Source organism: Lichenostomus cassidix, chromosome 13, assembly GCF_008360975.1.
Source record: "Lichenostomus cassidix isolate B80296 chromosome 13, HeHo_3.0, whole genome shotgun sequence".
In the NCBI taxonomy this organism is placed as follows: Eukaryota; Metazoa; Chordata; class Aves; order Passeriformes; family Meliphagidae; genus Lichenostomus; species Lichenostomus cassidix.
In genome coordinates this window covers 18,551,806-18,694,888 of record NC_139494.1, presented here as the reverse complement: position 1 = coordinate 18,694,888, position 143,083 = coordinate 18,551,806, and the positions used below count along the sequence as shown (strand labels likewise).

The 143,083-nt window shown below is 42.3% G+C and overlaps 6 protein-coding genes, 3 long non-coding RNA genes and 1 other non-coding gene across 36 annotated transcripts in view; 5 read left to right on the top strand and 5 right to left on the bottom strand.

The window, feature by feature from the left end:
* The window catches only part of LOC146431474 (C2 domain-containing protein 3-like), a 12,241-nt gene extending 8,659 nt beyond the window's left edge, over nt 1–3,582 (top strand). Inside the window, exons 5-9 of the mRNA XM_085074167.1 lie at nt 132–584; nt 843–994; nt 2,301–2,544; nt 3,230–3,407; nt 3,560–3,582. Of these exons, the coding sequence (XP_084930293.1) occupies nt 132–584; nt 843–994; nt 2,301–2,544; nt 3,230–3,407; nt 3,560–3,582 (1,050 nt within the window). The remainder of the gene's footprint in view (nt 1–131; nt 585–842; nt 995–2,300; nt 2,545–3,229; nt 3,408–3,559) is intronic.
* Nucleotides 3,583–12,119: 8,537 nt separating this feature from the next.
* LOC146431473 (U2 spliceosomal RNA) lies at nt 12,120–12,310 on the top strand. Its single transcript, XR_014855015.1, has one exon. It is a non-coding gene; the product is annotated as a U2 spliceosomal RNA (small nuclear RNA).
* Nucleotides 12,311–14,059: 1,749 nt separating this feature from the next.
* On the top strand, nt 14,060–18,127 carry LOC146431472 (uncharacterized). Of its 2 annotated transcripts, XR_014854998.1 has the most exons (3): nt 14,060–14,183; nt 14,279–15,149; nt 17,382–18,127. It is a non-coding gene; the product is annotated as an uncharacterized LOC146431472 (long non-coding RNA). The 2 variants fall into 2 exon arrangements; XR_014854999.1 differs by lacking the exons at nt 14,060–14,183; nt 14,279–15,149 and adding an exon at nt 15,760–15,884.
* Nucleotides 18,128–23,290: 5,163 nt separating this feature from the next.
* Nucleotides 23,291–30,022, bottom strand: LOC146431471 (uncharacterized). 10 transcript variants are annotated; one of them, XR_014854996.1, is made up of 4 exons: nt 28,068–30,022; nt 26,198–26,392; nt 25,249–25,352; nt 23,830–24,206 (listed from the first exon to the last, which is right to left on the bottom strand). It is a non-coding gene; the product is annotated as an uncharacterized LOC146431471 (long non-coding RNA). The 10 variants fall into 10 exon arrangements; XR_014854994.1 differs by having other exon boundaries at nt 23,830–26,392; nt 28,068–28,240; nt 29,203–29,252; nt 29,332–30,022; XR_014854990.1 differs by adding an exon at nt 23,291–23,691 and having other exon boundaries at nt 24,024–26,392.
* A 3,472-nt stretch (nt 30,023–33,494) lies between these two features.
* EGR1 (early growth response 1) lies at nt 33,495–36,546 on the bottom strand. Its single transcript, XM_085074139.1, has 2 exons — nt 36,115–36,546; nt 33,495–35,810 (listed from the first exon to the last, which is right to left on the bottom strand). The coding sequence occupies exons 1-2, from the start codon at nt 36,347–36,349 to the stop codon at nt 34,513–34,515; spliced, it is 1,533 nt and encodes a 510-aa protein (XP_084930265.1). The 5' UTR covers nt 36,350–36,546; the 3' UTR covers nt 33,495–34,512.
* Nucleotides 36,547–47,076: 10,530 nt separating this feature from the next.
* Nucleotides 47,077–68,152, bottom strand: REEP2 (receptor accessory protein 2). 13 transcript variants are annotated; one of them, XM_085074149.1, is made up of 10 exons: nt 67,542–67,600; nt 67,113–67,185; nt 63,758–63,815; nt 61,778–61,854; nt 60,547–60,615; nt 60,226–60,346; nt 59,554–59,667; nt 59,044–59,191; nt 58,613–58,770; nt 47,077–56,690 (listed from the first exon to the last, which is right to left on the bottom strand). In XM_085074149.1, the coding sequence occupies exons 3-10, from the start codon at nt 63,806–63,808 to the stop codon at nt 56,616–56,618; spliced, it is 813 nt and encodes a 270-aa protein (XP_084930275.1). In that variant the 5' UTR covers nt 63,809–63,815; nt 67,113–67,185; nt 67,542–67,600; the 3' UTR covers nt 47,077–56,615. The 13 variants fall into 13 exon arrangements, 10 of the variants coding, with proteins under 10 accessions (XP_084930275.1, XP_084930268.1, XP_084930273.1 ...); XM_085074142.1 differs by lacking the exon at nt 63,758–63,815 and having other exon boundaries at nt 67,538–68,152; XM_085074147.1 differs by lacking the exon at nt 63,758–63,815 and having other exon boundaries at nt 67,542–67,669.
* An 828-nt stretch (nt 68,153–68,980) lies between these two features.
* Nucleotides 68,981–72,924, top strand: LOC146431468 (uncharacterized). Its single transcript, XR_014854997.1, has 2 exons — nt 68,981–69,102; nt 69,721–72,924. It is a non-coding gene; the product is annotated as an uncharacterized LOC146431468 (long non-coding RNA).
* KDM3B (lysine demethylase 3B) lies at nt 72,503–125,351 on the bottom strand. 5 transcript variants are annotated; one of them, XM_085074135.1, is made up of 24 exons: nt 125,057–125,349; nt 114,740–114,907; nt 112,239–112,352; nt 111,704–111,809; nt 109,999–110,123; nt 108,507–108,575; nt 107,028–107,609; nt 103,396–104,677; nt 102,869–103,070; nt 101,309–101,523; nt 100,104–100,256; nt 98,953–99,060; nt 98,398–98,525; nt 97,438–97,717; nt 96,234–96,490; nt 92,433–92,699; nt 84,585–84,756; nt 81,409–81,499; nt 81,190–81,320; nt 77,649–77,768; nt 77,005–77,144; nt 76,494–76,670; nt 75,756–75,890; nt 72,503–73,861 (listed from the first exon to the last, which is right to left on the bottom strand). In XM_085074135.1, the coding sequence occupies exons 1-24, from the start codon at nt 125,225–125,227 to the stop codon at nt 73,781–73,783; spliced, it is 5,274 nt and encodes a 1,757-aa protein (XP_084930261.1). In that variant the 5' UTR covers nt 125,228–125,349; the 3' UTR covers nt 72,503–73,780. The 5 variants fall into 5 exon arrangements, 4 of the variants coding, with proteins under 4 accessions (XP_084930261.1, XP_084930262.1, XP_084930263.1 ...); XM_085074136.1 differs by having other exon boundaries at nt 103,438–104,677; nt 125,057–125,348; XM_085074137.1 differs by lacking the exons at nt 72,503–73,861; nt 75,756–75,890 and having other exon boundaries at nt 76,549–76,688; nt 125,057–125,350.
* A 2,122-nt stretch (nt 125,352–127,473) lies between these two features.
* On the bottom strand, nt 127,474–138,496 carry LOC146431466 (C-terminal-binding protein 2-like). Its single transcript, XM_085074140.1, has 9 exons — nt 138,365–138,496; nt 137,632–137,786; nt 137,396–137,540; nt 134,765–134,971; nt 133,934–134,148; nt 133,025–133,155; nt 132,722–132,849; nt 132,069–132,189; nt 127,474–131,019 (listed from the first exon to the last, which is right to left on the bottom strand). The coding sequence occupies exons 1-9, from the start codon at nt 138,411–138,413 to the stop codon at nt 130,848–130,850; spliced, it is 1,323 nt and encodes a 440-aa protein (XP_084930266.1). The 5' UTR covers nt 138,414–138,496; the 3' UTR covers nt 127,474–130,847.
* On the top strand, nt 138,166–140,338 carry LOC146431465 (uncharacterized). The gene is made up of 2 exons (XM_085074153.1): nt 138,166–138,679; nt 138,858–140,338. Exons 1-2 carry the CDS (start codon nt 138,539–138,541, stop codon nt 139,119–139,121), a joined length of 405 nt encoding a protein of 134 aa, XP_084930279.1. The 5' UTR covers nt 138,166–138,538; the 3' UTR covers nt 139,122–140,338.
* Nucleotides 140,339–143,083: the final 2,745 nt, after the last annotated feature.

The window sequence follows — 143,083 nt, the reverse complement described above, 5'->3', positions numbered from 1 at the left end:
TGGCTGGTAACCGGCGTATGCCTTAGGGTGAGTTCTCGAGCCAAAGGTGTGCTGTTTTCCCTGAGTTTCTGTTGCAGCCCTTGGTTTTGGATGAGGCACATCTGACCAGCCTGTTCTGCCTTGTCCTGCAGGTGTCCCTGGAGCTTGTGGCCAAGAGCAAAGACTCTGCCTGCACCGCTGCCAGGTCAGCCACGGCCCCAGCTCATGCCAAGAGACATCCCCAGCTGAAACTGCAGGAGCCCAGCAGGACAAGTGGGAATGCAGAAAGCACTGTGTGCACCACAAGAAGCCCTGAGGACTGCCAGGAGCCAGGAGCAGGCAGCAGGGACACAGCACAGCCACCACACACCGTGCCAGCCCCCACAGCCCGGGATGGGGTGGCACACAGAGCCCCAGCCGAGGAGGATGGGTTGTTGCTGCATGTGCTGTTGATGGTGCCTGATGGAAAGGATTTTATTGCTGAAGGCTCTGGGCTCCCCACTTCTTGTAATGTGTATTTAAACTGCAAACTGCTCAGCATTGAGGAGGCAACGAGATCCACTGTCGTCTGGGGCACAGCGCAGCCTGCCTTTAATTTTTCTCAGGCAAGTCTCCCATTCTCCATTTCACACTGATTGAAGCATGGTATTCCTCACTGACAAACACATTTCATAGTCAAGTTACCTGTATACATGGAGAAACATTTCTGCTTGCCTCTGTCCAATGCACATTGAATTTTGAACTTCTGTCTCTAAAAAGCACAATTCTGTAGACTGGGATAAAGTAGACTTACCAGAATGCTCTGTACTTAGCCAATATTTTCCAGTGTATTCTGTGTACTAATTCTGCTTTAACGCTTTCAGGTGATGCCTTTTGCATTGACTTCCAGACACTTGGAGCGGCTGAAGAACAATGTGATGATTATTGAAGCGTGGAACAAGCTGGGAAGCCCTGGCTGTGACAAATTGCTGGGATTAGTGAAACTCCCTCTGCATCAGTTTTACATCTCGTTCAAGTAAACTTTTTCTTTTCCCCACATATTTTGGGTTGGGCAATATCCTAACTCAGAGAAAGAAGTCAGGGATGGCGTGTGGGGTTGTGTGGGAGGGTTCTTAGTTACACTTTATAGCAAAAGGCATTTTTGCCCTGCCAAGCTTCCTATAGCTCTTTCCCGCAGTGAGCAGCGTGTGAGTTACACTGTCCTTGTCCAGAAGTACAGATGGAGTGTGAGAAATGAAGTCACTGTGCTGCATCAGGGTTGGTGGCTGCTTAACTTGTGGTCCTGGGACAGACTAAAACCAGAAGAAATCAAAGTGACTACACAGGAAAATGAAGTGTGGCTTTCCGTCGGTGATTTTCCAAGACTGTGACTGATTGGGTTTGCTCCTAATTAAGTTCTGCAGAGATCCCATAGGGATGCTGTCAGTTTGCACAGCCCAGATGTCAAATAACCTCCAAAACCTTCATGTTTTGTGTTCTTATCTATTGGGATTCTCTGGAGTTCTTTGTTCTTTTTGGTTTTAATCTATTGGCTTCTTGTTCAGTTAAGTAATATACCTGCTTAAAACAGTTTAAATTAGTGGAAATACTGGACAGAGGAGATTCTTCCTAATGCAAAGGATTAATTCCTTTTATTTTGGTCAGACCTAATGACAAGTGGAAATCAGACAGTGCTGGAGCTGAATGGCCACTGCTTTGTTAGTTATTACTGTGTCATTTGTATAATTTTTTAGTAATCCGCTGTAATTTACTTGTGTATGTCTTAGAATCACCGAACGGTTTGGCTTGGGAGGAACCTTAAAGCCCTTCCAGTCCCACTCCCTGCACTGGGCAGGGACACCTTCCACTAAACCAGATTGCTCCAAGCTCCATCCAACCTGGCCTTGAATAACTCCAGTGTATTATTGGAAATTTTTCGATCATTCTGGGAGGTTGTCGCTGTTCCTTCTTTTCTTCCATCCCCAAAGGCACATAACTGCCTCCTAAAAGTATAGCGTGGCTACAGGGTGTTAATGGGAGTCTTGTTCCCATTCTTCCCCTCACTCACAGATCTCTAGGGTGGCTCATAGCTAAGGCCCTGTTAGGTTTTGGGAAGGTGTCCTTTGTCATTGCTGAAAATGGCCTCTTGTACTCAGCAGCTCATGGATCTCTGCTCTGTGAAGACTGGATGTAATTGAGACAAATTTCAGAGGAATGGAGATGGATTGTTTTTTATCAGCATTGAAAACCCTGTCTAAAATGAGTTCTGTGTGCTCGTGTTCCTACTCAGATGCTCATTCTGACGCTGAGGCTTTTTTGTTTGTTTTGTTTTTGTTTTGCAGAGATCCCAGGGTTTCCCAGCTGCTCCTGCAGGCTCAGTACCCCGTGGTGTCTGTGGATGGCCACATGCCTGTGGTTGATGTTTCCACCGGCAGCACAAACGGGAGCCTGAGGGTCATCCTGGCAGTGGGATCAGCTGCTCAAATAGTGGCACTGCAAAGGCTGAAAACTGAAGAAGGAATGGTACCTCCTGTCACACAACGTCCTCCCCACTCTCTGGACCATCCTCCTACAAAACCCGCAATGGTATTTATTGTTCAGTAAATCTTGAGTCTCGCTGTTAAGGACATGTGGAAAGGGTTTTACCGGTGGGTTCATTAACAGGCGAGTGATCCTCAATCTCTTGATGCTGTAGCAAATTTTGTCATATTCTACATATTCTGCACAGAGTTATATTCTTTATACGCTTTTTTTACCAGCATTTTCTCACCAGTCCTGACATTATTGCCCTTTCAATTGCCTTGCATATCCACTGCTTCTATCTTCACAAGTCCAGTAAAAAAAAAAAAAACCCAGGAAAAATACAGAAAATCTCAGTTCTCACAGTCTTATTGGAGAGGTTTTGCCAACCTTTAAGTTGGATAGGTGGGAACTTTTATGCTTTTTATATGCTTTGCAACAAAAAAAAATTTCTTTCAGGCTTTCTATGTTTCTGTAAACTTTTAGGAGGAAAATGGCAGGTAATTGTTCTGCCCCCCATTTCATGCTTCTTAGCTCCTGATCACATGTCATTGTTTAGGTTGGAAAAGACCTCTATGCTCATCGAGTCCAGCCACTAACCCAGCTCTGCCAAGGCCACCATTAAACCATGTCACCAAATGTTACACCCACATGGCTTTTAAAAACCTCCACTTCCCTGGGCAGCTTGTTGAAATGTTCCCAGTCTCCTAAAGTCATCCTTTCCGTGTGGCTTCCCTTTTTTTGTTAGCAGGTAGGCCCAAAAGGGGGAGAGCTGATGGAGCATGTGTTTGAGATCCATGTGGAGAGTGTGAAGGGACTCACACCCTTACAGTCCACGGTGTGGGGAGAGGCTGACTGCTACATCCAGTACTATTTCCCAGTTCAAGAGCCTGGTTGTGGTGCACTGCAAGGACTTGGATTGCATGATGGTAAGTTTGTTTCATCATTTTCCCTTATTTAGAGCATTGCTTCTTTAATTAAATATTGTTTAGTCATGTTCTCTCTGCCTAAGTAAGATGGGGCTTTTTTTCCTGAGCTTTCATGCAGCCAGTGCTTGTTTTCTTTGGAAAATTTGGCTTAGGCTACGTCACAGTTGGATATTAAGGAAAATATCTTCATCAAAAGAGTTATCAAGCTCTGACACAGCTACCCAGGCCAATGGTGGAGTCGCCATCCCTGTAAATGTTCAGAAAGTGTTTGGATATGGCACTTGGGTACATGAATTACTGGTGGCCTTGGCAGTGCTGGGTTAACAGTTGGGCTTGGTGACCTTAGAGGGATTTTCCAACCTCAACAATTCTGTGATTTTCATGGATACACCAAGAGAAGAGTTGCTTAGTTTAGATCACTAGGATTGACATAGAATGGTTTGGGTGGGAAGGGACCTTAAAGCCCATCGAGTGCCACCCTGCCTGTCCCCCAGGGACACCTTCCCCTATCCCAGGTTGCTCCTAGCCTCATCCAACCTGGCCCTGGACACTTCCAGAGATGGGGCAGCCACAGCTTCTCTGGGCAATCTGTGCCAGAGCCACCCTCAAGGGGAAGAATTTCTTCCCGATATCCAATCTAAACACACCATTTATCAGATTATAAAAGAGTATTTAAATATTTGCAATGGTAGGAAAGAACACAGTGTTGAGTGTTTTGAAGCACTAACATCTATTCCCACTGAAAAATGACAGTCCATTGTTCCACAGTAAGTCCTGTGGGATTTTTGTAGTGTCTTTTTAGCAGAAGTTCCCAGCCTGTGGCTCACAGGGTCGTGGGGCTGCATGGATTGCTTGTAAAAGCTTTGAACTGAAGCTCAGAAGAGCTTTCTCCTAGAGGATTTTGTTTCCTGTCTATGGGTCCTGCCTCCTGAAGGATTGCAAGCCGAAAAAGGTTGAAAGCCACAATTGCAACTATTTTTAACCAAGTCTGCTCAATTCACAGGCATCACTTTAAAGTCATTTCGAACAGCTACCACTCTGTGTGTCCCTGATCCCATCTTTAATGATGAGCATCATCATTCCCTGTTGGTTCCTGCTGATGTCCCAGTCCAGAGGCTCCTGGTCAGTGCATTTATGGCACCAGGAGCAGCAGGAGGAGGAATCCAGTTTGAAGTCTGGTGCAGGTACAGAACACTATCCTATTCTTTGTAGATAGCACAGCAATACAGGTAGAGATAGATGTGATCCTGAAAAATCTGCAGCTCTGGGATGGATATTCCGTAATATCATTTTATAATAGGAGAAAAAAAAAGTAAGCTCATCAGCATTTGGTGATGAGTATCTGCACTTAAGCCGTGAGTCTTTTTCCCCACCGAGAGTCCTAATGAATCCTTTCTTTTTATAATTTACTTAGAAAGTTCTTAGTTTGCTTTCTTCCATCTTTTAATCAGCATAACAATCTAAAAGTAGTGTTTAAATGCTTGACACATGTATGAAATAAATGAAATACATTTAATTTATGAAATTTCATATCATTTATGAAATGAAATAAATGAAATACATTTACTTGAGTTTCTCCCTTAGCTGGGGACACTAATTAGGGTATAAAGACACTCAAATTAAAGTTGACTTCTGTGCAGTTGTGAGGGAAATGCTAAGGCTGTTTTTTTGTGTCTTACCAGGTATTATTACCCAAATGTCAGAGACCAGCTGGTTCCCAAAGGGGCCTTGCCTTTGTCACGGCTCTGTGCCATGGTGACTATGCAGCATCGTGAAGAAGTAGGGATACAAACATTCAGTCTTCCCTTGGTTCCCCGGACTGATTCCTCAGAGGAATTTAATCTGCGCTCTTCAGGTGAGGAAGCTTGTGGGCTTTCACTTCATGGGGTAAAATGCGGCTCAGCTGGGGAAACCTCAGAGGAGCACATCAGTGTTGGATGGTGTGTTAGCAAAGGACAAAGGAAATGGCCTCAAGTTGTGCCAGGGAGGATATTAGGGAAATTTCTTCCCCCAAAGGGCTGTCCAGTCCTGGCACAGGCCATGGTAGAGTCCCCATCCCTGGCAGGATTTAACAGCTATGTGGATGTGGCACCTGGGGACAGGGGGTAGTGGTGGCCTTGGCAGTGCTGGAGGAATGGTTGGACTCCATGATTTTATTGGCCTTTTGCAGCCAAACCAATTCTCTGATTCTGTGTAAAATTTGGCTAAAATAGGCTTTTAAAATAAGCTAAAATTAGCCTAGAAATGGGCTTTTATTTGCTTTCAAGGGAAAAAAAATTATGTATTTGTGTTGGCAACTGAAACCAGCCAGGAGTGGTTTTCCTCCCAGCTTTCACTATCACCATAATGAGTGAAAAATCAGTGATTAAACACGGGCAATCCTCAAACTCCAGAAAAGTTTTCAAAAGCTCTCTCTGTATATTTAACTGCTTTGCTGCTAGTAAGCCCCAGCCTGCAGTCAAGCTTCTCATGTAAGGTGAAGGAGGAGGATCTGAAGAATGGCTGTTTGTGGTACATAGTGTAAGCAGAGATGCCTCTTGTGGCTCTTTAAATAAAATAAACATCAGCTCTGAGAAGGCCACAAGGAACTCTGCGGCAGCTTTTTGGAAAAAAGTGGGGGTAAAACAAGCTGGGAGTGGCCAGGGAGGTCAGCGTGCTTCAGTTTTTTTGTAATAGGTGAGCACCGTGCAGTAGAACACAATAGTGTTTGTTTCAACACCTCTTGGAAGACTGAATTGCGGCAGGTGCAGTTCCTGGATTTCGCCACAGGATGGAGACACTGAGGTGATCGAATAATGCCGGCAGGTGCAGTGCCCGGAGTAGTCCACAGGAGGGAGACACTGAGCTAATCCCATAATGTTGGTATGGTGCAGTTCCTAGGTTTCACCACATAATGGAGACAATGAGTCACCCCCTAGTTGGCAGCAGGGTGCAGTTCCTGGGTTTCACCACATGATGGAGACAAAGAGTCACCCCCTAGTTGGCAGCAGGGTGCAGTTCCTGGGTTTCACCACATGATGGAGACAATGAGTCACCCCCTAGTTGGCAGCAGGGTGCAGTTCGTGGGTTTCACCACATGATGGAGACAATGAGTCACCCACTAGTTGGCAGCAGGGTGCAGTTCGTGGGTTTCACCACATGATGGAGACAAAGAGTCACCCCCTAATTGGCAGCAGGGTGCAGTTCGTGGGTTTCACCACATGATGGAGACAAAGAGTCACCCCCTAATTGGCAGCAGGGTGCAGTTCGTGGGTTTCACCACATGATGGAGACAATGAGTCACCCCCCTAGTTGGCAGCAGGGTGCAGTTCGTGGGTTTCACCACAGGAGTGAGACACTGAGCCCATATAGTCAGTTGTGGTTTAAGCTGCGTAGCTAAATATTGGTGATGTTGGCTGTACCTGCAGGAATAGCTGACTGTTTCTTTCCATCCTTTCTTTCTTTTAATCCAGGTTTGCTCGATGTGAGTGTGAGATACCAACGATGCATGAAAGCAGCAGCAGGAATAACTGCTCAATCTGTTTCGCTTTCTATACAAATACACAGGGCAGCTGGTTTGCAAGCAGCAGCCAGGTAAAGCCTAATTTAAAAAGGAGCATTTTTCACTTAAAACAGCTTTATCTAGAGGCAGCAGGCTGAGTCATGAGATTAGAACAAATTTTTACTGGCCAGTTTTCCATCTGCAGAGAACAAGATTCAAAGGGGGTTCTGCTCCAAAGTGAAAATAACTTTATAAAGACCATCAGCAGTTATTGTCCCTGAAATTGCAGTACAGGGTGGTAGCATCTGTTCTGCAGATGGATCGAGACTGGAAGGTCATGTTTTCATGCATTTCCACATTTTTCTGCACCAAAGTCTCATATAAAAATTGGCTGATATAAGATGGTACCTATTTGGGCATTGGATCCTGGTATTGCTGGTGCTACTTGAAAGCTAGCTGAGGTTCTTTTCTTGCATTTCACTGTGAAAACCTCCATAAACTAACTAGGAAATGAAGCATGTCCCTTTCCACCATAAGGCTTCTGCTCCAATTGCATGGTATAAGTCAAGGGAATGGAATGACTCTTCATCCGTCATGTGTATGACCTGAGTAATACCTGGGTCTGGTTTACTTGTAAATTATTCCATTTGTTAATTTCACCTGCTTTTGCTGGTCAGTCCTGATCTGTAAAAATAATTTGGTTTGGCCTTTGGCTTCTTTCTGGAGCAGGTTCTATGGGAAGTTATTCAACAGTACAGTATATTCTTGAAAGTGCTGAGTACTTTCTCAGATAAAAGCACAGCCACCTGTGAGGGACCTTGTGAGTTCCTCTCACCATTTCATATCTGTTCCTAGTACGTTCAGGTGGAAAGAAAATATGAAAATGCTATGCAGCCAGAACCCACATCCATTTTGACTTCATTCACTGTTAGTCCCACCTTTTCAGCTTTACTTTATCATGTTGGTTGCTAGATTCCTCATACGTTAGATTCATTCTCTTCCTTCTTTTCTCTTTTTTCACATGTGAAATGAAGAGCTGTGGCCCAGAAGAAGGCCTCTGTGCAGTACTTCTCAGGGGTGGGAGTGAACACTTATGTGTGTGTGCTGCTGCCCTTCCTGCCCCAGGCACAGACACACAGCACAAGAGTTGTGCCCTGTACTTTCTGCCCAGAGTTTGAGCAACACATGGACTTTCTTTGTCATCTCATCGTTCAGAAAAGCAGTGGAGAAGCCTCTTCTCTGGGGGAGCTCTTGCAGTCTGCCAGCATTGTGTTCTCTGTCTATCATCAGAGCACCAAGTCGGGTAAGGACAGCAGGTGTGATTACAAGGACTGAATGCTGGTGCAGAAGTCTCCTTAAGTTTAGCACAGGAAAAGAAATATTCATAGAATAATGGAATACTTTGGGTTGAGACTCACAAAAACCTCCCTGCAATGAGCAGGGCCAGCTTCCAGCAGGTCAGGTTGCTCAGAGCTCCATGCAGCCTGAATTTGACTGTTCCCAGGGAGCTCTGCAGTTGCTAATAGATGTAATTACCTGAGCTGTCTTTGGCAGAGACTGTTCCCCTTGTGCAAAGCATTTTTGAGACTCCCAGTGATCAAGATCACCTCTTAAAGGAAAATATAATGCATTTAAAAGGGTTAGAAGTGTTTTCAAGATGATAGCTGAGCCATTTGCTTTTGAGGCATTAGATCTTTCTTGCAAAGGAAGTACTCTGAAAGCACCTGCAGCAGCTGTGCCAGCTGCTCTCCAGTCAATCACTTCCAAAGCTTTTTTTTCCAAAAATTTTAAGGTGGGAACTGACCTTAAAGCTCATCTCATTCCAACCCCCTGCCATGGGCAGGGACACCTTCCACTACCCCAGGTTGCTCCAAGCCCTGTCCAGCCTGGCCTTGGACATTTGCAGGGATCCAGGGGCAGCCACAGCTTCTCTGGGCAGCTTGTGCCAGGGCCTCACCACCCTCATGAGGAAGAATTTCTTCCTAATATCTAATCTAAATCACTCCTCTGTTAGTTTAAACCAAATCCCTGTCTTGTCCTGTCAGCTGGCTCAGTTTTGTTGTGACAGAGCATTTCCTCTCCACTGTGAGGATATTTGGTCTCAGGGGTTCCGCAAATTATAAAGTAAAATAATAATTGAAAGCCAAAAGGCTTTCAGGTGAGGTCCCTGGAAGTGTCTACCCCACTGTCATTGCTTTGGCTTCATAAAAGGAGACCTTGGCTGAGGGTGGATGCCCACAAGTTGAGAATTCACACACCAGAGCCCCATTCCTGGCTTTGGATCTTTCTCTTTCTCATTGGGTTCTTTTTCTGTGCATACAGCTTGTCACCTGCTGCTGTACTTTGCCATGAGCTGAAACCAAGCTCAGGGCAGAGCTCTCACACCTTGTCCCTTCTCTCCACAGAGCAGGAGTGCAGCAGTGCCCAAAGGCATTCCCTACAGAAGGCCAGATCTCCCCAGGCCCATCCCTGACCTCTCGGAAGAAGAAGCCAAAAGGATTGCCAGGATCTTTTCTGCTCAGATCTCCAAGAAGGAATAGTGCTGGCAAGAGGCAATCCACAGCAGAGCTTCCTAAGCCATGGCAAAGGCTGAGTCCTCCAGCACAGGGGAGGTGGAAGCCACAGCTTTTAGGCTCTGGTTTTAGTTTGCCTGATTGGTCCATTAATTAAAGTCCCCTATTTAGAAGGGCTTAAAGCCTATGGTCACCCAGGGAGCTGCATTTTGCAGGGGCAGGTCCCCAGTGAGTAGCACCCCTGTGGGTAATCCACAACCTGTTATCTGCTCTCCAGGTAGTCCAGTTTTAGGATTTTTTCCTGTAAAATGGCGCTTTCAAAAAAGGTTGGTGGGCAGCACAATTCTCTGTTTCTACAGGTGCCCAAAGTGCTTGTGTGAACGCAGGCCAAGGGCACTGTAAAATCTGGTGTGTGTGCAAAAGGAGGTGACTAGAAAGAGGAGACGTTTATATTTATATTATTTTTGTACACCTTTCAGAGAACAGATTTTGATGCCAGCAGAGCTCAGTTGTTTTTGTACTGCTTCCTTCAGTGCTTGTTTCAATAAAATTCCCCTGGTTTCTCGTCAGCCTGTGCGAAGTGTCCCTGTGCCAGGGCAGGAACCTTTCCTCAACAGGAGACAGGAATCTGTCCCACATGAGCTTCCAAGTGTGAGAAGTGCTGCTGGGAGCTGAGATGTCCAGGAGCACGTGGAAAGGTCACTGCTTTGCTGAGGAATTCTGTATCACTGTGCAGCACAGCCCATGTGGGATGAGTGGCTTCCATTCTGAGCTGCTTTTCCAACCATGCATGGAATTCAGGATTTCAGCAGCCAAAGGATCAGCATCCCTTTTTTCTCCCACTTCTGCAGTGTTGTTTTTCCCAGGGGACAGCCTGAGTGCGTAAGTCACTGCTGGCACAACTTGCCCTGTGACTGTGGCTCTTCTCCCTGCCCTTGCTGGGTGGGGATGGAAGGCAAAGGCACCCCGTGTCCCCTGGAAGGACAGCAGTGACGTGCAGGCTGCTTTCTCCTGGTAGCAGCCCCAAAATACTCAGGTAGGATCCTAGCTGGGCTGGGATGGCTGTGACAGAGGAGGTGACAGCACTGACCCCTGAGTTTGTCTCGGGCATGAGGTAAACAAGTCTCTCGCAGTCCCTCCCGGCAGCCCCAGGGCTCTGCCACGCTCCGGAGGGCGTCACGGCTTTGGTGGTGGATTTCACCCCACGGTGCTCCCCAGCTCTGCTCCACGTGAGCCTGGGGAACACGTTCCCCCGGGCAGAGCCAATCCCGCTGGCAGCTCGGCAGCTCTCCGGGATGGATTGTGGCCCCGTGGTTTGGGCAAAGAGACCTTTGCTTGGTTAAAAACAGATTAAAATCAGAAATAGTGAGAATTGCCGAGGCTGTCCCGCACTATCGCCCACCCTTTTCTGCTGAAATAACGCTTCTCCGCCTCCCGAGCGGCTGCCAGGCTCGGGCGGCGATGATTCTCTCCTCTCTCCCCTCGCAGGTGCCGCGAGACGGCGGCGCCTCCCGCGCGCACTTTTTTGGGTTAAACTCCGTGATTTCGCCGCTTTCCGGGTGAGTTTAAACTTTTTCTCAGGGAAATAAAGGATAATAATGCTGTTTAAATGAATCGGGGAGGGGATTTGGGCAGTTTTACCAAATAAATCCGTGAGGGAGGTGAGGAGCGGGGCGGGGAGCCGCGCGGGTCACTTTTTTGCAGCTCTTCCATCGCGGGTGTTGCTACGATGCAAATAAAGATCTCGATTCTTTTTAAAAACACGGATTTTGTTTATTTGTGAGGTAAAAAAAGGTGCAAAACCTCATCGGAGCCGCTTCGGCAGCGGCCGGGAGGTCCTGGGGGTGACCTAGGAGATCCCGGGAGTCCCCAAAGCCGGAAAATTCCCTGAAGTCCCCCCCGGAACCTCCCCGGTTTCCTCAGCAATTTTGGGGGCGATGCGACAATTTCGGGGGATTTTCGGGCGTTCCCCCTGTCCTCCCCGGGATTTCCCCCCTCCCCTGCTCTTACCGCAGCCCCGAGGGTCCCTCTGCCGCCCCCGAAAAGCCCCAGAAAGGGGCGAGGGATCCCCCCACCCCCGCTTTCCCGACCCCGCCCGGCAGAGCGGGCCGGGCCCGAGCCGCGCCTCCTGAGGGAAATGCAAATGAGGAGGCTGTCGGCGGGGTTTGCGGCGGCGGGGGCGGAGGGGGGGGGGGGGTGTTATGCAAATCGGCATGACCTCATGCCCGAAGTGCATCCTGGGATAAATGGGCGGGGTTATGCAAATCGGCATGACCTCATGCCCGAAGTGCCTCCTGGGAGAAATGGGCGGGGTTATGCAAATCGAGGTGACCTCATGCCCGAAGTGCATCCTGGGAGAAATGGGCGGGGTTATGCAAATCGAGATGACCTCATGCCCGAAGTGCATCCTGGGAGAAATGGGCGGGGTTATGCAAATCGAGATGACCTCATGCCCGAAGTGCCTCCTGGGAGAAATGGGCGGGGCTATGCAAATCTCAGAACTCGCCGGCGAACGGCACCACGGGAAATTGAGGCGCGGTCACGAATTTTTGGGGGATTTAAGGCTCAGCGCCGCAGCAGCGCGGGCGGAAAGGGGGGGCAGGCGAGCGGGAAAGGGCGCGGGATGAGCTTCGAAAGAGCTGGAGGACGAAGAAATGGTCGCCGTGAGTTGTGTGTGAGGCGAGCGGGGTCCGGGCGGGAGCGCGGGAGGCGGCTGGCGTGGCTTCTCGGCCTTTTGGTTAAGACCAAGTGTGGTCTTTGTTGTTATGGGTTTACTGCCTAATCCGTCCGCGATGAGAGGATTTGTTATTAATCGGACTTTACTACTCGGGAGTCAGATTCGGAGCTGGCTGTCTCCGCTGTGCGCATTGTCTCGGCGGTGCGGTGCTTCCGGGCACGGTGCACCCCCGCCAGAGACCTTTGCTTGGTTAAAAACAGATTAAAATCAGAAATAGTGGGAATTGCCGAGGCTGTCCCGCACTATCGCCCACCCTTTTCTGCTGAAATAACGCTTCTCCGCCTCCCGAGCGGCTGCCAGGCTCGGGCGGCGATGATTCTCTCCTCTCTCCCCTCGCAGGTGCCGCGAGACGGCGGCGCCTCCCGCGCGCACTTTTTTGGGTTAAACTCCGTGATTTCGCCGCTTTCCGGGTGAGTTTAAACTTTTTCTCAGGGAAATAAAGGATAATAATGCTGTTTAAATGAATCGGGGAGGGGATTTGGGCAGTTTTACCAAATAAATCCGTGAGGGAGGTGAGGAGCGGGGCGGGGAGCCGCGCGGGTCACTTTTTTGCAGCTCTTCCATCGCGGGTGTTGCTACGATGCAAATAAAGATCTCGATTCTTTTTAAAAACACGGATTTTGTTTATTTGTGAGGTAAAAAAAGGTGCAAAACCTCATCGGAGCCGCTTCGGCAGCGGCCGGGAGGTCCTGGGGGTGACCTAGGAGATCCCGGGAGTCCCCAAAGCCGGAAAATTCCCTGAAGTCCCCCCCGGAACCTCCCCGGTTTCCTCAGCAATTTTGGGGGCGATGCGACAATTTCGGGGGATTTTCGGGCGTTCCCCCTGTCCTCCCCGGGATTTCCCCCCTCCCCTGCTCTTACCGCAGCCCCGAGGGTCCCTCTGCCGCCCCCGAAAAGCCCCAGAAAGGGGCGAGGGATCCCCCCACCCCCGCTTTCCCGACCCCGCCCGGCAGAGCGGGCCGGGCCCGAGCCGCGCCTCCTGAGGGAAATGCAAATGAGGAGGCTGTCGGCGGGGTTTGCGGCGGCGGGGGCGGAGGGGGGGGAAATGGGCGGGGTTATGCAAATCGGCATGACCTCATGCCCGAAGTGCATCCTGGGATAAATGGGCGGGGTTATGCAAATCGGCATGACCTCATGCCCGAAGTGCATCCTGGGAGAAATGGGCGGGGTTTATGCAAATCGAGGTGACCTCATGCCCGAAGTGCATTCTGGGAGAAATGGGCGGGGTTATGCAAATCGAGGTGACCTCATGCCCGAAGTGCATCCTGGGAGAAATGGGCGGGGTTATGCAAATCGAGGTGACCTCATGCCCGAAGTGCCTCCTGGGAGAAATGGGCGGGGTTATGCAAATCGAGGTGACCTCATGCCCGAAGTGCATCCTGGGAGAGATGGGCGGGGTTATGCAAATCGAGATGACCTCATGCCCGAAGTGCATCCTGGGAGAAATGGGCGGGGTTATGCAAATCGAGATGACCTCATGCCCGAAGTGCCTCCTGGGAGAAATGGGCGGGGTTATGCAAATCGAGATGACCTCATGCCCGAAGTGCATCCTGGGAGAAATGGGCGGGGTTATGCAAATCGAGATGACCTCATGCCCGAAGTGCATCCTGGGAGAAATGGGCGGGGTTATGCAAATCAAGATGACCTCATGCCCGAAGTGCATCCTGGGAGAAATGGGCGGGGTTATGCAAATCGAGATGACCTCATGCCCGAAGTGCATCCTGGGAGAAATGGGCGGGGTTATGCAAATCGAGATGACCTCATGCCCGAACGGCATCCTGGGGAAAATGGGCGGGGTTATGCAAACTAGCCGAAACGCGGCGCGAATTGCAGTCTCGGTAAAGGGGCGGGGTCATGCAAATTAAAGCACAATCCCGCATGAATGGCGTCTGGGGAAACGAGGTCCGGCCATGCAAATTAGATCACTGCGCGCAGCGATCTACGCCATCATGGCGGATGAAGGTCGGTCAGGCAAACTCGATTCCTTAGCGGCGCGAATGGCATCTTGAGAGCTTTATTGGGGGATTTTCAGAGTTTAGGCCTCGGTGCGCGGGGGGCGCGGGGGGGAAATGGGGTTTCAAGCCTTTCCTGAGTCCCCGAAAAAGACCTTTTTTCCATTTTTCCCCATTTATCCCCGCAGCTCCTCTCAGCCCCGGCTCGGCAAATCCAACCGCATGGTCCGAGCGGCCAAAAGCCCGAGCGCGGCACCTTCGCCGTGCCTCTGCCGGCCTGTCCGGCCCCGCTGGCCGCGCGGAGAATCCATGAAAAATCTCCTGCAGCTCCCGAGCCTTTCCGCCTCTCCCGGAGCTCCCAGCGCCTCACGAGCTTCCCGCGCGGCCGGCCGGAGCGGCGGGGTGATGCATATTAGAGAACCAGAGCACCGCCGTGATTTCGGGTCAGTGCTTCAGAAACATGTGCTGACAGTGCGGGAACACAGCGGGAAAGAGTCTCTAAATTGCTGGAAAGGAGGTGCGGGGCGGCGCGGGGGAGACAGCGAGGTGTGTGTTTGTCGAGCGGGGTGCCGCCGGGAGTGGGGGAAGAAAATTGTCATCGCCGCTCGGCCGTTTGGCTAAGATCGAGTGTAGTGTTTATAGTTATTTATTCGGTTTTGGGTACGTCCTTGATGAGAGGACTTTACGTTAAGCGGCAATGCGGTGCCTCCGGGAACGGCGCACCCCGCACGGGGCCATTACAGTAGTGAAAAAGCACAAGGAGAGAGCAGTTGCTTAACTGCTACGTATACTTGTCGCAATATCAGACGTTATTATGTGACAAAAGGTTTGTGGCGCTTCCGAAGGTGCCGCGAAGGCAGCGCTGTAGGTTGTGGATCCCGTCCGTCCTTCTGCCTCAGCGCCCGCAACATCTCGTGCCTTAGCCCCGCCTGTCCCAGGGGCTCTGTTATAGGGCGCTAATAACGGGGAGATTAATAAGTAGGTTACGGTGAAAACGGACAGCGCAAGTCTGCTTCTGCAGGTGCTACCGGAAATACCCGAATGGTGGAGAGAGCGAGGGTAAGTATGTCAATTCATAACGTATCTTTCTATTCTTTAGCAAGTAAAACCACCTGCTTCCACAGCACTTCTGAGCTTCATTCTCGCTGTTTACAGAAAACTCTTACAGGCCTGTCTGTGACTGACGTGATGGCTGCAGCGCCACGATGGTCCATATCAACAGTGGCTGCTTCTTTCAATTCTCTTTTTTCTGGTATACTTTCTTCTTACTAGCTACTTAAGTCATCTCCTTCACTTGGGTAGCAGCATTCGTAAGGCACCGGGTACTATACTGTGGCTTGGGAATAAATGGCCGGCCATAAAGGTAGTAAACAGCTTTGCTGCAAGACAGAAAATGTTTGCAACATCTAACAAAAAGGTGGTTTTAGCCTGTGATTTTGTAATTATGGAACATGCTTCAGCTACTTCACATACAACACAGGAAAAATTATTTATTGCTGAAACTCAAAAAGGCCACTACTTCTGCTGTGACACACTGCGGCCACCTGGATACGTGTCCTTCCCTAAAAAACAAGACATGGACAACAGAAAAATTGCAGGAGTTCCTTACCTCACGATGGTTTTTTTTTTCTCTTCCTGCTCTTACCTTCTCATATCTCTTCATTTTAATGCACATTGGAAGGACTGCAATTATCAGTACGGGGGAACGAATCCTGAAGCGCTGCTTCTCCCTCTTGCTTGTCGTGTCACAGAATGCACCCGGAAAATACCATTCTATACCGTACAAAGTTCCAGGTGTGGATACAAATAATAGAAAAACTTCATGAATTACTTTCCCCTACATAAGATTGCCCATGCTTGTAAAATCTGTAGGAATACATAGAAAAAATTGCAGATAAGGTCTGTATCAATTTCAATCCAGAACACCATCATTTTAAATTCTTTAAAAAATACAGGTTTGGATGATGGTGCTACCACTTCTTACATTACAAACTTTGGCAATACTGATCTCAAAACTGCTACACGTTGCTACAAATATTTTCATAAATACTGGACAGTAAATAAGGTGTTAAGCTTTATACCTGAACTTAGTTATTACCTGTGCGTAGACTGCATAACGCACACGTGGCCTGCTGAAAAACACTTTAGCGTTAAACCCGATTCGTGCGGCTACATTCTGAGAGCTGCCGTGAAGTGCACCTCCTAGAATAGGCATGTACAGAAATTTGGCTTTCGCGTGGCCTACAAGAAAGAAGTGAAACCTTACTAGTTCTTTCAATGTCATCTGAAAGAAAGCACATCTGTCATTTTAAATACCGAAGGGTAACTGTCTTGACCTTTCTCCCCTGCACCCTCGGTGAGGCACTGCATGAGGCTTCGTAGGGTTTATGTCAGCCTTGGCACAAAATGCTGCATGGCTCATATGGTGGGTAACTTACAGTGTGTGTTCCACGTGCTATTCCGCTTAGCCGAGTCACACATAAGTGAGGAAGATGTTCTAAGGGGCTCTTGGGAGGTACTGGTTGTGTAATCATTCATTCTGAATGGTTCAGCAGCCCACAGTATTATGGCCTGGGAGCAGAGATGACAGCATGTAGCCAAAGGCCTCCTGTTCCCCCCTGAGCTGGGGGAGAGTGGGTACAAAACTGCTTCCTGCAAGCGTGTCCTCTTGGCCTGCTGCATGCTGAGGCTTGGACAACTTGGAGGGCAGCTGCAGGCTTTGGCCTCTGTGCATACACACTTCTCCCAGAAGGTGCGATGACTTAATAACAACTTTGCCTGGATGTAATCAGCTGGCTGAATGTCAGTGCAAAGTATCTGTCTTGAGGCAAGCTTGTGGATGGAGTGAGATATGAATGTTTGGGTGAGGAAGAATGAGGACTGTGTGATGACCATCCCTGGAATGGAATTGGAACTCTGCAGAGAATGGAGTGCATGCACTGTTAGGCAGCCTTTGCTGTAGGCAAGTGTGAAGAAGCCCTGCAGATGGGAGCCATAAGGAAATATTCCAAAGCGGTGAGAATGAGTAGAACATGTTAGAGTTGGTGGTTCCAGTGGGATGACATGTGCATGGGGTCAGGGATGGTACACCCGTGTGAGAAATGGTATAATACTGTGAAACTTTAATGTGCAGGCATTGCTGAGCAGGCCTGAAGCCCTCCCCTGTGGTCAGGACTTAAGCAGGCAGCTGGTGGATAGGAGGCCAAGGAAAAGACGGCGTGAGGCAGTTGGACTTGCACATGTGCTGAGCTGTTCAGAAATGACTGACATGTGTGTTGTGTTCTCTTACAGATGGTGGTGTTTGGCTGCTGCTGGAGTTGCCGGTCCCTGCGAGGATATTGTGGTGATGTGGCATGCGTAGAGAAGAGAAAGATGGCATCTGTTCCGTTCCAAAAGATGTTGAAAGCAAAATGACATGAAAGGCTACTGAAGGAAAATTGTTGTGACTGAGTGCTACTGTTGGAAAATGTATCAGGTTAAAAATGTTGTGTAACTGTAGTCAAAGGTTTTGTTTGGGTTTCCCCTGGGAAAAGAAATTTTAGGTTTCTTGCAGGGCAGTGTTGTGCCAGATGAGGTCTTGTGAAGTCAGCATACCAAGAGATTGGGAGTGCCCCCAAAGATAAGCAGAAAGATAAAGAACATGAACAGAACATCCAGCAGGAACTTGTGGTTCTCAACAAGACATGATGGATATCACAAGCAGCTAGGCCAGAGCACCTGCAGCAGGGCTGAAGACATCCTGGCCCAGAAAAAAGACTGCTAAGAAAAACTGAAGAATGTCATTAGCATCAGAGGCAAGGAGATTGGAGTCCAATGAGAGACGGAATATGGGGAGTTTGCTCAACTTTGGAGTAATGAACACTGAGCCAATGCTTTCCTCTGTACTTCTACTGTATGCAATTTCTGAGAAATAGAGTAAAAGCTATGTATCCTGGAATGATTGTCTCTGCGCACCCAGGCTATGGGTGGATGAGATGATTGCTGTGGTACATCCTGACCACAAAATAAAGTAATGCCTTGAGTCTGTAACATGAAAATGTTGTTGGAGAGTTTTTCTATTTTTTTCTGCAGATTGGGTGACACTAGTAAACACATGGCAGTAGTGTAGAGGTGGGGAAAAAAACCCCAAGACTAAAGAAGTGATCCTTGCAAAAGCACAGGATGGGGTAACACATGCAAACACAAGTGAATGCACCCATGAAACAAGTGAAAAAACCCCAGCAATACATAGTAGAAGCCCCTAGGAAATCCTGTAGAAAGAGATGAGCAAAATGGATGTAATGAACATACAGCTGTTTCTCACAGCTGTATGCTAGTGCTGCAGTATCCCCCAAAATGTGTTTTGTTTTTCAAGAATTGTAAATTGTGGAGTTTTCAAGAAGTGGTAAAAAGACCCACTAAGATTTGAAAGAATGGTAATTTGTGCTAACACAGTTGAGGGAAAGCGTGTAAAAATCAGGCACAGAACCTTAGTAAAATTCTATAGCAAAAGAGCTCCAAAAATAGTGAAAAAAGTAAAACGGTAAAAGTGCTGGGAAAAAAGCCTCCTCTCCCGTGTTGCCATAGCGACGGGCGGGCGGAGCCAGGCGTAGCTTTGGGCGGACTGAGGGGGCACCGAGGGGCGGGCTCTTGGGCGGGGTGCGGGGAGCACCAGGGGCGTGGTGCAGAGACTACCAGAGGCGTGGCTTTGGCCCGGGCCGAGAGACGACAGGGGCGGGGCCAAGGGAGGGACGAGGGGAGGAACAGTAGGTGGAGTACAGTGACGGACGCAGACCCGGGGGCGGAGAGGTGGGCAGGGCTTTGGTGACGTCAGTGACATATGGTGACATTTGGTGACATATGGGCCCGAAAAAAGAGATTAAAATCAAGGGGCCACTCTGGCTCGGTGGGTATGGCCTTAAACCGAATCCCTGCACTCCAGGTGCTCGAGTCCCACCGCAGACTCCCCCCGTGCGTGCGTTAGGCAGGGAGTCTGGGAGCTAGCTCTGCGCCTGCTTACCGCCGCTGGAACATAAGTACGGTAAGCCAGGAAGTGGGGCAACTGCGGGGCGTGTCCCCCGTCTGGGCGGGGAGACCGCCAAAAATGCCTTTTTCCCACCTACAAACATGAAAGAACAACAAACCTCACCTCTTCGAAATCACACATCTCTCCCTTTTCTAACACAACACAAAAACAAACACCTCACCTACTACAAACAACAAAATACACAACAAACAACACCACACACCAACATACAACAAACAACTAAATACACACACCTACACTCCAAAACACTCATACACGCATTTTACAATCAACAACTACAAACACCAATGCCTCACACCACACAAACTAACACCTCTCACATCCACCAAACGCCTCTCAAAACAACTACACCAACACCAACACAACACACACCACGTCCTCATAAACACTAACAAATCACACTTCAATCTTCTTTACTCTTTAGCTACTTGCTCTTCCCATCTCACCATTACTCCTTTTCATGCACCTTCAAGGACCTACCTGCAATTCTCACTCATCAGCAACGACTGCTCAACTGCTACTTCCCCATCTGCCTCATCACAGCACACAATCCACCCACAACATGCCCGTCCACCAGAGCTGCACAAACCTCCACCTATGGCTACAAACTGTACAAAAACTTCATCAAATACTTGCCCTTCCACAACATTTCCCAGGCTTTCAAAATCTGCCTCAGTACATACAAATATTGCCACATCAACTCTCTATCCATTTCAATAAAGAACACCAGCACTTGCAACTCTAGAAAACTTCTGCCTTTGGATGATGTTCCTAACACTTCTTGCATTAAAAATTTGGCTAGGCTGACCTCAAAACTGGCACACATTTCTCCACATGTTTTACCTAATACAAAACAGGAAATAAGGTGCTTGCCCTTGTATCTCCACATACCTATTACCTGTCTGTGAACTGCATATCACATGCATAGCCTACAGAAATACACTTCACGATTGAATCTGATTCCTAAGGCTCCATTGTACAAGCCTTACAGAACACCACCTCATCAATTATCCAGGTACAGAACTTTAGCTTTCAAAAGGCCTAACAGAAACAAACAACTTTTGCTAACTCTTTCAATGCCATGTTAAACAAATAACATAGCTCATGGTGCTGAAGAAACAGTAACTGCAATAACCATCCTCCCCTGTTCCCTATATGACACACCAAAAGATGGTTCAGAAAGTTTACTTCAAACACAGTAGCAAATGACACACAACTCACAGGGTGGCTGATTCTCAGCCTCTGTTCCAATCACTCTTCCACTCAGCCACATCACATAGAAGCAAGGAAAATGCCCAAAGGGATCATTTGCAGGTGCCGATTGTATAATCGTTCAGTCTGAACATGTGGACGGACCAGGCCATGCTTCTGATAAAAGTATTTGGCGCAGATGAACTCCCATTGCTGTGACCAAAACATCTGACAAATACTTTACTTCCCTTTATTAAAAAAACACCTCTCTGATCACCACAGCTCTGGTATTAGGTTAGCCCAACACACTGCAGCCTAACAGGGATCCTTCTCAAAACCTAGGGAGAAAACTCAGGTTTATATGTCAGCACCTTCACTGATGACTTCTTTACAATTCACTGGCAACGTGTCATTCATCTAATCTTATTTGCCACATAAGCCACACAAGGTATTTACTCTTTGAATTAGGACTCTAACATCTCTTACTTGAAAAGGTTTCCACCATGGCCTGTGACTGTGATCTCCCTCCCTCTTCCTGCTGATCGAACCTGCCTCAAACCACTGCCTCTTTTGAACGGCTAGGAAATCCTTGCACACACTGGGCACAACAGACCCAGGAGTCCAAGGCCAGCCTCAGGCCTAGCTCCTAGCCACTTCTGTCTGGCACAAATCCTGACATTTGCACAACTTTATGATACAAAATCACACATTTGCCCGTGGGCACCTGGCTGGCAATCCATGGCTCTTTTACACAGCGATGGCACATCGCCACCCTCAGGTAAGATAGGTAGATTGGAGGAATCCAAGTGCACGCACAGCTCTGCTTCTTCACACCTTTCATCTCACACAATTGCTACAGCATGCACACTTTTCAGCTACAATACCACATTTCAACCTGGCTGCAAACAGGGCCTCTTTTACACAGGTAACCAACTTTTCCACCCTTCTGTCCTGCACACCATGACAAATGCCTCCTCACACCATAAAAACCATCTGACGACACTTCATAACAAGCCTCAAGATACACTAGATCACCTCTGGGTTAAATCAATCCACTCAGTCCGGTTTTCTGGGGGAAAAAAAATGTTTCAACCTTTTACAAACCTGCCTTGTGGGATTAAGAACACCGAGCCATACTGATAGCAATCATAACAATCAGTTCTTTACATTCATTTCAATTATTCACTACCCACAACAACAGCTACAACTGCTGCAACTGCTGCTTCAGGACACCACGTCGGTAGAAATATGGGACCAATCATATTAAAGGAAGCAAGGCCAATAACCACATCAAATCTCTTCCTCAAAGTCACACACAAACAGGACACTTCTCCTGGGATATGCTGCAGGCACCTGGACACATTTCCTTCCCTTTTGAAAAAATAAAAGGAATTTAAGAAGATAATTAGAAAAAAAATATTTAAACAGCCCAAAGTTCTTGCCCTCTGCCTTCTTGTTACTAAGCATAGGAAGCATCATGGTAAGTAAGTCTGGAAGCTTCTCTTCTCTTACAGTCTGTATTTACTGATAGCTCATAATGAATTTACAAAGCATGCTCCTGAGATTTGGAACTGCTCCCTTACATCATACCAAATGTGCACACTCACTTGAGAATTCTTTCCCGGAACCTTACTCACTAAACTGCTTACTCTTTCTCTCACTGCCTCATGAGCATGGTGTGCCAAAGAATATGTTACAGTAGCATTCTGCTGTCATTGCCTCTACTTTGGTTCCATGTCACTGCCTACAGTATGTACATCCTGATACTTTTCTTACTGGATGGAAGACTGCTATCATTAATGAACGACAGAAAAATGGCACAAGGTCCCTACCTGAAGATGCCTTTGTCCTCTTTCTCTAATTGCTCTTCCCATTTCCCATGCAGTCTTTTTTATGCATATTTAAAGAACTGCACTTATCATTGCTCAGGAAGGATTTGGCAAATGCTACTTCTCTCTCTTGCTTACCGTGACACAAAATCCAACCGAAGGATGTCGCTCTTTACGTGTACAACACTTCCGGTATTCATACAAATAATACAGTCAATGGACGCAATTATGTGCCTTGGAAAATATTCCCCGTGTGTGTAAAAACGAAGTGAATACATAGAAAACCAGTCCACATCAAGTATGCATCAATTTAAATGCTAAACACACACACACTGTAAACATTTAGGCACTTCCGGGTGTTGATGCTGATGCTACCACTTCCTAGACAACAAACCTTGCCAATTCTGATCTCAATTCTGGGATCTGAGGCAGTACAGACAACTACTCCAGGACTGTCAGGACACCATATCCTAGCTGGGATAGGATCCTCGGGTCAGGGTTGAACACGACAGCTCTGAAAAAAATTCCTGGGCCAGGCACAAGACTACGTATCAGATGGTCTTAGGCACAGCCTGGAAGGGGTAGGTTTCAATGGAACTCTGGGGTACAGGGGGCTGGATCGGGCACTGGCCTAAAGATCTCTCAGTCATCCTTGATTAGAGCTGAGGGGCCGGGGCCCCCCACCCACTCCACGACTGTCTTAGTCGTGGGTTGCCAACCCCTGGCCCTGTGACTACCGCACCTGTCGGGTCTGGAGCCCCACCCCAGTCTTTATAAGGCTGTGCTAGGACTGAACACTACAAAAGGGGCTGCACCTGCCCTGGGCTAACCTTCAGCTCTACTAATGTTCTGCATTAATATTTCACAGGAGAGCCAGAACTGTTCCCGTTTCCCACGGGCTCACCCCCACCCCAGTTAGGAGTCACCACTCCATCCCCATCCTGCCGTGCACATGCTCTCACACTGCCACGGGTCCCACTGAGGGTACGCCCCTGAGGCTGTTGATCCTGTCCCCATTTCCCTGTCTCTCTCTCACATGCATTCCTGTGCCCCCACATCCTTCTCCCCTCCACTATTCCCACTGCCTCTCCCAGACATTTTTACTGATGATTTCTACTGCTGATCAAGCATAGAAATAATTAACAAATTCAGAGTTTGGATTACAACTTTATTTTTTAAAGGAAGTGTGGGGAGTGATTCCTGAAAATAAATTGCCTGACGCTGCACTTCCCGTCCACCTTTTCCTTGGTTCAAGAGGTGAGACTGAAATCTCTGATCTCAACTACAAATCCAGCTTTGCAGTGTAATAAAAGCCAGCTTATACACACTAGAACCAACAACCCTAAGAAATGTCACACTTCTTTTTAAGGGCTCTGGGATTAGAAACATGACATACTGCTTTGGGGACAGTCAGAATCACGGTCCTGCATTCCTGGACTCTCCCATCCTTGACTGCCGGCCCATCCTCAGCCAGACGGAGGATTAATAAACCCGTATTATATTCCTTTCCTCCTCGATGGCCCCTTTCCAACTCCACTGGAAAACAGCCAGGATTCTGTGCACGAAGTCAGAGGGGGAAAAAAAAAAAAAAAAAAAAAAGATGAGAATCTGTAGGCAAATTTAACCTTCTCTTTTTCTACAAAAACATTTCTATATTTTGAACACTTAAGCTCAATTCATCCCAACTCCAGGGTGCCTCGGGGTAATAGTTTTAATCTAAATAAAAACGTTCACAACATCTTTCCTTCTAAGTCTAAGACAAGTACAAAGCTCTTGGTTTATCCATCACAAATATTTAAAACATGTAGCAAAAGGAATTCGGATAATTCCAAGGTAAATTAAGTGCTATGAATGAAATTCATATCCTAAAATAAGAGTAGTACTAACTTCACTTTACACCAGTTTAGGTGGTGCGTGAGCCTTATGCAGATTTCTCCACCAATATCCAAGGATGGATTCCACCGTTCACGGTAAGCTTTCGCTACAGCTTTTCTATAACATCTGGAAAGGCACCACAGGAAGCTGTAGCAAATGCAGTACAATCACACCGTTTTTCAAGTCCTCAGTAATCTAAAAGCAGGGAGAGGTGTCACCCATTACAGAGAGAACATTTGCAATCATGGTTTCAAATCACACACTCTTTTTCCCAATTTATATGGCATTCTAAGAGCAGTCTGAAGTACAAGGCTGAGATTATCACCTTTCAGAAACCATCTGGGAATTCAGAAGTTTCCCATTATGCTCCAGAATACATAGATAACCAGGTCCATTCATCCTCACTGCAGACAGACTTGTTTAAAGATGGCCTTTCTGACCCAGTTTATTCCACTCTGGACTGCTTTCAGATGTTGAAAAACACCTACCTAAGGCCAAGTGTTCCAAGAGGCACTCAACTATCTCGACTCAGATGTACCCACTTGGTGCGCACAAATGTGAAGACAAAGGGAGAATAAAAGCAATTTCTGTCCTATCTAGCCCCATAGATGGCCCAAGATAGATGGGCATCCCAGATTGCAATGTGCAGTGAAGGCTATTTAGTGTTGCCTTATGCCTTCACAGATACTTTAAGCAGCTTGGCCAGTAGTCCTTTATACAAAAATCTAAAACAGCAGTCCTTTACACACAAAAATCTAAAACACTGTGGAGTTTACACAGGGCCTCAGAGAGCATTCTTGTGTCTTCTGACTGTTGCCAAATAATGGCAGGAATGAACCTTGAAAAACAGTGTCAAAAAATAGAAGTTATAAACTTTTAGAATATAAACTTTTATGCTCCGAAGACATGCATTCCAGTACTTGTCTCCAGGCACCCTGAGCTAGACTAAAAAATAACAACAACAAAAAAACTTTCTACTCCTTGTGAGTAAAGGGAGAAGCTAGGAAGGAGAAAGAAAAAAACACATGCAAATGTGGAGATGACACCACCACCACCACCACCACCACCACTACCACTACCAGTGCCCTGAAAAAAATCAAATAAACAAACAAACTTAGCAAAAATCCAACCGACAATCTTAGTCTCAGATTCCTGAACGAATTCAAAGGAATCCAAACTGCATGACTTCATTTGATTGGTTTTATATTCAAGACTAGACCTGGAGTTACAAGGTTACCTGAGCATTACTAATATGGGTATCTCCTAGTATGAGCATCCACGTTGGTTTTCTTTCTAAACGCAAGGTGGCAGCATACGGCACCTAAAGCCTACTGGCGCCATCTGATAAAGCAAAAAGGAGCTCGGTTATGTAAGTACGGCACAAGCTGCTGCTCTCTCTAAAGTTAAGAAATTAGCAGAAATCTCTAAAGACTACACCAGAGAACTTTGAGTCTAACTCTATCACCTACTACTGTTTGGCTGTGTCTGCTTTCAAAAGCAATTGTAAGCTACTACCATCCTAGAAAAACAGGATAAAATCCCTCTCACTTCTGTCCTGCCAGTCACTGAAGTCAGATCACCAGCCTTTCAAGTCTGTGAACAGATGACATGCTTTAGAGTGACTTTTCTTCTTCTCTTTTACAAACACAGCACACCTCACCACAAAAGGCATAAAGAGTAGGCCTAAAAAAAGGCATCTGGAAGACTGTTCTTTCTACTCAGTATTCCTGCTTCATAACAACAAGTGTGTCCCATATCTGAGCATTTGTCTCATTCAGACAGAAGAGCTAATGAAAGTGTGGTCTGATATTTCTAATGCAACCTATATGCATTTATGTCATGTAAAATTATACGGAAGCAAAACAACATTCTCTGGTAAATCAAGAAACATAACAGTAAAAACAAGGCATTCATTTTTTAATATCTCTTCCAGCTTGTTTTTGTCATTCCGGGTAGAGCCAGTTTTGTTCTCTTCTGAAGCTAATTTCTCTTTTAAAAAACAACACCGAAACAGCAACAACAGACCCCCAAAAAACCCAGTGCTTATTTCTTATTATTTTTCCATGTATTTTATCCACCTTGGCCAATACCCATGATTGCTGTGCTGACAAACTTCCATTACCACAGCTTTGATGCGAGGCCTGTGCAATGGGGAAATAAACGGTTACTATAATTCCTTCTCTCACCTACATCACATCGCATCACATCACGTCAATCAAATGGATTCAAAATCCGTTGCACCAGCTGTTGAATTACGAGCTCCAGGGTCACAAGACGTGGGCAGTTCGGGATCTGCGTGGAAAAAGTCTAGATCGTGATGCCAAGGGACTCCAGGAGACTGTTCCAGGATACCTTCGGTGACAGCTGCCAACACCTGTATTCTGAAAGATGAAGAAAGTCCTGTGACAAAAGAAGTGCAATCCCGATGACATGGAAAGATGCTGGGGCAGACTCTTCAAAGAAAGCAAAGGCTTTGTCGCTGAGCGTAACACCTGAAGTCAGGGATGCATCAGGGATACAGGTAGGCTGTACTGACACGCACTGCAATTATTAGCGATGTGACTGCCTAAGATTATGACTTGTCACACAAGCACAGATGATAGGAACACACGAGGACTTTGGGCAGACTCCTTGGAAATGCTACTTTAACTCTGTTAGTCTTTGTTTGCATGGATACAAACCATTGGGAAAGAAGGGAAAAGTTTCCGGAAAGAAAGTTTACTAAATTAAAACAAACAACTAATAATCTTAAATTTCATATTTTGGAGAAGGTCTCCCTGACAGATTTTATATAATTTGGTTTTGTTTGAGATTCTTTTTTATGCTCCCACTACCAAACAGTGGACTGGAAATACAGAATGGCCATTTACGGCTAGGGGGCGGAAACAAAAGAGTGCAAAGAAAAGGGATTCAGACTAAATGTGCAAAGACGTGACCTCTACAGCATGACATTTATTAGCCACAGGTAACAAGCACCAGCAAAATATTCCAGGGCCAGCTTGGACAACAGACCCGAGACTGAACCCCTTTTGATTATAGCAACTCCTTTGACAAATACCATCAGTGTTTCTTTCCTTGCTTATTAACTACCCTATCTTAATGTGGGTGTGCTTTTTAAAAAATATCATTGGGTCTTCATTTTATGACCCTAGAGATCTGCGGCACATTACAACTATAGTTACAACACCTCAGGTGGCTCGTTTGGTCCGCAAAAGACCTCCTCCTTACAAAAAACATGAGATGTATGGATAGCTTCTGCCATCAAATTCAATGCCCCACGGATGTTTTCAGTTCACTTCAATGCATCTGGAGTTTGTTATAATTCTCAAACTTATTTCCACAAACAGAACTTAAGAATCATAGCTGAGACCATTAATGACAAGCATCTTCAGAATAAAATGCTGCTGCTGTACATTTCCTTCAACTGTGTGTCATATGTCCAAATCCAGTTCTCTGGCTAATTAGGATGAAGCCTTTTAGACCGTCTAAGAACCGCTGTTGACATTTTGTTCAAGGAAATCGGTAATAACATTCAGTCATCGAGCCTGTCCCTTCATTTCCTTATGCTCCAGTGTTCTTTCAGGTATTACAAAGAAAAATACAGTCAAAACCATTAAAAATGGTAAACCTAAACTCATTCGCTCCATAGCTTAATCATACTTCTTTGACGAATGTTTACATTTTACTAAGGTGTGCTTAAAAGTATTTCTAGACTTCCCCAAGGCTGCTACGTCTAGAATTCCTGTAAATGCAGGCAAACCTGGACGTGTATTTCCAGTTAACACTCTAAGCTCGCAGAATGTCACGTCAGAATGCGCCAGGCAGTTCTGTGACTCGCTGCATAGCTGGGCGCATTCCGGTAGACGACCCAAGAGCTACGCACACCTGTGCAGTCAAACAAGTGCAGCAATTAGGATAAGCGGATTTTAGATATGAATTATGTAACGTTTTCAAGAGCTTCTAAAGCCATCCCTAACTAACCTTGTCAGATTGAAGAACAGCCACTGACAAAAACACTAATGCTCAGTCTGCTTACAAGTTTTAACTGTATCTTACCAAAAGGATGAAAGCATTCAGCACCTTTTAATGATCAAATCAAAATTCTTTCTCCCCATCTCTCCGACTCTGATGTTCACAGATCTATTAGTGATCGACACTTGTACCGTTACAGAAGCCTGCCATCACCGTAGTTGGGATACCAGATATCATGTCATATTACTCACGTCAACCTAAGAGAGGGCATGAATAACAGAACTTTCATCAACATTTACCAATGGTATAACTGCGTAACATCATTTGTGCTTGGAGATATAAAAAAGTGGTATGGAAAGCTCACAAAATAAAAACGCAGGCCTATATGATTGTTTAAAAAAAAAAGGTAAAGAAGCATACTTTAATAATGCTTTTTGCATTTAAGGAAGTAAAATATACACATTTAAAATACTCCTGCACAACCATCATTTTTGTTACAACAGGGCTGAAAAATTGTCACAAATTGAAGCCTACAAAGTGTTAGAGTTTCTCTGTAATCATTAGCCTCAGCTATTTAGAAGAGAGAGTTCCATTCATCGAGTCAAGACCAAAAATCATTTGTCTATCAGTCAAGGCTGATTTTTAAAAACAAAGTTTATTTGATCACAGCAGAAAAACTTAACTATTTAAAAGGTTCTTGTTCTTTAGGTGCATCTCACATTTCATCAGAGAGTCTTCGTGCAGTTTAAAACATGCAATCCCTTCCCTAGGTTTAACTAGTACTGGCTAGGACTACGTTAAGATAAGGTACACAGGTAGAAATATGAAATGTTTAGCTCAAGAATCACACCACCAAGCCCTCTTCATAAATATCTACACTCAAAACTCTTGAGCATTCTAAAGCCTACTGGGCCACAAACAGAAAAAGATTGAAATAAACAGCCACTTATAACAAAAACTCAACAAATATGCTAGCCCTAGTTAATAGCGTTATTTGCTCTAGAAGGGGTCAGCCCTAGTTAACAGTTTGGTAAAGAAGGGGTCAAAGACACTCTTCATGAGCCAGCCTTCAGCCACTGCACTCAGCTTTAGTCAAACCCGACGGTGCTGAGCACGTGCCAAGGGGCAGCCCTTCTAAGGGCTTCTGTTGCAGCTCGGATCACCTACAGTCTGCCAGCTGCCGGTTTAGAGTCTACAAAGTTATTTTTCTTGGGGTTACCTGAAGTCTTGCCCAGATGCACAAAATCCGGACGTGTATCAGTGAAAGCCCTAAAGGAAAGAAAGGCCCGTGACCGCGTATCTCTTCACTAAAAAGTCTCTGCCTACAGCTGTGTCTTCTTCGTGTTGCCTCGTCTGTTCAGCCAGGGCCCATGAGCTGCTTGGTAAGAGCAATTTGCGGTTGCAGCAGAACTATCTGTAACGATTGCGTTTTACCGCCTTTATAGAGTCTCCAGTAGCACTTCCAGAAAACTAAAGGACACGATGCAACAGGCTATACAGCGTACCACGGCAGATACCAGGATCCGAGTATGCCCCAAATAATTTTTAGCTCCTTCTTTCTCAGGGGAAAGAAAACGGAAGAATCCTTTTTCTTTACTGCAATTAAAGCACAAAATAGTCACCTAGTGTAGGAATATCCACATTTCCCCACGTGAACAGTCGCTTACGGAAAAGCTCTGCAGAGGAAAAGCCTGGGCCGACAAGGTCACTGGCCTCTGCAGCACTCCCCAGGTTTGACTGCATCCTACCAATTTCGGAGCCGGTTAGGAAGAGCAACTCGGTCCCTATTAAAGAAAACGGACAGCAACCAGCAGCGAGGATGCGCTGACGGCCGGCCTGCCCTACAGCGGCCCTTGGGAGGCCCAGGGAGGGCCGCGGAACGCCGCTCAGCAGAGCGCAGATTTCCGCTGCCAGGAGCCGCCAGCCGGCTGATCCATGACTGGTGCGGAGCCTGCGCCCTCACCAGCGAGAACCTCCCGAGCTCACCCCAAGAGAAGGGAAGGACAAGACGGAGTGAGACGGCGCGGGGGGGGAGAAGAATCGGGGGCGGCAGGGGGGAGGAAAGGAGGGAGAGGGCGCCGCAGCGGCATCTCGGCGGCTGCGCGGCGCAGCCCCGGAACGCCTGAGCAGGAAACTCCTTTTTTGGGCCGCGGAAGTGCCAAAAAAGGCATGGAGGAAATTCCAAATATGGTTGGCACAGTTCCGGACCTCGCGGGGGCGGTGCTTCCGCTCAGCCGGAGCGCTCCCAGCTCTGGCGCGGCCCCGCGCGCGCTGGCGCGTGTGCGCGTGGTGCCCCCGCGATCCCAGCCGGGCGGCCTTTTCTATCTCTGGTGATCAGATCTGCACTGGGCTTTAAATCGCAAACGGCTGAAATTTAGCTTCGAGCAAATGTTTTTTTCTGTGCGTGAGTGTAAAAGCGAGAGGTCTTCGGTTCCTTCCCCGCCGCTGCACTTCCTACAGGGAAAGGGTTTTCCGGGCTAGTGACACCACCTGATGTCTGCTCGGGCACAGCAGCCTCCTTGAGAACGACTCATCCTCCTAATTGGACTAGAAGCAAACTTCTTAAGAATCAGAAATCCTGTCTTCAGGCCAACAGCAAACAAAAGATCTTGCAGAAAATGTATGGTCAATGCTTTCTCACCCCTGTGATATCTGCATTCGCTTTATAGGACAAAGGCCATGAAAATAGTGGGAGCAGAAGACCCCATGCATTCATTTGCTTTATGTTATATACAAGGGGAGCAAATGCAAAGCACAGGTCACTGCATCTCAAACCAGATGCCAATGCTTAAATTATGAGCATATTCTAGGAAGTTACACCAAAGGGTATGTGCATGAAACTGGCCCTAGCTGTCATATGTCAACAGTTTTTACTTTTTTTTTTTTTTTTCCCAGGCTAGAGGCTCTTCCTGCAATGGGATGGAATTCAGACAAGTGATCTCCTCCTAGCTGGACGTGAAGTGTCATTTGCCAGCTTGCCGGTCATTACAGAAAAGCTAAAGTGCACAGCTACTCAGTTCCTCAGAGCACTGCCAACTTGCCCTACCCACCATACTGGTTTTTGAGTGAGGGTTAATAGCGGACCAGCAGTAGTCCCACATACCCGGTTCATTGCCTCTGAACATCCATGCAGCTGGACATAGCTTCCGGCAGACTGTCTGTGACCAATGCATACAGCTCTTGAAGCCAAGAATTTTTTCACTTAAAGGAATACAGCACAGAGGCAGCACACTCAAGAGCAGCTTTAAGGAGATGACTGGGGAGGGGAGAGAGAGGGGGGTAGGGTGGATTTCTAGAGGCTACCACAAGTTGAAATTATCTAATATGAGGAAGCGCATCATGCATGGGGCAAGTAAGACCAGCATTTCTTTGAGCTAGAGAGCCCGTCATCTCTCTTGTACTGCTGGCTCAGCACCCAGAGGCCAGTTGTGTGTGCAGAGGTGTCTAGACAGACATCAGGCATGCCCTGCTGCTAGCGAGGGTGCACTGGCTTTCATTGCTGTATAGCCACACACAAATGCCTGACTTGGACCACTTTTCGCATGATGCTCCAAAGAGAACCTATCTTCCTTTTGCCTCTTTAGGCGTGGAAATTACCATCACTGCTCATTTCAAATTGCTCTGGAGAACCTGGGGCATCCTCAGGCTCATCAGGTATTAGTCGAGAGCCTACTTGGTCAGCTTTTAGCACAATCAAAACTCCAGATGGATACACCAGGAGTTAACAGAGATTAACTTGAAAAGACACCAACATCTACATCTTTTTGAGGGGGAGAGGTGGAGAGGAGGGTGTGCTGATCTCTTCCCTATGGTATTCAACAACAGGACACACAGGAGTAGCTCAAAACTGCATATGAGGATGTTCAGGCTTCACATCAGGAAACATTTCTTTACTGAGAGTGTAGTCTAATTGAAGAAGGTTACTAGAGAGCTGATCAATGCCTCAAGCCTTTCAGTGTTGAGGAGACATTTGTGCATCTTAATAGATGGACCCTTAATAGCATGCTTTAGCTTTCAAACAGCCCTGAAGTGGCAGTTGGACTAGATGTTCCTTATAGGCCCTGGATCCCTTTCAAGTGAGCTATTCTATTCTATACATCTGAACAGAGCAGTGCTCACAGATCAGAATAAATGTTGAATCAGAATCAAAGTTGACCCCAACTTACTTTGTTTATTTTGTTCTTGACTTTGGGAACCTGATGTAGGCAAAAATTTTATCGTTACCTGTGCACAGTATTATTTGCTTCCTTCTCTGAAGTATCGCATTTGGAGACCTTTCATTGTCTTGTTTCTGATAAGAGGATTTCTGTGATTTCTGAAATGGGTTATATGCTCAGGTAGTCTGAAGCCGCATATTCAACCTGCACAGCCAACCTGCCTTGAACAAAGGCCAGAGCCCCTTGGGTTGAAAAGCGTTAGCGCCTTTCTCTGAAAAAGCCCGGCAGGGCCAGCTGCAAAGTCACTGCTGGCAGCTTGCAGATCACATCCAGCACTGCAGGCACAAGCCAGCACAGAGACAAAGCTGCACAGGCCGTTTCCCACAGCTTGTCCCGGTACTCCGAGGGCAGTCCTGCCTGAGAGATGACAGAGTGGGATTTACCAACCGGTAAACTCTTAAGTGTCTTTCAGAATTGATGCCATTTGCCAGAGATGGTCTTCATATCTGAGAAGGACTAACACAGAGGCTTCGGCAAGTTGCCCTTCCTAGCCGGTACAGTCAATTTTGGTAAGGAGTAGGGCATGCTCTTTGGCAGATTGCTAGGCAGTTTACACTGTGCTAGGGGCATTCATCAAGACCTGTATCTGCATCCCAACTAGTCACAACCTTAAACATTAGTGTTTTCTAGAGAGCCTAAACAAAAGGAGAAACATCAGAACCCTCATCTGTACCGGCACCGCCAGCTCTCACAGATGCAAATTCCTCGGAATTCAATTTGCAGTGGTCGCAAAACTGTTGAAATGCATTTCAAGCCAACAGGGAAGGAAGTGTTTTCTCCTATTTTACTGAATCACCTGTGTGGTCAGGCCCACACACTCATATGCCCTGTATTGTGTCAAGGAGGAACTTATGACAGCCCTCAGCTGACCAGGGCTACCTTCTGTCAGCCAGCCATTATGACTGAGCTTATTGTATTTCCAGCCTAGAAACTGCTCTATTACTTTGCCATCCAGCAAGATTTGTGACTACCTATGAACACAGCTGACATTCTAATTTTCTAACTTTATTTTCAGCACCGGAAGAATTGTTTTTCTGTCTAAGACTAGTTCTGGAGAGGCCAAAGACAGTAATTGTGGCTACTTCCAAAAAGCTGGTGATGCACCTCATGCAAGGACGTGTGCACTCCATCCGTGCTTTTGCAAGCAACTGGATGTAAGATTGATCTCCTCTCTTTTCTTTAAACAGCCATTTTTTTCCCAGGAGACAAGCCGTACTCGTGGCTTTGAAGAAACTGAAGGAGCCGGCATTGCTGTGGCACGGTCTTCCTAAGTAGTAACTTAAAGTAAAATGTGTAAGTCTGCACAATTTGCTGTTTTATTTATTTTTTTCTGAAGGGTATTGTACACCAAATATCCCAATGGCAGGAAAGCGCATTCAATGTGTTTAGAAGCCAAACAGTCACTTTCATTTTAACAAACACAATTACAAAGTAAAAATAAATGACAAAATAATGAACTGCATGTTCATAACATACAAAAATTGCGGCCTACTCAGTAGGTAACTACAACATTCCAACTCTTGAATATATATATATATATATATAAAAATTTACATTTTTGTAACAAAAATAGACTTTGAGAGGTGGGGGTGGAGGGGAGCGGGTGTGGGGGTGTTTTTTGCTTACAGTCCATCCCCTGGGCCTTTCTCTTGCTCCTCTCCCCACCCATTCCCTGCTCTTCCTTACATTCTTTGAGTAACATCCCTTTCACTTTAAGGCAAGATGCAAAGCATCCATTCACACAAACGCATGACGTCAGCAAGGCTTCACAAAAAGGCACCAAGACTTGAAACTTCTAAAACAAAACTTCTGCCACATGTGAGTGTCTCATCAGGTGATATTTACACAGCATCACTCTAACATGCTCAAATACAGTAAGTGCTGTTCCCAAAGAAGTTTGAAACGCATTATAGCATTGTCACGGAAATAGAGTCAACATTTACAAAATATGGCCCTGCAAACTCCAAATTATACAATATGAATATGCAAAGACTTTTTCCACATCAATAGTACCTAAAGGAAAGCAAAACCATGGCACATGTACAATTTACATCAGCTAGATACTTAATCAAAAGTCCTTTCTTCCTAATAAAAGACTATTTTTTACGGGGAAAATTATATTGAACTTATATCCACAGTCCATGCAAATTAAGTCATTCAACAGAAGTGGAAAACTTAAGCAGCAGTTGTTTCAGGCAGCTGAAGTTCAAACTAAATAGCCTTGCAACGTATGGTGTTGTGGGAGTAACTGGGGACTCCGTGTCTGATAATACCAATGCAAAAGGTGAATTCTCCTGTTCCAGATGGTAGTCTCAGCAGATCTCAATTGTCCTTGGAGAAAAGGCTGAGTTCATGTCTGAAAGTGCTGGGGTCACCTGTGAGCTGAAATTGTTGGTGACTCCTGGAGATGAGAAGGAGGTGGCCACTTGGGTCTGAAAAGTGGCGGTGCCAGAGGGGTAAGTGGTTGCTATAGAAGGGGATGGGAATGTGGTGTGTGCAGGGGAGGGATAGGAAGAGGGAGCGGGGGAAGAATACGCTGTGCGCACTGGGGACGGATAAGTGGTGGCGATGGAGGAAGGGTAGGATGTAGTCACAGAGGATGAATAGGCAGGAATTGGGGAGGCAGTTGAGACTGGAGCTGCCTTTTCCACTTTCTTGTCCTTCTGCCTAAGGTGGATTTTAGTGTGCCTCTTCCTCTCATCGCTCCTGGCAAACTTTCTGCCACAAATGTCACAGGCAAACGGCTTCTCTCCTGTGTGTGTGCGGATGTGTGTGGTCAAGTGGTCGCTCCTGCTGAAGTTCCGCATGCAAATGCGGCACTGGAAAGGTTTCTGTCCCGTGTGGATGCGTATGTGCCGCGTTAGCTCATCGGATCGTGAAAACCTCCGGTCGCAGGACTCCACTGGGCAGGCGTAGGGTCGCTCGTGAGGAGGTGTCTTGCTGGGACGGTTTGGGTATTTCCTCATCCTGCTGGGTTTGATCAGCTGGGACTGATAATTAGTGTTGAGGGTCTTCAACTCTTGGGAGCCAGTCTGAGTGGCAAATGCCTTAATAGTGGACAGTGGCGTGAGAGAAGGCTGCTGTGCTCTGGTCTCAAGGGCTGGGAAGGGCTTCTGATCAGCTGGAACAAGACTGAGCTCACCCTGTTGCTGAGGGAACAGGTAATCCGGGATCATTGGCACCTGAAAGTTGGTTTTAGCAGTCGGATAAGCTGGAGGTGGATACTGGATGGGGGCTCCGGAGGGGTTGGGGAAGGACTGGGTCTGGGATTCAGGGAAAATGTCAGAGGTGGAATTGGGAAATGTTGGTGCAGCTGAATAAATTGGACTGTTCTCGCTGGCTTGCACAGAACAGCTCAGTGGGGAGCTCTGCGAGGAGGAGGATGGTGATGATGAAGTAGGCGTAGAGGTGGGAGGTGCATTAGCCATGCCCACCAGCCCACTGACGAGGCTGAAGAGGGGCTCTGGCCATAAGGGGTTGCTGCTGTTGGAGGCCGGCTCTAAGGAGAAGCGCCCCGTGTAGGTTATCGGTGGCAGTCGCGTCGTTTGGTTGGGATAGCTGGTTTCTGGCACGGTTTTCTCGTTGTTCAGGGAGATTTCGGGAAAAGTGTCTGCAAAGAGAGGAATAGCGGTTAATTCCAGCAGCCACTGCAGCTGCTGCCGGTGCTTCGCGAGCCGTCCCTCACACAGCGCAGCCCCAGATTCTGGTTAATTACTAATTGAGCGTAACATATTGCAGCGTCGCTGGCAGCTCTCCAGCCGCAGCTAGTCCGGAGCCGCTGACGCACACAGGAGAATCCCCCCGCGCGGCCGCCGGGACAGAGGCGACGCTGCAGCGCGGAATTCCCGCCGGCGTCGCTGCCCCCGCGGCAGACCGGTACTCCCCGCCCGCCTGGGCGAGGTCAGCGAGCTTACCTGCCGCGAGGTGCTCGAAGTGCTGCTCTCCGGGCTCCCCGGCGGCGCCAAAGCCCGCACTCTCGGGTGCCCCAGGCGGGGCAAGGAACTGCGGACCCCCGCCGCTGAGCATCATCATCTCCTCCAGCTTGGGATAATGAGTGTCCATGGCGGGGGGCGAATGCGGAAAAGCGCCAAAGGGGTCGGAGATCTGCAGCGGGGGCAGGAGCTGCATCTCTGCCTTGGCCGCGGCCATGAGGGCACCGGGCTCCGGCTCTGACGGATGATGGCGCTGCCGCCGCGGGCCCGGCGGACGGGCCGGCTGCGGCGAGGCGGCCGTCGCCTGCTGCGCGCCCTGCGCCGCTGTCGCCCAGGTGCTGGCCGCTGAAAGCGCTCGGCTCACCGCCCGCCCGCCCGCCCGGGTGTCCCCCCGGCTCTGCCCGCTGGAAGCGCTCGGCTCCCCGCCCTCCCCGGCACCGCCTCTATATATCGGGTCTCACCGGCCGCAGCCCGCCCCAGCCCTGACGTACATGGCCATATATGGAAAGCAGGAAGCCCTTATATGGATGCGGACCGGAGGACCCCTCCTGGCGTCAGAGCCTGGCACCGGGGAAAGCCGGGCCGGGGGACCCCGCCCGCCCCGGACTGAGGGCCCCGCGCCCAGTGCAGGTCTGACCCCCGCCATGGGCAGCGCCGCCGCAGCACTGCCGCAGCATCGCCGGTCCCTGGAGATGGGGTGCCCGGCCCGCGCCGACCCCGGCCAGCCCGCCGGAAGCCCCCGCCGCACATTCCATATTAGGAAACAACCTTATAAGTCTCGATTCCGGCGGAGGCTTCCCGCTCCTTATTTGGCGATTCCGGCCCCGGGTTGGGGGGGCGCAGAGCCAGGCTGCAGCCGGGCGCGCGCCCGCCCCCAGGCAGCGGGACCGCGCGGAGACCCCGAGGCGCAGAAGAGCGAGGCTGCTGTTCGGGCAGGCGGCACAGGAGCCTCGGGGAACACCCCACAGACCCGGGGGTCGCCGCCGTGGTTTCGCGGACAGAGCTCCCGCTCGCCCCCAACCCCAGCTCAGCTCGCACTACTCGCCTCCCCTCCGCCCCCGCGGAGGAGCCAAGCGCCCGGCGGCTCACGGTCAGCGGCGCCGCGCCCTCGGCAGCCTCAATGTGGAGTTTTCTGGGTGTTGGCAGCGCGCCCAAGGCAGGAGCTGCCCGCTCCCGGAAAAGGGGAATCTCCGGGATTCCAGCGCCTGCCGGGATCGCCCTGCTCCGCCCGCTCCCGACGACAGCGGTGGAGGTCTGCCCGTAGCGCCAGACCGGGGCAGACCCAGGCTCAGTCCGCTTCCTTCACGTAGCGGAGAACGGGGCGCTGATAAACACAGAGCCCCAGGTACGACATGGCCGCAGCCACCACTGGCTTCAGCGCGATGAAAAGTGACAGCGCTCGGTACTTTGCTCTCGCGGCCTTAGGATTGTCCCTTGACACGGCTACACCTCTTTCCTGCCCTCCCCGCAAGCGTTGGCTGCACCCTGCACCGGCTCCTCACGGAACCCTCGGCCCTCCGCTCGACGCATCACGCACGCCGAGGAGCCGCGGAAGAGCGCTCCCCGGGCCGGTGGACGCTTCCCGCGCTATAAATAGTCGCTCGACGCGGCCGCCGCCCCGCCCCGCCCGGGCAGCCCCACCGCCGGCGCGCGGGGCTCCCCTGGCACCGGGCCAGGCGACACCGGCGACGCAGTGCGGCCGCAGTGCGCGTGCGCGCTCGTCGCGGCGAGGGCTTCCCCGCAGTGTGCGGGGCTCCGGGGGCGGGGCTGGAGCTGCGGCTGCAGCCCAGTGCTCCGGTGGGCCCGAAGCCGGCGATCGAGCTGGAAGCTCCGCGGCGCAGGGTCGTCGCATGGTCGGCTGCGACGCGGGACTTGCCGGGGGGCCGGCTCGCCGCCGTCTGCGGCTCCCGATTCTGCCGGGGACGGCCCTGCCTCTGCCGCAGAGACAGAGTGTAACGGCAGGCGCCTTGGTTCCTCTTCTGGTCTGGCCCCGCTCGCTCGGGGCACCGCCCGCCTCGGGGCAGGTGCCGCAGCGCCGCTCGCGGTCAGTTGCAGAGCTGGCTTTTCTCCGCGGAGATTCTGGCGCCGAGCCGGGCCGCTCATTGGTTTATACCAGGCAGTCCTCTTCTGCCGTGGGAAGGCACCTATATAAATCGCTAGGTTCTACCGCCCTTGTGATTTATATTCATGTTGCGAGCAACGGCAGGGTGCTGCCTGCCCACTTTTATAGGATATCTAGACTTTCGCCATGTGTCCGGTTTTTAACTGAGTTGCTATATATATAGGACCGTACCTTGTCAGTAACCCTGTGTGTGCAGTGCCTCCTACTGGTGATGCATTTCCACCTTAAAATCAGTCATGGGCCGTAGCAACACAATGCCTCCGGGAAAAACGTAGAAAGCTCCTGCTTATCTGCAGCTCCTATTACTCAATGGCAGCTAATACACATCTGGTTTTTTGTACTTACTCTCTATGGAGAGAAATCACACCAGTTTTCAGTTCACCAGGCCAAACCTCTACTTTGAAAATGTTATTTGGAGCTTTTCCTTTTTTAAGAGATACCTGCTGCAGGTTTTATGAGGTCCCATACATAATGATTACAACTAGTTGATATTCATCAGCATGCCACAGTTTGGAGCCCTGTTAAAAAAGAGTAAGTAGCAGAACTTTTTCTACAAACACCGTACCTTGTTTTGGTTTCTGAACATATTACTGACACTGTGTCTTCCTTTCCCTCTTTTCTTTATTCTATTCTTCTTCAAGATCAGAAAGGGGTGCCTGATTCCCAGAGAATTACATTCATACACTCTGTATGTTAGGCCCAATATTCCGTAAGGATAGTGAAGTGCATAATTCAGACAAATTCAGGGTTTTTTTCAAAATGTGAAATCACAGATGGGAAAATCTATTCCTATGTTTTTTTTCAACTACCTTCATTATCAATGTAATTCTAATTTATCAACTCACATAAGAGAAAATAAGAGACCTGCTTTAGAGCTGTAGACAGAGCAGTGCAACTAGCTTGAGCTGCACATAAGTTATAGTGATAAAGACTGTTTTGAAACATTGCACCATTCTGGCAAGGCTTGCTGACTTCAGAGAAGTACTGGAGAGGCAGTAGATGACTTACAAACTGCGCACCGAGCTAGGAAATTGCCTGTTGTTATGAGTCTCCCAAACTCCTCTACTGTGTTCCATTTTCTTTTTCTGAATACAACATTAGGTATGTAGGAATTAGATTAAAGGAATGGATTTACATGTATTTTTCCTAGTGAGACCCAAGATCTCTTTAGTTCATCCAGACAAACGTTTGAGGTTTCTTCTAGGTAGTATGATTTGAATGTCCAAAGAAATTGCTACTATAGATCAGTATTCAAAATGTCTTTCCAAAATGGCAGCATTTTAATAAATTTGTAACATTTCCCTTAATGCTCCTAGTGAAAGCACAGAAAATATAAGACCCTGGCACTGATCAGTCACAATTTTATTTGAAAGTTGAACACTTTTTGCTGTGATTGTCTAACAAATAAACATGTGTGATACACTGTGTCTCCCTGAAAGTCCATTATTACCGACTGTATTTGTTGTCTCTCAATGCATTTCAGTGACTCCAAATGCACAGAGTGCAGAATGCTATGGGGTCAGGGAACGAGAAGAAAGAATGGGGCTCCAAGAAAAAGTTAAAAATTACCTGAGATGAATTTTCGGTTTTGTTTTGCTTGCTTTCTTAGCAGAGGCTGGTACTGATTATTTTATATTCCGTTTTAGCATAACTTACACTGTTTAATTTTTCACTGTTTTTCTCATTCAAACTGATCTGTTGTGCTGTTGTGCCAATAAAAGCATCACTGTGCCTTTATGAAATATGTTTCCAAACGATTACAGCTTTATCTCTCGGTTACTTTTCATTAACTGCTGCTTTCATGATGGGCTTGCTGCCAGGTCTTTCCCATTTGTACTGTGATGAAAAGTAAAGTGGTCACTGTTACTGTTGACACTGAATTAACTAAGTTCAGCTCTGAAAGCAAGAAACGTTAGCCAACTTTGTCTTTGTAATTTGCTTGGTGTTCTAACATTAATTTTGTCCCAATTAGATGCACTTTTCACTTTATCCACAAACATAGTTTTCTTATGTCTGGAATGTCCATTGACTTTTGGCAAAATTGAGTCACGTTCTTTCACAAATGTTGGTTTTGCTTGGATATGTAATGATTACAGCAGCAATCATAATTTCTCTAGGTCTCTTACTAATGGTTCACATACACACACCTCAACTGTCTTTATCCTGAACCTCCAATTACCTCATTCTATTATCTTCTCTGTTTTCCCTGGGTACTGTTTTTAATACTCCAGACCATAAAAGAAGCTTGTGTAGCTATCCCTTGAAAAATATTTCTGATTCCTCAATTCTATAATTCTCTACTTTTTATGTTGTATTATCCTATAAGACTGAATAATTAGAAAAGAGGGGGTATTGCAGCTTTTAAAAGAAATGCTGCAGAATTGTTTCTTCCCTCTCACCCTCCACTCCAGAACCAAGCCATATGATTTTAAAAACTGTGACATTTTTATACATTGTACTGTAGGACACTCTACAGATATATTAAATGTATTTATAATTAATTTTTTCTTTCTGTACACTTGTATTCATTACAATAAAAGTCTATCACTTTTAGGGCATAGAGGGAACGGCTACAAATGCACTCATAAATGAGAAAATACTTAAATTTAGGCAGCCTTTTCAATCCTATGAGGAGTCAAAAACCAGATATTTATCAGCAATTTTTGAACGCGTGGCTCTGCTCTAATGACTGAGATTGGACGGCCCTGTGTTTGCTGCAAAATTCTTTCCCCATTCTGGTACGTGAGTCTCTGTTCCGTATGCAGGCCTGAACCGCGCTGCTCCCACTGGCCATGACGGTGCTGTTTATCCGCGAGAGGGAACTCTCCCCTGGTACTCAAGAGCTGGCCATGCTCTACAAAAATTAATAGAGCATGGATTGTGTCAGAATTGCGTTGCTTGCTTGTTTTTCATCTCAATCTCAGACATTATAGATGAGCAGAAAGATGACATCATCAATTTTTCTCAGAAAAATCTAAAGCAGCTGAGGGCTTTCCTCTCAGGCTTGCATGCTCTGATTTAAACAAACCCTTTAAAAATAGTTCATTTGGGATATATGGATTAATAGACTTCAAGAGCTAGGACAGTACTTGAGGTATTGAAATATTTCCTCTGATGCCAAAAAGCACCTCTGCTCTGGTGAACCTCCATCCTCCAGTTCAGGTAATTTGCTTGCAGTTGCCAAGAGACGGTGCTTACCTCAGTTTGCAGTTAGACCTGTGACAAATTGTATTAGGGCTCCTACGGTATCAGGATGAGTAAGACAATTCACCATATATAAGGCTGCCTCTTTGTCCCTGCAGAATTAATATATAGGAAGTATTAGAAAGGTAAGAAAGTAGTAGAAGAAAGGCAAAGCAGGTAAAAATTACAAGCATTCAACAAATGCCTCTGCCAGTGCTGGGATCTCACTGCTACTGTTACACAGGGACTCATTTTCCTCCTTTAGTAGTAATAATTTCACACGTTCATACTGTGCTTCAGAACAAAAATCACTGATGCCATCTACCATATGTGTGTGTATCTTTAGAGGTGAAAAGTTATTTAAGATGCCAGGCAGACTCAGTGTCGTGAAGCTAAGCAAGTCTTCTGACATTAGATTAACATTTCATTAAAAAAAAAGTAAGGTGGTGAATTTCCTCAAATTTGTTTCCTATGGCAAATAACAATACAGTGCTAGATACTACTTTAAATCAAAAGGGATTTTAAAATGCATATAATTGCCTAATATCTTTCTTCCTCTCACTTTTCTTACGTGTTTTTAATGCGAGTACACCACCTATACTATGACTGGCAGTGAGCTTCTGAGTAAGAACTATAATTTGGGGTTTCTATATTGTATTTTTAACAGGACACTTTTTCTTCCAGTTTTCTATCATGAGTGCTAATATGCACATTGCTGCAATCATTTGGGTGAACAGCTATGTTGAAACCACCTACAACCCTGCACTAGAATAGGTACTCTGCCCTTACTGTGTCCTTGGTTATAAATCTGTCCTTACAGAAGCCTTGCTGTCATCCTCAGTGACTGTCAAAAGCTCAATAGGCTACAGCCTTTCTCCTCCCCTAGTTTAAACATTTTTTGGTTTATTCTTAATTGAGGATTAAAATTATGCAAATCACTTGCATTTCTTGTACACAATTTTCTAGGTAAGGGGACAGTATTTTTTGTCTCTAAATACTCCTCAAATGTCCATCTGTCTGTTTTTATTTGAAAATACAGAATACAGAGCATGGGGGGCCAGGGCGGGGGGTGGGGAATCCTCCTTAGGAAGCAAGCTTTAGGGAAACTAAGCTTGCAATTGCTGTGAGTGTCAGTGCTGCTGCTGGCTCAGTATCCATGGAAACTTGATTTCCCATCTTGCTGCAGGAATTAATTGAAGATCCCAACCCACTTGCTCAGGGAATCACTGTGATTAATTCACATCCAGCTATCAGGCTCACTTTATTATCTCAGACACTCTTTTCATCAGAACAAAAGGTTCAATTAGCTTTCACCAACTTAAAAAATAAAGGCCATTTAAATCTTTGCCACCTCAAAATTAGGGCAGAGAACATAGAGGTTCCATCTTGGAGATCTACATCTTTCAAATGGAACTTGGCCAAAACATCAACAACAGGAGAGCGCACACAGCGGGGAATGCTCTATGCGAATCTCACGTCCAACATCATATACTTAGCTCTATTTTTCACCTATGCCACTAGCTGTATCGTCTTGGGGGAAAAATTCATTGTCCATACTTCAGCATCAGAACATAACTTGCTCTTCCACAGTTCATTCTCTCCTAAGATATAACGTGCAAAGCTTCAAAGAGAATAAGCCAAAACGGACTTTTGCTAGGGAATATTGTTTCCGGACTTCTCTTAGAAGGCTTTTCATTAATTACAAACATAAGCACATCAAGTTCCCTCAAGGTCTGCTTCTGGATCATACATCTCTGATTATCCACCTTTGAACTTTCTTTCCTCTGATTTCCTGTTGAACTCCCTAGCTACTGTCCCCATTCCCTTTATTTTTTCCCGATCTCCAAATCATTTATCTGCTCTGCGTTCTTCTCTGTTTGGACATTGATTTTCTCCATTTTCATCTTTCTGATACTTTAATAGCTGGTCCTTTTGTAACCATGACAACTACATCATGGTATTAGCAAAGAATCTCAGTATTATCTGAGGAAACAGATCTCATTAAATGCCTATATTTCTATACTGCTATTTTCAGATTGGCAAAGTTTTGCCTACTGAAGATTCATGTTATCTGTATAAAAGAAAAAATGAAGTACAAGAATACAATTAATAAAAACAATGCCACAGATTCATGGGTAATGGAAAGGCTTTTCTGTCTTTTAGGAAAATATAAAACTACCTTTAGCAATGTTTTCACCAATTCAGTTATATATGTGATCATACATTTAATCATATGTGACATTTAACTGACATTTGTTTTCTGTTTTTTCTTGCACATCTTTTAAATATATCTGTCTTTGCATATTTGCACTTGGCAATGTAAATACTGGGTCAGTTAGCACGAGCTCACTTTTCAGATTGAAACCCCAGGTAGTAACTACTTTCAAGCACAGCTTCTTCGAGTTAGATTTGAACCTGCAGCAGTTCTAAATGTTATTGCTGGTTTCCAGAGGTAATGATTATCTCCTGATTCTATCACATTCTAAATTCTTCAGGTATTTTATTTTATAAAAAATTTACTTACTAAACAATCCCAAAAGCTGTTTCTTGCTAACCAGGTACGTTTCACTCTTCATTCATTATGGTCAGATGAAATGAATTCTAAGGTATTGACATAGAAACTTTGTCTCTTCAGATAGCAACATATTACTCTTTGCTAGCACATGACTTTTAAATCAATCTGGTAAGTGCTTTGGGCAACCTTCAGAAAAGAACAGATGCAACATCTGTGTCCAATATATAATCGTGTGGCTATTGTTGCCTACTGCTGAGCTTTTAAGATGTATAGAAAGAGTTCATGTCTATACTTTTCAGTAGCATAGAAGATTTATTATATTATCCACTGTTTAATTACATTAATATGATCTTGCAGTTAAAAATTTCATATTATATGTGCAAATCACAGTATGCATAAATGGATAAACGGTTTGATTACATTTGCCCTGAGAATTCCAAATTAATTTTGCTGTTGACACACAATCAAAACACCAAATAAACAGGTATTTTTTTAGTAGAAAGAGATTGTTATAGTTACTTATGTTCAAAGAGCTAAAGCCCACACTAAGTGTCAATGTAAAGAGGAACTTAAACATTTTATAATGTAATAAAAATAAAGTAAATTGCAAGACCTAATTACTAACAAAAGGGACCCTTTTCCTAGTATGCATGAAAAGAAATGGGAAAAAAAACTTCTTTTACTGTTGGGTCTTGTTCCATCTTACATTTGATATCAGTTTGTCTATCTTCTAGTATGCCATAAATAAAAACAGAGCAGATCTGCACTTTTTAAAATTCCTACATAGCAAGTTACCCGGAAAACAGGTAACTAGAATGTCTCTTCTATTAGCGTTCATTATCTTTTAACACAGCTTCAGTTTCTTCCATGGTTAAAGGGCCAAGCTCTTGCACTTTTTAAGCAGGAGGAAATGCAATGTGCCTATATTGCACTCTCCGTAAAGTTCCCATTTGCACTTGTTGACTTTCATTTTTAGATATTCAACTTCAGTGGTACATGAACAGGAGTTTTTTGCATTGCATTCAATAAACATTAAATCCTTTGAAAAAAAATGTTGCAGACATTTTAACTACCTAGTCTCATGCCCTACCTCTTCAGTAAGTTATTGTTCCTGAACATATATTATTTACCTTTTATTTCTCAAGGTTTATCTGTAACAAAAATTCCGAAATAAAGCACAAGTCTTGCTTCAAAGAAAATTTGAAGGCAATATTTACTTCAGAGTATTGAAAGATAAACCAATGCTTAAGTATATAGTAAGCTAAAATTCACAATCATCCGATAGGAAAAGTCTCATAGTGTTTAGAATAGTGATAGACTTACAGGGCTTTCTTCATCTTGAGTGTAAAAGCTGAGGAAGAAAGTGTGATTGTAATAACACATAGTACGAACACATCACTAGAAGCAAGGTTCCCCTCCTACTTCATGACTGAAATAGGCCAAGTCTGGACTGTATCCTTATCTTGATTTTGGGTTTGCTTAAACTGCTCTATTATTGAATGCTAAGAATCTTTATGGGAAGCAGAGCAAGAACTCTAAAATCAACAAGACTGAAAACACATTGCTGCTTCCTCACTAACATGCCAGAAAGACTGTGACATTTCTATGGAATGTCTGTGCTCTTGGGACTGATGATTCAGTGCAGAGCTGTTTGAAATTTCTACAAAAGTTCAGCCCTCCTCCATTCTCAAATGGCTTCAAGTTACCAATCTGTTAAGCAAAACTAAAAATAATGAGTTTGTGTGCAATTTCAAGGGGAAGGATGGAAACTTCACTGCACAATGTATTAAGTAACTCATTAGAAAGCAAAAGCTGTATTTTCAAGAGCAGTGTGGAATGCATCTTCCATGTTTAATTATTTCTTTTTTTCTGAAGTTAGAAAAAGAAACCACACTAAAATTTTAAGGTGCATAGTAATACTCACGGTAAAGGAGTATGCAATAAAGATTTCTGTGAGGTCAGCTTGATGAAATTTGTTCCTGGCTTGTCAGTTTCATGAAAGATAAGGAAAAAACTGTTTAGGGCTAGCAACTCACCAATTCAGTGGTAATTTACACTGGAACCTGCTAGCCCAAGAGGAGAAGGGACTCAGCCTCAAGAGTTGGCAATGATTCTAATAAACAGGTAAACTCCAAGTCCAAACTCAGTGCAGCTCATTAACTGCTCCTGTAACCATTCTGCACAGGTTGACTGCTGTTGGAGCAAGTGGGGATATAAAATATCACAGACCTTTACAAAGAGGAAAATAACCACATAATTTTTGCATCTGACAGCAAGGGGATAAAAAAAGAAAGGTTCCACCTACACAAGAGTCCACTTTGGGGATAAAAAACAAAACAAAAAAAAGCTAGGCTGAATTTTGAAGTCAAAAAGGATTTCAACTTAATTCAAAACAGAGACACAGTCCATTACTACTGTTACATACTTCCATCTAGAAACCACAGTTCAACAGCTTTGGACTTGTGTTACCCAAAACACCAAGCAGAAAGGTGCCACTGCTAGCTGACTTCCTCTTATGCCAGCCGCTACAACTGCTGGCTCTTGACTACCGACTTTACCCACTAGCTGGGTATGTTGGAGGACCAATTGTTGGTGATAGCTACAGAAAACTCTTCTCACAGCCCATTTTTAACTTGTATTTTCACATACCCTCTGTTTGTTGTCTGAACCGGATGTTTTCCAGTAAGTAAGCCAAGTTCTTGCTACCTACCCTGCACGACAGTTATTATTTCCTGACCATTCTAATATCTCATGCCTAGGTATAGTAGCTATGTAGGCACTGACTAAACATTTATGCTTCTGCACATGGACCCAGAAACAGATATTCACCATTCTCTAACTTTGCACACACAAATGCTTTCCAACCTCTACCCTCCCGGAAAGTTATTTACAATTACAATTCAGGCAGGTCTCCCAAACGCTTAACAGCAATGGTATTTTATTCTGCAGGAACAAAAAAGGCCCCCTAACAAATACACTTGTGATATGAATCCAAGTCCTCAGTTAACAGCTGGGAAGTGTGGACACAACCTGAGAGGCAACATTTAAGTGAGGAAACAATACCAGGACAAAGTGGATTCTCAAAATTTGCCTTATTTTAAAGTAGAAATAGCAGGACTCTGTATTCATTTTCATATCTTTATTCATTCAACAATGGAGAAGGGGAAAGGCAGAAGACTGAACACATAAAACATGAAGATAAACTAAAATGGTTTAGGAGCACAGTTTGAGAAGATAACAAAACAGCATTTTTTAAAAGAATATTCACAGGCATCAGTAGTAAGAAACTGGGGCATAAGGTGGGAGAAAGCTATGTAAACTCAATAGGAAAGAACAAAAAGCCATACCTGCAACTCATAAATCTATAAGCCTATTCTAATGACACATGTAGATTTAAATTCAAATAATCCGAGACATTTATCTGTCAAAATACACTGGAAATAAAAAGAGAATAAATAACCTCCAGAACCTCTCTCCCCCACCCACATCAGTAACTAAGCCTTACCACAAGAACACTTGCTTTAGAGGTACCATCACATACTTGTGCTTGGAGCACCACTTACCAGAGAGACCCACATGAGACAGTAGCAAGAAGTAGTGCTCAAAATAAAGTCCTTAGATGATGGCTTTTTGGTCTCATCAGCAATCTTCAGCAAGTTGATACAGCCCGAATAGACATAGTATAATGAGCTTTTCCAAATACTCTTTAACCCCAACAGACAGGGCTGTCTTTATACATTTATGACCCTTATGCCTCAGAAGGGAGCTTGGCCAGGAAAGCCACTTCTAGTGGAAATGTCAAAATAACTGAGAAGAGAAATAAGGGTTAGTTGTCACCCTCTGGAATGAGAGCTCATCTGCACTGATAAAACCTTTTGTATCATACTCCAGGTAAAAATGGAAGATAAGCAATGGGCCCTTTAAAATAGGTTCTTCACGAAAGAGAACATTAAAAGATACCTAGGAAGAGTCTGGGTATGAAAGCAAGCACAACACGAAATTTAGGCTGTGTACGCTTAAGTCGTTATACTGCAGCAAGTGACCAAACTTAATGACCACAAAAAACTAGTGGCAGAATTCAAACACGTCCCCCTCCCAGGAAAACTCCATTAACCCAGTTATTTACCACCACCGTGCTTCAGCACATGGGTAAAAAATGAGTGTCACGACGAGGCATTTTCCAACGTATGTTTAATTCCAGACTGCCCTGTGGTCATCAAATAATATCAGAGACAGGAGACTGCACTAGCTGAACCAATTTGATTTGGGTTGGCCTTTTCTCTGCTTTCCCTTTTTGAAGGTAATGGCCTTCAAGCACTACAATGGCTCCATGCATCAGTTACCATACCGTTGCAGTAAATACAGAATAGTCACAACAGCTGGCTTTTACAAAAATTAAGCTATTAAATGCTGCTTAGATTCTGTTTAATTCAATATATTCATTGTCCCAAATAAGCGAGCGATAGCAGCAATGTTATCATTTCCATTCAGTTACTAAATTCCCCAACAGGGCCTAGGAAAAAGAAAAAGCTTGGAAAAAATCTGTTGTTTGGCTTTGGCTAAACTTGTATCTGTACATTTCCTGTAAAACCGACATAGAGAGTTGACAGTGGAGAGCCTTTACATTAGCTCTATACTGGCAGAGATAGCTGTTCTCTAAATACAAGGCTTAGCCACAAAAGCCCATTCCTACCTCCCTCAACAGTAAGTTATTTCTTAAAACTCTTTAAAGCATTACCAAGTGCTTTGTATAATGAAGTACATGCTCTTGGGATGCGGCTTGTCAGGGCAATCCACAATTTGTACTTGAAATTTAGCACCTGCCCAAAAGCACTGTGTTGCTTTACCTAACTCTGATCATATGATGGAAAAATATAAATACATTGAATACATTTTTTCTTCTTTTTTTTTTTTTTTTTCCCAAAGTCTGTCATTGAAGAATTCCCAGCACTATTCTCGATTCCATTTCTCTTTCCTACAGAAACCTCCCGGTATGTCCCGGATCCTTCTTCAGTGTGCAAGTCTCAGTCTACGCCGTTGCAAAGAAAAGATTTTCTCAACATCGGAAAGAATCTCACACTCTTTCATCATGTTCCTACTAAGATTTCCATATATTTTGAGAGTGAAGGTAAGATAACCTATGTTCCTGCATAACCTTCTGGCATATCAGCTACTCCTCTCAGTTTTGCATTGCCAGGAAACTTGCTGTGGGTACACTCTGCCCCATCATTTGTGAAGAAAACTGGCCTCATCTGCCCCCTTGGGCCTGGCCATTAAGCCAGTTTTTTCTCTGCTGCACTGTCTGCTCATTCAGCCTGTACTTCATCAACTTTCCTATGTAAGAACGTCAAAATCCATTAAACCCATACGGTTTTGTGTGGTTAACAAATACAAAAAGTCAGGTTATTTTCCTGAAATGCATGCACCATTAATTAGGTTGTTGACTTTAAAAACAAAAGAAAACAAAAAACCAAACAAACGCAACAAAAACAAACAAAACCCAATAAAAACCAATAACCAAAGAACACATCCCCCCCAAAACAACAAAACAGACCCCAAACAAACAAAAAAAACCTCCAACACCCTCTCCCCCCAAAAAAAAAACCAAAACCAAACCACCAACCAAAAAACCAACCGAATCTGTCTGTCTATTCTTCAGAATGCTAACTCTCTGTTGCCAGTCACAAATTACCATAGTAACATTAGCTACATCTATATTTATAGATTAAAATTGCTTCTATTTTCACAGAAAATAGATTCAACTGAAAGAAAATACTCATCCTTACCAGGAAATACTATTAAAATTCAGAGAATAAGTTACAACACCACACAGCAATTGGTTAATTGGAAAAGAAGGGCAGTGGGGCGAATCACAAACTCTGCCATTTTCAGAGCTGCTTCCTGCAGTTAGAAAATGGTCTGAATGTAAAACAAAAAAATTCTGAGGACAGTTATTCTGTAACACTATTGTCTCAGCAAGCCTCACTGGATAGTGGCTCAATTAGAATGCCCAGAAAGCTCAAACAGCCTTTTCAGTCAGGTTAACAGCAGTATTACTTCGTATTTTTCCATCAGAGCCCCAGTTTGTCTTCCCCCTCACCCCAAAGGAGGACCTTCACCCTCATACACAAGAAATATTGCTGTTCAACTGTCATAATATAACTGTTATCAGACGTCTCTGCTCTCTCATGTTCAGTGACTTTACGTTATGCTTATACCCTCTGGTGGACAAAAAGAAATTCAGAATCTTCCTTGTGTCTTACTGCCTTTTAGATCAGCACTGTGCTAATGGAAACACTGACATTAAAATGGTGAGTCAAACCCAAGCATGTCTAATTTCTGCACTTCAAGTAAGACCCTTCAATCATCTTTACCTGGCCAGATCTGTCCCAGCTTTCTCCACACTTACTGTGCTGTCATTCAGCCAACACTGTCCCAGACAAAGCTCAGCATGCCTGAATTTAGACTTGAATTCATGGTCGAATGTCAGAATTAAAAATTCCATTTATCTCTATGTGGCATTCACAACACTTGAGAAATAATCTAACAGAGGAGCTAGCCATCAACTCAGTGCCTTCCCAAATAAGGCAGCAGCATGAATACAGGTTTATATTCAATACTAGATTTGATGATTAGGATAATTTCTCTCCATTTTAGAGTCAACAAAATTTTTTTGAGTTCTTTCTTTTTAGTAAGTTACTAAGCATTAGTGGTGATAAAAACTTAGTTCTCGTCTATGTAAAATTCTATATGCTTGCCATCTAGACTGACTTTCCTCCCAAACCTGCTACAAAGACCACAACTGAATTCCCTACCTTTTTAAGTCAGTACAGCAGTCTATTTCCACTGCTGCCAGAAATGCTTTAGTGTTCTACATAGTCTCAGACAATTACATGTTACAGAAGACTTGAGATTTTGCTCCTTTAGCCTTCACTTATTGCAGTATTCCCATAAATGTTACTTCAACATTATTTGGCTAAATGCAGAATGCTCATCAAAGGGGTCTGCAATAACCACATTTCAGACAGAATCCACTGCAAGAAAAGGGAAATACGTCAGACTGTGCTATTTGCAATAGATGCTCAGATTCCACCTGGGAATCCAGCCTTAGGTCTTCTTGTACAAATTACACGTGCTGATCTAGGTCATAGGAATAAATTCTGAAAAAAGACTAAATTTCAGCTCTAATACAGTATATTTCATGTCTCCAGTCAGTAAAATGGAAGCAATCCCTCGCTTAGTCAGAGTGAACATAAAAAACATAACCAATTCACAGAAGAATAGGAGCTAAGAAACAGAGCAAGAAATTAAGTCAGCTTGCAAGAGGCTCTAGGCAAAGATTCTAGGCATATAAACGGCAATGACCTAAATTTACCTGCAAAGTTGCAGAAAAAAATCCCACCATTTTGCCACTGTTTCTTTTAACTTCATATTACTTTAATTCTTGTTCTCATCAGAAATACAGCACTGGAAATTCTGACACTGAATTTTAGGATTCTACATGTAACTCTGTGTACGAGCATAGCTAAGTCCAGCATTTGGTTCATCCAAAAATGCAGGCTTTGGCAGGGGGTAGAGAGTGTAATTTCCCAGGCAAACATATCCTCTGAAGCTTCCTCCTAGTGTTTCTCCAGCATAGTACATCTACAAAGTGATGAGAGAAACTTGATCTTCTTCCGATCCCCCCTGCAGATCAGTTGCCAGCTGAGGTAAAAGTCAAACTTTATTGTTCTGAAGAGATGAAAGTTTGAAGAATCTCGATATATGTAGCTCAAGACCAGTTTAGAAGGTGGAGGGAAGAGGAAGGGAGGGAGGAAGACTGGCTCTAAGAGAGAAATCAGGCTCAGAAAGAAATCAGGCTCTCATCTGTAGAATGCAGTTCAAGTGTAGCTCAAAGCTCAGAAAGTTAGCCGTATGTATTGTACAATTCCACACAACAAACGGCTCATTTTCTGCTCCAACTTCTATCCAACTCACGAGACAGGTTCTTAGCTGCTACACAGCTACTGTCTCCATTTACTGTTAAAACTACCTGTTTTCACAACTTATTCTGCATACCTCTTTTCCGAGACCTCTAGGCTTTTCAACAGTACTTGTAAAGAATGTAAGACTGAGTTATGTTTATACTGCCTTGCAATAGTGCCAAATTCCAGATGAAAGGTAACCAGGAAACACCTCTCCTAAGTAACACTAAAGCACATTGCCACAGAGCATATGCATTTCTGCACATATTATCAGCTCTTAAATATTAAACTTAGTAGGTTCCAGACCAGAAATAACACACAGGAACTGGCACAGTGGGTGGCCCTGACTGAGTCAGGAGGTTGAACCAGATGACCCCCAGAGGTCCCTTCCAACTCTGACACCTCTGTGGTTCTATGAGCTCATGTAACTGCAGAACACTTTCCTGTTTTTTCATCTATCTGACATGGCAAGACAACTTACAGAGCAGCACCACAAGATGCTTCAACCAGATAGTACATTACAAATTCCGAGTGGGTAAAGCAAGAAAAGCTGTAGTACAGACCAGTTGCATAGAGATGTCATTCAGCATCTCCCCAGCAAGAAGCAATGTGACAATACAGTGTTGCCATTAGAGTGCAGGATAATTTTCTCCCTACATTTCTCTCTTAGGGAGTAATCCACACTTTCCAGAATTATATGCAACTTTGGAAGACAGAAAGGAAAAATCAGCTCAATTCAACAGCTGTTCTCAAGCATACAATGACATTTCACAGTTAACTTGTAATCCTCCTTAATACAATGCTATGTATAGATCAGAGAACCAGCAGAGTTCTCCATAGTTATCTTACTTTCCTCCTAAGGCACTAAATTTCCTGCTGATTGAGATAGAATAAATAAACATTTCTGGAAAGTTGTGGTTCTCCAGAAATCTTGCTTCTTAAGGGCATAGGTTGTGAGGGTGTGTACTGTCACACTTCCAAAAGGGATGTATAAAAGAAAGCCCAGCACTGCAAAACCACAATGAAAAGGAATCAACTCACTAAAAGGAGGGAAGATGAAACTTTCCTAGAACACGTTTTGCAATTTCAAGAACACCAGCATCCCTCTCTATATATACCCTCTACCTACCAAGGAAATTATTCTAGTCTAAAAGAAATCAGTCCCAGAAATGCAAAGCAGGAGAATTACAAACTCAATTTAAAAAGAAGTAAGTAATAAAGATGTTTAGGTGAAGTGTAAACGTTTAAAACCTGACAGTCAACTCCCCTATATTTTTGTATTTCTTGAGGAGGATTACTGCCAAACAAGAAAACCTTTTTCCCGTTTGTGCAATAAATGACTGAATTTCTTAGACAGGAAACCACATTTCATTTTCTCCAGCAGCAGAACACTGACATACTACTATACAGCATGAAAGTAAAACATTTCTTTTCAAAAGGCAGTCATGGCTTCAACTTTGTATCTTGTGGTACAGGCATTTTAGGATAATTTTTAGGCACACAAAGTTTGATACACACATACCACCCTCTTCAGTCCCCACTTCCAGGTATCATTTTCTTTTACTGCACTTCTCTCTGTGGCCAGGCATATTAGGAAAAGGTTCTAATCATTTACTGAACACAACAGGTTCTACTGCTAGATGAAGATGTAACCAATCGCTTAATTGCACAATGAAGCCCAAAGATGATACTGAAGAGAAACTACATTCCAGCATTTCCTGCTGAAAACACTGAACAGCAGCTGATAAAAGCATTTTATCAAAGCAGCACATTCAGCGTTCCCATTAACAAGAGAATTTCTATGCAAGACAGTGCCATCCAATGCAGAATTATATCTAGAAACTCACTAAGAGGTCACGTGGGTGGTGGCAGATCTGCAGTGGCTTTGATTAAGTAAAGCACAATCTAGCAGTCACATTTGTACCAGAAGAAAATAGTATCCATGCTAAGACATTCTTCTTGCTCTGGGTAAGTTCTGCTGCCTGATATCATCAACTTTATATCACACACTTTGTATCACACAGATTATAGTCCCTGACTCTACTGCAGACTCACTCCTGCAACTGAAAGTCAATTCCCCCATATAAACCAAAGTCAGAGTACAATTAACCCATTTTTAACCACAAGCTAATGACATCAAGCATCAATGCTAAGTAAAAGCTACTTTTACTTAAAGTAAAAGCTAGGACCTAGCTCAGGAAGACAAAGATAAATCCATATGCCAGAACTGAATCTTCAGAAATTCTTCCTGTGCTTCAAAGCAGAAAAGCCACTAGAAATGAATGGATTCTAGAAAAGATTCTGGAAAGTCACTCCGTGGAAACCTAGTAATCGTAGACTATCAAAATGCACACACAAGGAAAGAGCAAGAAGATCAGCACAAGGAGGAGACTTGGCTTCCAAATCAAGTCCCTCACAATGATTTACATAAATAATTTGCTATGGAAAATTTTAGTTAAAATAAAATCAAGAAACATGGTCATAGAGATGCTCAGTATATAGAAAATAATGGTTTTCTCTTGCTCAGTACAGTAAAGTCTTGGACAGCAATTTCTCACAGCTGGATCTTCCACATAATCATGAAAGTTTTTTATCCACTGTCTGGAGAGAGGAATTTCCTTTGGAAATAAAAAGTATTGCTGCTTCAGGAACAGGTATTTGCACTTTCTAGTGAGACATGAAGTTTGCTAATAAACTAAAAAATAACAAAAAAATTGTTTTGGTTTTTTTTGTGAAACTCAGAACCAAATAAAGGATTTTCTACTGGCTTCTGGATAAGGCCTTGTGAGTAATTTAGGACAAATATTTTTGACAAGATGTGAGTTTCTAACATGGTCTCTAAAGATTTAAATTTTTAAAAGCTACAAATAATAGTAACCCAAACTTAATTTGCTTCCTAAAATAACCGGTCAATTTTCACAGCAAGCAATTTGCCACCAAGAAAACGGGAAACAAGAAAAAATTCAGTCCTAATCTTCAACTTTATAAACTTTTGAAAGGCTATTCTCTAGGACAGAAATACTTGTGGAGCTTTAGTTACAGAAGCACTTCTATACCTTGTCAACAGCAAAATACTGCGCTCTGTGAAGAATTAACTGCAATTTCAGAAATGTGACAGCAAAAGATGTGGGACACAAACACCTGCATGTAGAGCTAAAAATGATCTTTTGTAGTGAAGTAGGAGCCAAGTTCCTTTGATAACTAATTTCAGTGAAAATTAAGATCAAGTATTCATTCGGACAACCATGTCTATAAAGGTACACCTTAATTATAGATCTTGACAACAAGAACCTTACTCATCTCATGAATTTTCATTGACTCAGCTGGTCAGGGGATCTCCCCTGAACAACATTCAAGAGATTAGTATGGCTTGGCATGATGCAAATTTTCTCTGCAACACTGCAATTTCACTCTCACAATGCATATTCTACATTCATTGTAGTTTTCTGTCCCAAGTGTTAAATATTGCTCAAGTCTCAGGACACTGATAAACACAGCACATGTCAGACAGAAAAACTGTGCAAGGGCTGCAGCAGGATAAAGCAAGAGGACTGATTAATCACAGTATTGTGCCTGAGTCCCTGCTTTTTATCCCCCTTAAATGAAATCCTGAAGTTAGTGAAATTCAACTGTTTAATAAATCAACTGTTTCAGTTTTCGTGTCCTGAGGATTCAATCTCCTAAAGCTGAGAGGTGAGGGCTTCTGAAATTCTCAAGCATGCCTGCAGACTATTTTGAGACACATTTCCCCCAGTCATCTGCTAGAATAGAAGAATTTGTCTGCAGTAACAAGCAACATAATGACATGAGTTCGACCACTAAACTGCAAAGCGAGTATGCTTCCCACAGAACTGCATGGGACCTAGTGCACGGGACTCACCTCATTCTGACGCTCTCACAGAAGTCAAAGTGAACATTAGAACCTGAAATAAAATTCAAGCAGCTTCAAAAAGAGCCAGAGACTTAGAGAGATGCCAAACCTTCCTTCTCAACAGTAACCCTTACCTACTCCATCATATAATGCACATGTAATAGCACATTTTCTTTATTAGTTTTTTCAATTAGCTCCCTTCACCTTCCAGAAAAAATAAAATAAAAACCAATCTCTTCATCTTCCAGTATGAGTAAGGGGAATCTACCATATATGTCCCATGAGCCAGTCCTAATGTTCAAAAGCACTCGGCATACATCACTTCGGTAGGTTTCTCAGAGGGGATGGACATATCAGGTATGTCCTGTTCTTTACAAATATGACTCATGGTGGGCACTTCTTAACAACACACAGCTGCAGAAGAATACCCAGAGCAAGATAAGACATTTTAGGGAGCCACCCACCCTTATGGAACTCCAGTGTCTAGTATTTTCCAGCTTCTGTGCAATGGATGTCTCTAACCCTAGTCAGTTCTTCCAGCAAACATTCTCAACTAGGGTTATACAGTGGGAATTCCAAAGCAACTGGCTATGTACAGACATATCAGCATTCCCTCCAATAGAGAGATGAAAAGGAGAAAATTCCAGAGGATTTGTATCCTCTACTCTGCTTTCTGAATCCCAACCTCCCCCTTGCCTTGGAATGAGCTCTACAAAGCAGTATCTGTTATGTACAAGAATCTCAGCTCCCTTCCTTTGGAGAGTTTCCTCATGAAAGCAAAAGGCAAATCCCAGGACAGAGACAGGTGCTGGGGAGGGGGGAGGCGCCTTAGGATGACTCGCCAGAAGCAAGAGAGCCAGCAGCTTTCTTCTTGGGGCGGGCTTTTACACTTCTTACTGGAAGCTGAGGAAAAAGAAAAAGAGGCACTCAGGCTAGTTTATTTTAACATCTAAATGTCTAAAAGAAAGTTGCAAGAATGCAGAGTGAAACTAGAAGAAAACAACTACAGTACGACCTTATTTGTGTCATCCGTTGTCTCAATAGGCTATTTAATCATAGCTTTTTTTTTTTTTTAATTAAACAAACCACTCAATGTATCCATCAAATAGCAACCAGGAGAAGACATTCTAAAACAGGGTATGTCTGGTAGTAAAATCAAAGTCAGTTGTCTAAACAAAAGGTTAGACACAGCAGTATTTCTAACTGGTAACATTCACATAACATTTCACTGCTCTAACTTTCCCGCTCCTTGATCTCCATCACCAGCACAGTTCTCTGAAAGCTGTAGAAACATTCTAAACTAGTCTGCACATTTTACTTCTGTGTCTTTCATTATAGATATTGGCAAGAAGAGCACATTTATTCAGCCATGATGCATTCAGCCCTGGCTGGCAATCTCAGAGATCTTAATCACAGACCTACTACAAATTCTACATCTGACCTAAAGATTCAACAGTCTGAGCATAAGAACCAATACGCCTGCAAAGGGCTTCATTGGTATTTCTGCATTCACAATAAACACTGGAAAATAGTTCTTTATGTATTTTCAGAATTTCACTTTGAAAATTCCTCACTAGGAAGCTTTGACTCAAATTTTGATTGTTTCCCTGCTCCTGTCTAATATAGTAGACAAGAAACAAGAGGGGTCAACTCAAAAATAAGCCAGAGAAACATCCGAGCTAAATTAAAATGCATCTTTAGACACAGATGTCCACCACTGGAGAAAATCAAGCCACCTGGACCTGGTTCTGGGAACTGGCTCTACACAAGCAGTGCGTTTGAACCAGATGAATTCACAGATCCTCTCCAATCTCAAAAAATTATTCTGTGATTCAGTTACAAGGAATACTTAAACATGTGCAAAGGTGTCCCATACACTGTAAAATTAGGTTAACAGTACAACTTAAAATGATGCTGTAAGCAATTACTTTCCTCCAGATTATTTAATATTTAGCCTGAATAGCTCAACAGTGTGAGTCAGCTAAATAGCATTCTTTATCTTAAATAAAATAATATTAGAAATCCAAGTAGAATCAAGAAAATAGGACTGAAACTTCATAAAAAGGGAGTAGCATTTTATCATGTACAAATCAAACCATAAGAAACACTCAAGTAAGAATCAAAACCTGGAAAGGAGCACCTCAAAAAGCATAATCTACAAAACACACCTGAAAACTGCTGAAAAAAAAAGACTGCTAAGCTTAAATGATTCTTGGACACGACTGCATTTGTTTTCGTGTATTGTTTATTTTAATCATAAGAATTCTGGCATCTCATGTCCCATGTGAATGGCTGCAAATACCTTGGATCATCACATGAACATAAGAAGGAAACAACTGAACAATCACTAGTTACCCAAACTTCAAGACAAAACTCTAGTAATGGGGCATGTGGGGAGTGCTGTAATTCCCCATATCTAATACGTAAAAGTCAAGGGAGGCCTAAGAGGGTACAGAACCACTGCACTACAGATGAAGAGAAAGTGGTTGTCCCAGCAATAAATGTCATAGTACTAGTATATATTCAGACTGTAGCAGGCAGGAGAGGGGATATCGTTAACAAAACACATTAAAAATATCTAATGCTCCACCCTTCAACACAAAACCCGAATGAAAGAAAAGCTGGGTTCCGGCTTATGACAGAGGCTTAGAGGCATGATAAAAATGCACAAGCTAGAGACAAGTATATGCAGGACTCAACTAGCAAAGACAGTCCAACAAAATTTATGTATGCTGCTTCTAAATGGTGAGACCATAAAGTTAGAACCTTCCAAGCAAGCTCACAAATCAATGTTGGTGCTGGAAATAATCTATACACCAACTCACCTCAGCTTTCATCACCTTTTTAGGAGTTTTGAGACTCTGGGTACGTTTAGGAAGTTTGTCTCCTGCATCTTCATCTGATGGGTCTGTTCTAGTATCTGACAGGGTTCCATTAGACCGATGTGCCACACTGCTCTCCTCTCCCGAGGAGTAACAGGAAGCTAGAGAACAAGAGTGAAAGTTTCTTTTAAAGAATCACATGAGGCTTAAAATGGCCTGTCCTGAAGGAACACATGTAAGAGAGATGTTAACCATCCTGAATAATGATAATGGGAAAAGTACAGATATCAAACGAGAAGGCTCTAGGGAAGACAATGCAACTTCTTCCAGATAATCTACAATCTTGTATTCCCTTCTGAGACCCAAGGCTCAGGAAAGCCCTCCTGGCTCACCATTCGAGGCCTCATACAATGGCCCAGCAGAGTGCTCTGTACCTGAGTCTTCAATGGTTTCCAGAAGACTCCCACCAGAGGGGTGCAGCTGTGGATCACGGCTTCGCATATGCACAGTATCTTCATCTCGGATCAGAGTGAGATCCTGCATGCTGAAACTTCGAAGCTTCTCAGACAAAACTCCCTGGCCCTAAGAGGACATAAAAATTAGGGTGAAGAGCACTTCTCCAAGATCATCTCACATGGGATCATTCATCCAGAAGGGGAGGAAAGGTGCCCTATTCCCCACTAAAGTACTCTGAAAAAAAACAGAGAAGGGAAAATGTATGCTCCCAAGAACAACAAAGAGGTTAAAGCAAAATCCACTCCACTTCCCCTCTACTTTTTCTAAGTCAAAGGATGGGATTAATTGCAAGGCACGCTGGAAGAATGGAAAAGTAGGTTGGTGCCAAACAAGTACGAGTATCCCTAACAGACCCACAGCACTAACTGCTGGTACACAAAAATAAATTGCTGGAGAATTTCTGAATGTTACAGACAGCGTTGCATTACCTTTGCAGCTGCAGTAACTGCCGCACTGGCAGCAAGGTTTAACCCTCTCTTGCCAACTCGCATCATGGTTTCATAGCTCTTGTCACAAGCCTGGGTAATGTATTCGTCAATTTCCTAGGAACGCAACACGGAACACAGCAATTAGTTCCTCATTACAAACATGATCAAAGCCTCCCCATCATCACCCTTAAAAACACAAAGCTCACCTGGACACTTTTTTCCAGGCTACCAGCATCAGCTGTCATTGATCACATAACTCAAGTTTCTCTGCTCATTACAGAAAGTGTGTAAACGCAACTTTAAATGGCAGTTTGCTATTTCCAAATTGTAACAACTGAAACAAAGCAGTTGCTTATACTGACAATGTGAAAAAACAGACTGGCTGCAGAACATGCTGCTCCTATCATGATTCAAAAAGCTTAACAACTGTAAGGGCTCATGACACTGGGTTAGCCAAACACGCTTTCTAAGCATTAGGCAAACTACGGACTACATTACAATCTTCAGTAAACTGCAGTATGACATCATGGTCAGACACATGATCATTTTACATTCACTAATGTCAGCACAACCAAGATTCACTGATTTCAGTTTTTACTGAGGCACAGCTGAACTAGAAGTCAGTCAGTCAGTTCCCAGACAGGTCAGTATCTTCCAACAACAAGCAAGTACCTTCTCCTTATTGGAGAGCGTTGGGTGCACAAACTTCCTGTAGAGGACACTGGAGCCCTTGGTGTAAGGGGAGAGCAGCCAAATCACAAATGCAATTTTCAGCTCGAAATAAAAGGGAAACCTGAGAGAAAGAGGAAAGAAAAAAAAAAGAAGAAAAAGAGAGAGAAAGATGGAGAACTGGAATCAAGATCAGCACAGAGACAGATGGAGATAACTAGTAGAGAGCAGCACAGGCAGAAAAAGTGTAGGCAAGGTAAAGGCTCAGAAACAAAAGAATCGATTATTCAGGTCAGAAAAGCTCTCTAGAATCCTAGGACATACCTTCTTTGAGTATCATTTAGTCTTTCATCCATAGCCATGAAAACTCCATAAACAGGGCATCTCTCAGCCCTGCAAACACACCAAATTACAATCTGATAGCTACTTCCATAATTCTGAAGTTTGTTCAGAGAGCATCAAGTGGATGTTAATAGTACATTAGTTTCCCTTCTCATTTTCCAAAATTTTCAACTACATATCTTAATAATGTCATGTTCCTGCTAAGGATGATGGCTGTTTCTGAAACTTCCAGTAGGTACTCCTCATATAAGACACAAAAGCAGGGCCAGTGTAAATGAAACAGAGCAGGCAGAACATAAGCCTGCCACCTCTAACCCTTACCCACTAAAGTCTGGGAAGATACAATAGCAGAGATCGAAACAAGTGAACGCAAAATCTCTACTGAGAAGTAGAAGGAAACTTCTGTTTTCAAAAGTCCTTTTCAAGTATGTGAACAAGCTAAAGTTCTTGTACTTTTTAAATCTTTGACTGCTTTTCAGATTTTATGAGGTAGAAAATAGGCTGCTGAGCACTTTTGTAAGGCATGTGTAGTCTTTTCATGATTCTTTAAATGATCAAACTCTCGACTAATACTGTTTCAGAGATGTATGCAAAGCTCAAACACTAAAGCAATGAGGCAACTGAAGATATCCTGTTTCAAAGGTTCAGTTGAAGCCCTGTAACAATGATTCATCATTTTTGGAGGTCTCCATATTGCCAAGCATGACACAGAGCACTGAAAAGAGTAAGAATCTGCTTCCTTTGATTCCAGCCCATCCCACCCTCCCTAGCGTAAAGAAAGCTCATGATGCAAGCCATTCACAGCACAGACATGCAGGTGATCTTCTCCTCCACATAAAAGGCTGTCAAAGCAAAATAGGTGCCTTTCTTCTACCATTTTTATGGTGTCTTTTAGACCACCATTTTTCAAACCACACCAGTTCACATTAACAGCTTCTCAGAAATATTTCATGTTATGAATAGACGAAGACCCTTTTACAGATACTGCGCATTACCCTAACTTTCCAAGCAAAGAAGTTAAAATAGCTAAGATAGCAGCTACTACCAACAGTATCTAGAAACCTGCCGACTCTTCACAGGGATTGAAAACTCCTAAAGGAGAGAAAGTTTATTCTTAGCACCCTAACACTTCTCTCTGCTTACAAAAAGGCAAAAAACTGAAACAAAAACCATAACAATAACAAAAAAAACCCCATGCCACCAAGGAACTCACCAAGAAAGAACAATGTCTGTGAGTGTTTCTGCAGTGGTGAAAAAGGCAAACACAATCCAGTACATCATCCACTTCACCTGCAAAAGAGCAGTCACTCAATAGATATACATCAGAACCCAGCAAAAAAGTGAAATGTCTTCTCAGTATAAATGACTCATCTCCACATATTAAGATGGATTCAACAAGAAGGCATATATAATCTGTAATGGAGAGGGTCACATACTAAATGGTACATTTTAGTCTGAAAAAACACATAGGATTAATGTGCTCTGAATAGATAAACACATTACATTGAAGATACGAATACATTGAAGAATGCATGCCCTGTAGCAACATTGTAATGCAACAGTGTTAAGGTCCCAAATGACCAAAAAGATTTCTCAGTTCACTTTTAGAAGTTACACTCTTCCACATATCCTGAATACTGTAAAAAATACATATACACACACATATGTAAAAGTTTAAGTTTCAACTGCAGCCCTGTATTTTCCTGACGTAAAGCTTTTCCTTAGGGGGAAAAAAGAAAAACAACAAAAAACCAAACATATTATTTTGCTCCAACTCATTATTAATAAGCATTTTTTGCCTTAATTACTACTCCCAGAAATTACACAAGCAATTTGGTTGGGGTTTTTTGTTTTGGTTTTTTTTTTTTAATAAAGGCTCGTTGAGAGAGGCGAAAAAGCAAAGAACAGGCCACATCAGCCATATCTTCTTGTTTAAGGTTTAGAGTATATACACATACTATTACGCCATATTTGTATATCTCCCTACTTTCTCACACCTTTATCTGGGGCAGTATTTCTTTCAAAGCACAAAGTAATCCCCCCAACAATCACACATGCACACTGCTCTTTTGGTAACTGGTTTCTCAGCTACAAGCCAATTACTCCTCAAGAGGAATCAGCTGGATTATAATGAAAATCACTTGTTTTCTACCCTACTGAGAATTAAAAATAAGCATAAGAGCAGATAAATGAAGAGGATGCCTTAATTAAAAGCAATTTAACAGTATCATCAAGAATGTGAAAAAAAACCTTAACTGAAATGCCGTATATTAAATGCACACATTAAATCATGGAACAATATTACATGAACAATTACGTTCATATACTAATGACATGTCGACAATCCTTGGTACAGCAAATACTATAAAAGCAGGTACTTCCCCAAACTAGCATGTGTTGGAAAATTTAGTGATTTGTTCTTGAAAGACCCTCCAAAACTTTCTCATAAAATAAAATTAACTGCCTCCAGCCACTCTAACACAGTGAATGGTTAAGAAGATAGTGGTTAGTAATCCAAATTATTTCCACTTTACTGTGAATTTTCTTTTTCAGAACAGAAAACAGCAAAACTTGCATTGTATGGCTCTGTGGCTCTCTCCTGCCTTTTTAAATTTTTTTCTTGTATTACCAGTTTGGACAAGACCAGGTGTCATTCAGTTGATCTAAGGCAACTTCTTGAAACAAATGATTATGTCCTCAGTGCAGCAACATGAATCAGCTCTTGTACGAAAATGTGTGTGCATAATGATAAATCAAAGTTTGGAAAAAGGGATGCAAAAGGGTGAGAGATTTCTGAGAAGCTATGCACCAGTAAATCTTACTTCAGCATTAGGCAAAATAAAGGTAATTAATAATAGTAACAACAATTACAATAACAATAATAATATTAGCAATTAGCAGATACATACATATATGTAACAAAATGAGGATTATGGGTTTCTTTTCAGAAAAAAAAATTCACAAGTGCAGCAGAATTCTTTGGTTTCCATAAGCCTGTGCTAGCTATAGTGTTTTCCTTACAGGGCAGGGTATATGAAGTTCCTAAAGAGTTTCTAACAGGTCTAAACAAACACTTAAGAAACAAAATTGTCAAGGATAAAAAGGAAGGGACTACTGAGGATTAACAGTTGGTTAAAAAAAAGGAAACAAAGGATAAAAGTAAATGGCCACTTTTCACAATGAGGAAAGTTACCAGTGGAATCCCACAGGAATCAGTGCTGAGATCTGTGCTGCTCATCTTCATGAAATATCTGGAAAAGGTTGTGAATAGTAAGATGACAAACTGTGCAGAAGATACTTTTCCATCCAAGAGATTAGGAAGGAGTTGATTAAAGAATTCAAAAGAAGATCCTGAGTGATCTGCAGTTAACATTTTTTCTCTAAGTGTGATTAAATGCAAAGCAACGAACTTAGTGTCAGCTTTTTCTTAGTGAAAACTATTGCATTTACATATATCAGCAGATGTCACTCAAAAGGGGTCACTCTAAGCAGCCTGGTGAAAGAGAAATCTTAGTGCTCATTTTTCACTCTCCTAACAGAATGCTTAGGAGTGTGAACTGAGAACAGAAAACATAATTTCGTTACTGTTTAAATAAACTTCATGTTCACATCTTTGACACTGGACACAGGTCTCTTGCGTCTGTCGCCTATCACCCTTCACCCTATGCTCTACACCCAAAGAAAAAAAGAAGTACAGCTCTTAAATAAACTAGAAGGATCCAACTTCTAGTTCTAGAAGTCCCTGCAGATGATCAGAAACTAGAAAAGCAGAAAGCAGATGGGAAGAAGCACCAATTTTTTCCTTATGACAAATTACAAACACCTCCCAAAACGGAGGGTTAAATGAGGCTGCATTGTTTTTTTCAATCCACCAAAAGGAGTCAGGTCATTGCTGCTCAACTTGATGATCACCAACTTCAGCTAACTGCACATATATAGTCTCCCAACTTGCACCAAGAACCTACATGAATTCAGCAAATGCGAAACCATAACTGGAATGTAGACTTGACCAAAGCTGAAGATGACATGTAAAAAGAAAGAAATTGCTTTTAGGACAATGTGAGCTACGAGAAGCACTTCGCCACAGCTGCTCAAGGATTTATCCTGAATTTATATTATGGCGGTAGAGAAGAGTAAGTTTGCACTGTACTCTGATACCACTGACAGACTGCTTGCGGTAGTTTGGTCTGTGTCAACTCAAGGCTCAATACACCACTTTAGCACAGATACGCCTCTAAGACCTTTCTCCATCACCAAACCCTAACCAATGTTGGTTCTTAAGCACTATAAACAAGCAGTAGTACATAAAACAGCTGGCTTTGAAAATGGGCAGTACAGCATTCAAGTTTTCCACTGACATTTCACGTGAAAAACAGTTTGAACAGATACCGGCCCCTTCTGCTACATTCTTCCCCCATCTTTCCACTTATGTTGGGAAGGAAGAAGCACTTCAAAGGTAAGTGAATTAGACAGATAGCAGTTCAACACCTAACTGCTTATTTCTGATGCAGTCCTCTCAAGGAGAAATAAGATGGAAATTTTAGCAGTTCAAATACATTTTCTTGAACCACTCCAGCATTTTCACTGAAACTAAAAACAAGATTATATTTTCTGTTGCAGCAATCCAGACTATCTACATCAGGAAACCTGTACCATTGAATCACCAAAACAAAACCCAAAAATTATTGCCATACTTTTCCACTGTTTCCTAGTGGAGCTAACAACCAAGTGATCAGTTGATATTGTTGTTAAGACAACCTCATGGTACTCAAGCACTTAATCTCATTTCTGCCTGTGGATGCCTCATCCCCGGAACTGTTCAAGGCCATGTTGGTTAGGCCTTGGAGCAACATGGTCTTGTGGAAGGTGTCCCTGACCATGGCAGGAAGAGAGGTGTTTTAAGGTCCTTTCCAACCCAAACCATTCCATGATGCTATGATTTTTCATCAGCAGATTAAGGAAGTCTTGCAGCTGCTCAAGTAACATCTACCAAAAGAAAATCAGATCAATAAAACAATTTACATTCTGCAAAGAAATAAAGCATTTATGTACCTCAACAGCACCTACGTACAGAAAATAAGCAGTTTTTTACTGTAAAGAACACCAGTTGTTCTAAAAAATGAGGGTGTGAGGGCGTTTTTCAACATCAAGTTCTCCATAAAGTTATTTAAAACTCTGAAATCTAAGTCTGTCTTCAAGTTCACAAGTTCATTCTTCTGTAACTGGATACAATCATTCTGTTACAGACACTCATGAAGCAGAATAAAATTCCAGGTAAAAAACATGCATTTCATGCAACAAATAAAGGTCACTGGCAATTCAAATAAAAGAGGCAAGGAATGCCAGAAAAGACAACAGTAATATGATACTACTTAATACATAACTTCCATAGTAATTATGAAGTCATACACGATTATTCAGATAGTTTCTTTGTGCTTTGTTTCATCTTTCTAATGTTACTACTAGTAAACTTTGAAGTTTAGTAAGGCTCATCAAGACTGTATCTTTAATACTCAAAACAATTTATTAGTTATCAATGCCTCTTGAACATTCACATTTCTACTTCTCTGCTGAGATCAGTATTAAAACAACAAAACTCAAACACCTCAGGCCAGACGCTGCAGTTTGTAAAGCTGTCCACTATAAGTGAGACTCTCAGGCCAGCTGGCATCTCCTTAAAAACCTGTGGGCTGAATTTTAATCCAATGCACAGGAAGAGTCTAGTCAATTCTAGAGGGCTGAAGCAGCATAAGCCAAAACAGGACTATATCCCACAATATTTATTACCGACATGTAATTTTGCAAGGAGCAAACAGAGACAGCTAAAGGAAGTCTCAGACTGCACCAGAAAGCAATACTGACAGATTATATCCTATTCACCCATGTTACTTCAACATCATATTCTTAGCTCTACATAAATGAAAATTCATCCCACCCATAAGAGAAATAGGTCTTGCCTCAACTGATCCACTTAGAGCATCCCTTCTGTAAGAAGACAACATACCTCATCACAAAAGAGCATTTGGTGTTTTAAATATGGTTATTGTAGCAACAGTTGTAGACAGAGAGAGGAAAATGTTTTCAAAAGGGAAAGAGAATGAAGTTCTGACCAACATAAAACACTGATCACAAGCAAAGCTGATAGGAAGCCACAAACCAAGCAAGATTGCTCAGCCCTCTGGAAGAAAACAAAGGCAGTACTGAAAAAGCAGTAAAGGACACAGAGTAAGGATAAAGTTGCAAGAAAGAACTTGTCCTAGATTCTCATATACTTCCAGGCTGCAGAAAGCAGACCCCGCTTTCCCTTCCTCACTCAGTATCTCCCGAGAAAAAACAGCCCACGTTTACGGTTTGAAACCTCCTATTTCAGTAAGCACCCTTCCTCGGCAGCTTTTCCAGAGACAACTGGAGCTGCTGCTCGGGCGGCCTGGCTGATCCGAGCCCCTGCGGAGCCGGAGTGCCATCGCCCTGGGGACACGCCGGGGGCTTGAGAGGCGGCCGCGAGAGACGGGGCGGGCACTGCGCCGGCACGGCGAGCCCGTACTCACATATTCCTTCACATTTTTCGTCTTCACGGCCTTGTAGGAGGAGTACGCGGGGTAGAGGGTGCCGAAGATCAGCCTAGGAGAAGAACAGACCCCTCAGCGCCTCGTGGCACCCCGCACCGCCCGCCGCCCCCGGCCGCAGTGGCGGGCACTGCCCGCGGGATGCCGGTCTCCGGGAGGTGCTCAGCCGCCCTCACCGCGGCACCGCCCGTGGGCCGCCGCAGCCCGCGCGGACCCGCCCGTCTGCAGCCGCAGCCACCCGCGAGCGCGCCCGCCCCCCATCCGCCCCTTCCCGGGGTGCGGGGGCCCGTGGGGCAGCACCGACGCCAACGCCACAGCCTCGCTCTGGGCCGCGGCTCCCGAGGCGCACTACCGGGGAAGGGCGCTGTGCAGCGGCCCGCACCTCCCTGCACCCCGGCCGCACGCACTCACACCACGAGACGGGAGATAATCCAGGAGACCATGGCGGCGCCGGGCGCGGCTCAGGGCTGAGCAGCGGAGAGGCGGCTCTTAAAGGGCAGGCTCCTGCAGCAAGCGCAGCTCCGCCCCGTGCGCTCGGATGGGTGGAGCTGACGCGGCGGAGGGAGAGGCCGCAGGGCCCCGAGCATCTCGCCCCGCTGCGGCACCCCGGAGCGTTGCGCTGCTCGCCCTCCGCCGGGGGAAGGTCCCGCATTCGCTCGCCCCAGGTCGGGAGGTGCGACGGAAACCCGGGAACGGAGTCCCGCCAGCGGAGCGGCAGCACCGCGGCGGACAAGTGGCGTTGCTGGAACGACGGCAGAGAAGCAACATGCGCAACGTGAGGAAAATTACAGGGGCGCTGAATTGAGATCACGGGCACTTGGGAAGACAGAGTAATAGAGACTACAAAAGAAGCCATCTTCCCTCAGTTGCCTCCTCCAGGGAGATCAAGACAACAGCTCTTACATGCTGCAAACAGGGTAGTTTAGCGGAAAAGCGTTTCAGAGTTCCACGGCTCCAAGTTTCAACCAAAACCAGATGCAAAACAAAACTCAGCTTGCCGATACTGAGGTTTACGTTATCAAACCAGAAGAATGAAGACCATTACTTGTAGTTTCCGGGTTATTTCAGTGTTGCCAGACACTCTTCCTCGAAATGTCAACCGAGAGGTCAAGGATTACTTTGTTAACGACACAAACAAGGCTGAACAGTGTGTGTGCATGAGGAATATCGTTAGTGCAAAGTGGGAAATGTGTATGCTTGAGCATACCGGAGTACCAGAAATTGTTGTATTTTAATAGCTCACCAAAGAATACCGTTAAGACAATCTTCCTCCTCAGTCAATGCCAGAGTTCATTACTGGGTCCCTGGGAGCCTGTATGTATATTACAGTCAAGGATTGATTAGGCCCAGTACACAGCTCTCTGAATCACACTGAGATAGCCACTACATAAGCTGTTTTTTAATTTAAAAAAACCCAAAACTGCTAGAAACCCACTATGGCTCTTCAGCTAACCAAAAAAACCCCAAAGGAAGGCACTATAGCAAAGTCTCATTAGTTGCTGAATAGGCTTTATGAAAAGCAATGAGACCAAGGAAAGAGAACAAAAACAAAATGCTGTTCGGGAAGAATTTTCTCATGAATGCATGAAATTCAGTATAATGAGCAATACAAAACACTGACAACTTCCCATTACATGCAAGAGATGAATACACAAATGCCTCTACAGACAGTGACAAAGAACATTTTGTCACAGTCTGCTTTTGGATATGAATGCCACAAAATGATTGCATAAGGGACTGCACGATTTACACCACTGATGGCATAACTGACCTACTAACAGAATAAAAAGGAAACTGCTTTCACACATCCAAGTAACACCAACACGCAAAACCTTCAACAAAATAACTATATTTCTAATGGCATCAGTTTCGTATCAGTAACCAGCACAGAAGCAGCTCTGTTACTCGTGTAAGTTGTTCATCCACAGGTGAGTGAAAGATGCAAACAGAAGAGAGAAAATGCAGAGATCTGGTGAGTAACACATACGACAGTGAGAGAATGCTAAATAACGGCAGCATGGGTGATACCTAAATAAAATGTGCCTTAGTGTTTTAAGCTACTTAATGTGCCAAAGGGCAGTATGAAAATCTACAGTATGCAAATCTATAAATGGTGGTAAGAATAACAGAATCTCAACATCAGTAGAGAAAGTGGTCTTGTAAAAGCTGTAATTGGCAGCTCACTGTTAAAGAAGCATGTTGAGCTTCAGAACAACTTCAGGAAAGGTATTTTAAGTTAGCAATTTACATTTAGCAATCAGCAGCTCAATTTCCTTCCATTTCATAAACAAAAATGAAAGATTAATTCATTAACTTACCTTTCCACATGGAGAAACTACTGGTACTGAAGGGCTATTTTTGGAACAAAAGTCAGCTGCAGGTCAAGTGAAAATAAAAATATTTATTAGTAGTATTGTTTTTATTATGTTATTAGTAATATTTTATAATGCTGTGTAATTAAGACCTTAAGACATACCCAGGAAAGCAATTCATCAATTGTTTTCAAGTTAAAGCTGTATGTTTTTTTAGCAGATATGCTACTGCTGAAACAACTCATTATAAACTTGTATTCTACTAATGGTCCAAATAGGTCACCAATTATCTATCAATCTGCTGTGGCTAGACAATAAGGCATGGAAATCAAACAAGCTCTTCCTCGAGTAGAGCAGCTTAAGCAAAGCTACATTAAGAAAAATGCCACATAAGATCCAGAGATCCTGATTAAGCTGAGGTTCAGGCAGAAGCTGCTATCATGAAGAGGAACAGCAATTTGGCAGGGCTCAAGAACACAGGATTCCCTCGAAAAATTTAACAGACTCAATAAAGGTCTTAGGAATAAAGGTGAAATGGAAGAACACAATGGGAACCCTCTCTGAAGCACAAAGGTGCAGATTGTAGTGGAAGAGTATCAAAAGGTGAAAGAAGTACAGAAAACAGAAAAAGTGCAAGCTGACAGCCAAAAATGATATTGTAAGAGCTAGGGCCTTAGAATTGGATATTGTTCTGAGAGCATTCCCCTTCTTCACCTGTTTTGCTTTGTGATTGAAAGCTGTTCTCTTAAAAGACACCTTCCTAGAGGAAACAGCTGTATTTTGTTGTATCCAGCTCTCGAAACTTATATTACCATTTTCCTATTAAGACTATATAAAGGCAGAGATAAATAAAAAGCTCCTGCAAGGCAGAAGAATGAGGGAGACAAGAGAGAAAAGTAAGATGATTTCTGCCTGGTTATTTTTCATGCGCCTGGTAGGAATGTGCAACTGTTTTTCAAAGGTTGAGAATAGGAGTCTTAAAAACACTGCCAATTAAAAGGACAGAAGCTTTGGGCTGATTTCAGATTCTGAGATGCACTGGAAGAGAGTGACCACAAGCAGGCATTGGCATTCATCCCAGCTATTGGGGGTAAGTTTGGGAAAATGCTAAAGTTGACAATCACAAGATAGGATTCCTTACCAGTAACCAGAGCCCAGATGATCCATTGTCAACAGGTCCTTCTATGTTATGCTTCACTCACGTGCTGTGTACTTTTACAATAATTTTCCACTGAAGCAATGCTTACAAGATGTGCTTGATGCATGAGTAAATCACTAGTGTGTGTCATACACCTCAACCAATATCTCTTAACTGTAGAAGCACAGAGAGCTATCAAAGGCTATCAGGAGTGAGCAAGGAGATACACAATACATGAAAATTCTGTTTCAGAAATTCTGAAATTGCTGTAACAACTAGATTTTGAGTAAAGATAATTCTGAGAGTTGACAATTACCACTTTGCATCAACTGAAGACCTTCTCTTGGTGTAAAACAAGCAAGAAGTATGAAATGGACTGAATCTACCTGAAGTTTGTGCCCCATAAAAAAAAAAATTGGAAAAACTTGCCAAAAGAAGCAGCAGTCCCCATCTCCTGATACATGTGATCCAGATTAAGGATCAAAGTCTTCAAATTTAACTTACTGGAACTGATTTGCTAGTCAATTTACAAATTTTGCCTGTCCCCCTCTGCTCTAAAATCTGTGTTGCCATAAACCCGTTGACACGAGTCCAGACATGACCGTCATGCTGATTAGAAGGACTGAACACCTCTCCCATGGGGAAAGACTAAGAGATATGGGATTATTCAGCCTGGAAAAGAGAAGGCTTTGGGGTGACCTAACTGCGGTCTTTCAGTATCTGAAGGAGCTACAGGAAAGACAGAGAAGGACTTTTTACAAGAGCAAGTAGTGACAGGACAAGTGTGGAATAACTTCAAACTGAGACTAGATTTAGATTAGGTATTGGGAAGAAATTCTTCCTTGTGAGGGTGGTGAGGCACAGCTTGCTCAGTGAAGCTGTGGCTGCCCCATCCCTGGAAGTGCTCAAGGCCAGGTTGGATGGGACTTGGAGCAACCTAGTCTAGTGAAAGATATCCCTGCCCATGGCAGGTGGGGCTGGAACTAGATCATCTTTAAGGTCTCTTCCAATGTAGGTAATTCTATGATTCTACAATATTTCTTAATAATCCCCCTGATCTTTTGGCTAAGTACTACTTTAGGTTGATTGTACTGTATGATTACTAAAAAAGGAAATTCAAGAGACAGAAGCAGTACTTAATAGACCCAAACTAAACAAAGGGTTAGAATGAGATGCAAAACTCTTATTGTAGATCACTGCTTTGAAAATTACTCATGCTACTGTATTTTAGACATAGCAAAGTCTCTGCCTTTTTTGATCTTTATCCAATTCTAATGCTTACACACACATACACAAGGGAAACAGCTATAATTAATCTGTATGCATGGTGTACAACAGAAGTGCACAAGAAATTCTACACAACAGAATACAGTGAACCTGAATAATTTAGGAGTCTGGAATAACCTATTTTATCTCTAGCAGACTGAATTAGCTCATATTCACAAGATGGCTGCGAGGGTATGAGGCAGCAAAAGCCCGTGACTGGACTTTGCACCCAATAACCAACCTGAGAAGCTGCTAGCATGCCGCATGTCAGTGAACAGAACTGCTGCTGCCATCACAACCTCCAAGGCCATAAACCACAGAACTTTTACCACCCCATCCATCTTTCCAGTGGAGAGAGCATTTCTGGACCCCAACCTGTTAGGAAGATAGCGAGAGATGGGGAGCACAGCACAAGAGACATTTTTTTTTATGACAAGACAGATCCTCTGTCCAAACTACCTTGAAGAATCAAGAATTGGCAGGCAGCTTGGTGCGCTCCCAGCACACACTTGGGATGCCAAACTAAACCACATGAGCCTTCTGGTCAAATACAGGGCACATAACTAGTAGGCAGCCTACACTACTAGGGACAGAGGCTGAGACAACCTCAAGGCAGGAAGATCAGTGTACAGGTATGAAAGAAACTGCCCAGGCTGTTACAGTAAATGACTTTTATTTTTTAAAAAATGAAATAACCGTGAACATATTAACAGGCCTGCAAGTGGCACTACAGTACAGCTGGAGATAAGGTCAATACATTTCCCCATGTACCCGGACAATGAAATCCATTGCATCAATGCTGACATTAGTAAATTCTGAATACAGTTCTATCAAGCAGGAACATTTTACTTAAAATATTTCTGGACAAAGTTGACACCGAAAGTTAACTTTTCCTTCACTTTGGAAAGAACAGATGTTTTATAGATGTTTTCAGGTAGCACTGGCATTGGGTGGATATTGCCTGCAGTCACCAGTGCAGGGAGAGATGTACAACATCTCCACGTGAGAAGAGTTTATACTCCTTTTCACTTCTCATTCCAAGGAAGCAGGGTGGCATAGAGAGAAGGGGGAAGATAGGTGAGGTAACATGGGCCAGGAAGGTGGGATGTCAATTTCTATTCAATTGTCCTTTGGCGGTTTTTGTGCTATTTTGGACTGCTTTCTAAAAATCACTTCTTGATTTTATTGAAAGGAAGACTAAACGTAATACACCTTTCCTTGAAAATCCAGGAACAATTGTGGTACTTCAAAAATACTAAAAATATCTACTTTCATGAAATATTAACTGTTTCACTACAAACCTATTTTTTCACTAAATACACAATTCTCTTATTTCTTGAGTCTCCCAGGAGAAAAAAAAGTGGGTTCTCCCTTTAGTTCTGCAACTCTACAGTGTATAGAGAAACGGCTACAAGAAGGGGAGTGCAGAGAATAGCTTTATCCTTTTCCTTGGCCTGTATCTCACACAGGAAGTTCATTTGAATTTCAGCAGTTGGGCTACTGTTGGTCACATTCTTTCAGCAGTGATCAACCCAGTCTGCAGTAGGACAACCCACCTCCAGCACGTTCTGCCTAACTTTGTGGAGACTAACTAGGCATGAGGGAAAAAAAAACCATCCACACTCTTTATACCATTTCTAATCATAATATGCAGGAACACCGAGTGGTTTCCATGTTCTTTCAATTTGCAAAAGGCCACAGGAAAGGGACATGGCACCTTTTCGAATCTGGAATTCTGCAGTTAACAGTGCGACCTTCCGTTAGACCTTCAGTGTTGAGGCAGCGTAGAAAACAGTGGCTGAAGAGTGTGTGTAATACTGACCACACCAGCTCCCAGTGAGAAGCCTCTGCTCCTGTAGAGGCAGTCATGTGCGGTCCCTGTATATACCGTGAGCAAAAGGCTTACTTGACAGGGCATGTGGAATTAGCAATTCCTAGGATCTAGCTAGTTTGGATTCGTGAGCTTTCAGCGTGCCAACAGCATCTTTCACTGCATGGTAGATAATGTTCTTCACCTGCAACAGGAAAAAAAAAATCAACTTCTACAGACTAACAAGGAGAGTCTTACATACCTATACAATCAACTTTGACAGCAGAATTTGTAGTAGTTGGCAAGTGTACACCAAGTATATACTCTTTCTGCTTCAGGATATCAACAGCAAAAATTTTAACTGTTACAGATGACAAATATTTTAGACACCTACACTGATTTATTAACTCATTTTCTGGTCACCTATATTTACTCATTTTAAGATCATTCTCTCTTTTCTAAGAGCTAGGAGGAAGTGCACTATGAAGTTATATATATGAGTTTATTTTGAAAAAGTCCTTATGATCCAAGTCACTTATATTCACATGAATCAAACCTAAAAGATGCAAGAAAATCATATGGTTTAATTCTATGAAAATTAAGATGATGCAACAAATCATCCTGTTGTCTTTGCATGGAGGCTAGAAATTCTTCAAATTTGTGAATCTTGCAGAAAGATAAGCAAGAGATGAAAAATCTACTAGTACTCAGAGCAATCTTTTCACAGTTACCTATTTAAGAATCAAAGTTCTGTCTTGTTTCTGATCTAAGTTTATTTGAATTCTCTTTCCAGGTGTTGAATGGAACAGTTTCATCCCCTAAGTGTGTGGCTCAATTGCACTTGCTCAACTAACTGCCAAGCACCATAATCTTTTCCTGATGTACATTGACCTCATTTTTTGTATCATTTATGCAGCTGTTATTGTTGTTGTGTATTTTTAATATATAAAAATATACATTAAAAGCAACAGATAAAAATAGAAAAGTCTGAGACAAATACAACCAGTACTCCTTTTCACAGGAATACTGAGTTGCACTTTGGGGGCTTTTGGGGTGTTTTTTAATAATAAGCATTATTCATTTGCAAACTCTTAATTTACAGAAACACTTCCACATTTGTATCATCACAGCTTAAGACGTACAGTGTTAGAAGCCAGAATGAGAGTTAATTCTGCTTCTGCTTTCCTTTATAATTCCATGAAAATCCATATAGAAATTTATAGCAAACTTTCACTGAATTGGTATGAGAGAATTAATATGGTAGATTCTGACATCCTTGGGTGACATCCTGGAGAGCGACTATGTATTGTGTACTTACTCTGATGTACCATTCTGCAAATCTCCACCCTCCTTCCTTTTACATGCATGTGATTAATGATACACACAAAATGCTGACAACAAAATCTGCAAACTGAGCCGATACTAATGCTTCAGAAGTGTTTGACAAAATCCAAAAAGATCTCCTATGGTCGTCTCTCTGTAGAACTTACTGTCTTATACCCAGTGTACTTGTGTACCTACAATGTTCTGTGCACAATTATTAGTTTAAGCAGTAACAGTTCTTCCAGCCAGAACACATTTAATTTTAGGACTAATTTATGTTGGGTAAAGCCTTTCAGATCACTGAATCTAACCACAAACCTAATATTGCCAAGTCCACCACTAAACCATATCCCTGACTTTAAGCTAGCCTTTGCTTTCAGAGCAGTTTTCCTTTAGGCAATAAAGAAACAAACATAAGTGTACTTGGTCAAATAAACATCTCTCTTCAAAACAAAGCACTGCCCGTTCCTTTGTGATAGTGATTTTTTTCTTCTGGTCTGCTTTGCTGTCATTAGGATTCAGCCATTCAAAAACTTAATATCAATGCATTGGTATTACTAGTCTAATAGGGGGAAATGCAGAAGTCTATCACTAATTTCTGTTTACGTAACACTGTAGACAGAAGTATTTGAAAATTAATTAATGTACCTATCAAATGAGTACCTCTAGATTTGTGGGAAGTTGTTACTCTTTCCTTAGCCACACATTTCTAGTACTGAACAAAGCTGGCAAAATACAGAATATATTTAGTATCTACTGACATAAAATGCAGTTACCTGCAGTTTATCCTCATGGTTTGTATGAGTATTAGACAGGTGCCTGAACTCCTGGGTCAGACGGAAGCAGTGCTTCACGTGTTCTGGAGATACAAAATCTTCTGCCACTTTAATGCAGCTGTACAAATTGTGGACCTAAAAACCCGTATCAAATTACTGATATATCAAGACAATGAATCATATAAAACAAAGCAAACAAAACAACAACAAACCAAAAAACAACAGAAAAAAACACCCCCAAAAAACCACCAAAAGAAACAACAACAAAAACCACCACAACCCAAACCCCAAAAGAATCCCAACACCCTCTGCCCTGTATTTAGGTTCTGCCACTTTTACTTATGAGTCACAGGAACTTGAGTTGTGTCTAATGGTAAAACAAGAACAAAATATATGACATCTTACAGGTTCCCTGTTCAGTCATATACATTAGCATTCCCTATAGCAACTTCTCTTACCTTTCCCCAGACTTTTATTGAATTTGGTTTCCTTGGCTGAGTTTCACTACACAGAAATGTTTTCCCTCCATTCACCCCAGCTTTTTTCCCCCCTGAAATTTCATCACAGTTATGTACGTGTCATTCAGATATTTACACAACATTTAGTGATGCAAGAACTGCATATGTGGAAAAAGAAACCTTAAGTGAGCAATATTAATTATCAGTTATTTTCAAGCTGCAGTTCTGTGCCTCAAATTCAATTCTATTTGTAAATATGGCCTACAGTTGGTATAGTTACCTGATGGGGAGCACCCGCAGGAATAAATACAGCATCGCCAAGGAACTGCACTATTGCCCAGCCTTGCACACCATACTCATCATATAGTCGCTTACGTAAGGTCTGGTCCAAGTACCAACTTTGGTCATGAATAGGGTCATGATCTGGAGGGTTTTCTTGGCCTTGTTCTTCTCCAACCTAGGGCCAAGATATGGGCTGGAGGGTAACCATGACACAGCACCTTGGTATTGCTGGTTCACAAAATGGTCTGTACCAAAAAGCATAACAAACTATTTCAAGGTAGAACATTATTTTCATTAAGGTCATTTAGGTCTTGAAAAGCAATGTGCATTAGTATGAAGATTCCAGACCAGGCTGAAAACCTGGCAACATAGTACCTTATTAATGCCCTCAAAGACAGAAGTGCAATACCTATGCACTTGATGTTGACAGCACTTTGTATCATTCAGCTGCTATAAGCAAGCTAGTCAAGGAACCCTGTAAGCTCAAGCTTTCTTTCTAACCAACATACCTTCCGGAGAAGTTCCCGGATCTTTTCAGCATCCTTGGCAGCATAGATGTGCCATAATGCTCCAGGTTTCTCTCTTCCTTCATGGATTCGCTGCTTTGTTACATCATCAGCATCTCCCTCATCAATTGTTTTCAGAACCTCTGAAAGGGGAATCCACGTAAAAGCAATATGATTACAAAGCTGCTCACTTTTGACATAGAGTAGAGGACGCAGCATTTTGAGCTCCTAAGTCCGTTCACTGCAACTGCTGCATCATACAGTGCCCCTTCTAAGCCCATTAAGCTTCCTTTTAACAAAGTTCAGGGACTGTATCAATTGATAGCTAATCACAAAGCTCAGTCATGAATTTAAACTGAGCTACAATTATTCAAATACAAGGAGAAGCAAGGGAAATAAATTACTCTTTCTCCTCCTTTCTTCAGGAATGTACCTAATTTCTAGCAAAACTCTGTTGCTCTCACAGGTGGAAATTAATGAAGCATCGCTGCACTTTTAATTATGTGCTGCAAAGGTAGCAAACTGCCTTGTATACTTGAATTATATACCATAGATATGGCAAACTTAAACAATAGAAGACACAGTCTTCTTACTCACATAGACAATTGATTTTTAATGTACAGAAAATAGCTTTCCTTAAGCATTACCATCATCATGGGTCCCTTCCCCAATGGGAATTCCAACATACACCATGACATTAACAGCATCAGACACATCCAAGTGCAGGTTTGTGGTGCCAACTCGTCTGTCTTCTGCAGTAATTAAGCCTATAATAGAGTGCAAAATAAAATATAATTCTGTGACAAATCTCTTATAGAAATAACCTGCTTGAAAAATCTTTCTAGAATACTAACTTCATACAGCAATGAGAGCAGAGACCAAAGTCAAACAGCAACTGAATAGGTGTATCCATGTCATGTGTAGCATAAGCAAGTTTACCGATAACTAGTATTTTAATTTTACAGGAAACAGAAGTAGCAAACCTAGTTCATCTAAGGCATGAGAAAACAAGCATTTTAAAAACAAAGCCTGAACTTGTACTTTACAATTTTGTCTCTCTGAGGGTCATTTATACAGTCTGTACTAGAGAACTTAGCTATCATAAGCACAAAGCTAGTCTTCCTTAGCTTGGAGGCATGAGAGACTGCTTTAAGTGGCATTAGCATCCTACTGTGTGCAGCAAGTCATTGGACTGTTGAAAGTATAAGCCTCCAGCAGTTTTTTATTTTTGTCATACTAAGCTGTAAAATCCAAGACCAGTTGAATTCACAGCAGTTAATGATCAACTCATCATTAACAATTGAGATTACAATTCAGCAAGGAAAAACACCTGCAGACTCAAATGCTTGTACCTTTACACACTGAAGGAACTTATACCTCTAAGCCATTAAGTAATGGAGAGAGAATTCAAATGTTTGCCTAATTATTTCACCTTCTTATTAAGATGTTCCTCTCTTCTCCTCTGACCCTTCAATAGCACCCTCTCTTTCTATTTCCACTTAATCACCTCTAGCAAGTAACATGGAAGGGAATTAAAACAAAAAAACAAAAACAAAAAAAAAAAAACTTTGTATCAGCAAACACTAACAGAAGTGTGCCCACAAGATTTTTTAGGATCACCATCATATTTATCTATTTTCTGTTTAAAATACAAGCGTCTGAAGATAGGAACTCAATTCACTGAACAGTACCTATCATAACAGACCAGAAACAGTAGCTAATGTAGACACTTTGTAACATGAACTTTAAAAATGTACAAGTAAAATACAAATATGGAGAAACACAATACATAGGTCTAAAACCCAGGCTAGACAAATTCACAAAAGATAGGTTAATTGTCAACCTCAAGGGCCCTTACAACTTCCACCTCAAAACTCTGCTTTGCAAAATGTAGCAGGACAAAAGGAAAGAATGACATTTTTAAAATTAATTGTTTGCTAATGGCCTAAGTCACACCGAGTATGCTGGGAAATACAATTACATCATCAATGGCAAGTCTCTTGATAAACAGTTCAATTATTTCTATATAAAATTGGTCAATATTTAAGGGTCCTTTACACACAAAAGATTTCTTCACAACTGACTTTTATAAACAGCCCTTTTATTTAGGTAACTGAGTATCACTACAAATCAAACTTCACTCACGATTTTTGTATCTTAATGCTTTAAAATGCTAAGCACATGGAAGACTTCACTATTGTGAATTTTTTTTCACCACATACTCTGCAAACCAAGCCATATATTTACAACCAAAATATATTTAAGTTGCTAAAAGTGTTACTCATATTCACCAGACAGAGTTACTGTTTTTATATCTAGGTCCACCCTTTAATTCATCTGCAAAGCAACTAAGAGCAAAAAGATACAAAACTATTTTTGAAGACAGGCCTAGCTATTTTATTTTAATTTTCAAGTAAATATAGTATAATACTTTCTCTCTTTGGACCAAGACCTGGATGTCCAAAAAGGATCAAATAGTAAAGGGTTATGATCTACACTAAGAAAAATACTGTCAACAGTCCCTCTACAACCACTGATACAAAGGAAAATACAATGTCAACACTTAAGATATATTCAACAAAATCAATTCCTGCTATTGATAGCAACTAGCAATTCACAGAAACAAGTCAGCAGTGACTAAACACATTTTTTTCTTGCTGCACTCTTATTTACATATTGCTTGATTACAGTATAAGCTCTTTGGTGTACAGACCCCTTCACATGTCTAGTAATAAATAAACCAAAACACTGAACACCGTTAAGTGTTCCAATACTGGAATAAGCTCAATTTGCCTAAGCTGCAATCCCCTATGTAACTTTTACTTGTGATGTCATACTGCTAAAAAAAAATTCCAAAATAACACATCTCTTTCTCAGAACTGAAATATTGTCACTGTTGAGCCGTTAGCAGAGAAAAAAGGTCCAGGTTCAAAGTGCGGCATTAAGAAGATTTTATTATTTAATTCCAACTTATACAGACTTTTCAAATGTCACCCAGATTGGTCAGTTCCAAGCCTCCCCCTAGGCCTGATTGGCCAGGCCTGAACTGTCCATATCTTGAGAAACTGTTTCAACAACATCCAAACTTTATCTTTGTTTATAAAAACACAGGAAGAAGAGAGAAAGAATTCTCACGGGAAAGGTCTGTGCTAGCCACAAAATATGATGGCTTACAGCTCAAGACTAATCCACATTTGGTTACTGAAATAAAACATTTTTTTTAAATTATGAAACAACAAAAAATCTTCCATGTCCTTGGGTGAGTTGTTACTATAGGTATAACAACACTTGGAATGCAAAACCTTAAAAAACACTGGATCTGTCTCACTAATATTCAAAGAGAACTACATAAACTGAATTAAGGTAAGTTTGTTTCCACATACTTGTTTTGCAAGATGACTGTGACATTTTCCTTATCAGTATCGCTTGGCATTTTACAGTATAAACAAAAAACAACTACTTTAAATGTTATTTATCTTATTCTAAAGCTGCAAAAGTATGTGCTTTCAAATCAATCAGTTATTGAAAAATATCCTGGAACTTTAACAACCATTTGTTTTAAATGAAAAGTCTAAAAACCTGCTTTGGGCCATGACCTCAAAGTCAGTACACTCAGGAACTAAAATAATTCCAGTTGACATGTATTTTTGTTCATATATCGTCCACACAGCTATATTACAATCATTAGAAAACTCAATGCTTCACAACCCCACATAGGGTATGTGCTCAGATATATGCTATTTACCTGCTAAATAATTCACGTTAAGAGGACAAACTATCCAATTCAGGTAGCTGAACATAGTGACAATTTTGTTTTGCATGTTGTCTGCATGCAAAACATGCAATCCATGTTTTATTAGACATGGATTAAGAAAATTACAGCTCTGCTTGGAAACGTGAATGCACAGGTCAAAGTTCCCAGAAGGCGGGTAATTTTCCTCTTAAATGTATCAACTGGTCTCAAAAAGACACTAACCTTTCCTTGAACCCTGTATTGGTATTATGCCTGTTATATATATTAATAATTGTTTGCAAACTTTACTTACCATATGTACATCTCTTAGATATACAAGGCAGAAAAGGGCACATCTAAGAGAGAGAGGACTAACGTAAAAATAGACTGCAGGGCTAAATGAAAAAAAAAAAAGTAACAGCAGGCTCAGTATCTGCAGAACTGTACTCACATACCATAGGCATTGTACATTTTGGGACCCAAGTCAGGGCGGACAAAGTAGCTTGGCAGCCTAGAAGCCAAATTCAGTCTGCCATCTCTCTTGGTATATTCAGGAAGAGGAAGATTTTCCATCAAGTCCTCAAACCTAGAGAGCAAAGTAAGACAAAGGTGGATTATCCTCCTTTTAGCACCTACAGCAAGTCCTGTCGGCGCTGATACTAAAAGTCACTTACCTCGTAGGCATCATATCTCTGAAATCCTCCCCTGGAGGCCAATCCTTTAACTTTAGTACCATTGGCTGACCATCATCTGACCTGAGCCGTTCTGCAAGAAACAAAATAAGATTTCTTCATGTAATCTTTTTACCACAGCCCACTACCTTGGTAAAGCTGTTAAGGGTTTTTGTACCTTTTACAATGCACAGCAAAAATGAATCCTGGTTTTGTTTTGGGCTTCCAAGCATTATCACAGTATGACCAACAACAGTTTAACAACTATATATATATATATATATATATATAATTACCTATAGCAGAAATCTAACAGATCTTGTACAGTTGCTATGTTTTAGAATAGTTTTTATTCAGCTTCAAAAACGAGCTTTTCCAAAGCATTCTTCCTTACTTCTTTTACAAGAGTCTAAGGGTATTTCCAATTTCAAGAGAAGTGGTACTTCTATAAAATTAAAGTTATTGGTTCTTCGTCTGAAATCAACCCTAACATCAGCGTAAAGCAAGGAAGTGTGGAACACCACATTCAATAAAGCTAAAAGGCAGGTGGTCACAAAGGAAGACAGCCTTTAGTTTTTTTAATTCTTTGCCAGAGGCACTCTAACAGAGTGCCAAAACCAAACATTTGCTCTTCAGTTTAAGAGTTTTACATGAGTCCTGATTGGAAACAGAAAGTTGGCAGCACAGAAAGATGGTATTACATAAGCAACAGTGCATGTATGCTATGACAGCACTGACCATATCAATTGCAGTTTTACCTCAGATCTTACAAGAGCTGAGAAAGTCTATCTGGAAGTGGTACAAGTGGTTCAAAATTCAGCGTAACATTGAGAGAAAAACAAGGATCACTCTTCTACCAGATTTTTCACAACTCTACGTGAAGCCACCCATAGAAAATCAAAGTATACAGCAGTCTTAACACTTTAGCTCTTAACACTTTAGCATCCCCATTTCCCCAGAAAGTAACATCTTTCACTGCTCCCTACCTTACCAAGGATTGTCAGCCAAACTGATCTAGCAGAGCTCCTGACAGCATCAGAAGAGAAAGCATATCTAAGAAATCAGGACTTGGAGACCTGTGAATCACATCTGCATTACTTATCAACAGGCTACAGAAGACAGCCTGAGTTTGCAATATAAAAAAACATTTAAATTAAAAGGAATTAAGAACTGCAGATATGTAAACCAAAGTGACTGATTTAAAGACAACAAACTTTGATAAGCTACAGATTTTAGAGAGGCAAATGAACTGAAAAGCTCAAGGACTTGAATTTAAAGATGTTTCGCAGCTTCCCATATTCAAGATTTTGAACTCATCAAGGATCTTTGTTCTAAAAAAGAGGCAGCTTGGAGGGAAGCTATTCAGAAAGGACAGAGTGAAGAACTACCTGGATGAAAACATACAGATCTGACAAATTACAAGAAATTGGACAAACCTCAGAAAATATCTGATCAGCAAAGAAAAGCGGGTGTAAGAAGGATGGAAACAAAATGTCAGACCTTTCAAAAGTCCACTTTGAACATGAAAGTATTAAAAGAAACAGCACAAGATTAAAATTAAAGTATCATATAGAATAATTTCAATAACACCTCCAAAGTCAGTGGCTGTTCTCTTTATAACTTGAAGTGACAGTGGGAGCCAGCCACGTATTTCAAAAATTTAGAATTCATGTAACGCAGAGAAGTCAAGACACATTAGGTAATTCGCCAACAGTTTTTGTAAGAATTAGCATGTGGAATCTGTGGACTAGTAGCAAATAATACTCCTCTACATTAGGGATTGAACATGGCTGAAAAAACTCTAAATAAAATGTATTTAAAAGAAACTATCACGACTGATAAAGTTTTCCAACCTAGATCACTAATATTTCTCACATAAAGTGTGGTAAAGGCACTGTCTAAAAGAAAAGCAGAGGCTGATTTTGCTGGAAGAAGCGTATCTGTCTGGAGACAAACTACAAATAATATTTCTCGAAGATAACTTGACCCATACAAATTCACTATTTTCATGAATGACCCTAGCACAAAGTGAAGGGTTAGTGAACTTTCCCAATTACTGTCAATACAGAAAGACCACACTATTATATCCTTCTAGGCCAGTTATTTCTGATTAATAACAAAAACAGTACAAAATATAATACTCTGTACTAACCATATAAAAAATAAATCAAAAGCTGGCAGTTCTTTGATTGGAAAATAACTAGGAAGGGAATATTCTTGGTCTGCAAATCTATCATTTAACTGACTGCTGAATGAACACTCCATTAATCCAAGTAATCCAAGAGTTCACTGTTTCTGCAATATACACATAGCAATAAATACGGAAAACATTTTATACACAACTCTAAATTCAGCAACATGGCAATGAACCATTACACCTCTAACATCTGTATCTATAAAACCACTCAGATCAAGGTATATACAATCTAAAATGGAGCACCCTGTTTTTCAGAAGCTCTTTAACCTGACAAGTTATGTCTCCAGAAATTTTAGCTGGTGAGTTTCCCCATCCACTCTTGACAGAAGGTTTTCTCAAAGAACTCAAACATTAAATAATGTGTTAACATGTGAGGCATGCACATAGCCTATTGCTATGCATATAGACTATATTGCTATTCATAATACATATAAATTTGTATTTGTACTCACAGATGCTCTACTACAAAAATAATTTGCAATGTCAAGTTTACTTGACTGATGTATTCCACCAAGTCCAAGTTTTATCATCAAAAGTCTCTGGCTTAGCTCTGCAGGTTCCCTTTCGTTTTACAATAAAAATAGAGGTTGAAAGGAGAGCAGGGGTAGACACATTACTTACTGTATTAATAATGGTAACTGATGATTAATTTCACTGGGAAAAGTTTGAAAACAACAACAACGAAAAAAAAAGGAATTTCCCATGAAATGGATTATTTTATGACACATGAAAGCACCACACACTAACACATTGCAGTACAGACAAGACAGTTCTCTTGGGCAGAGAGAACTGCCCTAATCTTCACCAACAAAGCATTTTCTAGGGTGTGCTACATGTAAGGAACAATGGCTTCTTTGGATGAGACTGATAGGTATTTGGACTTTTTCTTAATTTATTTTTTAGGAAAATAGGTGGAAAATGAAGAGTTGAAGATAGCAAACAGACTGCTCAGTTAAACTAGTCAGCCATAAATATTACTTACTAGATATTATCTCAAAGCCATCCCAGAAGTCACGCACTTTCACGTCTGAAATTATGGCACAGTTCCTGCAGTTCACCAAATCTACATCTTGATCTCCAAATTCCAGGCTGAAAGCTTCTGGTTTCCAAAGCTCTGACTTCAACTTCTTATGGACACCAGATACCAGCACGGGCTGAGAATACAAAGATGAATGCTTACTCCACCATAACCAAATTTCTTACACAAGCAGCCAAACTTTCTTAAGAGCTGAGACTCCTGGCTATCACCATACAAAAGACACCACAAATCTATTTTCATCCATGTCTGGGTTTTGAGCATCAAGTAAATAAACAGAGTCAAAGCAAACTTTAGTTCCACGCCATGTGCAGTTGCCTTAGAAGTGGCGTTGGATTAGACTTGCCAAGGCAAGTGCATTAGGTGTCCATGGCAAGGTGCTGGCAGCAGGTGTAGGCTCTGTGAGAGCAGGCTAGGAGCTGCCCCATGCTGGGCACAGATGGCTCAACAGACCCATCACTGGACAAAGTTGAGCCCATAACTGATGCTGGTGGCATCTCCTTGATAATGAGGAAGGGTAAAAAAAGTTCTCCATAGCTGCTATGTGGAGAGAGGGGGAGAGCGGGAGAGAGTGCACACACGACACATGGATGGCAGGCAGGAGGATGGGAGAGAAACAGCTCTGCATACACCAAGGTCAGTGAAGGAGGAGGTGCTTGCAGCCTATTGAAGGGCATGGTGAGGGCAGGCTGTCCCGCGGCAGCCTGTGGAGGATCATGGTGAAGCACAGATCCACCTGCAGTCGACAGAGGATCCTGCACTGCAGCAGAGGGATATTCCCTGGAGGAAGCTGCAGTCCATGGAGAGCCCACGCTGGAGTAGGCTCTGGCAGAAGCTGTGGGGAGAATCCCATGCATAAGGAAACTTTCTGGCAAAAACTGCCCACTGGGGACCCACACTGGAACAGCCCATGGAGAGGACTCATGTTGGAGCCGCTTGTGAAGGATAGTACCCTGTGAAAGAACTCCACTCTGAAGCAGGGGGAAAATGTGAGGAGGAAAGAGCAGCAGACACAGCCCCCATCATCCCCCTGTGTCACTCCACGAGTTGTGGGGTTGAAGAGGTAGAAGAGTCAAAGATGAGAGAGAGTAAAGCTGAGCCTTTAGGAAAAAGGTGAAGTGGGGGGGGAGAGAGGTAAGGTTTTTACTGATTTGTCTTTGTTCTCTACCATCCTACTCTACTTTTAATTGGCAATAAATTAAATTCTTTTAAATTAAACCTGTTTTGCCCATGACAGCAATCACTAAGGGATCCCCCTGTCTTTATCTTGATCCACAAACCTCTTCACCTTATCCTCCTCCCCGGTTCTGCTGAGAAGGGGCAGTGAGAAAGCAGCTGGGGAGATGGGTCTGGCAAGCCAGACAGGGTCAATCCACCTGTGGCAGTACAGCAGGTGTAGAATCCCATCACTTGTCCTTTTTTTAAAGCACAAATGCAACTACCACTAGAAATAGCATTTGTAGTAAAGCCTTCTGATGTGATAGTTTCATATTTTGGTATGAATTGTTTCCTTGATGTTTATGTATAATCACAGATCAACGTTAATTCTGTACGACAAAACCAAGTAGTGGAAAAGAGGCTGTTCACTTGCAAAAATGGGGCTTTAAGATGTTTAGGCTAACGATGTACATATATTCCACACATATTTCAGTGGCCTCTCCCCATAAACACTCAAAGCATTTGCAAAACTAACAATATTTGGAAAAGGTATATCAGACAATCCTCCAACATTGCCAAAACCTTTTCAGTTCCTCTCACCCCACCATCTCTAAAGAGTTACCAGACAAGAGAGAAAATGAAAAGAGGGTATGAAGTGAACTTGCACACAGACTATTCCCACCTGAAGGGCTCTAGCTTTAGTAACTGCTACCCATGTTCAAATGACAGTTCCTATGTCTATGCAAGTTTGAATTAATTCCAAGCTGTGCCCTATACATTAACTGATCTGATGGTGGGCATCTTGGTTTATTCACATGAAGAGCTCAGCACAACCCTGAGAAGCACAGATGTCCCTAGATGTAGTATCAGTGCATTAGGCAAAGAGACGTAGAGCTTTATGCCAGCAACTCTAAAGTTATGCTGCTTAAAAACACTCCAGTAACTAACTGATGCTTCCTTTGTATTGTCCAATGGCCTCTCAAAGGACTAGTCTTGATTTTGGTCCCTAAGTGAGGACAGCTATTGATTCAGAAATGAATGGAACAAAAACCCAACTCTAGGGATAAGAGAAATAGCTTTGGTCTTCAAATATAATACAACATAGCCATAAGTTCTAGAAGGCAGCTATGAAACCACAACTTCAGAAGAGTGAGACTTAAAAAACTAAAAAGGGGTTGTTACTTTACTTCTGTCAATTTCAGGGGAACAAAAAAAACCAAAAAGCCCCACAGAAACATTCAGGTTGGAAGTTACTACCTTCACACCAAAAGAAGCGTTTCATTGTGTTGAGGTGAACTTCCCGCATCCACTCCCAGCGTCCTGTCAGTGGCCATTGCCAAGAACAGCCTGGCTCCCTCTTCTTAAGATTTCCTGCCCACACACAACAGCCTCCTCTTCATGTAAGTGATACTCCAGTCCCTTCATCATCTTTGTGACCCTTTGCTGGGATTCCTCTAGTATGTCCATGTCTCTTTTGTACTGGGGAGCCCAGAACTGGACGCTGTACTCCAGGTGAGACTTCTGCCAGGGAGTACGGGGAGTAAAGGGGAACCATCACTTAATTTGACCTGCTGACCGCTCTCTTTGTCGTGAGGATACATTCTTGGCTTATGGCCACTCCCTTGCCCACAGGGACCCCAAGATCCTTCTAGGCAAAGCTACTTTCCAAACGGTTGCTTCTCAGCAACTGCTGCAGGATGTTGTTATTCCTGAGGTGCAGGACATTACATTTTCCCTTGCTGAACATCACCACATTCTTCTCAGTCCAATTCTCCAGCCTGTTCAGACCCTCTGAATAGCAGCACAACCATCTGCTGTATCAGTCATTCCTCCCAGTTTTGTACTGTCTGTAAACTTGCTGAGGGTCTGTGAACCCTATCCCATCTACATCACCTATGACATAATAAATACTACTCACCCCAAAACTGCCCCCCTATGATATACCACTAATGACAATGCTCTTGCACATGCCCTTTCAGTCAGTTTTAAGTCCATCACACAGCTCACTTACCAAGTCTGTACTTCAGTTTGTCTGAGGACATTATGACAGGGTAAAAATCCTTATTAAAGTTAAGATTTAAAAAAAAAAATCCAGTACTTTCCCTTTATCTACCAAGCCAGTCATCTCATTGCAGAAGGCTACAAGGCAGGTTAAGCATGATTCAACCAGCATTCCTGAGCTTCTCTTCTCTTCAGGACCATATATCCCCATGGGATTCCTCCAAGCAAGTATCGGAAAAGGTGGAAGTCTGCTGTCCCAAAGCCCAGGTTTGTGCTAGCGCTTTTCTGCTTTGCTCCCTCCTCAAAATCTTGATCCAAATGCCACCATCTAATAGTTACCGCAGCCAAAGATGCCCCTTTGGCATCAATAAACAGTTCTTCCTTGTGCGGAAGCATGTAGTCCAGTAGAAGCACCCTTCCCTAGCTGTTTCCTTGATCAGCTGTCTCAGGACATCGACATCAATGCACTTCAGAACTGCTTGTGACCTGTTGTGTTGTTCCTCCAGCAGGTATCAGGGTGGTTGCATGAGGCCCAGGAAATGTGAACATGGGGCTGCCTCCAGTTTTCTGAAGATGGCCTTAGCAGTTTTTTATGGTGAGTTGGTCTGTAGTAGATACTTGCACCAATGTTGTCCATGTTAATCTGCTCACTAATCCTGCTCACTAATAAGATCTTAAATGGCTCATCATTGGATCCTACATAGTTTCATGCATTCTAGCTTCTTCCTCACATATACCGCAATGATCCCTTCTCACCTTCCTGGCCTGTCATTCCTGTGTTGTCCTTCCTGAACAGCTTCTACCTATTCCTTCCCATACTACACCTGCATGAGCTATCCCACCACCTTGTCATACCAATGAGACCACAGCTGTGCAACTGCACACTAATTCCTCCTGTTCGTTCAATGTGCTGTATGCATTAGTGTAGAGGTACTTCAGAAAGATACCTAGTCATGTTGATTTCCCAGAAACAGTATGAGAACTTTCTTCACAATGCTGTGACACACACAGATCCTTACTTATATGCATATGCTTTTATCCTTGGTTTCTTGAACATGAGATTTCTCCTGTTCACATCACCTCACACTGTTTGCCAAACCAATCAACTAATTCCTTCCTTGATCATACCTTCCCTCCCTTGCTCCTGCTTATAGCTCTCCTAACAAGGTTGGCCAGCCTGTTGGCAAAGATTTTTTTTTTTTTTTTTTGCTTAGATGGATCCTATCTCTTCCAAGCAATCCTCAAAGAGGTTCCCACTATCATAAAACCCTCTTGGTTAAAACCAGCTGTGCAAACAATGGTTGACATGCATGATCTGTGATCTGTCCACCCCTCTACCCCTCACTGGCAGGATTAAGAAAATCACCAGGGCTCCATGGCCTTGATTAATACACCCAGAGCCATACAGTTGCTCTTAATACTGTCCTGATCTCCCCAGTAGTACTGTGTGTGCCAATATGGAAAAGCAGCGGAAGGCACATATTTAAGGGAGTGATAAGCTTTGGTAGTCTTTCCACCACATCCCAAATGTGAGGCCCTGACAAGCAGCAAACCTTCCTAAGACAACAGAGCAAATATATTAAGCCTATAAAAAAGTTTAAGCATATTCTACAAAAACCACTATGGATCACGTATGAGAAATAAAATAATAGTACCTTTCACAGGATGTGTGGAAAGCATAGACTTTAAGCTGATGGATAAACCAGTTGTCTTCAGTATAGGAAAACGACAGATTTTGATTGCTGCTGTATTCATCTGACCACTTGTAAATAGCAATTAAAAGAAAGCCCAAAACAGCCAAACTACTTAACTTAGTAGAACCCTTCCGGCTATTAAGCAGCAAATTTGCCATGGAAAAAAGAAAATACTCTCTTTTTTGAAGAACACAGCTAGGGCTCCAAGTTAAAAGGACAGTGGACTTGCCTGGTAGACACTTCCTGCCAAATCTGCTCTCAAACTACAGGGAGAGAACAACAAAAACAAACAAAAAAACTCCAGTACCATCCCAAATTTTACATGTGTCAGAAAAGAGAAATCCTAGCACAACAATTCAGAAAATAACAGGTTGCTATAGGATGAGAATCCTGACAGTATCCCTGGTTGAGCAACAACCATTTTCAGGAGAGCAAAATGCTCTTGAAAAACAGCTTCAGCAAGAATTAATCTTATGGCCTCTCAGTGAATTCTGGGATAAGATAGAGTTTAACTTATTTCTGACAATTTCTAAGACAAAGGACACAGAAAATGTTGCTCTTTTTGAGCACACTGAAGGACTGACATTTATCATCTAAGCAATTAAGGGAAAAGAATTTTCTCTTTTAACAATCTGGGATGCCACCGTAGCCAAGATCTTCATATGGCACAGATCTAGTGTCCAGCGTGCAATTATAGTGCTGGGGAGGGCAGCTACGGGTTTTTTTCCAAATAACCTTTTCCAGACCACAAAACAGGTTTGGGGTATGGTGATAGAATTAATGTTCTTTCACTTCACTTTTAAAGGTGCAGGTGGGATGCACAGGAGGATGTAGGCCAAGGAAGAACTGTGATGGAGCAGGGTTTCTTGGGAGAGTCTCTGCTTGAAGAAACTGTGTTTAAAATAACCTTGTTGAGACAGTAATGCTTGCCTGGGTCACATGCTCTCTCTTATGCAGGAACAAGGGAGGTTGTTAGATTCCTTTCCACATTTCAACAGCAAACACAAATGAGTGAAACGGCACCTCGAGGATCGCTGAGTGAGCAAAAGATTTGCCCAGTCTGTTCCTATTCAAGGGGTCCTCAGAATGATAAAATGATCCAAAAAGCACCAACACCACACCTTGGGGGAAAGACTTAAATAGCAGGTCACAAAGAGTACACAAGCACAGCAGTTGTGGCCAGAGCCTCAGGCTGTGCACTAGCTTAGACGGTGATGCACACTGCAAGCTACACATCGGACACAAGATCCGTAAGCACATCTCTAGACTCCATACAGAGTCTCTCAAGACTCGCTAACAGTCAAGAACCCCACATATACAAGCAATATCTTGCACATGGTGATTAACCAGTCTCACTGGCAGAGAAACTGACAAGCACAGTTTTTGTAGGCATTCCCAAAATACTTGGACCCCCTAAGACAGACAGTAGTATTTTCTGACACAAGGTGTTGAGAAAATTATCAGAGTATACTAACCAGAAACTAAGGAGCTCTGCAAAGAAAGGCAGGTGATGGACACCACTGCACTGCAACAGAATGATCTGAAATCCCTCATAAATCAGAAAAATGCAACAGGATGAAAAATAAAATAAGAATAAAAGGAGACTCCTATGCACCCCAAAAAAGTCAGCACAGGAAGATAAGCCTAATTAGAGGGAAGCTGGCAATGAAGTTTCTAGTTAGACAAGCGAATGTGTGCTGCACAGTCCTTTCTCCACCTGTTAGGAGCTGGCCAGAGGAATCATGAACAGCAATGAGGCTGGTGGCACAACAGTCACCTTTGAAGTTCTCATGGCTATGTGTGAGTTACGCTTATGCCCAGGGAACCCAGAAAATGTGCAGACCCATGGGACAGGCTACACTTAAACAAAAGTACTCTACTTCTGTCAGAAACAGACTTTGAGTGCCAAAAGAGGTACATGCAGCCTGTTCCTCCACCACACCTCAGTGTCTTGTGAACAAGCACAAATAAAGATGGAATGTGACTGCCAAGCTCATTAGCATGGTAACAACAGAATAGCTGACAACAAGGACTTCTCCAGAAAAGATAATAAGGGACCTAATGGTCTAATACCAGCGGTCTCCATTCTGAGTAGTTAGTGAAGGTAACTGTATCAGAGGCAGCTGCAGAACCAAATGACAAGAATATAGTTTGAACAGTGATAGATACCATCCTCTGTTAGAGCTATGGGTGCACTTCCTTTGCAGCAGCAATTACTCACCCATTTTTTAAGATTCAACTTGTCTGAGCAGGCTCATCTTACTGATTCTACGGAGAAGTCTAAGCTGCAGCACTACAGACCAAAATCTGAAAAACTGGCTATGCTGGCAGCAGTTCTAAGGTACAGTCTGTTGTGTGAAGGCCTAGCCATTTGATGGCACCTCAGACAATCCATGAGAGTGCTGCATGCTTGAGTTGCTGAGTCCAGAACAATATTTGCGTTCCCACTAGCTATAGGGCTCAGAGTAAGATACTGTTATCAAGTACACCCAAAATTCAGTAAACTATTGCATGCAGCACTTTTGTTCTTACACGTGCTGCAGCTGGAAGGAATGAAGCTTTCCCTGAAGCTATAAAGCATCAAGTGTGGGGTAAATGCTATGGTGCACACAGGAAATCAGAGTGGATTGACTACTGGGCTGTAGTAGAGCGGAGCAGGTTGAGCACAAAGCACTACAACTAAAAAGGCTGTCACAGCAAACACTCTCATGATGGTAAGCTGAGCAAAACTCAGTTCTATGTAAGAGCACATGGGATCAAGTCTGTGTAGCATAGAGTGAACAGGGCTGCTGTGTCCCCTGTCTACAAGTTGAAATATTCACTCACCATATTCATTCAGGAGCAACTGGCCAAAGTTTGAACAGACTGTTTTTATCAAGGTACAAACTGCAATTTCAGAACAATTTTAAGCAGCAAGGGATGGATACTTCTCATCACCCACCTGGCCTTGTTTCCAGCATTCCCTGAAGATCTTCCAGTTGTTTTTGTTGCTGGGATCATGAAGGCAAAGAAGTCTACCATCACAGAGCCAAGAATGGGAAGTGTGTGGATCCAGCACATTTAATCCCATTACCATTTCCTTCACCTCTCTCTGTGTGTCAGCTAAACTACTAGATCGTTTTGCAGCATCAGACGTCTTCTTATTTTCCACCACAGAAGCAATGATATGGTCCAAGAAGTTTGGCAGGCTGGCTTTACCTTTGGCCCCCTAGAAGATGTGAATCCAGAGGTAAATTTAGTCTAGCAACAGTATAACGTATCTATTTTCCTTCAGATTTTAGATACAGACCCTGTGCTACCAGAAAAACATGCATCAGAAACAAACTGGCTCAGAGACAGACATGTATCCAAGTAAGAACAGAAATGGCACTGTTTTACAATGGTAAAAGTTAAAATAACCAACTACAGGCTATCTAGAAAAATATTACACAAACAGACATTAAATAGAAAACTTTAATTATATAAAATCACCTACTTTAATAGCTAAAATAGTTCATATTTTTCCTAACTTCATTAATATCTCGACTATTTCCACATATTCCTCATCTCATTACTAAGAAGCAAATTCAACCTTGGGACATGTAAGCTGATGGATATGTGAACACTAAGTAAACACTGAAAGAAGAGAAAGTGTTTCCTGTATGTCAATGGAACCATCAGTAGACAGACTCTCTTGTTCTGATTGCCATGCTCCTCAAGGGACATTTAAATTCATAAGAGGTTAGTAATGCAATCTTAAATTTTGTTTTAGTTTTAAAAAAACAGCACCTGCCTATAGGCCTTGTTTACAGCAAAATACTTAAGACATTAAATATATTTCACATATGCAACAGAAGATAAACACTAACTGGATCTTTATTCACACATTTGTGGGAGGGGGCAGGGGTATGGTAGATGTCTGGTAGCAAAAATCTTCTCATTCAAGTGGGAAAAAAAAAGCAACCCAAAAAAACCAATCAACACCATTACCTCCCAAAAACTGCCATTTTCTTAAAAACAAAAGTTGAATAGATAAAAAATTTACCATAGAGCTAGCAATCTAAAACATAACACTATTTATTACTGAATATATTAATTTAGTAAAAAATATTAATGGAATTGCAGAAGACTCTAGATTTCTAGATGCAAAAGAAGATCTAGAAATCATTTGGTGTAAACTTTCACAAAATCATTTGGTGTTGAAATTAGGTTTCATTCCCCTGGGTTGGGTCATGTCAAACTTTAACTTTACAGGGAAGGACATTAATTTACTTCTCAGGGCAGCCTATTCCACTGTTTGAATGTAAAGGGAGAATTTTTTCTTATATCCAGATAGAATTTCTCCTGAAGTAACTTCTATTGCCCCTTGCCCTGTTAACCACACACGCTTATGAAAAGACTACCTCCATATCTTCTACGATCACCTTTTATATATGGTAAGATTGATTAGATTCCCAGAGCATTCTCTTCTCTAGGATGAGGAGCACCAGGTTCTTCAACCTTTCCAAATGTGTCAAGCTCTCCAATGCTTTAATCATTCTTTACGGTCCTTCACTGGACCCCATGCAATTTTTCAATGTCATTCTTTGACTGGAGAGATCCAAAATGGAAACAGTAGGTGTGGCCCAACAGAGGCTGAGCAAAGTAACCACATTCCTTGATGTGCTCCAGCTATATGCCTCCTGATGCGGCCCAGGACTTTTTGCTTTCGCAGCTGCAGGTGTGCAGTGCTGACCTAGGTGCACTTTGTTGTCCTCCAGGACCCTGGGCTCCTTTCAGAAGAGCTGCCCCAATGCTAGTCTGATCCCACCCTCTACTGCTGCCTGCAACTGTATTCATTTTCTATAGCCCATCTTATGCAAATAAGACTAGATCGTAACATTATCCACTTCGGATGGTCTTAAAAATGTACCATTACTCTGACTTTCTAGAGGCAGTGAGATAGATAATATGCTCTTTAACTATTAAAGAAAACGCTTTTTATTCTTCAGAACAGACTGTCCATGCTCCAAAATGATCAAGATGATTCTCTTCATGAGCAGCTGTCTTGCTTCTCTTAATTTGAGCAACACAACTGTTGCCTCTCAGGTATGTTTTGTTCATTCTATATGAAGCAGCCAGAAATTCAAACGAGGCGCTGGACCAGAGTTCCCCACAAGCTCTTTCAAACCTAAATTACTCAGTGAAGATCAGAAGTTAGGAAAGTGAAAAAACGCACCACACAATAGATCTGATTAGATGTGGTGAGAGAATGCATAGAATTGCTGGGACAGGGATACAAGTTGAGACAGGCTATCTTGCTCTGTTTAGTGACCACAATTTCTTCACCTGTACTCAGTGATGAGAGGGGATGGGGGGCAGAAGTATTCTTGGATTTGCTTTCCTATAGCAGCACCATATTTTCACATATACCAAAATGTATACCGATTTTTTCTCTACCAAAACTAAACGCAAACTATTACCAAGGCGCCAGCCAGCCTGCCGGCCTAGCACAAAGTTAAAAAAAAAATTTACTATGAGACAAGCCATTTCATCTTCCTCCTCACTCTATCTGCCTAAGTTTTTGGAGAAAGTATCCACCAAAAAGAGCTAAGCATTGATAAACTCCACAGAATCTATCCTTCTTCTTAAATTAACTGTGTCTAATATCTTCAAATGGCATTAATTTATTCAGGTTTTTTTCAAAGTTATTTCTTCCAAAATTGATTAAAGAGAAAGCATTCTTATTCCAGAATAAGCATTCAGAAATAGCAACTACACCTTAAACTCACAGAATCACAAAACCATAACAAAAATATGCTGAGCTGGAAGGGACCCATCAGGATCACCTAGTCCAACTCCTGGCCCTGCACAGGACACACCAAGAATTCAACCACGTGCCTGAGCACATTGTCCAAACACAGTTTAGCAGCTATATGCTGGACATTTTGTCTCTCACAGTATCCTTCTGGACATTACCAAAAATTTACTTCCAGAAAGATTACATCTACAGGCTTTCCTAGATGAACTAGGTGGGTAACCCTGTCGTAGAAGGAAATCAGGTTCAACAAGTAGGACTTCCCCCTCGTGAAGTCATGTTGGCTGTGACTGATGACTGCGATGTCCTCCAGGTGTTTTCCAATACTTCCCAGAATAATCTTTTCCATGATTTTATTGGGCACTGAAGTGAGACTGACAGGCCTGTAGTTTCCAGGGTCCTGCTCTTTGCCCTTTTTGAAAATCAGGGCAACGTTTGCCAGCTTCCAGTCAGATCTGATCTCCAGATTCCCAAGACCACTCAAAAATCATTGAGAGAGGCTTTGTGATGACATCAGCAGCTCTCTGAAGATTCTTGGATGAATCCCATCAGGCCCCGTAGATTTGTAGGGATCCAGTTGGAGCAGCAGATCACACCCTATTCTAGCTCATCACACATATTCTAGCTCAAAAGCCTTTCAAGCATATGGAAGTTCGTTTCAGGAACTGGTTTACTCTTAAGTTTTTGTCTTTTTCTCTGTGGTTTTACAGGGATGCTAGTTAACTAAACTGTTTATAGGCTGTATTTACCTCATTTTCTTAGTCTCTTGAAAATAATAGCCTCTCCTCAGCAGTAGTAAATGGAAACTAAAAATTAGCATGAAAATTCTCTACAACTTTGTGGGGTGGTGAGTTTCGGTGAGGTATTACTTTTGTTTCAACGTTCGAGAGTAAAGTACTATAAAGACATTTAGATGAAAATTCTTCCCTAGAACAGGTATCACTGAAGAAATACAAAATTATTTACCGTAGAAGCTGCAGAAAAGACTGGAGGAAAGGGGATTCCTGTGTCTGATGGGACCTGAGGAAGCTTTCCCGGCCCTGTGTGTAGCAGATCTCTGAGGCTGGAGCCTTCAGCTTTGTTGCTAGATGTCACTGGGCCCAACAAGAGGCTATTAAAGAGCTTTGGGGTTAGCGGGGAAACTTTTGTACTGGAGTTGAAGGAATCCAACCCAAAGGGTGAATGGGATTCTTTATTAAGCACTGATCTCAGTGATCCTGATTCTGCAAGATAAATACAAATGTTACAGGGAGGGGAGAGGGAAAAAAAAAACCAAGAGGCAAGGTAAAAATGATCACAAAGTTTTCTGAAATTATTTGCTCTTGCATTAAATAGGATATTAACTGAATCTCTTAATAAAGGTACATTATCACTCTAACAGTGAATGAGGCACCTCAATGAGAATCAAAGACATCAGATACTTCACACAGATTTTACGCTTCATATGCTGTTAAGGTTTCGAACAGCACAGAACATCTGATCCAAAAAGGTCTTTAACACACAAACACACAATTTTTTAATAGAGTCAATTAAAAAAACATTTTCCTGACTTTCTGAATTAATGTTTTGATATTAAATATTTCAAATTTTAATGGTAGTCAAAATATTACAGTGACTAAGCCCTGCAAAACTACTGAATGATTCACCAACATTTAACATCAACATGTAAAGCAGGCCCTTCTAGACACATGGGACAAGAATTCATCTACCTCTGACATCTAGGAAGTGTATTCACTCAAACTACTGAGCATTAAAGATGCTCTAAGCATTCACCTAACCCTGGACTCCACTTGCAGCTCCTTGGAAATGCACTCTTCACACAGCACACAAAAGAGCTGTGTTTACTTCGAAAGTTATAAAGTGAAAGAGCTGCATCTGAAATTAATTACTATTTTACATCAGGATATCAGCTTCTGAGAAAATAAATACACAAATTGTGAGAGAAATAAACTGTGAGTGACAAGACAGTACTGTCCTGAGCTGTATAATCTTTCCAGCTTTGCATTTTTCTAAGCCTGTAGAACAAAACTGATTCTAAGAGGCAAAGGAAGAAAAATTACCTTGTGCTTTTCTATTTAGGGCTAGACACTGTCACAAAGTATAGCAATCAAACAGTATGTTATCATTTACCTATTAATTCCAACCCCAGAGGGGCATTTCTTCTGCTCACCTTTTGTTTCCTCTTTTGCTTTTTGCGTTGCTAAATCTGCAAGCCAGTGTAAAGCTGACGATGGAGCTGTTTCTGGACAAAGCGGTCTGTTAGTCTTTACTTCACTAGTGTTATTGGTTGGCAATGTCTCTGTTTTTGCAGATTCTTCTATCCTACTATCAGTTGCTTCAGATTTTGGTACAGTGTCCATTTCTACTTGCCCCACACCTGCTGTTCCTGCTCCAGTGGAAAAAGTGTTCTCATTTCCAGGGACTGATACACTAGGATTTATAGTCGGAAGCTAAAAAAAAAAAAAGAAAAAAGAAAAAAACAACTGCTATATGTTGAATAAAGGGAAGAGTTCAACTTGGAAGACATTTTCGTTACCCAATGCATTTGGTTTTGTCTGTTTTTCTTTTTCCACTATAAGTGCACAGTAAAGTTCATTTATGCTTAGGTAGCAGCAGAGTACAGGAGCTTCTTATCTGTGTGTATTCACCTTTGCACTATGGTGTGAATTCTTACCATGTCATATTTTCGTAATCTTTTAACATAACCCCAGTCTTTTTTATTTCTTTACTTTTCTTTCTTTGTGGGTTTGGTTTTTTTTTTGTTACAGGAGGATTTTTTCTATCAACAGTAACAGAACTGCTCTAGATTCCTTCAGGAACGTCAACAAAATAAAAGTACATGTAGCAAGCTACCCAGTGGTTTGTTTTAAAACACAGCATCAATATGAATGACTTCCTGCCCAATTTCTACACAGGACTATTAGCCCCAATACCCACTTGGTAGATAACATGCAGTTCATGTCCCCAAAAAATGCCTCAGAAGACTTTTGCTACGATAAAACACTCAAGAGTATATATGGAGAAAATACAATTTCTGTTTCACAATAGATTAGCCTAAAGGATCTAACATCTTAATAGATCTTAAAAATGTAAATGTCAAACAAGGTAATTTCAGCTTCAAATTACATACCTGTGATATTCCATTAGTAACAGCTGGTCTCAATACTGATTTGTTCTGTCGGTTAATACATGGACAATTGGCTTTAATACCCCATTTGCCTCGTGCTGCATGAACCATGTCTCCAATATTGTAAAGTGCTGTAAATAAAGTTGTCTTTAACATCACATACAAAGAAATCTATAAAAAAGGCCTTAACTATATTGTCAAAGCAGTGGATTTTTTTAGTATTACTGCAAAATATCTTTAAGATCACATGCTTTATAACAAGACATTGTCTCTGAACAGTGGAGTGAACAGTGCTAATACTAGCTTCACAATGTCACGGAGAGGCTGTCAAACCTGGCAAATGCTACAGGTTATCATCTGGACCATTAACTTTCTCTCCTCCTCAATAAAGAAGAAAAAAAACCAAAAAACAACGGCCCTCCAAAACATCTTTCTTTTTAGTTAAACAAATTTACTGTTACAATTTTAAAACAGCTGAGCACAACAAGTCCCAGCTAATATCAGAAGGATGTGATTCAAATCCACTTGCTGTTTCTCCTTTCATATTTCAAACATTACCTGTACCAGGGATGATCTGTGTTGGCATGAGATTCTCCGGTTCATGAGACTGACCCTTTGCACACTTCAGCCATGAGAAAACTTCCTCATCACCAATCTCCTCTGTCTCTGGAATAAAGAAAAAATATAAATTTTGTACTATAATTTTACAATACAGAATATTTCTGCATTAATATTGTTTCTTTAGATTCTTTACAGTGCAGGAAACTAACCCGGTGATCTCAGAAATAAACTATAAATATAGACTGTTAGAACTGGATACACAGTAACTTCTGCCTCTTCAGATTATGCAGCTACCACAGTAATTTTCGCTCAGTCTAGTAGCTTATTTTCAATCACCTAAAAATCTTGGCTTCTGACCTCAATTTTTTAGATATGATACTCTTGTTCTCATTATGCTTTTCTAAGTTATCATAATGAATAGACAGCAGTATTCACACATTAACATCCAGTATTTTATACATCTGCTCCATTTAATAATGTAACTGTCACTACTTTACTCTTATTGAGATTGCCATTTGTTAGCATCCATGGTCTCAATACAGTAAAGTGCACAGAAGTGGTCTCAAAGTGGTCTCAATAGAGTAAAGTACACAAAAAAACCCAACCAGGTATCTGCTTTCTCATACCTCTATTTCTTAAAATTGAACTTACTGAACTTTTTCCTGAATTACAAGTCCTGGTGTGTCATGGAATTAAAAAAAAAAAAAAAAAAAAAAAAACCAAAAAAACCACAAACCAAAAACCAAGTAAACTTTCCAATCTAGCTCCTCGTTAAAGACGCCAGTTCTCTGCAATGTCTGCTTACTAGTTGCCCTTGTGACAGTTCTGAACTGTTAAGATATGACTTAATTTTTCCTTTATACTTTCTGAGGAAAAAACAGAACTATACAGTTGACTGTCTCAGTAGACAGCCCATGCCTGCTGATGCTGTAATTTTAATAATCACATCCTAAGCAAACAGCTAAAACATGGGTACATAAGAATAATGAAGAATGGAACAGCAGCATGTAAGACAAGTTCCAAACATGCAGCCTTCCGAGCTGATACTCGGTAACTCTCGCACAAAAACTTCTGCAGCTTTCCAGGAACTATTCCCTGACTATAGTCAGTTCAAAGATTACAGCGTGGGAAAAATGCCCACTACTCACCACTACGTGGACGGTTCTTCCTCAGCCGGTAACAGTCCAGACATACCCCAAAACCACACTTCCGACAAACCCAATGAATATTGAAGAGTGTTGTCTCGCATACATCGCACATCTCTCTCACACCACGTACTGCTCGCTTCCAGGCCACCTTCTCTATAGAGAGAAGACACACTACGAATTACTGCTTTGACATTTTACATTTCTTCCACCTAATCTGAGAATATCACAGTAATAATGAAAAATTCAAAGAAACATGACTTGAAGGCAGAGTATAGAAACACATACTTTTTACATTCAGAGCCCCATTCTTTGAGTTGTTAGTCCAGCAACACTATTGAAATTCCCATTTCTAAGAATAGGTAAGGTCAGGTATCAAAATGCACACTACAAGGAAATGCAGCACCTTACGCTGTTCTGTAATAACTGAATTTAAAGGAGCACTAATGGATCTTACAGCAAAATTATAAATCTGCTAGTTTCATGAACAAGTAACATCAATACATAAAACTATAAAGAATGTGTATTTAGTTTCACTAATCAGATCTTTGTCAACTATTCAGATTCTAAATCAACATATCTGCAAAGGAAGGGGAAGCCCTCTCCAAATGGCTGCCCTTGTACATTCCAGAAACTAAAGAGAAAAAAATCATAGTCAGTTATCCATGTGATAAGCTAAACTAGCTCCTTTTTTTTTCCCTAAACCCGTTCCCCCTGGAGTGGAAAGCTGGCAACTAGTTGCTCAACTGAGTCATTGCAGTCTGAATGAAGGTACTGCTTCCTCTCTAGAAAACCCTGAGCTCTTACAAGATGTCCCTGGAGCATAAAGGACAGGAATATATCAGAAAATCTGTTCATTAAAGCATAGCTAGTCAGTGTGGTAAGTGTTCTGGCTTATTTGTATTTTTTTAGGAGCATGAGCCAGCTGATTTCTGCATTAATTTACTGACAAAATAATTTAATGTCTGGGGAAGTTACCATTAGCTTCCTTGGTAGTAATGTTGCACTGATCCAAAAGAAAAGTCTCAAATACTAGTCCCCCAGTTACACCCCAAAGACATGAATATAGCCTTCTCTTTGGAAGAGCAGGAGAAGCATTTAAACAAGAAATTATATGACATTTTAAATTCTATTCCACTGCATTGAACACACATTATACAGAGGATGGAAAAACACATGACAAAAGCCATGACAAAAGCCCAACTTACGATGTGGCTCCACCATCATCATTGCCTCCTTCTCTGACATAACAAGCTGGCAGAACTGGTCCCCAACATTGGCCAGGATATATTTGGAAGTTTCCAGATCAATCCCCTCTGCAGGGGAAGAAGAAGGAATCCATAGGCTCATGGCATCAGGGTCACTTTGCTGGGGGTTCAAGAAACCTTCTACTCGTAGTATACCTTTCCGGGTAAACACCAGCCTGCAGGAAACAGGATGGAGTAACTGAGAAACTGCTCAACCACCTTTAATTGACTTAAAATGCCATCTTTATCAGAACATCGACCCAGGAAATGGTGGGGGGGAGGGGGAAGACTTCAGCTAGAGTGCTCTATTCTACAGATAGCACACTTCTATGCAAATCCCAGCAACACAGAGAATAAGGTATACACAGATCTATGGCTGCAAAACCCACTAAAGTGAATCCCCAGGTCCTAGTAAACAAGGGTGGGAAATTCCACCTAAAAGAAATTGCTACAGCTTGCTAAATTACACTTCTCTATCACATTAATAGAAAGAGATGACAAAATTCAAAATTCAATTTGAGCTGCTGCATGATACTGCTTGCAAAATTCTGAATGGTTCTCATTCTCCATTTTAATTCATGAGAAAGTTTTTCATGACTTTTGGGAAAACGGTATTCCAGTTCTGGCTAGGGCTGCTAGCACTTGGCAACTCTTTTAACAGCTCATATTACCAGACACGCAAAAGTTCTTGTTGCACTGCTCTCCACAGAGATGAATCACTACTGTTTTACCAGCAGCTGTTGACCCTCCTAATCACTGAGCAGTAAAAGGTGTAAAAAGGTATGACAGAACCCTAAACATCTCCTGTCTGTATCAAAGGTGACTTCATTCTTAAGCAGAAACCATCTTGTCTTTAACCTCAAGCTAGATGAATTTTTAGCAAGTTTAGGAAAAGAAGCAGCATGCTTACTGGATGGGTGACACATACTAAAAATTCAGTTCATCCTTTATATGCCACAAAGTCAATAAACATACTTTTGGAAAAAGATGCGTAGCACTTGTTAGAATAGGCAGTTAAGGAAGATGAAGGGAAGCATGACAGGTCAAAGAAGTGTAAGACATGTATGCAACACAGAGAGAACACAGACATAGTGTTCTACTCCTAAAAATTAGTCCTGTACTCAACAGAATCTGGTCAAACATCAGCCTCATGCTGGCAATGTTTAGTTACTTGTTGAGTGTATTAAAATTTTACCATTCTTCTGAATGCCTTATGAAGGAGGGAGTTACTGCATACAAATTTCTACCCAGAAGTAAAATTCTACCCCAAAAAGCAAATTCAATTTCCTGAGGCTGTACCTGGAGGCTCACTTAGTATCCTAAAGCTTTATCTTTGAAAAGCAGCTCTTCCCAGCCCAGTGAGGGGATTCCAGTGAGGTGATGCAGGGAAATGCAAGACACTCAAAACCTTTGTTATTGTACCCAAGCATATTAAATAAATAAAACATAGTTACTTTGTGCTTGGACATGGCCCAAGCTCTGCACACAGACTACATATGAAGGAAAGAAGAATTTGAGCACCTCCGGAAATGGAAGAAGCGACATGCCACAGTTGAGTCATCCTGCTCTTGCTCCTTAAATTTGCGGTACCGCTCCAGACGGCACTCCCGACACTTGTGCAGATGTGGAGCTACATTGATGCAAGAGCCATCCTGGAGAAAAGGCTCACCTGACTGCTTCAGCTTCCTCACCTTACTCATGTCTTTCAGCACAGACTGGCCAACTGGGTGGGGCAAAGTAGAAGTAAAAATCTATTAGTTAACTGCAACAGCAAAAGGATACTGGCTCCAATAATCATCTTTTCAGAGATCTGTATGCTTGTACCCATGTAAAACCAGTAAGTCTGCTCAAGCCTGTAGCATACCATGCTTCTGTCCTGACAAATACATGCTTAAACATTTCTCAAAGTGAACATCTAATTCACATACAAGAAGCATTAAGCTTTAGCCATGTAAGCATCCTGTGTGCTGCCTACTGAGCATAAACAAGGTTTACAACTGTGGTTAGCTCACGCAATTCAATACACAGGATATAACCCAGTATCCCACCTCCTTGTGCTTCCAAAACATCATCTGCATTCAAGTCATCACCTTTTAGGGGAGCTGTGCGGGGCCGGCCCTTTGGGGCTTGCTTTCCCTTTCCTTTACCCAGCAGCAACTCAGCATTGCGCTCTGCATTGGGGCCTAGCTTCGCCATCAAGTGGTCTGGGATACCCTTCATACAAGCCTTAGCCTGCAACTGGTCTTCAGAGTCACTCAAATCTGACAGGTCGCTATTTGTACTGGAGTCAGAGTCCTGTTTGGATGTTAAGCTCCGCTCATCTAGGGAGAACCTTTTCACAGCTTCAAAAGGGGCTTTGCTCTCCTGAGGAAACTCTGTCTGTGAAGAGAAAAGGGTTGGTGGATGTCTGCCAAACACATTAGAAAAAGTTTTCAGAAGAGGATTGTCCTGCTGTCCAGGCCCGACCGCTGGTTTTTCTTCTGTTGGGCTGGAGGAAAGAGTGGGCATCTCAATAGGCTGTGTCAGGTTGCTGGTCGGTGAGCTGGAACGTCCATTCCCTACAGTGGAAGGGCTTTGAACACCAGCAGCAGCTGTTGAACCAGAAGCACTGGAGATTATTTTTGAGGAGTCTGTCGTAATAAACAAGGTTTTCTTCTTAGCTAAAGAGTCTGTAGAGGTGAGTGATTCTGGCCAGCCAGAAGTGGCCTTATGACCCACAGGTGTCGAGGGAGCAGAAACCCCCGTCTGAGATGAAGACGCAAAGCCACTGAAAGGACTAAGTTCTGCTTTCTCAGCAAATGCCAGGAAAGGGTTTGAGGGTTCCTCTCGTGATAGCTTTGGGGGCTGTAAAAACAGGTTTTCATGATTATCAGGGGGACGAGTATTCAACAGACTTCGTGAAAAGGCTGGAGTAAGTGTAGGCATAGATTCCACAGGCAGCTTCCGCTCCACAGAACTACCAGACTGGGCTCCTGGCTTAGTGTCCACTGAAAGAATTTTACTTTTACAGGTCCCAGCACCCACACTCTCTGTACACTGCTTGAATGAGTCCCGACTAGAGACATCTTCAGTCAAGCTCTCTGAAATGACTGTGAAATAGTTACTGGAAGGAAGATTCTGGGACATGCACTGAAAAAACAAGTTCTTGGATGTATCAGAATCTTTCTGAATCTCTTGTCCAGTACCACAGCCAAAAGGAAATCCAGAAGGCTTGCTTTCTGGAGCCATCACTCCATTTGATTGGCTCCTTCCAGCCCCAAATACCAAGGACTGGGAAGCACTTGGGAGAGAGACTCCAAATCCAGAGGCCAAAAGTGAGTTTCGGGAATTCTGAAACAAAATTAGTAAGCATTAGCCTATTATAAGACTGCTACGTGCTTCAAGAGTATTTAGGTTCATTTCATTGTACCATTAGCATTCTACTTACCCATCTAGAACAGAAATTTTCAGCAGACTTACTTACTATGAAGAAACTTCTTTAGAGATTCCTGCCCACAAGCTATTGAAACCGAAGACTCATAGAGAAAACTAATACTTAATGTCTTATCACACTTTAGAACAAAGGTGAGACACAAGACAGATGAACTAATTCAGAGGAAAGCAACTTAGTAAAACTGCTGACCATTTAAAGTCAAATCAACAAGGAGAGAACCTTAATTGAAACTGGTTTTGAATAACCTCTTATCTTTCACCCTCCCCCAAGATCATTCTGATAAGCTTCTCCTACTTAAGCAGCACCCTTGAAATAAGTAACTCAGTTTGGGAGTTAATTAAACAAAGCAAGCCCCCCAGCAGTTCGCAGACAAACTATTCCTGGTCTCAGCAAGTCCCATCTGCTGACAGGTAGATACATGCCAAGGACATGGTGCCTTCCAGGGGATTGCCCAGTAGAGGTTAAGAACAAAAGGCTTAACATTAATGACCATTAAATACTGGAAAATTTTGCAACTGGCAGATTTCTACTACAACCATAATTGTGACATGGAATAGTCACTTACTCTCTTCTCAATTGGTACTTGTTCAGATTTTCCAATTCTGACAGTCCTACTGTAACTGATTATATGCTGTGACTAATTCCTCACAGAATCATTTAGATCAGTTCTACTCCTTTTCTTTGAATTTCCACTTCAAAATCAGCTCATGATTAACACAATTTTATTTCAAGGTCATGTTAAATACAACCACAGACTCTGTGCAACACAGCCTATTGGTCACTAACATCCCTGCACACCAATGTTTAGCTTGTTCCTCATTACCAATCTCCAGCTGTAATAACTTTAATAGCCTATTAACAGTTCTTCCAGATATTAGAATTTCAGATACTTCTTTTCAGAGATAAAAGTAATTTTAGAAAAAGGAGTTCTAACAGTTTTAAAAAGAATATGAATGCAAATTAAGGTTGTGAAGTCATCTCAAGGACCAAATCACACTATATTACGGTAGACAGCCTGAAACAGTAACACATGTGAACTATCTACAACACTTCCTGATTTATGTCAGGTTCCCTCCCTCAAAAAAAAAATACAGTTTAAAATGGACTACTGGTCTGCCTTCCAACTCTGAAGCCAGATTATTGGTGTTTTAAAAAAGTGATCTGGGGTTGGAGAGAGGGAAGAAAGCAGAGACTGTACCAAAATTTCTCAGTAAAACTACACAATGTGTAGCTGCTCCCAGCTCTGAATTTATTTTTTGGGGGATGGGGGATAAAACAGGTTATATTGTATTATGTTCATTATGTAACACTCCTGCTTTCAACAACTCTATTTCTCCTTTACACTTTACCATCTCGGAATCTTTATCCCAAGGTAAACATCTAACCATTCTACCCATTCCACTAGCTAATACAAAAGATGGGGATGATAACAATGCCTTTAACCTCCTGGCAATCACACTGGACTCTCTTAATGTATCTCCCATTTCCTTCACTTTTTTTGTACAGTAGACAGCAAGATTCTTAATTTTTGTTGTACTTACTGAGGTGGGTTTCATTTTTGTTTTTTTTTTATAAAACTTAATTTAAAAAGTCTTCGATTTTGTTTTTAACAGGGTTTCCCTTCTATTTTTCCACTGCTTGCCTTGAAAACAAAAATGTAACTAAAAAGTCTTCAAGCTGCTTGCAGACTGAGCTCTCATCTCAAATATTTTAATTATTTCTTTGGTTTTAGTCCTAAGTAGTACACAATGCAACTGGCTTATTTTTCTACTATATAGATAACACAGCACTAACACAACACAGCCATCTGTAAAAGGTCCTTTAAATGTAGGCTCATTGTTTTTCCAGTTTTGAGGTTTTTAAAGTAACTTGAATGCTCAACTCAGCGCACATTTTCACGCAGATTTATTTATATAAAGGCATGAGATTTTAAGTAGGTTATCTACCATATGACAAAACAAAATTAAGTGCAGTGCTTAGTGTTACTTTAAATCTGCATTTCTCAGATTAAGGCTATATAAGGATAAGAGTGCTACACCACTCTTGTGCTTATATTACTCCTTCACCAGTTACCTTAACTTTCTTTAGAATCATTTCTTAGGTCAAATAAAGGGTCTTCTTCAAGAGAAGATGGACTCATGAGAGAAAAGGCAGTTTTTCAATTCCATGGACTCACGTTGTAACAGGAGTATGTTGCAGAGCATTTGTTCCAAACACGTAAATTTTTCTGGAACATGACCTACTCACCTCTCCCTGGGCTTGTGATCGGACTGTTTTCAATTTCTCCTGTCCAGTAACAGCTGGCAAACTGGTATCAGAAATTCTCACAGTTGTTGGCGTCAAAGCAGCTGTAGTAACTGCAGTTGCAGAAGCAACTGTGCCTTGGCCAACTTGTTCCAGTGATTTTCCTGCCTCTTTACATCCAGATCCAACTAGTAACGCCTGTCCAGCCACAGAAGAAAATGGAGTGAAGGGCAATGGTGTGTCACCACCAACTGGCTCATCTTGGACTACTAGTGTTCGGCCATTCTCTTTGGTGTAAGTAGCAAAACGAATATTGCGATTAATCTGAGGAATAAATGAAGGCAACTGCTTGGCCCTTGGATCCAGTCCTGTTTCACTACTGGAGACGCCTTTCCAAGGACCCCTGCTTGCCTCACCTCCATCGCTACCATTGCCATCCACCTCACCCCTCTCCTTTAGCTTCTTTGTTGCAGGATCACAAGCAGGATCTGATACATTTTTCCTCCTCCTTCCATCCTTTCCCTCCAGGCTTTCTTTCTTCTTTTTCCCTTTAGATGATGATTTCCCTGCTTTTAGGCCCCCTCCCTACAACAGACAAGACCATACAATCACTAAACAGAACAATCAGGATACCCATCCAAAGAACATTTTTCTGTTAGAACAGAATATATTACACTGCTCTGAAGCTTAGGAACACTTTATCACAAAATGAGACATCTAAGAAGAGATGTTATGGGAGTACAGAACATAAGCAATAAGCGCAGTCTTGTCTTTTTTTGTACTGGAGTAAGAAATCTTTTAGCTGAGCTACCTTGCTGCAGCATGTACCACATCATGGCAAATTTTGATTAACATGCAATACTCCAACAAAGCTCTTCATAATGTATGAACTATTTGCACACTTATTTTTGCTCCAAGTATAAATCCCACAGTTCTTTTGAAGGGCACACTTTCTGTCCAATACACAAAGCCTACAATACATAACTACAGGAGATAGCTTGCCCTTTAGCCTAGGGTAAAGATTCAGGTTCAAATGTTATCATGGAACCTCTCAACTGAAGAAATGAAATGCCACAAGCAAACATGCTGGCTTACAAGGCAGAGAAGCCAGGCGGCAATTTTTATAAATGCCTAAAATGGTCTGCGAAGCAGCACAGAGTGATAGAAAAAGGCAGCAACACTACACTTTAAAATGGAGTACAACCACCATGATTACGCTGTTACTGACCCCCCCTTCCAAGATCCATGCTAAACTTAGTGAACAGGCCTGAACAAAAAGAGAAGATTGTTTAAAGAAAGCTATGACCAAAGTGGTAAACAAAATTCTCCTGTTCCAACTTTAAGAGGAAATTTTTTTTAATTATCCAAAGTCCACAGTGAACACTGCATCATTTTTAAGTCCTTTCCAGATTTTAGATATTTCATATCAAAAATCTTATGAAGCTTCACACTGTGTATACAAGACCTGAACTGCTGTACTACCTCACTTGGAGAAGTGTTATCCATCACCACATGAATCAGTCGAGGATCCACCGACTTTATCTCACCACTCTAATTTTTATGCAGATGATAACGAGGAGGTAGGAAAAAGAAAAGCAGAGGTTAATTTTTAATTCAAAGTACATAGTATCAACATAAGAGACCAAAACACATTCACTGCGCAGGCCCTCTCCCATTTACCTTCTCTGTCCCACTTTCTTAGTAATACTACGGCCTTCCAATACATCTCTACAGCCTTCCAATACATCTTCTATCCTTTTGCTCCTTCTCTATTTCAAAAACTTTCATATGTGATTCAATACAATGTTTCCTTGTATTTTTGTTCTATTGAGCATTTCTACAGGCATTCATTGCATTAAACACAGCTCTCAAGTTTGAGTTAACATTGTTTCAACCTTCTGCATGTTCACTCTCTAGATGGAGAAAAGACTACTAAAAGAACCACATCAATTTAGCCTAAGTATTCCCATCAGTGTCTCCCCAAATGGAGAAACAAATATCCAACCTCTGTAATTGTGTGGAGGTTACCTTGTTATTTCACAGTAAGCACACAGGAAGCTGGGTGGCTCTTAGCATGTATCTCCTGAATGCACATACTCCACAATCTCCACACCTCTCCAAAGTACTGTGCAGATTTACTGTACATAGTATACTTCTTTCCCTGTGCATCAGCAATAGCAGCTGTCAGAGTGCAGGGCTACTGCACGTTCAGTGCATTCAATCTACACATGGAAGAGGTTACAGGGGCAGTGGGCATGAGATACAGGATGGGACCTGAAAAACCAAGTGCTTCTGCTACACAGCATCACGGACCTGTTCCTAGCTGTTCCTGAAAAAGGAAGCCATTAGGAGCATGCCACCGGTAAGACTGAACTACCTGTCAGACTACACAGAAGCGCACAATAAAAACCAGGTAACGCTAGCAATGCAGATTCTCTGTGCTGTATACAGGTTTACAGATAGGAACAGGAATAAAGTAAACAGTCTGAGCTAAAATACAATAAATCAAATTTATTTAGACTAAGACTTCATCTGCTATGCTACAATTGTTTCAAATCACTTGTACAGTCCATCAGATGGAAACCAAGAGAAGTCACAGGAAGACCACAATGTAAGTAAGAGATCCAGAGGATAACTTTCTGTTAGTGCGTAACTTTCTATGCACCAGCATGTTTTCCCATCTGGAGAACCACTTCCAATATTTTTTCACACAGCATTAATTTCCAGTGGAATAGTTTTAACTTTTTTTTTTTAATAGATATGGTCTGTGTGACATCAGTTATTCTGGAAAGTCATCATAATAGGAAAAAATACTAGAAAAATACTATGAATCACAACGCAAGTAATTACTCATCTTTTAAAACAAAAACCAAAGAAGCTAAAGAAACAAGTTTTGGCACAGATATCATTCTCCACATATAGTTACTGAGGAATGGTATTTCAGGAACACCAAAGCAGTGCCTCATATTTTTACCTCAGTCACAGACACCTCCATAAGACGAGTTATTGGGTCTTGGTGGCTCACAACACCACAGAGCCAGCTATTTTCATCCTCTGGTTGATAAACTTTAACTCTTTGGCCTTGGACATTGTAAGGACCTGAAAAAAGAAGGACTTTGAGTAAATCTTCCAAACAAGCTTTGTGTCATACTAATTAAGATTCATCCAATAAAACAGTTCCGTGTACTTAATTAAGGTTTGAAGTGTCATCTTTCAGGTGGAAAGAAATTAAAACCGTAGGGCTTCCACTGCAAATCCTGTGTAAGGAGGCATTTTATCCTAAAAAGTCAATAGGTCCTCATTGCTCTAACTCAAAGCTATTGTGAAGACAAAATGAATACAGTTTACAAAAAAAAAAAAACACGACAAAAAACCAAACAAAAAACACAAAAAAGCCCCCCATAAAAGACCAAAATAAATTCGCTCCTTTGACAAAATCAAGCTAGATGGGGGCTCCTTGCCAACTAAATGCTTTTGCTTTCTAACGTACAGGTTAGTAATTATGCAGCATCAATCCAGTGGACAGTCTTCTGACTTAGTCCAGATGTCTCAAATCCCAGTAGAAAAGCCATGCATTTCAGCATAGAAACATGTATTTGCATATCCAACATCTCTAAACTGACCAGTCTTAGTTCTTTCACACCAATAACAGACCATCTACAGAAAGATTTCCTCTGACCCTGCCCTTGCTCTCCACATCACCATGCAGAGCTCTCTTCCTAACCTAAGTCCAGACAAAATAAAGATCTGCTAATCTTGGATCATCAAAATCCACATGATCCAACAACCTGTATGTGACACAGCCAGAATAAGGCACTTCAGAAGAAGGCTTCAAACTGGACGCTTCTAAAGCTACTCGCACACGTAAGAAGTACTGTCCTCACAGAATTTCTACGAATACACATTTTATTTGACCAAAAGGCACCAAATTACCATCAAGAATTACACTGTCCTTCAAATGTAAGACAGTGGTCTATCGCTAGGGTGGCCCCTTGGCACATGAACTCTGTATAGAAATTAATTTAACATTAGCTTCGACCAAGATGACCCAAATGTGACAACAAAAGCCACATCAGGCTTAACCCTAATACACAGTCCAGACAACAGATAAGGTATTAACATTATGCTGAACAGTAACATCCACATGTATCTTCAACTTAAGCAACTGATGTATTAATTATCAAAATGTCAACATTTTAATTGCCATTACAAAATAAAGTTTCTGAGGACCAACAGCTACAGAGGAACTTCACTTCTAAATTTCCACAATTAGAGAACAGAATCATAAAAAATTTTGGTTTGTATGATTTTTGGTAAAATGTAAATTGTGTAATGTAAATTTGTGTAAATTTTTGTAAATTCGTAAAATTTTTGTAAAACTTTAAAAATTCAAAACTAAAACTTAAAATAAGGGAAGTTGTAAATACGTGGACAATGTCCTGCTTTAACTACATCTTAAGTGACCATTCCCAGTAGGTATTTCTGGTTGTATCTCAGCAATTACTTACCTGTATCTGTGATAAAATAATACTTCTTCATAAAGAATTTGCAAAATACAGAAAATTGGCATTCCAAATGAAAGAGTAACAGGTGCTACTATTATCCCCCTTCAGAAATTCCAGCATAGTCTTACAAATGTTGCACAACAAAGTAGCTCTGAGATAGAAAATACACCTCACCTCTACTAAATATCTCCTGAAGCTTCTGGTCACTGATCAGTGCATTTACAGATTCTCTAAGTGAAGGCTGTTCCTGCAGAATCTGATTTTGACTCTCTGTTCCCATCTGTCAAAAACAAACAGTTTTAACACAAAAGCATAGTCTTCCAAGGTAATAGAATTGTAAGTTTTTAAGAGACAGCTCTTCTCAGACTGCAGTCAGAGACTGACAAACTAGAACAAAAAAGTAAAATAAAGAAAAATATTACTGAATGTGCCAGGAGGAATAAAATATCAGCTATGCAAAAGCTGTTGCAGAACTTCCACAATGATAGCTAGCTCTCCAACTGAACAATGAAGAGTATAAGTACTTTCCGCATGCAAATGGAGGTTAGTGTAAGGACTTGGAAATGCAGGGAAACAAATACAAATAGTGACAGGGAGGTGAAAGGAGAAAGGAGGATACATTGGTGGAACAGTAAGAAAAAAATAAAATTAATCTGACAAGCACAGCACAAAGCTAAATTTACATTTTAACTGAACACAGTTCAAATACCTGAAATAAGCGTAATCCACTGGCATCAGACAGGAAACGTAAATGTCTGTCCAGAAGAAACTCCACTGGGACCACAGAGCCTAACCCCAGCTTATCTACTAGAGGAGTGAAGGTCTGTGATGAGCAACAAAAAAATGTGAGTTACCAAAATGACTGAGTGCACATACAGGCCAACAACAGTCAATTTTGCATGCTATTTAGATTTTTTTTAAAAATTAAAAATTTTAATTTCTCAACTTGTACCAACCAGTACCTTGAGTTTTAATGTGAAATAATAGTTATGATGTCTTAGCCAATAATTCTTGCTTTACAAGCAGGAATTACATACAATTGGATCCACTTTTTCATTAGATCTTAAAGCAGAAATGAAAACACCTGTGGTGGTATTTGGTCTTTCATTGGTAAGCACCTTCAGATGCTCAGGTTAAAAAAGAAGGATTTGGTTAATGGTTCAAACTATCTAACATATTTCAGATACAGCCTCCTGAAAGGAGTGGTTTTATTCCTCTACAGTAGTTAGCTGTAAATAACTTATACACTTATTACTAAATTGAGAGCATTTTTGGCTAGTGTTTTGTGAAAAAATAAAGTTCATAGCAAGTGTACTATTGATGTTCCAGATGCAGAACAAATCACTAAAAGTACCTCGTGGAACCAAAAACCTTGTAATGGTAGAATCAGAGAACCATATAACATAACTTGCTGATGGAAAAGGAAGTTGCTGACCAGAATTTTTGAAATGTGTTTTTTGTCTCATGTTCACATTTACATGATTTTAACACACAAATATTCATGACATTTTCCCTTAACTGCTCTCATCAAGTTTGTTCACACTCCATTCTCCTGTATACAACACTATATACATTAAAAATTATTTTCTAGGTTTATGTAAAACTATTTCCTGAAAGCAAACAGGACTACAAAAAAGAGACAACAAAGGATGAAAACACATTCTTAAGTGATATCTTAAACAGAAAAAAAATCCAACAAAACCCACCACACCTCACACCCCTGAAACCTACCATCCCCCTCATAACGCTAAGTAGTTTGTTTCCCATTGCAAATATGTACTCTGGTGCTTTGGCTAACTCCAATCTGTATTCTCATGCAGTTATCTGGGTAGGCCTGTAGTACCTAGAGAAAGCTTCAAAGCTCATGTGGCTGTCCAGAGTACAGAGGATGGAAAGATTTTTCAGCAAGCCTTCAAATGAAGCTTGAGTTGTACTGGAAATACTCTGGAATCATTCCACAGTCAGCGTGCAGACTTATGCTAACACCCCCAAATCACTCAGATTTTGACAGATTTGGGAATCAACTGGAAGAAGCTGACCCTGTATAAAAAGTTTCCCAGATGAAACTAACTGGAGTTCACTCTTGGAGACAAGCTGGAAATACAATGAAAGTAAAACTTTGACTATGGATAAAACTCTATCTACAGAGTCTCTGCTGTAAAGGCCTGGTTTTCTTCTGCCTTTAGCCAAGTGTAATAAAGAAATACTCAGAGAAAAATACAGTCATGAACTTGCTGCGTTGAGCCCAAGTGCCCATTTAAAACACTGAATTCAAACTCTACCAAGGCACAAGATCCTGGACAGAAAAAAACATTTCAATGTAACCATGCACAAAATGTGTTAAAAAACAGAGTAGGATCCCAAGCAGTCCAAGGACTGTGGGAGGAGAAATGAAACAAAAGAAGGGCCAAATAATAAAAATTAAACAGCATAAAAATGAAGGAGGGATTGTCATATATAATTGTATTTCCTCTTCAGAAGCCACTAAGAGAAGAAAAGTATGTAAGGAATGCTTTTCACAATATACTTACTATTCATCAGGAGGTTTGCCAAATGGGTACATTGAGATATGCCAGCTAAAATATACTGGCTTTGTTTTCAAGTGTCATGACATGCAACTGCCATGTAAACAGCAATATGGTTAACCACATCAAGAAACATGAGAAAATTTTGCATGTCATGTTACTTAATGCTAACAATAAAACTGAAATAAAATTTTTAAATTAGTAGTGACTAATTTATAGTTTATATGTCAGGCAGAGCCCACGCCTTTTCCCCAAGATGCTTACTGGTATACCTACTTAAATGATGCAACAGCCTTTACCATACAAAGCTCTGAAGAATCCTTTATAAGACCAAAAGGCTTATTCTCACAATGCAGAAAAGCCTAACACACACAAAGTTTTAAAATAGGGTAAAATAATCTTTTCAGATATGTAACACATTTTTTCAGAGACTCACTTGTAAACATCACATTTCCGTACAATATGTCATAGCAATTTCTGGGGCAGGAACTGGAAGCATACAGACTTCTCCAATGCCTTCCCAAAACCACTGTAAGTGCCAGTTAAGGAACTCCTATTAGTAGAAGTCCATCCCCAAGCAATTTTTGAACCTGAAAAACGGTGCTCTGTACAGTATCCAAGCCTTGAGTTTCACAGTGAAGCTGATGAAAACCTCTGACTTAAGGGCTTTTGGTCAAACACTCACCAGTGCAGGCCACTGTGCCAGTGAGATTCGAGTCCCCTGAAGCATAACTGGATCATTTCGAGGTGCCCAAACCAATGATCCTTCCAGCAGCAACACTATAACTTCTTCAGCATGGACTTTCACCCATGCATGTTGGTTCCAGTTACAGCCATCAAATTCCACAAAGATCTGATGGAAAAACAATTTAGAAGGCATGTCATCTCTTTTCAAACACTAAATAGAAAGTAACATTCCTACAATCCTTATGGAAAATGAGACAGCAACTCTAGTAAGAAAAATCAGGATAAATATTGCAATGTTAATACTGAGAATACATCTACATAGCTACCAAATATTACAAAAGAAATAGGAATCAAAATTCACAACAATTAGTAACCCATGAAAAATTATTTATCCCCAAACACACATCACTGGCTCCAAATGCTGCATTTTCCTATACAAAATTAAAGACGAAAATTTTTCATCCCAAAACACAGCTGATGACCAAATGCAAGCCTCTTCCACAGTGCAATTTTTTTAGAGAATTTCAACACTCCTACTTGGCACTTCAACAGACAGCCTGCATCAGTATCATTAACTGACATTCACAGAATTAAATGCTTCAGCCTGCAAGATTTTTGTTTATGAAATCCATTCTAAATCAGAAGTTTTGTCTTGTACATTATTAAACTGCCTGGACAAATGCAAGTATTTTGGATGGCATGAGATCACCCAGAATTACCTACTTGCTAGATTTTTCATAACCTTATTTACAAGTGTAACAATATAAACCACACTATACACTCCACAACTCTAAATCACTATTTTGAGATACCATGCTCTTTTCTTCCTATCACAAGGACAGCTGTTTAAGTCATATGAAATCACATGGCAAGAATGCTAAGAACACAGGTTACAAATCTCATTCCATGTCCTAACAACTGGAGCAATTAAGTATTAGAACAGTCACATTCCAATCTTTCATCTACAGAACTTACACACTTGCCAACAGCGCACTAGTCAGAGACCGACAACTCTCTGCTTTACCAATAAACCCCATTAAAAGAAGTATTTGAAACCACTTACGCATGTACCCTCCTCCTACCCTCAGACTCAAAAGCTCAAACTCCAAGGGGAGAGGGAGAGAATATGAAGTAACCCTCCTGATTAATTCTTGAACTCCATTACTACTTAAGCTGCCCTGCTGAGAAACAGTACCGGACCTATCAAGGTATCCTTCCTCCAATTCAACAATTTTCAGCAATATAGTGGAAACTAGACAGAACACCCTTCCATTTTGAGCAGGCCTATAGCTTTCTTAATATTATATTTGCACTACTTTGACAGTAGCATGTTACATAATGAGAGAACTATCACAGAAAAACAACAAAATTGAATCATTTGTTTACAATGGGTACAGCATTAGTGAGGTCATCATCTTGTTATGATTCTCTTATCACAAAGGTTGCACAAAAAGAGGTTGTCATAATTACCAGAATAACAATGACTTTGGAATATATGCCTTTTTGCAAAATATTTAAGAATTTGATTAAAAGACGGGGAGATTTTGTAAGTAACAACACAGAGAGGACCTCTCACTAGCATGGCCTCCTAAACTAGTTGGCAAGGATCACTAAAGGTAGACAAGTTATAACACGCAATGAAGTACAGCTCACCACCCTGCCCAAATAAATAAGGATGCCTATTAGGTTCATTTTATTACTTCACTCAAGATTTAAACAAGACCTGCCTGGGTCTCCCTCTGTTACAAACTCACTTGCTCAGTAGATGAGGGAAAGGCTGTGGATGTACTCATCTAGACTTCAGTAAAGCGTTTGACACCGTCTCTCACAGCATCCTCCTAGAAAAACTGGCTGCTCATGGTTTGGATGACACAACTTCTCTGGTTTTTGTTTGGGTTTGTTTTTTACTTTTGTTTAACAACAGAGGAAGAAGAAACATTTCAATATTAATAAGTAACAGAATTAAAGGCAGAGCTACTGCAGTTCAATTTAATCATAGTTAAATTCTGTAATTAGCCTAACCACCCAGACAGGAATGCGCCCCCTTACCCCCTCCAAGAAAAAAACAAAAACCAAAACCAAAGAAAAACCAACAAAAAACCCCACAAGCACACAAAAAACAACACCACATCCCCCAAAAAACAGTAGAAAGAACTATTCCTGAAAATAGTGGTCTTCCCTCACCTCTTCATGTGGCTCAAAAAGTATGTATTTGGATGAGCTGGGTTAAGTAGGTAGGAAAGAAAGAATAACAAAGTGCCAAACCAAACAGAATCTACCACAGCACTGTATCAGTACCCTATTTCTTTCAGTATTACAGCATTTCAAGCTTGAGCATCATCACTGACCTTAGCGCTGACTACACATATGGAAGAAAATGTCATGCAAATTATTATCACAGCCTGAAATCAGTGCTGGAAACAACACACAAACCACAAAATGCAAGAGAACAAACCTCAGCTTTAGAATACCTTTCTCATGCTGTATCAGCTTCAGTTCAGAGTCATTTTAGAGCACACTGCTGACACCTGACACACTCCTGTTGTCACAAAAAGCACACTCAGAGCCCTGCACAAGCAGCACTGTCGGTGCTTCCGTGACCCAGCAACAGGCCGCAACTTTAATTATCACAGGTATGAATGCAGAGCAAACTAGCTGGCCTTACGCCATGCTACCTCATCCTTGTAAGAAAATACTACTCAGAACTGAGGTAAAATTTGGTTCACAAAACAAGGTGAAGTACAAGCAGATTTATAACTCTAAAGATCCCACTTAATACAATCCAAACACAAAAGGCAGACTGCAGGTGGCCTCAATACTTCTGCCCCCTCTCTGAGAGATTTGGCCATCATGCAAACTGGATCTTTAGTCCAAGTAGTTGTCCAAAATTCAGAATTTGAATAGTCTTTGAGTAGCATAGTGCTTTATGCTCCCGATACACAGCCAGTAACAAATATATACATTTATAATTCTGGATGCAAGGTATCTCTAATATATTACTCAGAAAAAAGCACTTTGAGAAAATGGAGGTTCTCTGTAGTCAGTTCAAGCAGTTAGTATGCTTTAGGAATTCAGATGAGTAAAACTCCTTATATCATCTTAAAAAAAGATCAGCAGCTTGCTGTTACTGGAAGCACCAGGACATTGCCTCATCACTGTCCCTGCACAGTCCCACTGCTTTCCCTTAAACAAGAAGCCCAGTTGACGCCACTGTGGTTACATAGCAAATATGTGGCCTAGACACCAAGCACACACAAGGAATTGTTAATTTCCTGTAATCTTCCTCTATGTTGTGTATTTAAGGGTCCACTGAAGCAACAAGCACAAGAGATAGGAAGGGTAAGTACTTTCTTTTTTTATAGTAGCTAGCTACTATATTGCCTTAATCATAGCAACCATTATTGGACCAAACTCTTCCAACTCAAGTCTTCATCAACAGGTTTTTTCTCACACACTAAGAGCAGGACATAAAGTGTCAGACTACTGTCTCTCCCATGTGCTGCACAGCTTTTTTCTACTTCATCCAGTAAGCCTCACGACAACTGTGCAGCTGCTGAACACTTGGAGATACGAGCTGGTTTGGATGGTTTTGGTTTACATGAAACAAGAAAATGACTGTGCTAGGTATCTCTCTTGGATAACAAATGCTTCCCACGCCAAATTTGGGATCTAATGGTAATCTTGCAAAACTGTGCCTGCAAGGTCAACATGAGTCTATCAAGCCAACCAAATCAAAACCAGCTCATCATGGACACTAGACACAGAAGCACTCTAAGCAAGCCGTATCTCAAGCCAGTTATGTGACACCCCTCACACTTAGAAAGGAGCCCAGTAATGGCAGTGCGTTTTACACCAGGCAGAGCCAAATATGTTAATCACTATGCTCTGCTTTCTATGAGGAACTTTAATTCAGAATATGTTTGCATTACAACAGAAACTTCCCACCATACAACACTTGCTCATAGCCAGAGACAGACTGCCTTTTGAAGCAGAACCAGCCTATTTTGTATAGTAAGAACTCATTTACACTCCCCAGGCCCTATCCTTAAAAAGTGACATCTTTTCCTTTATTTATACTAGAATTAACAGTTCAGAATTTTCCCTGCTATTAGTAACTCGAAATACCTGAGACACTGAAAAGTGTGAGTTTCATAGAGTAAATTTGTTTTGGAAACACATATGTATTTTTGTCAAATACTGTGCTTTTTGGTGTCATTTCCACTAAAATGCACCTTTGCCTGGTGTCTGCCTCCATTCCAAAGTATCATAAAAACCAACTTCAGGGAAATAATAGCAAGACAATCTTTTTTGACTACTGTGTCATTCTGCAGCTATTTGGACTGTAGAGATGACGGCATCTTGCTCCGCTAAACAAATCACCTTGAGAGCCAAGTAGGTTGCTCTTAATCCCGTTTTCTGCAACCCAATTATCAGCAAAAATAGAATGAGGACCTCCAGAAGTCTGAAGGAAAAGCAACACCTTAAATTTTAGGTTGGATATGCAGACTTTTAAAACTATTTTAAACCAGTACCTTACAATTGGCAAGTGGCAAATACAACACCTGTATTTAGAAAATAAGGGAGAAGGAACTTGATAACCATCAGTCTATTAAGACAATAGCAGTTTTGCTATTGCCAAATCTTAGACATTTCAGGTGAGCGATGGGTTAGAGGGATGCAAAGAAAAAAGAATGGCAATAAATGGGACGAGTTAGAAGAGAAATTTTTAAGTATATATCTTACACATGATATGACAAACTTTCTCTCACTGCATCTAACTTGAACTTGAGTATTCCAAAGCATTACACAGCACTGTATTGTAAATCCCAGCTTTCTTAATTTTCAAAAGTTGAAAAGGAATGGTAAAAGCAGGATGAAAATTACCATGGCGGATATTGGAGCAGCAGAATTATTATGGCAACATATTTAATATTGTTACTGATAAAGCTGGCATAAGAAGTATCAAGTTTCTTTACATTCATTCCTGGCCTCAAGTCTAACAGTACCTTATGCAGACCAGAGAAGAACCTGAAGAGCTTTTGTAAGTTCTTATAATCACAGCCACTGGAAATTTGCTATTCCAATTGCTAATTCTGGTTTGACTGGCTCTTTTTCCTTTGCTTTCCAAGTTCAGCATCTTCCTTGAAAAAGCATTACTGGTAAAGTAATGATACATCTCTTTCTTGCTGAGTTTTATAGATTAAATCAGATACATTGAATAATTTGTTTTAGGTTATTGGACAACAGACCAGACCACAGTTAAAAGAAATCCAATCTCAAAGAAATCCTTTGACCTGGATCTTGACATCACATTCTCAATAATCTGAAAATAAGAAACCAAAGCTAATCTTCTCAAGTTGCAAATTATGCTGTTCTATAGAAGAAAGTCTGAGAAACTGCTAGTCTCTCTCCAGAATCACCTACCTCAATGTCATTTAGCATATTAAGCAACTCTTAACAAATTAAATTAATCCCTGAATACAATCATTAATGTCAAAATGAACAAGGTGGACATCAACAAAAGCATGACTTTCTGGAAGACATTCAGAAAGATGATGTTGAGGGCTAAGCATGCAAAAACCACCAAGAAAACTTGACTATACAAGAAAGCCTCCCCACTTTCCTTTGTGTTTTGCAAATAGAATGTCACTATCTAGTGTAGGTGAGGCACTCCAAAGGGACTCCCAAGAGTGGGCACCGGCAGCAAGGCAGTCATTACTCAGCAGCACTACCTCAAAAGAGCATGATTGGTAACAAGACAGGAACAGTATGCTTTTTCCAACAACAGATAAACTTGCAGTAAGAAAAGTTTCAAAGTAAAACATACTTCGAAGCTATGGGAGAAAATAAACCTGCCTTTGATTTACAAGTTGGATGCCTTGATCTAATCAAAATTAGATCATCTAATCAAAAGGAGGCGGCACAAATTACTAGCTTCACAGGGAAAGCATGAAGCTCTGTGCAAGTAACTGAGATCACAAGCAGAGACACCTGAGGACTGAGTTTTGATCTAGTTCTTAAGTTAACAATAGAAACTGGAGACTACTTAGCACTCAAACACTGCTGAAGAGAAGTTACTACATGAGCACATGTATTTTATGACCACATCGAAAAGCTATTCAACAACCAAAGGTGAACATGATAAAACTTCCTGCTATCTTGTAGACAAACTTTGCCAGGACACAGTTATTTTGAAGCCTTCACTTGCGAAAACTGGATATGAATACTATTAATTTAACATGCAAGAAACACTACTATTTGTCATATTGATATAAATAGAACTTGATGCAATTACCACTAAATATAAAAGATGGGTAACTCTAGTAAGAGATTCCCTGGAAATATATTTTAAGCAGTAAGCCAATATGAGCTGTAATCTTCCAAAGTCAAATAACCATGGTTCACTAAGTCTGAAGTTGAGAACCTTAAACTGTTGATTCTGGTGACATGAACACCATGCAGGAAGGAGAGACTCACCCTCCAGAGTCAACCCAACACAATCCCAATTTCTCAGGGTTCAATGGGGTCATGAGGTAAGTAATCAGTGGAGCCACAGAAGACATTTTTTTCTACATATGCATAGTTTTCAGTGTGGATGTCTATCTTCCACACATAAGAAGAGAGAAGAGTCAGCAGGAGAACAAACCCTGCGGCATAACAAGGATTCATAGGACTTTATACCTAGGGCACCAACAAATTATCACAGAGTAAGCAGAGAAAATGAATATACACTACTTTTGCAGTCAGCTCTTCATAGAACTGTATTTTAATCACAAAGCAGACAAAAATCTATTTGAAAAAATATTCACCATTCTATTTGTTCTTTAAAATCTCCTTTACAACAAGAAGCATTAGATAGATGCCTACTGCCAACAGCAATTTGGCCCAGTGTTTTGCCTTCAACAGCAGCAATGTGAGACATTACTTAGGGATTGAGTTGTAGCCTGCATCACTTCCTGGTGTCACTTCTCATCTACTCTTTCAATGCACAAAAACATACAAGTGCCTTCCTGCCAGGGAGAATGATCCAGGAACATGATCACCTGCACAGAACAGAGGATATAAAGAAGAATACAGTGGTACAGAAAGGAATCTGAAAATCCTAGACTTACACAACTCCAGTTTGCAGTGAAGTTTCCCACCACTTCCCCAGTCACAGCGACAAGCCCCAGTCTGAAAACACATCTTTCCAAATCCCTTACAGTTTAAAAGCTCCCTATTCAGTCCCAGAAGGGCCTGAAATTCAGCAGCAGACACATGCACAACAGGCAAGAACTTCCACACACCTCAGCACAACAAACATGATTGGCATGTTTTCTCATGTGCTTCTCTGCTTTCAAGATGACTTTCAGGTAGCATCCAAAAACTGCTTAAGAGCACATAAATCTAAATTCAGTCTTATAGGGTTCTAGTATCCCTCATCTACTACATACAGCCCCCAGACATGAAGATATTCTTTCTCCATGTGACCTAGTTAGAAAAACTAGCTGAAATACCCTGATACTTATGATTAATTCAGAGTTCTGATACTTGCAAAGTATTTAAGCTTATCCCACAATCCAGATAATTTCTAAACACTTTATTCCACAGAATCTCCCATGAATAAAGTACTTCAAATTACATGTTTTCATTAAGATGTATAATTTACATATCATATAAAAGGAAAAATGTCTTCAAAATACATTCAATTATGTGCAAATTACTATAAGAAATAGATAAACTCACGACACAGAAAAACTTGGATAGGACAAAATATTCTGTAGAAAATATGACCTAATATCCCTTGGGGAGGGAGACAGAAGGGGCAATTCTTTGTATACCATCTACCATTGGATTATTCCACAACAGTCCATACTCAAAACACTTTGTGTCCTAGGCCCCCTAACTTTCATGGTATCGCATAGCTTCCCTATCCATTAAAACAATCATCTCTCACATTTCTGTTCCACATAAGAAAAGCTACAGTCCATGTAACGCATTGAGCTGTTTTGCCATTAGCATGTACCATGTACTTTTACAATTTTTCGAACATACAGAGATAAAGCTTGAGAGGTCTTTTATGATCCTGTTCTAGTAAACATTTTGAAAAAGAGGGTAATACTTGTTTCCAGTTAGAAGAGGCAAAGCTGTCTTACTAACAGCAGCATAGTTTTTGTTTAAGATTTCCTCTAAGTGTTCTGAAGACGGAACTACAACTAGGACTGACCTCTATATAGATATTTTTGTGGATTTTTTTTTAACCACAGATAGATTAAACACATTATATCAAAGCGAGAATGTCTAAGAGCTACTCTCTATACACAAATTTTTACAAGGGATAAAAAAGAAACAAAAGTATTTCAGAGGCTTTACCAGAAAAAGTAACGGCTTCCTAAAATTCCAATATATTAAAAAAAACAAAACAAAAATATGCTTTTAAGTTTTATACTTCTTGTCTATTCCCAAGTTTTCTGTCCTAGAAAGGCGCAGATATTCAACTGCAGTTCTGTATTTCTAAAAGCCAACAGGCTAGTAATTGAAACCATCTTTATAGAATAAAGCAGACCAAAGAGAAGAAAACACATTTTTCCTAGCCTTTATCAAACCTAGTCCACATTATTAACTTAGAAGAGAATTTCGTAAACGGTGTGTGACTGCTTGGTGCCAACTCATCGCTTCTTCTGACAAGAATGAGTCTCAAAATAACTCTTTTCTGATAGTACATCATTACCATTGTCACAGCAGCATTCATTATGTCCACGAGAGTCCATGAAAACACTAAATGTCCCACATTACTCTAAGCTCTGCCTCGAGTATTTTACACAGTTCATAGTTGAGAATTCTTGCATATTTTGCGAATATACTGTTTAGAGACAGCTACACCACTGAAATGGTATTAAGTGGAAGTTTATTGATGAAAGAAACTGAGGAGAGAACTGCAATGCCGAGTTAAGGTAATGAATTTACACACCAAAAGAAATGTAAGAGCACTGATGACATACATATGTCCAACGCAGTCTGCTACAAGAGTGGCTCTTCAGCTGGATCTTAGCCCAAATACACTTTCATAATTCAGACAGTCTCAAACACTTGTCACGCTTCCCTTTTGAAGAATCCCTTTCTGCATGCCTTTTTATGTCCTCCTCCTTGAACAAGGGAGGCAGCAGCTAGAGTACATAACCACAGCTCTCAACTGCAGACACCGGGTGCCAGGCCCCCCAGGTCTGCAAAGCCAAACCCACATTGATTTCTGCTGACAGCCGTAGGTGCAGTTCTAGAACAAGGCCAAAGAAAGCAGCATCACTGGAGGATGTCAAGGAAACTTCTCAAAGCTGGAACTCTGCAAATGAGCCCAAAGAACTCATCGTAACTACTAATTTTTACAAAACTACTCATAAAGAGAATTAAAACTCTTTACATAGAACCTCATTCCTGCTACCATGGGTCACTAAAACACAGCCCTCGAAAGCATGGCACCACTTTACAGCGAGTGCCTGCAGAATTAACACATGCAAAGAGAAACTGAATCAATACATTTCAAGAGCTCTTTTTAGGATCTCCGCCCAAGTGTTTCACTGAGCTATAGTAGAAATAAAACCAGACAAATGCTAAGGAGTGCTTAAACACATTACACGAAGGCCAAATTCCTACAATTGAAAAAAACTTAGACAAAATCAATTGTCTAAGTTTTTCTTAGGATGATTCTCACTCAGAACTGTGCCCTCAATATATACTCTCATGTATCATTTAGGCTGATCAAGAATATTTAACATCTTGCCAGAGGAAAAACAAAACAGCAAGACAAAAAAACCAAAACAAAGCCAAAACAAAACAACAGAAAAAACCAACCAAACAAAAAAAAGCAACTAAACACAAAACATACACGCACAAAAAAACCCCTCAAACCACAAAAAATCCAACAAAAAGAGGAAAAAAAACAACCAAAACCCCCCAAAAAACAACATCAACAAAAAATACAAAAAACCCACCACAAAACAAAATAAACCCCACAAACCAACACTCTGAGGTTATGTACCTACAGACAGATCAGCACCAGAAATGCCCCAGATGTTTCACGTGTAAGTTACTTCCAACCACGGCATCGGCGGTGCCGGACCCCTCACATACTTGCCCGGCCGCTCCATCGCCGCTCTCGTCGCAGCCTGGGCCCGCCGCTTCCAGCCCCGGAGCGCGTCTGCAGGGACGGCTGGGGCAGCCGGCAGTTCGGCCGCGGCACAACACCCGCCCCCAGCCCAGCCCGACCTGTCCGCGGCCCTTGCGGGAGGCTCGACCCCCGGGACTGTCCGACACCCCCCACTCCCGCCCCGGGCCTCACCGCCAGGTCCTGGGGCACAGCTCCGCTCATGGCCCTCACGGTGCCGCTCCGCCAGGCCCGCGCGGGCAAAGCAGGCCCTGGCTCCGGCCCCGCCGTCTCGCCCTCGCCCGGCCCCGCTGCCAGTAGCAGCAGAAGCCGCTTCCCCACGGGAGAGGCCGCTGCGTCCGCCATCCCCGCCGGGCACAGCCGCCGCCCCCGCCCGAGCGCTCCGGCCGCAGCCGCCGCCCGAAACACCGAGAGGCTCCTGCCCCGCGCTGGGCCCGAGCGCCGCCCGCCGCCGTCCCAGAGTGCACCGCGCGACCGGCCCGCCCCCCCCCCCCCCCTCTCCCCGCTTCTTGCCTTCCCGGCCCCACAACGCCCCGCGCGGGACGGGCGGGGCCTCGGCGATCTGAGGGGCCGTCGGAGTGGACGGGCACGTCAGCGGGCAGGAGCCTTCCCTGGGCAGACTTTAACGACCTAACTTCAAAACCCGGAATTATCGCAGAAATTAGGGAGTTTTAACCTAAATTTCGAGGTAAAGACACAGAAGAACCAGTGCCCGCGTTTCAGGCTGGATCCGCAGAGGACCGGCAGCGCTGCACAGGGCCGGGTACTTCACTTTCCGGTGAGGCAGATTTTGGAGAGGCATGCATTTAGGGAGTAATTAAGATACAAAATCAGTGTATTAATGAATTCAGCTGTCATGATTAGCTAATACATTTGAACAGTTCTCATGTAGCGTAGCACAATGTCCTGAACTTGCACCTTTTCAACATGACCAACCACAAAATACTTAAGCATCTTACCGTTAGAAAAATGACATGAAATTCTGTATGTTTCTGCTTGTGCAGTAAAGGCACGGTACACTGACAGAAACTGGAATGAGGAGCAGATGCTATACTCCATACCAACACAAGTATACTCTTGTGGGAGCAGGCTGTTCTTTTGCGTGTATCGTTTCTTCATTCTGGCAGAGTCCCATTCGACAGTGAATTAGCAACAGCAAAGGCAAATTGCCTTGCTTTCACTTTCGTTTATTCAAATGATTATGCAAGGTTAAAGTAGATGACATTTCCTCTTTGTTACTTTCTAGTTAGAGGAATGCAGTGAACTGACTGAAATACGGGCAAGACAATGCCCATTACCAGTTCGTACAATGTGCCTGTCATCAGGATTGTATTTCATAGTTCATTCCATTGTTTGTTTTCTTTATGGTGTGACTTAAGACCTAATGTGTCACACAAATTAAATTCTGAACAGATTCTAAAACAGATTATTACATAACAGTTCAAAAGACTTTTTTTGGAAGCAGAGTCTGCCTATGGTAGTTTGAACAACTACACAAAATTTTGGAGTATGAGTGGCATCAGCACTCAGTGCTATCCTCCCGTGCTGTACAGCATTCTCTGAGTTTTGATTTACTACACACCACTGGATTTATTAGCTCCCCCCCTCCTTTTCTTAACTACAACACCTACATGAAACATTAGTGAAGGGTAGAAGAGCCATTATGTCTTGCATTTAAGTGACTGCCATGGGTAAATCCAAGATGAGTACTACATGCTTTGAAGAGCAGTCTTTGCCCTCATGTCTTAAGTTTCTTTACTGAAACAGTAAGCTCAACTATGCACCAGAAATAGTTCTATAATGTGAAAGATTCCAAGTGCTCCTATGTCCTTCTCATTCTACCAGCTCAGGCTTTCATGGCCACAATAAAGCAGGCCAGCATTTTTCATCTCCCAAGCACAGTGCTGGATATTCCAATGGCATACAACAGCAGGTGGGCCAACATCCACAAATACTAGGGGGTTCCTAACTGTAATGATTTTCCCAGGCAGCATAGGCCATAAAGCATGAATTAAATTCAATTTATGAAATACATATCAACTTTTCTATGCTAATTGTGTTGCACCAACCTCTATTACAAGTTAGAAAAATTAGTTTCATGGGCTGTGTGTTAATTTCAAAGACTATTTTACTGTGAAAGCTACTGCTGTTAAACTACATACTTAAGTGGCTGCAAAACCACATACCACAATTTCAACTTGTGAGAAATCACGTAAGTAACCACCAGGCTACATCCAAAGGTGTCCCTTAAGCACTGAAGATGGCTTCTTCTCCAGACTGCCACCTTCACAGCCTTGACTGATGGTAAATACTCCAGAATACAAAGAAAGTAATTTGCCAGAGTGGCTGATCCAGGGACTGATTTTGTGGAATTCACATAGTTTAAGAAAAGCAGGACTGATGCAGATGCTCATCAGCACAGGTTTTCAACCCTCCCTTTCAATATTGTATCTAAGGCTACCCCTTCCATAGACAGCAGCCATGTTCTTTGGAGAACTTTATTAAAATATATCCAAGAAGTCATCAAACATTTTCTAATGAGCCAGGAGAGAACTGAAGTGAGAAAAACATCTGTACAGAGGACAGTGCTGTAAGGTTTTGTTTACATGCTTTATTTCAACGTTTCACAGTTTAATCATCATCTACAAAAATATATTTCTGAAACTCTGAGTCCTCTATAAAAAAGCTGGTCAGCAGCAGTGACCCTGACAAACAGAATGTACCTTGGGATAGTGTGAGCACCTCCTGTAAGCAGATCAGTGTGGCTAGGGAACTCCTGCCTCACCCTGGGAGACTTCTGTTCTTTGGGATTAAAGCTCTGCACTAGTTCTGAAGGAAGGCATTAAAAAAGTCATTCCATTTCTGTATACTGCACTAAGCTTGGGAAGGGTGTTGCAAGTTCAGTGTATCACACAGCAAAGAGTGCTAACAAAGCACTTGGCACTCAGGGAAAGAAGACCTCAGGATGCTTTAGTACTGGTAAACTTTTTCTTTGAGCTATTCATTCAGAACAGCCTTTGTCTGGTGATAATAGGTTCAGGCTGTCAGCAGAGGTACAAATGGCACACAAGCAGAGTAATCCTATAAAAGCAAAGAAGTCCTCCTTTGAGGACAAGATAAGGTTTCTGTCCATTTTTACCTCAGCATTTTCTGCTGTGGCTTTAATCAGGGGGAAAATTACTGTCACATTCAATTACAACCCTACATTGTGTTGGATAGAACGGAGCCACTATCAATGCTGTCAGCTTCAACTCCTTAGTACCCATAACTGGAAATATTTCTTACAACATCAATTATTTAATTCCTATGCTTACTAGTCACCAGTGTATCTAGCCATCAAAAATATGTAATGAGAAACTCAAGTTTCCCCCAAATGAGATCTTTCTACTCTTCCTCTGCTCAGCTATTTGACTGGTCTATTGAGATACTTGTAGTTAAGAAGAAAAAAAAATAAATTGCCTCTTTTAAAAAAATAAATCTATCTTGCATTGTGCTCTAGAAAAGACAAGGTCAATGTACTCTGATCCTCAAAGCTTGTAACTAGAAGCCCCTTACCACAAAATCTCAGACCTGAACCCATAAGCAGGGCAGGAATTTTCAATAGCAAATAAGGAGTAGTTACTGACAGACTGCTTCCCTAATGTGGTAAGACAGAAGATGAGCTCTCTGAAAACTTTTCCACACCTGTCAGTAGAGCTTTCTGAGCCAGCAGCTTGTGAAATCTAGATTTCCTAGACATTAGAGAATTCAGGAAAGTGCTGCTGGTTATTTTAGGTACATCTGCAATCAATGGGCTTCTGAGCTCCATGCTTTTGTTCAGAACAAGTTCTTCTGTAACTCATGCCTACCACCAGTCTCAGTCTGATCTGCTAAACCTGAGCAGCCAAGGAGGTATATGAATTTTAAGTAGAATCAGCATAATCCACAAAAACACAGAAGCCAAGAAACTTCACTGAGACAAATACCTTATCAAAAAAAGACACTCAGCACTAGAAAACTAGTATTATCTCACTAATGCTAAACAGTTAAAGTGTAAGATCTGTAAGAAAACACCTGAAGTTTACATCTTGACTATTTTCCTTTCCTGAATTGCTGGGGGGAGTGGAGAAGGTGAAGATAAAGGAATGAATCACTGTTTTAGTAGCAAGCCTTTACAGAGAAGGCAGTATTGGAGAGAAGTTTAAAACCAGGAAAAAAAATCTGAAAATTTAAGTTATTCTGAAAGCTTCCTTACTTTCCTAAACTAAACAGCCTAAACAGAGGATTTTGTCCATACTTTGTTTTTCCAGTCTGTTCCCATCTGTTCAGCTTCCAGTCACAGACATACAACAGAGAGAATCATCAAGGGAGGCAGAGAAACCCACACATAGGGTATGCCCCTGCTATAGCACCTACTTTAATATATCCGAACATGAACAAATCAGTCAGATATTATTACATCCTGTGCATGGAAAGGCTGTAACTGAAGTGTAACGAGATGAAATTAAAGTAAGACTTGGAACTAAAGAAAAATCTTCTCCTGTGGAATCTCTTTTGCTGAAGACTCCACACCCCTCAAAAAAGCGATTCATATTCAGTCATTTGTGAAATGGAAAAGACTTGCCAGCAACAATCCTGCCTTGGCTTCAGGTGAAAAACTGAAAGTATTCATTCGCCTTTAGTATCACAAAGCCTATTCATGTAAAACAAACTGCTGTCTTATATTTGCCCTGCTCTGTCATAAAGACATAGTATATCATAGAATCATAGAATATGATGAGTTGGAAGAGACCCATCAGGATCAAGTCCAACTCGTGGGCTTGTGCAGGACACCCCAAGAATCCCACCATGTACCCAAAAGCATTGTCCAAACACTTCTTGAACTAAGACAGGCTTGGTGCTGTGACAGCTTCCCTGGGGAGCCTATTCCAGTGCTCAACCACCTTCTAGGTGAAAACTTTTTCCTGACTGTTAAAAGCTGCCTTCTCCACCAGCACAGACAAGTGGGACATTACTTCTAGCTGATGCAATTATGCAAAAAGAAAAAAAATCTATGTCTTAAAGCTTGGAATTGTAGCATGATGGATCCCTTGTGGATAAACACTGCCATAGACTATGAGGTACTTGTGTGTGAGGAACTGGCAACTGCAGCTGCACGTTATTGCTACTTGCTGTTTCTCAGTGCAAGCTTTTCCCATTTCTGCATTTTCTTACCTTCTCCAAGTTATAGACTCCAGGGTGAACTGTTCTGAAGCCTCACAAACATAGTGGCCACCAAAATACATTTGATGACATTTTAATCCCTTCCAAATTATTTACAAGGCTGGCTTTGAGACTGCTAAGTTTTAATGTCAGGCCTACAACTGCATAGAGGAAACTTTGTATGGTCAAGAATTAACAGTGCCTGCGCTATGCCTGTTCTCACAGTAAACGTTAATTAAAACAAGCGAAGTAACACACAGAGCTTAGCCTAGGCTGCATTCTATCAAGGGCATAATGAAGACAATAGTCACAACTTCTCCAATTCATTAATATCTTTTCTAATATTCCCCATGGCTACACTTAAAAGAGGTCCAGCCAAATTAAATTTAAGCTACAAGTCACAACTGAAAAGTGTGCACTTAAGTCTGGTGTTCCGAACACTGAGGACCATACCTGATCAGGCGGCTTCACTTCTATTTTCATGTACACAAAGACAGTTCCCTGTCACAGACAACTGAAGCAGATACATGGAAAAACTGATTCATTAAGCCAAGGGGAGGCAAGGTCACTGCTGCCATGCCCCAGAGAAGGAGAAAGATTCATTGAGAAATTATAACTAAAGGGTTACAAAATAAAGGCAAGAGCTAAAGTTTGTCGGCAATGAAATGCATTCTCCTGTCCCATGTGAACAGGAAACAGTGTCTGTAGGGTGTTAAAGAAGGTCCTAGGAGGAGATGCCCTCCTACATTTTCCTGCTGCCAAAGGAGAGGAGAGAAACACACTGCTATTGGTCAGCAGGAATCTCTCTATCTGCATCCAGTTTGCTTGTCTCTCCTGGGGAAGGGGTACGTGGTGCAGAGTGAGAAACAGGAGGGATCCCATGAGCTACAATCCCTTCCACTACTGGTGGTTCTGGCAGCCCAGGGTTGGCTACTCCCACTACTCCTGGAGGAAACCTAAAACCAACAAAAACATAGAAATTACAAGCTTATCCAACAGTTATTAAAAGGAAAAGGAGCCGTGCTCTCAGACATGTGCTGGAAACAAATCCCTCTTTCTAACGCAAATGCTCCGAGATAAAACACAGGAAAAGTCTTCAGAGCTGAAGAACAGCAGTGAGATCCCAATGCCAAATGACACCTGTTTGCAGACAGACCCAGATAGTCTGAGGTCACATACTAAGCATTTGAAAACAGACACAAAATTTATCTCCAGTGGAAAACATCGTGAGGTACTCTATGAAGGCACCTGGAGGGCTAGGAATTCCCTCCCCATCAGCAGGAGGAATATAAGCTGCAGTTATCCTTCACTGGGCTCCAAGACAGAAAAAGTAAGAAGCTGAACTAATAGAACAGCTGGATGCAAAATGAAAAACAGGAGAGCAACAGTCATTAATTGCTAATGACCTGTTCTTCCATTACTTTCATTCTGCTTCCCTATGCCCTCTCCATAAATACATCTCAATCCCTGTAAATCACTCACACAAGGAAAGAAAATATATTTCCTATTTTGTAGATGGGAGACAAACAGAAGGGAAGCAACCTGCCCACAATCACTTAGCAGGTCTGTAAAAGATAAATAAACTCAAATACACTCCATTTAGACTACTGAACAAATCCACTGGACAATGTTTCAGTAATAGTCCATAGCTGGGCTACAGGCAAGAACTGTGCTTTGTTTATATAGCCCTAATGATGTACACAACTTCTGATGTAAAGTTCCGGTCCTTTTTTTGGGCATTGAGCAGGCTCTCTTATATTACGGTATCTCCTAGACAGGTCTTCCAAGGATTTGGAAATATTGACCAGTATGCAACTGGAAGTAAATGACCAAGTACACACTAAGTCCTAGTACAGCTTTAGAAGTGCTGCTGTTAAGTTTTGGGAAAGAGCTCATATACAGAGTATATAGGAACAGAGACATACCTGTTTGCAGGTAAAGGCAGTTCTCAAACCCCTGGCCTACTTCAGCCGGAAGACATGCTTGGATAACCTACATATCTCACCTGTATGCTGTCGCTCCATTGAGTTCTGGGTGGACAGTTGCAGGATCAATACTGGACCACTGAGCTGCTAACAGCAAGTACTCCTTATTAACACAGTTTCTCAAAGCATCTGGTATGTGACCTGCAAGGGCACCAAGAATGACAAAAAACCAGAAAAGAGGTAGGAGAGACTTGTTCCCTGCAGCATTTACAAAGGAAAGTAGAAAGGAAAAGCACAGTATCTTTTTCATGCACCTCCACAGGATAACACTGGGCACAGGAGACTCTCCTCTGAGCATCTGGTGTCTAGGGACAGCAAGAAACTGATCTTTCCTTCCCATTTCTGTGATCTTGTGAAAATTATTGCCACAAACTGCAACTGGCAAGCCTCACTTCTTCCAAGAGGCTATTATTTAAGGAAAAAGTAAAACTGTCAAAGGAAAGATTGCAAAGGATTTGGAAGATGTAGGTAAAAAGGCTTTCCCCAGGAGAGGTAGAGCCACTCCAGCATTAGGTACAAGAATTCTCAGAAGGCAAAGATACAATTATCAACTTACACTCCAGTTCCAGAAACCAGTTAGTGAGTCTAAGTTTTCAGAACAATCAGTATAATCCTTGCAGTGAACTAACAAAAAAACACTAATTCAGCAGCAGCTGCAAATCTTCTTCATTACCTGTAATAGCTCTGCGGATCTCTTTAGCTGCGTCTTCTCTGGATTCAATGGAAGCCTGTTCACTGTACCAGGCAGTGTGAGGGGTGCAGATAACATTGGGTGCATCTTTTAAGGGCCCCTGAGCGAAACTGTGGGGAAGAAAAAGGTTTTTTCCAGAAGTGATAACCCCATCTGTCCTCTTGGGCATCACTGTAACCCAAATAATTAAAAAAAAAATGAACCAAAGAAACCCCAAACCACCAAAAGAATCATCCAGCTCCAGTGAGCCACCAGATAGCAGCAGACATGCAGGTACAATATTACCTGAAAGGCTCAGACTCATGCACGTCCAATGCTGTTCCTCTGATTCTCCCCTCTTTCAAGGCTTGTGCTAAGGCTTTCTCATCTACCAGCCCTCCCCGAGCCGTGTTCACTAAGAAGCAGCCCTGACGCATCTGGAAGAAGAGAAATATTAAGTACATTGAGAATGAGACTTTTCATGGAAGCTAAGTGAATCTTGGGAAGTCTACTGGAAATAAGCAGGAGTCTGCAGTGATTAGATGAGGCCTGGAGGAACTAGGAGTGCTTTCACTGCAAAGCTTACCACAGGGGAAATGCCTGCAAGCAATGCTTGAGAAATTTGCTTTAAAAATCAACGAACAAAACCACAAGACAACAAGGGCAAAAGTGGAACTCTCAAGTTCTGCACTCCATATTCATCCTACTACATTAAAAAAGAAAGAGGACATGAACCATTAATCAAGTATCCAGCTATACAAAACTGGACTACAATGTCCAAATATCTCTCGCAAAAGCACTGGAAAACATTCATAGACTAGTGGAGTTTAGCCCGAGACTGACTTTGCAGTGGGCTTGGGCAGAGAGGCTTTGGCAGTGCTGTGTAAAACAACATACACAGTCCAGCCACAACACAACCAGCACAGTAAATGATGTATTTTAGAGATAATGTGTAATTATTGAATCACCTAAAATATTCTTTATAAATGAAACTACTTGGCAAGAAGAGCCAATCCTGTTCTTCTCTTAACATAAAATTCTATACAGCAAAAAGCACAGGCACCCGGATCCACACGCTCCCAGCCTCCAAAGGCAGCAGGAGGCACACAACAGAGGCAGCAGGATTCACACGCTCTCAGCCTCTGTGAAAGCAGCAGTTTCTGTTTGCATTCATTTCCACAGTGCTCTGTGGGGGAAATCAAGCTCCTGCTGCACCTGTTTAATAGTGAAGTCATTGATGAGGTGATGGTTATGTTCATTCAGGCTGCAGTGCAATGTGATGCAATCGCTGTGCATTAGTAGATCCTGCAGGGTTCCTACTCGTTGTAAACCCAAGGATCGCTCCACTCCATCCGGCAGATAGGGATCATAGAAAATCACGTTGAAGCCAAAGGACTTGGCTCGCAGAGCCACTGCCTGTCCAACTCGGCCTTCACAAAAGAAAACCCACAATCATCAAGGAAAGGTAAAACAAACTTTAAAGACAAGTTACTGGGGCAGACTGGGAGCCTACACTGAAGTTTACTGCCAGGGCCCAAGGTACTGCAGCCCTGGAAACCCCCAGGATTGCCATAGGGGTTCAGAGGAGGCTATTCAGTGCTGATCCTATGTGGCTAATTCTAGTTTTTCCCCATGCAATAGCCAGGGCTTAGTCAAGAAGCAGCTCTGTTTTCAAGCCAAATCTGGACTCTTAGTCAGAGGTAATAATCTGACTACAAGAACTTGGAGAAGGAATTGATAGCCACCTTTCAGGCAGCTTCATTACCAATAACAGAGCCTAACACATAGGGAAACAGTCACTGAGAAGAGCTGTATGAATGTTCCAATTCTTCTAACCATTTGAAATTGAAAAAAGAATACCCGATCCCCTCACATGTACCCAACTCTCGAAGATATCCGGAATGACAGAATAGGGCATTACCATTCCTTAGAAGTCAGTGTTTCACAAAGAACAGCTGTACAATTATCACTTTTCTCAGTATGTGACTCTTAGCTTCCCAAAAATGTTCACAGTTCTCTTTTCAGCCTACAATTCCCATCACTTACCTAGTCCAATGATGCCCAAAGTCTCCCCACGGATACGCACAGCGCCTCCAGCCACCTCTCGAATCTGTTCTACACTTGAGGCTCGATTCCCTTCCCGCAGAGCCTGATGTAGCCAAGTAACACGGCGATAGAGGTTCAAGATGTGGCAGAGGGTAGAGTCAGCAGTCTCCTCTACTGAGGAGGAAGGGATGTTGCAAACTGCAATTCCTACAAAGCCACAGAGGTAGTATGAGATTTATAGCATCACAATTCTAAACCAACATAAAGCCCCTAGAAGCACAAATGCTGAAAGATAATTCAGTACTCCAGAACTCCAGAAACACAGGATTCATTTCAGAACCTCACTCTACAACAACACAGATGGGACCAGCCATCTTTTCATTCCCCCAGGAACTACCATTCCTTCCTTAGAAACATCTATTTGATTGACATACTCACCAGGAAAACAAACAAAAGACCAAACGAACAAGCTAAAATGAGAAAACTGGGCCTTACAAGTGATACAAGAAAACTGTTCTAAAATATCTGCATTCAAAAAGATGCATTCCTTCCACAGATACTCCTGACAGATTAACTGGCAGACTGTAGAAGAATTGAGACAGATGGCTGAGCTCTTCATGCCTCACAGTCCAGATGCTCACTGCAAGCATCAGCCTTCCCAGGAGCAACAAAAAGTAACTAACTCATTAGACGTAGACAGAAGCCCCAGAAGCTTCTCTAAATCCATTTGAAGTTACACTTTAAAATAACAACACATAACACTCCCACTCTAGAATAACATACAACCACAAGGACCATAAAACCCATGGCTACAACTATCAGGTAAATTTGAATTGAAGTCCTAAAGGCATAAATTACTGTCAGAAAAGGGAGGGATGGAACACTGTATCAAAACCTGATAATTCCTGAGTACTCTATTAAAAAAAAAAAAAAGAAATTGGATGGAGGAGGCTGGCAACATACCATTTCACTCTTGCTTTCCTTTATTCAACAAACCAGCCAAGAAACAAAAATAATTGGATGAAGAAATGGTCTCTTCCAAAACATGACTCTAGCCACTTGCCAAACCAAGGCAAGTGCCTTGCCTCAAAAATCCACCACTTAGCTAAAAACTGGAAACAGAATCTAAGCAATGGTTGAAGGCGTCATTGTTTCATTAGCCTATTCAGAGGCAACACTTGACTAAACCCAAAACCATGCTTTCCCATGAGAATTAGGAGAGCAACGGCCACAGACAATCCCAGATCTCTGACTGCTCTTCTCTGTCAAATTATTTTCAATTGTGTCATAATGCCACACAGAGAACTCGGAGGGCATGAATAGGGGTGATAGAAAAACCCAATTTCTCTAAATCTCACTGGTTACCATTTCATTCAACTCTAGACAAGTCCCATGCATCCATTACACAGCCAGACACACATTTGTATAAACATGCAGTATTATGCCTAAATATGAAAAAGCACAAAGACGGAAAACAGCCCTTTGGTTTCTGAAGATTCAGAACACACAACAGTATCTTACCTTAAAAGGCCTGGCTAAGAATAAAAATAACCATTAATTGTCCAAGAAAAAGCAAATCTGGCCACATGTAAGGGTCATCATACTATTGCTCCAAAGCAAAAGTGGCAAGCAACAGCCTGATGGTGAAAGAACTTTGACTTATTTCACCTTGGATTAATGAGTGTGCAGTGCGGGAAAGGGAAATCTTTGAATATGAATGGATCAAAGGTATGGATGGTGACTTTAAGTAGAGAAACATAAGACAACATTAGGTTCTAAACTCAGCCCAAGTATGTATAGGCTGGATAAAAGCCATGGACCTTGACAGGAACTCTTGAGACTCTTCCTTTGAATCATCCAGATGAAAAGGTTCTTTAGACTTAATTCAAGCACTAGCCAAATATACACTCTTCATTTATTAGCAATTCATCTGTTCTTACAGATCTGGAAATTGCAATGCCTACCTATTTCAATTTTATATACAAATACCTGTATTTGATTTAAGCTTAACAGGACCTGCATTATAATAAGGAAGCTTTCAAATCCCTTACACTTGTCAAACTTAAAAGAGAAGGGGCAGGGTACTTAAGTGATCCATATCATCTAAGAGACTACAAGGTCGAGAAGTCTCACTCCCATCTGTTTAATAAATAGCAGCTTTTTGTCACTTGATCCAGAGGCTTTTCACATGCCTAGGGTTCTAAAGGGATAACTAATAAAGTTTTGAATCAGAACCTACTTGCATATACAAAATTAAGAGGAAAGCTCATGAAGCATTTACAGTGAATTTATCCTGCATCAGCATTTGCAGGTGGCTTTCAAACATCAGTTGGCTCAGTGCTCACAAAAAAACCAAGGTCATCTCACCAAAAGTTACCTAGACACCATATTCAGGTTCCTGAATCCCAAACAACAAAGACATCAATATCTATAACTGAGAATCTTTCTTTTAAGCCACCTACCAGTCCCTATATTAGTCAGCTTCCTAAAGACACCTGATACTGAGCAGCTCCAGATCTTTGTACATAAAAGTTTTTGAATGCACTCAACTATAAAGCACAAAAAACCCAAGGAGTGTTCCATTTCACATTCAGTTCTGATTGCAACAGACACCTAATGGTGTCATCATACCTAATTCTGCAGCAGATTTGATGTCAACATTGTCATAGCCGCTGCCAATACGCACAATGACCCTGAGGGCTTTGAATTTCTCCAGATCCTGACGAGAAAGGGTAATAGTGTGATACATCAGAGCTCCTACTGCCTCATTCAGCACCTATAACAAAAACCAGTCCAAATCATTATCTGGTTTGGTCACCTAAAAGGCAGAGCTCTACTTCTGAATGCTTGCACATTTTCTTGCCCACCTTTTCATGGATTTCCTGAGTTGACTGAGCATCACAAAATGCCACTGTAGCAACATCCTTCAAGATGGGCATCTCCACAGTGCAATCTCGTCCATCCAGGAGCGCAACCAGTGGCCGTGCTGGCATTGGGCCATTCACAATAGGAGGCCGTATGCCTATTAAGAAAGTTAGCAGGAGTGATTACATGGAAGACAAGAATTCTGGAACCATCATCTGCTAGTCCAATAAGGCACTAATAGTATTTAAGAACAGATTAGGCAAAGCAAAATACATGAATAGAAAACAAACACATGGAAAAGACGCTGGGAAAAAATACAACCACCTCTGCCACTACTTAATAAAGGAAAATAAATCATGTTTTATCAATAATGAGATCACAAAAGTGATCTACTCAGCAGCACGCCCTCTTACTCCAGCCTCCTGAAGCGAGTGACAAAGTCGCTTCAGACCTCCTCCCTAGTAACCTGCCCCCGCTCCATCCCAGCATGCCCAGATACTATTTCCTCCTTAAGTGAGCAGAACTTGTACGTTCACAGGGCCTCCGACAGTCACTAGCATCCGCCCCTTTCCAGAATGCCGTAGGCAGCGCCTCCGCGGCGCCGGCATCCTGCTCGCCGCCGGCCAGACGAACGCTCAGCGGCTGCGTCGGGTCCCCGCGGCAATAGGGCAAGTGCCGCTCGCCGCCGCCCGCTGCTGCCGCCGCCGCTGCCGAGGGGGGCCCGCCCCGCCTCACCTTCGCAGATCCGGTCCAGACGCTGCCGCTTCACTTTGTGCCGGTCCATGGGCCGGGCGGGGCCGCGCCGCCCTCGGCGCCGCGGAAGCACCCGAGACCCGTCACTCGCCGCCCGCGCCGCTCCGGCGGAACCGGAAAGGCGGGCCCGGGCCCACGCGAGCGGCATTGCCGCCAATGGCTTGCCCCACGCTTCCGCTTCCAGTTCGCGGAACTTGGCCTTGGAGGGGAGGCATGGGAACCAGTGGGACGGGATCGGACCGGACCGGACCGGACCGAGCGGGGCTGGGCTTCTCCGGGGTCGTTCGGTACTCCTGGGTCAGAGCCGGCTCCGGGCCAACTGGGGCTGCAGGGAATGGGCCAGGAGGGTGGTTACAAAAACTTGAGAGGTGGATCCTGGGATGTTCCTTCACGTCTTCCTAGGAAGGTCTTTGTGCATGCGACAAAACGGGGAGCCATTCTAAGCGGTTCTGCTTCTGTCTTGCCGCCTTTGCAGCCGTGTGTCCCACACCTGCCCCGTGCTACCGGGAGTGGATCAACGCTGCAATACCCGCTCATCCTGAGAATCCGTTGCATAAATCACGACAAGGACATGGCCAGGCAAGCTCTGTACAGTTTATTGAAGAGCAGATTCAAGCTATTTCTTGCACAAACTTTCCTGGTACGTGATCTGAAGACCATAGAGTTGATCCACTTTCACATGGCCCTTTTCTTCAATACCTCCCACATTCCATTCAGATATGCCACGATATGTTTTTAGAGATCCGTGTGCATTCCTCCTGCTCTGTGGTGGAATTTGGTGGGCAAAAGGCAACGGGATAATTGGAACTGCCAGCTGGCACCTAGGTGTTGGGAGGAATCGGTTAAAAGTAGATGTCTGCATGTTTAGGAGGATTGTAAAACACACAACTGGAAATAACTCTTGCTAAATCGGTGTGAACACTCTGGTGATCCACTGGCATGAACCCAGGTTAATGGTGCGTGTGTCTCCCCTTGTCTTTCTCTGCCTAGGGGTTGCTTCAGGGATTCCCCAGTTTGCAAGGAAAAGGAAATAAATTTCTCTTTGGGGTTTGGCCATGGGTTTGTGGCTGTCCCGGCTGCTGCCTGCCCGTGCTGACACACACTTGGGCAGTTAAACAATAGCAAGGCAAGAATGTTTGGCAAAGATAAAGTGCTTAGAAAAATGTGGTTTCAGGCCCACCGGGTTTGATGACCCTTATATATCTCAGATTATTTAATGAACTGGTTGAAATAGTGACAGAAGTGTCACTGAAACTGCGGGAAAAACAAAATCCGTCCAGCAACATTTCAGTGTTACAGAGTCAAGGCATTACTTTATTTCTGGCCTGGATAGGTTCTGGTCAGGATGTGGCACAGAAATAATTTTATCCACACATAGACTGAGTGTGCAGAGAAAGTCATTCCATGACACATTAATTTTACAAGATTTCCCCCAAACTTTATACAGTCAAAACCCATAGAACTTTATCGGTTTACTGTTCATTAGTCCAAAGTTGCATAGTTCTTAGTATCTGGTTTCCTGTTGCATTTGGATTTCTTTGCCTCCTATGCTAACTGGGTCTTACCTCTCTTCTCCCAAATTAGCTGTCTCCGACCATGCCAGGGGGGAGGTTTGGAGTTGATGTTCCGTTAATGGCCGCTGATGGCCATTGATGGTCTTTATCTTTTATGCTGCTCCAGTCTCTTCGGATGTTAAATTCATCACACCTCACCTGGTAGAACAATGCCTTGGAAAGAAATTTAAAACTCCTTTTCCTTCGCCAAAAGCAAACAAAACCCTTGACTAAAGTTATATAAATTTGTTTTTTTAAACTGGTATATTTTCTAGCAGAAGCATGAGGAGTAACTCTGATACCAGGAACATGGAAGAGGCCAAAACCTGCCTGTGTGGGAAGATACAAGAGGATAGGCTAAGGAATATGAATAAATGAATTTGCCTGTAATTAAAAAAAATAATCTGGTGCATGTAAATTGTTTGTGGCAATCAGAAAGACTACTACTCATTTCCAACACTGGCAAGACATTTCCAACACTGTAGCCACATATAGTGTCTACACTATATGCAGCTATTAAAAAACAAAAATTGGGCAGTTTTACCCATTTGGTTTTCCGGCCAAACCTCAGAGGAAAGCCTTCTAACACATTACGCAAACAGTCTTAATCTTCTGGAGCACAATTGCCTGTGGCCAATGGAGTCTTCCCTTACATTTAAGCTGGCTGATCTTCATATCTGTATAAAAACCTCAGTAAAAATCTCTCTGAGGGCATTCAGGTATCCTCCTCACCTGTCAACACTCTTCCTGTTAGCTCTTCAGGCAAGTACTTTGTTGGACACTTAAAAAACCAAGGGATAGGAGGCAAGAGATGATTTTTCTAAGGACAAAGAAATTGGAAATCCTAGAAACCTTGTTCCCAGAGGCAAAAGTTGTAAAGAAAGCCTCATTTATCTGAATACAGCAGCTCTGTGTTGTGGTCCAAAGTCCTGCCATGTATCATAGAATCCTAGAGTAATAGCATATGCTGAGTTGGAAGAGATCCATCACAATCATCACTCTGACTCATGGCCCTGTGCAGGACATCCCAAGAACCCCATGATGTGCCTGAGAGCAGGGTCCAAACACTTCTTGAACTTAGCCACTTGGTGCTGTGACCACTGCCTTGGGGAGCCTGTTCCAGAGCTCAGCCACTCGTCAGGTGAAAAACCTTTCTCTGATATCCAACCTAAACCTCCCTGTCTCAGCTCCACGCCTTTTCCTCAAGTCCTGTACTCGTCAAAAGAGTGAAGACATCTGTACCTGCCCCTCTGCTTCTCCTCGTGAGGATGTTGACGACTTCAATGAGTTCTCCCCTCGGCCTCCTCTTCCTCAGGCTGAACAAACCAAGTGACCTCAGCTCCTCTTCATAAGGCTTTCCATCCAGACCCTTCTCCATCCTCATGGCCTCCTTTGGATGGTCTCTAGCAGCTGAATGTCTTTTTAATATTGTGCTGCCCAAAGCTGCACTCAAGGTGCAGTACTCAGTACTCACAGTGAGGCCGCACCAGTGCAGATTAAAGTGCAGATTAAAGCAGGACAATCACCTCCCTTGACTGGCAGACAGTTCTTTGCTTGATGCACCTCAGGACATGGTTGGCCTTCCTGGGTGCCAGGGCATGCTGTTGACTTCAGTAGGAGCGGCTTGTCCCTCAGTCTTCCCTGGTAGTCTCTAAAGCACCTAATGCTGCTGATAAGGTGTAAAGTAAACAGCCCCTGTGCTGCTGCCCTGCCATGTGCCTACCTCTTCTACAATGCAAAGAGGAGAAAATGTACAGGAGTGATTAAAATAAGAACCTACTGGCTCTGGTTCTGTGTTCCACAGCACTGAAAGTTAGTGAAGATGGCAGCAGAGTGGGACCACTGATCTTTGTGGCCTAATGTGGCTTTAAGTCATCTGTCTCATGGCTTGAATGAATAGAAGTCCAGTTCATTTCACTGTGGAAAGCAGCTGTAGGACTGCTGCTGAATCAAGAGGAAATAATCTGATTAATGTTATTTAACTTGGTTGCTTTCATACCTTTTTAAGTACCTTGCTAGCCTAGAGGAAAGTAAAGTCTTTGGTTCGGTTCCTGTCCTGATTTCAGCACAGATCAGCGTGAGGGGGCATGGCCAATACCCTAACATTATTTGATACCACCTCACATCATTGCCAGGGGCAGAGAAAGGGACTCCCTTGCTTCTGAGAAGGGGTTCTTTCTGGTGGGGAAAAGTGTTATTGGGAAGAGCCAGTCAGTATTGTTGTGGACTTCCCATGCAAATAATTTCTTTGTCTTATACATTTTCTTATTAATATTGTTGCTGTTACCGTTCCTTTTCTTATCTCATTGCTGTTTTTCTGGTAAATTGTTCTTATCTCAACCTGTGATCTTTGCCTTTTGTTCTTCCCGTTGAAGGAAGGCGGGGGAGCAAGCAGTGCAGTTTCAGTGGGAGCATTAAAATGGGAAATATTGACTACATTGAACAGTTACAACTCCTAACGCCTGGGTCTGTCTTACCACTGCCAGATCCACTGTCCTGCAAACTAATTCAGCTTCACTTGAGACAAGGAGAGACAATATACATCATGGATATACCTGGATCAGAACAATGGGCTCATTGCTTACATGTCTTTGAATCAAAATATAGTGTAATGCATTATTAAAACTACTTACTTAGTCTATGTTCTTGCCTCTCAAGAAAATTAGACTTAAGGTAGTAGACCAGTGCTGTTCTAAGATATTCTTCCTTTCCTCCCTTGAAAAAGTGTTTTTGCTTTCCTTTAACAAATCATTTCTCTTCTGAGCTACTCATGCCTTAAATTACTTCTGTCATCCAAGCATGTGCACACTAACCACTGCCTTAACTAGTTGTTGGAAAGGGACTTAGAGAGTCTCTAGTCAAACGTCTCTGCTAGTCGGTACTAACACCAACAAAAGAGCAAATTGGCTGTAACTTTTTCTATAAGTTCAGATACAGACACTGATATGTTTCTAGATAATCTGTCCTTAGTAAACTTCTTAGTAAAAAAGTTTTTCAAAGCATCCAGCCTGAACAACTCGAGATGGAATTTGTGGCCATCATCACTTTTTATATCACCTGCCATTTGGGTTTATCGCCTTTGCAGTTCACCTTGAAGTAGCTGTAGGGTGATAGTAGATCATCTGTAAAATTCCTCTTTGCCAAGCAC

Excerpts from the sequence above, each read along its gene's own strand:
- LOC146431465 (XM_085074153.1), top strand. The coding sequence starts at position 138,539 with ATGGCTTGCCCCACGCTTCCGCTTCCAGTTCGCGGAACTTGGCCTTGG. Across the intron at positions 138,680-138,857 it reads GGGTCGTTCGGTACTCCTGG|CCGTGTGTCCCACACCTGCC; the intron begins GTCAGAGCCGGC and ends CCGCCTTTGCAG.
- REEP2 (XM_085074142.1), bottom strand. The coding sequence starts at position 67,986 with ATGGCTTCTTTTGTAGTCTCTATTACTCTGTCTTCCCAAGTGCCCGTG. Across the intron at positions 60,616-61,777 it reads ACAGACATTGTTCTTTCTTG|GGCTGAGAGATGCCCTGTTT; the intron begins GTGAGTTCCTTG and ends GTGTGTTTGCAG. Across the intron at positions 59,668-60,225 it reads CGCTCTCCAATAAGGAGAAG|GAAATTGACGAATACATTAC; the intron begins GTACTTGCTTGT and ends TTGCGTTCCTAG.
- LOC146431466 (XM_085074140.1), bottom strand. The coding sequence starts at position 138,413 with ATGGACCGGCACAAAGTGAAGCGGCAGCGTCTGGACCGGATCTGCGAA. Across the intron at positions 137,787-138,364 it reads TCTGGACCGGATCTGCGAAG|GCATACGGCCTCCTATTGTG; the intron begins GTGAGGCGGGGC and ends CTTTCTTAATAG. Across the intron at positions 131,020-132,068 it reads AATGGAGCGACAGCATACAG|GTTTCCTCCAGGAGTAGTGG; the intron begins GTGAGATATGTA and ends TGTTGGTTTTAG.
- EGR1 (XM_085074139.1), bottom strand. The coding sequence starts at position 36,349 with ATGGCCGCGGCCAAGGCAGAGATGCAGCTCCTGCCCCCGCTGCAGATC. Across the intron at positions 35,811-36,114 it reads CTTCGAGCACCTCGCGGCAG|ACACTTTTCCCGAAATCTCC; the intron begins GTAAGCTCGCTG and ends CTCTCTTTGCAG.
- KDM3B (XM_085074135.1), bottom strand. The coding sequence starts at position 125,227 with ATGGCGGACGCAGCGGCCTCTCCCGTGGGGAAGCGGCTTCTGCTGCTA. Across the intron at positions 111,810-112,238 it reads GTGGATTACGCTTATTTCAG|ATGGGAACAGAGAGTCAAAA; the intron begins GTATTTGAACTG and ends TGTTTTTGACAG. Across the intron at positions 76,671-77,004 it reads TCCGGGAACTTCTCCGGAAG|GTTGGAGAAGAACAAGGCCA; the intron begins GTATGTTGGTTA and ends TCTTGGCCCTAG.